Source organism: Trifolium pratense, linkage group LG6 (genome assembly GCF_020283565.1).
Source record: "Trifolium pratense cultivar HEN17-A07 linkage group LG6, ARS_RC_1.1, whole genome shotgun sequence".
In the NCBI taxonomy this organism is placed as follows: domain Eukaryota; kingdom Viridiplantae; phylum Streptophyta; class Magnoliopsida; order Fabales; family Fabaceae; genus Trifolium; species Trifolium pratense.
In genome coordinates, this window is record NC_060064.1 from 5182970 (window position 1) to 5304865 (window position 121896).

General features: G+C 32.9%; 18 protein-coding genes across 26 annotated transcripts; 10 read left to right on the top strand and 8 right to left on the bottom strand.

Moving 5' to 3' along the window:
• Nucleotides 1-9415: 9415 nt before the first annotated feature.
• LOC123890284 (60S ribosomal protein L35a-1) lies at nt 9416-11393 on the bottom strand. Its single transcript, XM_045939857.1, has 5 exons — nt 11263-11393; nt 10663-10698; nt 10335-10563; nt 10199-10241; nt 9416-9616 (listed from the first exon to the last, which is right to left on the bottom strand). The coding sequence occupies exons 1-4, from the start codon at nt 11292-11294 to the stop codon at nt 10200-10202; spliced, it is 339 nt and encodes a 112-aa protein (XP_045795813.1). The 5' UTR covers nt 11295-11393; the 3' UTR covers nt 9416-9616; nt 10199.
• Nucleotides 11394-15968: 4575 nt separating this feature from the next.
• Nucleotides 15969-19231, top strand: LOC123890285 (myosin-binding protein 7-like). Its single transcript, XM_045939858.1, has 4 exons — nt 15969-16245; nt 16454-17899; nt 18031-18077; nt 18662-19231. Exons 2-4 carry the CDS (start codon nt 16625-16627, stop codon nt 18768-18770), a joined length of 1431 nt encoding a protein of 476 aa, XP_045795814.1. The 5' UTR covers nt 15969-16245; nt 16454-16624; the 3' UTR covers nt 18771-19231.
• Nucleotides 19232-20084: 853 nt separating this feature from the next.
• LOC123890286 (F-box protein At5g06550) lies at nt 20085-22973 on the top strand. Its single transcript, XM_045939859.1, has 2 exons — nt 20085-21494; nt 22511-22973. The coding sequence occupies exons 1-2, from the start codon at nt 20200-20202 to the stop codon at nt 22743-22745; spliced, it is 1530 nt and encodes a 509-aa protein (XP_045795815.1). The 5' UTR covers nt 20085-20199; the 3' UTR covers nt 22746-22973.
• A 1684-nt stretch (nt 22974-24657) lies between these two features.
• LOC123890287 (pentatricopeptide repeat-containing protein At5g06540) lies at nt 24658-27042 on the top strand. The gene has a single exon (XM_045939860.1). The coding sequence runs from the start codon at nt 24662-24664 to the stop codon at nt 26528-26530; it is 1869 nt and encodes a 622-aa protein (XP_045795816.1). The 5' UTR covers nt 24658-24661; the 3' UTR covers nt 26531-27042.
• A 467-nt stretch (nt 27043-27509) lies between these two features.
• LOC123890288 (protein downstream neighbor of Son) lies at nt 27510-34634 on the bottom strand. Its single transcript, XM_045939861.1, has 15 exons — nt 34447-34634; nt 34099-34260; nt 33821-33891; nt 33602-33737; nt 33424-33512; nt 33169-33322; nt 32863-33065; nt 32104-32219; nt 31903-31998; nt 31511-31632; nt 30143-30244; nt 29435-29544; nt 29197-29284; nt 28747-28943; nt 27510-27956 (listed from the first exon to the last, which is right to left on the bottom strand). The coding sequence occupies exons 2-15, from the start codon at nt 34207-34209 to the stop codon at nt 27740-27742; spliced, it is 1812 nt and encodes a 603-aa protein (XP_045795817.1). The 5' UTR covers nt 34210-34260; nt 34447-34634; the 3' UTR covers nt 27510-27739.
• Nucleotides 34635-37592: 2958 nt separating this feature from the next.
• LOC123890289 (ABC transporter G family member 22) lies at nt 37593-44613 on the top strand. 8 transcript variants are annotated; one of them, XM_045939867.1, is made up of 12 exons: nt 38324-38394; nt 40442-40512; nt 40667-40716; nt 40899-40950; nt 41089-41324; nt 41638-41793; nt 41887-42070; nt 42166-42474; nt 42867-43154; nt 43367-43651; nt 43743-43850; nt 44202-44613. In XM_045939867.1, exons 5-12 carry the CDS (start codon nt 41125-41127, stop codon nt 44415-44417), a joined length of 1746 nt encoding a protein of 581 aa, XP_045795823.1. In that variant the 5' UTR covers nt 38324-38394; nt 40442-40512; nt 40667-40716; nt 40899-40950; nt 41089-41124; the 3' UTR covers nt 44418-44613. The 8 variants fall into 8 exon arrangements, with proteins under 8 accessions (XP_045795820.1, XP_045795818.1, XP_045795822.1 ...); XM_045939864.1 differs by lacking the exons at nt 40667-40716; nt 40899-40950 and adding an exon at nt 37593-37778 and having other exon boundaries at nt 38031-38394; XM_045939862.1 differs by lacking the exons at nt 40667-40716; nt 40899-40950 and adding an exon at nt 37652-37773 and having other exon boundaries at nt 38027-38394.
• Nucleotides 44614-46461: 1848 nt separating this feature from the next.
• Nucleotides 46462-49688, top strand: LOC123890291 (cell division cycle 20.2, cofactor of APC complex-like). Its single transcript, XM_045939870.1, has 5 exons — nt 46462-46799; nt 46910-47188; nt 47311-47580; nt 47927-49070; nt 49324-49688. The coding sequence occupies exons 1-4, from the start codon at nt 46710-46712 to the stop codon at nt 48650-48652; spliced, it is 1365 nt and encodes a 454-aa protein (XP_045795826.1). The 5' UTR covers nt 46462-46709; the 3' UTR covers nt 48653-49070; nt 49324-49688.
• A 3291-nt stretch (nt 49689-52979) lies between these two features.
• On the top strand, nt 52980-53786 carry LOC123890292. Its single transcript, XM_045939871.1, has 2 exons — nt 52980-53232; nt 53366-53786. Exons 1-2 carry the CDS (start codon nt 53076-53078, stop codon nt 53623-53625), a joined length of 417 nt encoding a protein of 138 aa, XP_045795827.1. The 5' UTR covers nt 52980-53075; the 3' UTR covers nt 53626-53786.
• Nucleotides 53787-58140: 4354 nt separating this feature from the next.
• On the top strand, nt 58141-58704 carry LOC123889174. Its single transcript, XM_045938396.1, has one exon. The coding sequence runs from the start codon at nt 58141-58143 to the stop codon at nt 58702-58704; it is 564 nt and encodes a 187-aa protein (XP_045794352.1).
• Nucleotides 58705-64373: 5669 nt separating this feature from the next.
• LOC123889175 (chlorophyll a-b binding protein 3, chloroplastic-like) lies at nt 64374-66657 on the bottom strand. The gene is made up of 4 exons (XM_045938397.1): nt 66646-66657; nt 65256-65426; nt 64919-65106; nt 64374-64661 (listed from the first exon to the last, which is right to left on the bottom strand). Exons 1-4 carry the CDS (start codon nt 66655-66657, stop codon nt 64583-64585), a joined length of 450 nt encoding a protein of 149 aa, XP_045794353.1. The 3' UTR covers nt 64374-64582.
• A 3809-nt stretch (nt 66658-70466) lies between these two features.
• On the top strand, nt 70467-72542 carry LOC123890293 ((+)-neomenthol dehydrogenase-like). Its single transcript, XM_045939872.1, has 4 exons — nt 70467-70653; nt 71026-71287; nt 71409-71573; nt 71894-72542. Exons 1-4 carry the CDS (start codon nt 70634-70636, stop codon nt 72269-72271), a joined length of 825 nt encoding a protein of 274 aa, XP_045795828.1. The 5' UTR covers nt 70467-70633; the 3' UTR covers nt 72272-72542.
• Nucleotides 72543-72830: 288 nt separating this feature from the next.
• On the bottom strand, nt 72831-73699 carry LOC123890294 (ribosomal protein S19, mitochondrial-like). The gene is made up of 2 exons (XM_045939873.1): nt 73551-73699; nt 72831-73459 (listed from the first exon to the last, which is right to left on the bottom strand). The coding sequence occupies exon 2, from the start codon at nt 73452-73454 to the stop codon at nt 73074-73076; it is 381 nt and encodes a 126-aa protein (XP_045795829.1). The 5' UTR covers nt 73455-73459; nt 73551-73699; the 3' UTR covers nt 72831-73073.
• Nucleotides 73700-74153: 454 nt separating this feature from the next.
• Nucleotides 74154-77273, top strand: LOC123890295 (E3 ubiquitin-protein ligase RHF2A-like). The gene is made up of 9 exons (XM_045939874.1): nt 74154-74346; nt 74461-74529; nt 74983-75108; nt 75190-75236; nt 75393-75455; nt 75657-75732; nt 75989-76203; nt 76462-76569; nt 76712-77273. The coding sequence occupies exons 3-9, from the start codon at nt 74983-74985 to the stop codon at nt 77025-77027; spliced, it is 951 nt and encodes a 316-aa protein (XP_045795830.1). The 5' UTR covers nt 74154-74346; nt 74461-74529; the 3' UTR covers nt 77028-77273.
• A 3515-nt stretch (nt 77274-80788) lies between these two features.
• Nucleotides 80789-83826, top strand: LOC123890296 (fasciclin-like arabinogalactan protein 15). Its single transcript, XM_045939875.1, has 3 exons — nt 80789-82377; nt 83318-83455; nt 83555-83826. The coding sequence occupies exons 1-2, from the start codon at nt 81090-81092 to the stop codon at nt 83362-83364; spliced, it is 1335 nt and encodes a 444-aa protein (XP_045795831.1). The 5' UTR covers nt 80789-81089; the 3' UTR covers nt 83365-83455; nt 83555-83826.
• Nucleotides 83827-87988: 4162 nt separating this feature from the next.
• On the bottom strand, nt 87989-91621 carry LOC123890297 (protein WVD2-like 4). 2 transcript variants are annotated; one of them, XM_045939877.1, is made up of 9 exons: nt 91284-91560; nt 90763-90981; nt 90240-90575; nt 90079-90137; nt 89529-89606; nt 89301-89379; nt 89141-89212; nt 88924-89031; nt 87989-88582 (listed from the first exon to the last, which is right to left on the bottom strand). In XM_045939877.1, exons 2-9 carry the CDS (start codon nt 90961-90963, stop codon nt 88223-88225), a joined length of 1293 nt encoding a protein of 430 aa, XP_045795833.1. In that variant the 5' UTR covers nt 90964-90981; nt 91284-91560; the 3' UTR covers nt 87989-88222. The 2 variants fall into 2 exon arrangements, with proteins under 2 accessions (XP_045795833.1, XP_045795832.1); XM_045939876.1 differs by having other exon boundaries at nt 87997-88582; nt 90763-90967; nt 91284-91621.
• A 2595-nt stretch (nt 91622-94216) lies between these two features.
• On the bottom strand, nt 94217-98753 carry LOC123890298 (calcium-dependent protein kinase 24-like). Its single transcript, XM_045939878.1, has 7 exons — nt 96403-98753; nt 95900-96043; nt 95646-95798; nt 95351-95466; nt 95070-95237; nt 94678-94902; nt 94217-94585 (listed from the first exon to the last, which is right to left on the bottom strand). The coding sequence occupies exons 1-7, from the start codon at nt 97199-97201 to the stop codon at nt 94451-94453; spliced, it is 1740 nt and encodes a 579-aa protein (XP_045795834.1). The 5' UTR covers nt 97202-98753; the 3' UTR covers nt 94217-94450.
• A 1977-nt stretch (nt 98754-100730) lies between these two features.
• On the bottom strand, nt 100731-103241 carry LOC123890299 (fra a 1-associated protein). Its single transcript, XM_045939879.1, has 3 exons — nt 102984-103241; nt 100875-101302; nt 100731-100838 (listed from the first exon to the last, which is right to left on the bottom strand). Exons 1-2 carry the CDS (start codon nt 103187-103189, stop codon nt 100894-100896), a joined length of 615 nt encoding a protein of 204 aa, XP_045795835.1. The 5' UTR covers nt 103190-103241; the 3' UTR covers nt 100731-100838; nt 100875-100893.
• Nucleotides 103242-104342: 1101 nt separating this feature from the next.
• LOC123890301 lies at nt 104343-112806 on the bottom strand. Its single transcript, XM_045939882.1, is given in 14 exon segments — nt 104343-104741; nt 104743-104861; nt 104863-105032; nt 105427-105484; nt 105962-106017; nt 106363-106452; nt 106972-107125; nt 107503-107610; nt 107738-107801; nt 108825-109004; nt 110804-110940; nt 111042-111071; nt 112425-112537; nt 112622-112806. Coding segments are annotated over 14 exon segments (1755 nt in total). The 5' UTR covers nt 112704-112806; the 3' UTR covers nt 104343-104347.
• Between the last annotated feature and the right edge of the window lie 9090 nt (nt 112807-121896).

Genomic DNA, 121896 nt, shown 5'->3' on the forward strand with positions numbered 1-121896 from the left:
CTAAATCTTTCACTCCTAAACCACCTTTCTCTTTTGGTAAACAAACTTGATCCCAACTAACCCAACATAATTTTTTGTCGTCCAGCCCTCCACCCCATAAAAAATTGCGTTGAATTTTTATAAGTTGGTTTAGTACTCCTTTTGGTGCCTTAAAGAAAGAGAAGAAGTAAAGTGGCAAACTAGATAGAACTGAATTAATTAAAGTAACTCTACCTCCAATGGATAAATGTCTACCATTCCAACTACTTAATCTTTTATACATTGCTTCCACTATCGGCTTCCACGTAGTTATCCTTCTAGGATTAGCGCCGACCGGTAACCCCAAAAACTTAAATGGAATGGTTTCAGCCCTGCATAATAAGAAGTTGGATGCAGCCTCCAAAAAGTGATTGTCAACATTAACACCATATAGTTTACTTTTCACAAAATTGATTCTCATACCGGAAACAAGTTCAAATCCTCGTAAGATAGACTTAATAGTCCAAACATTATCCCAGGAACTTTCTCCAACCAACACAGTGTCATCTGCTAATTGCAGAATTTGAAATTGTATATTTTCTTTGACTTTAAAACCATGAAATCTACCAATATCTACTGCTTTATTAACCAACCCCGTTAAACCTTCTGCAGCAATCAAAAATAAAAACGGAGAGAGGGGATCACCTTGCCTTAAACCTTTACTCACCTTAAAATCCGCCGTAGGACTCCCATTCACCAAAACTGACATCGAGCTTTCGAAAATACAAGCCTTCATCCATTTCAGCCACCCCTCTGCAAACCCCATTGTTTTCATCATTCTCTGTAGATAATTCCAACTAACTGTGTCATAAGCTCGTTCAAAGTCAACTTTAAAGATCATGCATTCATCTTTTCTTCGCTTAGCTAAGTCAATTAACTCATTAAGGACAACCACTCCATCCATAATCTGCCTACCCGGTAAAAACGCCGTTTGACACCCCGAAATCAACTTGCCTAACACACGTTTCAACCTAGCCGCCAAGATTTTTGAGAGAATTTTGTACAAGCAACCAATCAAACAAATGGGCCCATAATCTGACAATTCCTGCGGATGGTCTTTTTTAGGAATAAGAGCCAAAAAAGACGCTGTAATCGCTTTCGGTAGAATTGCACTATGATGAAATTCATTTAGGTACGCCATGACATCATGCTTAACCGTTGACCAACAAGCCTTGAAGAAATTGAAGTTAAACCCATCCGGACCTGGGCTTTTATTACCATCACAATTCCAAATCACCTCTCGAACTTCTTCTTCGCCAAATGGTTCCATAAGAGTTAAATTGTCATCATCATTCAGACTATTGAAACCAATCCCTGAAAGGAAGGGTCTGTCAACACACTCTTCTACAAAGTTCTTCTCAAAATGCAGCTTCACTTCATTTTTAATACCCTCCACCCCTTGGATCCAAGAGTCCTCTTTCTTAATTGTCACCACCTGGTTCCTTCTTCTACGGCCTTTAAGACTAGCATGGAAAAACCGAGAGTTTGCATCTCCATCCTGAATCCACTTCATCTTTGATTTTTGTTTTAATAAGCTCTCCTTGTAATGAAGTTGTTCCCAGAATCTCTTCTGCAGCCCTCCCCTATCCACAATATCTGACACTAATTCATCTGAAGCCATTAAACCCTCTACCTCATTAAGCTCCTTCACTGTTGACTCTATATTCATATCTAAAATTCCAAAAACTTCCTTATTCCACCCTTTCAAAGCTTCTTTTAAACTCTTTAGTTTCTCTTTCAAGACAAATGCTTTCTTTCCTTTGGATGGCATTTTTACCCACAAGTCTTCCACAAAACGATTGAACTCAGCATGCTCTAACCAACAATTGTTGAACTTAAACGGTTTTGGACCCCAATTGAGATTAGAACATAACAACCAAACAGGGCAATGATCTGAAATATCGCGTTCGCCCACCCATTGACCAGATACACCACTTTTATCAATAAAGCCTTCTGATAGTAGAAATCGATCTAATCTACTCATTGTTTTGCCATCCGCACTAAACCAGGTGAATTTTTTACCAGTTACCGGAACATCAATAATCTCCATACCCTCCACAAATTGTCTAAATTCCCACCTTTCAGTCTGTCTGTTCAACGAGCTACTGCCTTTTCTTTCCCCTACTTTCAGAACTGCATTAAAATCACCTCCCAAACACCATTCCCCCTCCTCATTATTCATTTTAAAATCTAACAATTCCTGCCAAAATTTCCTTTTACCAGATATAGTACAAGGAGCATACACATTAATAATATAAAGCACTAAACCTTCCCAATCCACACTAATGCCCACAAAACCTTCACCAAAGAAACTAAACTTAAAAATAAATAAGTCACTATTCCACATCGTTAACAGTCCACCAGAGGCACCATTCGACTGTTTAGCAACCCACTGCACATCTTTATTACCCCATAGACAATGAATCATATAATCCTCAAAATCTGCTTTTTTGGTTTCTTGTAACAAACAAATATCAAAGTTACCTGATTGAAGAAAACGATTCAATCTTCGACGTTTTGCGCTACTCCCCCACCCACGAATGTTAAGCGAAACAATTTTCATGGATTCACCTGTTTGCTGTGCTCCCTAAGTTTTTTCGATTCGACATCCCGTTTTTCATTATTAGAAATACGCCCCCGATACGTTTCATCTGCTTCCTCTCCTTCCACCCCTAACGCCGCCACTCCTTCCCAAACCTTGTCCACCATCTCCGTTTCATGTCGGTTCCAAAATTGCTTGTTACAGTTCCTAATATCAGAAGAGTTTAAAGAACTACAACAAAGAATTGATCCCGCCGAAGAAATCGAATTAGCTTTGCCTTGTGGAGCTTTGAATTGACCCAATGGATTTCGAGTCGTTAGTTCAATTGGTATCATATTTTTTTTAGACAAAATGGTAGCATATTATTATGTCTGATAATAATGAAGAAAAAAAAATTTGGAGAGGTTAAAAGAGAAAACCTTCCAGTGCGGCTACAACGTCGTCGGCACATTCTTCCATTTGCAAAATTATGATACTTTAATTTGATCAATAATGTGTCTTATCTCAACATTGAGGATCCTTTTTGAGTGGATTTTGTGGGTCCATAAGACCATAACAACTGGTATCTACTATCTACCATATTAGGGCCGGGTAAAAAATCGAGGCCTGTCCGAACCTAACAAAACCCGCCTAAAAATTAGAGATTTTGGCGGTTTATAATAGGTTGCGGGTTTGCGGGTTTAAAAATTCGGTTTAGATTGGGTTGTTACGGGTGAATTCGGGTAGAGAAAACTGGACCGAAGATGCCTGAAATCCGTCCGCATGAGTAAATCAAAATGCCAAATCTAAACTCTTATCACGTCTCCTCTTCACACTTTCTCACTTCACCTCAAACCCACGGAGACTAAAACATTTTGAAACCCAAAATTTTATCATTTTTCATCTTGTTTGTTTAACTTCATTGAAATCAAAGGTTATATTTTAATTTTATTTGATATTTTAATTTTTTTTCTTATTTTTTATGTCGATTTAGGGTTTTTAAGATTTTCTTTTTGTGTTTGTTTCATAATTCTTTCATATCTAGTTGCATATTTTCTGGATATAAACTCCAAATTTTGGGTTTGTTATTGTTTTTATTTTCTGGATATAAACTCCAAATTTTGGGTTTATTATATTTTAACCTTGTTTCTTATTATAATCTTCAATTGTCACAAATGAACATTTCGTGATTGTTGTTGTTGACATCAGAATAGTCGATACAAGTCGTAACACTTTAGCAATAATCACTGTTAGTGTCGTCAGATGGTTAACATTTTCAGTCTCAAGTTTTTTCTTCTTGTGTAATTCAACAACTCGGTGTTTCAAAAAGAAGATAAAGACAAATTAGGTTTCTACTAAATTAATCTTCATGTTTATTTTATATTTTACTTGATTAAAATATTTTTATTGGTAAAACAGAAGTGTTTAACGCTCAAGATCAAATATTATAGCACTTGCATGCATGTATATAATGTTTTTTTGTGGTTAAATATGTTTTTGTCTTATAGTTTTTCAGAATTTTTATTTTAGTCTCTGAAATTTTTTTTTTACGCTTTTTATAATCCTGAAGTTTTTTCCGTCAATATTTTTAGTCTTTACTTTTTCGTGTATAATTTCACATTTTTGAATATTTTTTGTATTCATGTTTATAATATTATAAGAACATCTCGGATAAAAATTTATAATTTTATCGGTGTCGATCCTAATTAATATATATGAGTCAATTTTTAATTAGACTAGTCCCCGTGAGCTTAGCTCAGTTGGCAGAGACATTACACTATATATGTAGGAGTCAGAGTTCGAATCCAGACATTTCACTTATTCACCTTTAAGATGAATTTTCTAACCATTACTTACTTGAAATACAAAAAATAAAAAAACTAGAACAAACTTCATTACATACGTTGTACTTTTAGTTTTGTTAAATGTCTTTTTCTTTATTTTTCTTTTTTTTTTTTATAAATAAAGCTAACTAATTTCTTTATTTAGAAAGTTTTAGATTGCCATTTTCTAAACAGCTAATATTTAGTGGACAACCCTCAATGTCCACTAGAATGACTAGATTGTTGGTACAAAAGTTTTCGACATGTGTCAAATGTTGAAGGCCGCAAGATATGTGTATGTAAAAAAAAAAAAAATAATTACTAATGTATGTCAAAAGTTTTTATTATTCAGATTTTTATCGTACATTTCAATTTCATCCATTTGAAACAAAAAATTAAGGACTTTTATATGGCAGTTTTTATTAGGATTTTTCGATAGAAGTTTTTACATTTCTCAAGAGTTTTGCGCTTGTGAAACTTGTATTTCTTGTTGAGAGTATCTCTCACCTCTTTTATATATACACCAATAAATTCATTCATAATTAACGTGAAACTACTAGTATCATTCACATTTGAATACTATACTTGATTCAAATATCACACACTTACTCTTGCTCCACCATCAAGCCGAATAAAAGTCAATATATCAATTTTGTGGAGTATACGAGAGCACAAGGAACACACCGACTAGGACCACTAAAAGATCGGAACACCAAATTTCTACCCAGTTATGTATGATTCTCATTCGCATTTGAATACAATATAGTTGTTCTTTTTTTCTTTTTCTTTTTTTGTTACAAAAGAAGGTCTAAGCCCACACATAGTTGTTCTATTAAAGTAAAAATTGTCGTTAAATATAAGATAAGATATATGTGGTATTTATAGAACTCACTAAAAAAAATAGTTAAATATAATATTATAAATATAGGCTACCATAAGAAGATGCCTCTACTAGTGTCAAAAAAAAAATGCCTCTAATATCCTAGCAACAGATCACTGCATGGCCACTGAACAAAAGTCTCTCTATACAAAATGCAACGATCATTGAAAAGATAAAGTAAATTAATACTTGTTGCATCAATGTATATCATTATAAAACAGTAGGATTGAGCTATTTATAGATAAGTTAACATGAAATGATTGATTCAATTCTTAATAGTACCTACCAAGCATACATTTTAAAAAATAAAAATATTGTCATTGTAGATAAAGATTATGCATATTCTAACCATTCACACTTCCTATGAGCTAAACTAAACTATGAGCATTGAAGAAATAATAATTAATTGATAAGTATCTTTTAAGTCTAAAGTTTCACAGGGGAAACACTGTTCTAAAAGATTATAATGTGACATAGCTCAAGTCAAAATTTGCTTATTGCATCTCCAATTGAAAATCAAAGTACTCAAAGTAGTGGGAGATTAAAAAAAATGGGGTTTTCGTCAAGTCATGTTTCAAACTATACAAAATGATTGTACACTGTTTCTATAATGTCAACAAAAATGACATATTGGTGTACTCTTTAGTCAATAATTAGATGACAATAATCATCACATGTATCACTTATTGGCGCAACAAGTGAATGCTATACCCTGCTGGTGGGATCTACTGTGTCATAGGATAGGTGGTCACGAGTCGTATGGTTAAATAAATTTTCAGTCATTATAAATACCTCAAATTTTATTTTTAATTTTTATAAAATAAATAAAATAAAATAACAAGATCGATCTCTTAGTATTTTATGTCACAACTTTAGTCTCTATTTTTAAGCAATTCATGCGTACTATTTACATTTTTAACGAGTGTTTGTATATTAATATTTATAATTATAGGTCAAACTTTTTGTTTTATTTATTTCCATCTTAGAGGTACGTAGTTCTCGACCGTAAAGGGGATGGTGGAAGACTCACTAATCTATAAATTTTAATTCCACGGAGCTTTTTAGTAAACTCACGGTCGAAGACATCAATTAAAACTATGTTGAATATGACCCTCGTGAGCTCACTAATTGCATGCATAATATAATTTATATTTTTTGCATAATAAATAATAATAAATAAGCTGCATAGAAGCTGTGAAAGAATAGGTTGTTGGAGGAAGAACCGCCCAAAAGAAATGATTTGCAAAAATACTACTCTATCCTAAAATATAAGGGAAAATTGGTCAAAGAATTTGGTTAAAAATTTGAACTAGATACTTCAACTTTAATTGACCAATTTTCCCTTATATTTTGAAACGGAATGAGTATACGATACGATATGGCTTCACTACATAATACTAGTACTACAGAAAGTTAGAAGCATCGTGTTCTTCTTTATATTTTGGCAAAAACGTCATGTTTATTCTCAATGGAGAAATGAAAGCTTTGACTCGTAAACTTTGAAATCAGCCCCACTTAATTGACTAATTAAAGCCTCTTTTTAACCAAAAGGGGATAGGCCCAACAAACAAACGAAAAATCTCTAAAAAAAATCAAATACAAAAAGAATAAGCCATCTAGAAACTCAAAACAATGATAAAATAATATATCTTGAAATTGAATCTAAAGTGAAATCATGTTTATCTTGGAAATTAAGGCTCTTTTTAGTGATGAAAATATATTTAAGGACGTCTCCATTTCTTTAGAAAAAGAAGGGTTTTATATTTATGAGAAAGGCACAATTGGCAGACTAATGAGATCCATTTTTTAAAAACATTTTAAAAATTAATTGCACTAATCTCTTATTTGCGTCTATTTCTCCTATAAGTAGATATGTCTATTTCTTTTGTAAAATTGAGAGGATCTTGGAGTATGAAAAACGAGAAAAGATTCTCTGTAGTAGATTTTCCCTGCAGTCCAATCTCTTCCCTTCATTTTATTACTTTAGTAATTTTGTTTTTATTTTTATTAAAATGGATGGCCATGATTGAACTGCACCTCCTGCCAGAGGGAATCCGGATCCATGAAAAACTTCTAACTTATAGCAAATTCGTGGAATCAAAGTTAACTTGTTTGGTAATCGATCTTCCTACACTAGCTAGTAGTATCATTTTCTCGACAATGTTTTGGGTAGTGTTTGAGTTTTAACTTGTAATGTACTTTTATATATGCTATTTGAATCGAACAAAATTAAATATTATTTTCTGATATTTATGTTTACCACTTGGTTCAACCCTTAATAGGGTTATTTTCTACAAAAACAAAATATTAATTAGTATTAAATGTATTTAAATCTCTATAGTTAGCTTAAATTAAGTTTTTAGAATTTTAGTCGTGTATCCACTATATAATTCCTACAAATCGCAAAATAATATATAGAGACTAGAATCATGTAACTTTATATATTTACCAAAAAGATGCATGCCCCTTTTCAAAACTCATTTTACCAGTAGGCATGGGTAATTTCTCTTCCCCCATATGCCCATATGCTATTATTCTTCTGAAATTTTGTTTTGTCCTTATGAATAAAGTTCGGAACGTATATTTTAAACTAAAAGCCATGTTTCTTTCATTAAAATACACTAAAACATGGTGTTTTTAGTTCAGAATCTACATTACGAACTTAATTCCCAAAAGCAATAACGGAATTTCAAGGAATAAGAGAACCCTTGGGGAAGAGAAAAAGATGGCTTCTCTTTAGGCCCCCATGTTTCTTTTAAGACCCTCTAGGGCGCAAAAAAAATCGGTTTTTAGAAACCAAATTTTTTTAGTGTAAAATGTACACACAAAAAAAAATTCGGTTTCTAGAAACATAATTTTTTTGCGCGCTAGAGGGGTGAAAAAGAAACGATGGCAGGAAGAGAAAAATTCGTAAGCATGAACTTATTGTGAGCTTCCCATGCTCAAGCCCAACCCACATTAGCAAAACTCATTTTACCCATAATTATTTTTAAACTATTTCATATGAACAATTTTTGGAATAGAAACTCATTTTAAACAATTTTTGGAATTTTGCCAAATATCATAAGTTTTTCGTATTAAATTTGTCTCTCTAAAAACTGAAAAAATGAGTTTGATGAAATAGAAAATAGTCAAAATACATTCCCAATAACCAAGATATTTGCTATGGTCAACTTAGAGTTTATGGATTCTGTGGATTAACCAAAATGATAAGGTGTTGAATAACAACGTTTTTTGAACCCTCCAAAACATAGATGGTTTCTCTCCCAACCCCCCTCAATTCTTTTCTACCCCCAAAAATTCAAGTTTGCCCCTTGCGGTTTGAAACATTTTTGCCAAAAAACTTCGGTTCGTATTCACCGAAGCCAAATATTAGACCATTTCGGTAACTGCAAACCGAACATTAGCGTTTTCGGTACACAAAAAATGAACGTCAGCTTGTTCGGTATCTGCGAACCGAAATGTCCTAGATTTCGATACGTTGGTCGCTGGAATTAGGCCATTTTCGGTAGAAGTTTACCGAAATAATTATTTCGGTACCTGCGAACCGAAATGTCCCAGATTTCGGTAAGTGGTTACTGAAATTTATCAGCATGTCAGCTTATTTCGGTTCGTATAAACCGCAGTACCCCAGGGGCAAAAACAAAAAATTCAGGGGTAGAAAAGAATTGAGGGGGGTTGGGAGAGAAACTATCCAAAACATATAATCGACGCTAGTTTCGTGCCAGTTCCCAATAAGTCCCAAACTACACTACGGATCTTTCGTTTCTTAGTGAAGATGAAATTTAAAGATAAAAAAAACTCTTCCGAGAAATACTAAATTTTAAAAATCCAAATTAGACATTTAATAGTATTACGTACCTCTTTGAAACAATAGTTTTAGAACTAAACTACACCAGCTAATTGAAAGCAATTTATAATAACAAAGCAAAAATTCACAGGCAAATTTAAAATGAATGTTAGACCCTCTCTCTAATTTTCTATTCTTTAGATGTCTTCAATTACTATAGCTTTAAAAATATAAATACAAAAAAAATATAAACACTGTCCTCATTCAATAGTTAGCAAGCATCTTAATATGTTGGTTTAGTAAACGTGGGACTTTGCCAGAGATGCCTATATTTCATGAGTTAGGATCCTACTAAATTTTGTTCGTGGTTAACAAAAATTAACGTCATAAGAAAAAACATTGTAATCATAAGAGATAACCAATTCCACAGAGTGCTGAATATTTCATAAACAAAAGCCAATACAGAGGACACTATTCCAACATAACAATCTATGCCAAAAACAAAATTCTCAAAAGGTAAAATGAAACAAAGATCCTCGAGACTTAAAATCATCCGACAATTCTACCAAGGTTATCACCAGAATCTGCGACAAAAATTTCAATGTAACATTAAAACAGGGAAGAACACAACCATGTAAAGAATAGAACTAAGACAGAGTATTCAATAATCCTCTGATAAAATTCCAAACATCAAACTATGTTTCTCAATAAAGTCGCAAATAATTATTTAAGCATACAATTGCTGCATTTACAGAACAGATAGGCACATTACATTTATCATGGTTTAGAGCCATATGGTTCTTCTATTAGCATATGTAACAGTACAAAGACTGCATAACTCTTGGGCATAAAAACATCGTGACAAGACAACACAACACACAGCACTATATTAAATGTCCACACTACACACCAATAATTGATGTCTACATGAAGGATTGATTATGTTTCAGACTTTGGTTAATATACTAGCAAGTGTCCTTACACATTTACACATAAAATTATTGATTGATCCATACTTGTAAAACATAATAGAAGATCAAAAGACATGCCCCATCAAATGACAAAATACATAAAAAAGACTGGAGAAAGTTCAATAATTTTATTTGAAAGTTGAAGTGAAAAAGAAAAGGACAACATTTCAGAAAGCATCAAGGACAAGGGTTTACCTCATATGTTACTTGGGTACATAAATACTCTTACGCGAGATCCCTGAAATGCATCAAAACTCAAAGTCAAGATAAAATTATAAAACACAACCAATAATAAATAAATAAATAAAAAATTGTGGTAGTAAATTATTACCATTGATTTGGGAGGAAGATTTGACGTGAACTTAGCACGAACAACACCACTGTTACCATGAGGCCTTGTAACCTTGCCCCATAAGCAGCGGTAATGGGTTCCATTCTTCTTCACCTTGGCCTTGTAGATATATGCCAATCTCTTGCCGGCATACCAAGCTACCTCTTCCTTGGTGTTCACTCCTTCAATTTGGACTAATGATGTGTTTGGGTACTGGTTTGATTTGGATCTAAAAAACAATATAAAAGAGTAAGTATTAAACCAGAGCATCAAACCACACATTTGAATAAAATCAGAAAAAAAATTACAGATGGCAAGAAGAATTTACCTTTTGTATCCAAGGATTGTACCCCTCACATAGAGCCTAATACAAATTGAAAAAGTACAATATTAGCTTCTTTTTACTTAAAAATAGAATAAATACCCAAAATGATAGTATTTGATAAAATAGAGTAAATACATAAACTGATCTTTGATTAAATAACATGAAAACAAAGCAATGAAAAATTATCATTTTGGTACCACAAAGTCTCGAATGCAAGTCAAAAAAAAATCAGAATAACATGTTCTTGTACATTATGAAAACTATAGATTCAATAATTTACAGGACATATTTAGTACTTTCATTTCTCAAAAAACAGATTAATTTCCGTAAATTTTCACAGCAATTTGCAGCTTCACACTATAAACTAACACTAAAAATATTCAAATCCCTAATCCTAATCACTGTATTCTAATTTCTCCAAATAAGATATCCCTAATCCTAATCACTGTATTCTAATTATCAATTGTTATAGCTGAATTAAAACAATCATAATTACATTAATTCGAAAAAACAATAATTACTAAACCAGAAAATTGAGCTTACGAAAATAATGAAAACGAAATAAGCGAGATCGTACAAAGAGAGTGAATATCGGAAGAGTACCTGACACGTTCTCCTTGGCGTCCCTTCACCATCTTCAAGGCAGCGGCGGATGCAGCGGCGGAAGCAGAATTCGGCTTAATCCCAAAATTCACAAAAATGGAGTTTTAGGGTTTTATTTATATACACGCTATTTTCCTGCCTTTAGCTCTATTTCGGGCTTTTTGCGTTTATCTGGCCCAATACGTTTTGGATTTGGGTTTTTCTAATGTGTTGCTTATACTGTTATACACCCCCACTCTAATAAATTTTAACACCCAACTTTTGAGTCATTTTACTTATTTAAAGTTTCAAAAGAAAAAAAAATTAAGTTATTTATATATATAGGTTCAGGATCAAATGACACACTTATTGAGGAATAATTCAATCAGTTGCATAAGATGTTGTACCAGATGCTGGAGCATCTGTCCCTCAGTTTTTGTTAAGCTACTTGCGTTGTAAGACAATTATTAGTTTGTTACTTGTGTAGTAAGTAACTACCTATTGAGTTAGTTAGAATAACCATAGTTAGTTAGATTGAATGTGTATATAAGCACATCAGTTATTGTAACAAACACACGATCTTGATCAATAACAATTCTGCCTTTACTCTCTCAATTTCCATTATTCTCTCATTGTTGAATTCGCTCATTCTCCTTTCAAGTTCTAACAACACTAAGGTGTGAAACTTAAAAATATGACACATCCGATAATATTTTATCAGATAATCGTCTTACAAAATTGATCGTTGGATTAAGAGATATTATAACATAAATCATGTATATAAAATATGACATTAATCGGAAATCGTTTGATATGTCAATGAAATACATTAAAATTGCTTTGTGTCAACAAAAAATGAAATACATTAAAATTAACTCATTTTTTGAAACTTCGTAAGACGTTAATTTTCGATGTATTTCATTGATGTATCAAATGATTTCCGATAAAAAAAAATGAAATACATTAAAATTAACTCATTTTTTGAAAGTTCGTAAGACGTTAATTTTCGATGTATTTCATTGATGTCATATTTTATATACATGATCTATGTTTTTTTAACAAAAAATATATTATTATTAATATCCAATCTCTGCACAAGACGAACAGAGGCCGGAAAAAGAGAAACTACAAAACAAATGTGTCGTGTATAAGCGAATCACCAATTAAGAAAGCCAAAAACAATATCACCTAGTAAAGGTTCACTTCTGATCTCATTCTTATAAGCAAACTAGAAACTTAAAACAATTGATAAAATAATATATCTTAAAATTGAATCTAAAGAGAAATCATATTTATCTTGGAAATTAAGTCTTTTTTTGTGATAAAAAAACGATTTTAGGACATCTCCACTTTTTTGGTGAAAAATTCAAACAATTATTTGTAGCTTCGCTTTAAAATTCGCTTTAAACCTGATTTAGTATTAGTTCGGTTTGCTGTTTCAAAAAAAGTATTAGGTTGGTCTGCTACTTCTTTTGCAAAATTAAGAGGATGTTGGAGTATGGCAAATTGCTAGCTTATAGCAAATTCATAGAATCAAAGTTTTTTTTTTACTAAAGCAAATTCAGAGAATTAAAGTTAACTTGTTTGGCAATTGTCAACTGATCTTCTTACACTAGCATATATCATTTTCCAGACAAAAAATTTAGTAGTGAGTTTATAACTTGAATCGAGCAAATTTTTTATTTTTTTTGACAGGATTCGAGCAAAATTAAATATTAATTAAAATATTAACTTTTTATCATTTATGTTTGCCACTCAGTTCATCCCTTAATAGGGTTATTTTCTACATAAACAAAATTTTAATTAGTATTAAATGTATTTTAATCTCTATAATTAGCTTGAATTTAGTTTTTAGAATTTTAGTCCATGTATCCACTATATAGTCCCTAAAAATCATAAAACAATATATAGAGACTAAAAACATGTCTGCAAAACTCATTTTATTTGTGAATTTTTTTCTTTAGACTCTTTAATATACTCTAAAGTCCCTCCAAATTTTTAAAGCATGTTGAGTGGTCTTAAAGAATATTAAAAGGTTTAATGAGAACTTTTCTCTATAATTAAGCACGAGTCTTACTTTGAGACTCCCATTTATTTTTAGATTATTTCATATAAACAATTTTTGGACTTATTTTATAATAACAATTTTTGGACTTTTTCCCAGCATCGTAAGTTTGTTTTTTGTATTAAATATGTCTACAGAAAAACTCAAAAATTGAGTTTGATGAAATAGAAATATGTTCCAAATAACTAAGCCGTTTGCAATGGTCACCTTTAGAGTTTATGTGTTTCTGGATGAACCAGAATGATAAGGTGTTGAATAAAAATGTTTTTTGAACCCTCCTAAACAACATAATCAAGACAAGTTTCGTGCCAAATTTCCAATAAGTTCCACCCTACTGATCCTTCATTTCTATTATTTTTATTATAAATAAATTTGGATGATAGGTTAGATGTTTTACAACAATTTAGCCAAAGAGAGACCATGGTAAATAGCTAAGAGCTCAGCATGGAGAATATCGGTCGATCCAACAATAAATCCAGAGAAACCTGATATCCAGACTCCGTCAGAATTACGAAGAACTCCTCAAAAATCGGACCTGCAAGGGGTACCCAGGTAACTACCGTCAACATTAACAATAGTACAAGACATGCTCATCAAAAAAAAAAAAAAATAGTACAAGACATGTTTGAAGCATTCCACTTGACTAAACGTTTTTCTGATGTACCCGAGGAATGATTTGAGAAGCAAGAGAAAAATAATCGAGACATCACTTGGGCTTCCATGATCAAACGATAATGAGGGATGTGATTATTAGTAAAACACATAGAATTCCTATTTCTCCAAGCCCACCAAACATCGGCAATAAAAATGTTAAGTGAAGTGTCAGCGGTACCATATTTGATCCAAGAGATAGTGTCAGTGGGGTCAAAGAAGTGAGGATTAGTAAAGCCAAAAGAGAGCCAAATATTTTTGGAGGAAGGGCAATCTCGAACACAATGCAAGAAACTTTGCTCGATATAACCACAACGCGGCAAGCAGGGGAAGATGACATATTCCGATGATGCAGAAGAGCTAGAGTAGGCACAAATTTGTGACAAGCTAGCCAAAACAGAAATTTAATTTTTTTTGTTAGAAGATGAAGTCTCCATATCCACTACCACGATTGATTCGGTTGATGTTGCTCCCTTGAATTTAATATCCATAGATGTTGCTCCAATCTAAGGTAAAAAATAAATAAGTTGATGTTAACTTTGATGAATTAGATAGTGTAACAATCATTAAAATGTGGATTTGTTGTTATCTTGATTAATTAAAAACGTAATTAATTTTTTGAATGGCAGAGCAATACTTTTGAGGACATATATAGATGAAAATGAAATTTGATTTAACATTGTTGACATTTTTAAACATAAAAGAACTAACTTTTAATTAAGAATTATCGACTTAAAATGGAAAAAAAAATATAGACTTATTTTAAACTTATTAAGTTAAATGACTTCTTATATGCAGTTCTGCATAACTTTCAAAAAGGTCCAAACTCCAAAGTACTGCATTATGAAATGTATAAATGACTTTTTTCTTTGCTAAAAAAAAAAAGACTTTTTTCTTTGAAATGCATTTTGAAAATTAATTTTTAAATAACTTTGATAGAGTTAGAGCATCTATGGTGGAGGTACGTTACATACAAGCTGTCCATGTTGATGAAAGTTGAGCTTTCGCTATGAGAAATGGACTAGTGGCCCAAAAGTGAAAGAAATAGAAAATGCCTAGTTACTTGTTTGAATACTGCTTATTTTTTTTAACTTATAAAAATAGTTTAAGCAAATAAAATTTTATGTTAATTTATAAGTTTTTACTAATAAAAATTATACTTTTTATAAACTATCTTGAAAAGTTTATATAATGCATAAAAATTTATTTACTTGCATAAGCTATTTCGGATAACTAAAAAATAAGTCATCAAAACGAATTTTAAATGTATAAAATATAAATTATAATAGAGATTTTGGTATAGATAGAAATGTAATGAATTATTTTATCTTGCGGTCGAATTTGAGATTATTAGGGCCGCATTTGTCGGAGAACCAAAAGATTATACAAATATATAATTAAGAAAATGACCACACATATAAATGAAAAAATATGTGCTATTACTAGAGTACACTTTTTTTATATAGATAGATAGATCAAATGATAAATCATTGAAAACATACACACATAAAGTAGAATAATTAAGGTTCAAATCCTAACCACAATGTTCAACTAAACCATTTTAGCATTTTTTATCCGTCAAAGTAAAATTTATGAACCATAACACACTTTTTTTTTATCAAGTAACATTTTTTTCATTTGGAGTAAAATTTCTGAACCATAGCACACATTTTTTTCATTTTAGCATTTTTTTTCTAAACCAAAAAATTATAAATAAATAATGTGAATATGTAAATCTCAGTTAAGTACTAACAAATGATGAGCTTCATTGTAAATGCTCTAAAAATGATGGTCTCCGACTATCCTATATCAGCTGGCTGTTTGAGTAGATAGATTTTAGAAGGGAGTAGAGTAATACATTACAGGATTACACACAGTGTGCTAAATTAAGATTAACAACGGTAAATATTTGTAATTGTAATAATTAAGGAATTAGAAGAAAATCTCCCACATAATTCATTCGTCGGATTCAAACCGTTGGTTTAATTGTGGACTATATATTTGGTGGTATGTAGATAAGAGAGAGAGAGAATGAAAAATTTGAAGTTTGAATTGAACAAACAAACACACTCAACGACGACGTTTACGATGCAAAATCCACAACTACCCTTTGGCCTTGAGTTGTGCACATAGATAGAAAAACACAAACAAACAAATTATCCCTCAATCAAATTATTTCTAGGGTTTCAAATTCCAAATCATTCATTCTTTCATTCTTCCCTCCAAACCAAACATTCATATAATATAATTCTTCTCTCCATTTCCTCAACCACACACACTTCTTCAAGGTATTTTCCTTTTTCTCTACCTCTGTACAATTTCATATTTTTTTTTATCCTTTTCATGTATATATAAAAGGTAAAACCAGCTTAGAAGGATCAATTTCCATTTTCTATTCTTATTTTTATTTTATTATTATAATAATAATAAAATTAATATAGTTGCTTGATTTGAATTTTGAATCGTTAAGGTAACTAATTTATTATTTATGAACAGATTTGTGTCCAATCGGTTGATCCAAAGGGGAAGAAGAAGAAGAAGAAAGAGAAGGTGTTTGGCAAGGAGGGAGGTATAAACTATAAACAAACAAACAATGCAACCATTTCAGATTCTTGCTGTTTGAATGTATTGTTATTATTGTTATTATAATAATATTATTATTATAAAATGGATTTGGAATCTTTCGACGATTCTTTGAATACCAAAACATGCAAATGTCGCGACTGCAATTGCGAATGCTGCTGCTCCGAAGGGAGAACGGATTGGATCCGTTCTGTGAAACGGAAACACGATGAGTCGGAAAAGGCGAAAAAGTTGAACAACAGCGGTGGTGATGGCGTTGTTCGTGTTGAAATTGGGGACGAATGTGTTGCCTTACGACAGGCGGTTAGCGGTCAGCAAAAAGCAATTCAGGATTTGTATTCTGAATTGGAGGAGGAGAGGAATGCTGCTTCGTCTGCAGCGAATGAAACAATGTCGATGATATTGAGGTTGCAGACTGAGAAAGCTGAACTTGAAATGGAAGCGCGGCAATTCAAGCGATTTGTTGAGGAGAGGACTAGTCATGATCAGCAGGAGATTTTAGCTTTGGAGGAATTGTTGTATAAAAGGGAACAGACGATTCATTCGCTTACGTGCGAAATTCAGGCTTATAAACATAGATTGATGAGTTATGGTTTAACTGAGTCAGACGTGGAAGGTGATTATGATTTTCCACCTTATGAGTATCCTCCTTTGAAATGTAATGTAATGCATGCTGTCACGGACGCTGAGAATGATGATGTTCTTGATGTTGATGTTGAGAAGTATGCGTTTGGGGAAACTCCTAGGGATCGTTTGAGGAGTTTGGAGAATAGGATATCTCAAATGGAGAGAACTCCAACTTATAGTCAGATGGAAGGTGATTTCGGCACAAAGAATATTATAGAGAAGGTAATAGTCGGACAATCTCCTAAAACAAATATACATTCAAGGAAATTTTCATGTGACTCGTCCTCGTTTGGCCCCGAGTTTGTGTCGGATTCTCCCAGATTCAATGGCTGCATTAAGAAGATGAATAATGGGTCAGAGGATTTCTCCAATTTTAAGAAGATGGATAATGTGTCCGAGGCTGGTGATAATATGACTGATAGAGTTTACACTGTTGACTCTGAATTCAAAGGTGGTGTTGGTGGTTACGATGAGCATTTAACAACTCCAAGGGAGTTTGGAAATCAGGGCGATTTTGAAGATCCATATGTAAAGAAGCTTTACATACGGCTTCAAGCACTTGAGGCGGATAGGGAATCAATGAGGCAGGCAATCATTTCGATGCGTACTGATAAAGCACAGCTTGTTTTGCTCAAGGAAATAGCTCAACACTTGTGCAAAGAGATGTCAGATCAGAGGAAAGTTACCGTGAAAACCTTTGTTGGCGGCATCTCATTCTTCACAATCTTTAAGGTAACTTACTCTGCCCATTTTTTTTAGCTCAAGGTTTCATTGAGATGATCTTTATTTATTTCATTGAATCTTATGATTGAAGGTTTAAAGAACAAAGCTTATTTTGTTTCATCTTTCTTTTTTGTGTACAGTGGGTTGCTTCAATTCTTTTCTGGAGAAAGAGAAGTCATCAAATCAAGTAAGTAGTGGATAGTTACAGTTTTCGTTTCAAAATTTATGGACCTCACCTTGTGAGATAAACCAAGCATTATTCTAATGTTATCGCAACTACCTTGGCCAGAAATCATTTAAAGAAATCAATAGTTAAGAATTCAAACAAATACTACCGATAGTGCATGCCTGATAATCTATGTTTCTAAAGCTTCTTCAATTTCATATGAAATTTCAATGTAGTGGCTTTTGATATTATTCACGTTAATTGTTATATAAGTATTCATCATGCACTGTATTAAATGTTTGTCACGACCATACTCTCTTAAAATTTTAGTTTCTAGTTTGCAGTAATATCACATTTGGAATAGAAAATTGGTTTCAAGGGGAAGAAAATCTCTTATTAATGTCAATGGTGGGGGTTTTCTGGTAATATTGAGAAATGTTGACCGCTTATTAAGTGTGTTTTTGGGTTGTTGTTGGAAATTGACAAAGTATCAATAGAATTCCTTTTGGACAAACTTAAGCTTACAATGGAAATCTACGCATATAAGAATACTGTCCTCTCAAAACAAGCATTTACTTGATTGTCTGAACTCTTTGTGACTGTAGGTATATGTTTGGGCAACCATCTAGCAGTTCTGGCATGCTAATGCTCCTCGACAAAGGACCCAATGTAAGGTCGTGGAGATATGTTTCAAGAGTACAATTGGGAGAATAGTTTACAGGCTAGGTTCATATTGGGAGCACCAAAATTAATCTCCATCACACTATGCTACGAGAATGTTTCGAGAGCACAATTGGGAGAATAGTTTACAGGCTAGGTTCATATGTGGGAGCACAAAATTAATCTCCATCACACTATGCTATGAGATTATTATTTTCTTCTTTTTTCACCGTAGATTATTTTTCTCTCGTAGGAGTGTTGTTTTGTGCCGTGTTTTCTGTTGTATGAAATTGAATGTATGTAATATTGTAATTTACTGGTTGATTGGTGAAACATGGATATGATTTGGCATTTGAGCATTCTCTCTCTTATGGTTTGTTGTATTGTAGTTGACTAGTTGAGAATGTATATACCTTTAGACAGTCCTCTCATGTACATGCCATGTTGTAAGTGTCCTCACTCCTTCGTACATTATATTACTTTTCTTAGAAAGTAGCAGCGTTCTTTGTTGGAAATACATTAGCCACAGCTAAACTTTGATCAACTTTGCTATTTTATTTTGGTCTCAAGTTCACCAACTTTGATCAACTTATATGGTTGAGTTGCTAGTTGCTACATCACAGGGGCAACTGAGGATCCAAAAGTTCTTATGTGCACCTTAAGCCATTTCCAAGCAAGGATCTATATGTCTTCTGTTATTCTTTCCACATCCCAACTTGTATCAAGGAAAAACATTCCGTTTCTTGATTATTGGTACAAATACTATACTCAACTACTAGTTGCTTTGGGAAGGACACTAGTTCAGGATTCAAATATGATAAAATTATTTTAAAACTTATGTAGTCAATATTTTAAAATATAAAAAAAATATTATTTTCAATACAATCATTTTTTTCTTTCTTTTTTAACTAATGCTCAAGGAGCATTAACCTAATTTTAAAGCTATATCTTTTACAATCTATATTCATGTTGTGTCGACGGCTTTGTTGTTGGACCCTTTCGAAATGAAAAAAACACCACCAAGTTCTTTTCTTATAAGGTATTCTTATAAGATATTTTGATCGACAAAGTGAAAATCCTATCTTAGTGGTGGTTGAATGTCCATAAGAAAGATTTTTGTTTTGATTTAACGTCCGGGTGGTTTAATCCGTTGTTTTGTCTAGGGATGAGACATGACTGATTTTTGTTCATGTATCTTGTGTTTTCTACTTGTGTATCTTGTGTTTTCTATTTGGGTAGTGAAAAAAAAAATAAAAAAAAAAAAGAGAAAAAGAGAATTGGCTTATTAAAAAAAATAAAAAAACACGGTTTTAGAGAAGGAAAAAAAAAGTGAGTCGGATAAAAAAAAAACCATAAACCCATTTATGTGAGTTTGGGTTTTGGCATTTACGCACACTTCACATTCTCTTGAAGCAGCCACCACCCCGCCGCCCGCCACCCGCCACCCGCCACCCGCCACCAACACCACCACTCTGATTCCACAATGCGGAGTTTAATAATGAAGAACTTGTTATCCCGTATCAAAACAAGAAGAAAAAATAACAAATTCATCAGAAACAGAAACAAAAACATTCTCAAACATAAAAAAAACCAAAACCGCATTTCTGTCATTGAAGAAGAAGAAGATACAGAAGAAGGTTTCAGCATCAAAAGCTCTGCCCCATCACAAACTCACGGTGTTCAACCCTTAGGAAATCTCTATCTCAATCCAGGTTCCATCAACTCTAGAGACACTGGTTTAGGTAATCTTCATACTCTTACAGATGAACTTGTTCTTGATATTCTGGGTTTTTTGGATGGTACTAGTTTAGGTGTTTTAGCTTCTGTGAGCAAATCGTTTTATGTTTTTACCAATCATGAACCCATTTGGAGGAATCTTGTGTTGGATAATCTTATTGATGGGTTTCAGTATAATGGGTCATGGAAATCTACTTTTGTTTCTGCTTATTACCCTTCATTTGATATCTCGAGTAGCGATCGTAGGAGTTTTAAAGTTAGAGACTTTTATTCTGATTATCTTTTCCAGAGTTGGTTATGTGCTAATCTTGAAATGAAACCTGAATGGTTGGAGAGGGATAATATTGTTCGGAAGAGAGGTATTTCGGTTGAAGAATTTGTGGCGAGTTTTGAGGAGGTTAATAAGCCGGTTTTGTTGGAAGGGTGTATTGATAATTGGGATGCATTGAGGAATTGGGATAGAGATTATTTGGTCAAGTTATGTGGTGATGATGTTAAGTTTGCAGTTGGGCCTGTGGAGATGAAGCTTAGGGACTATTATAGATATTCGGATCAAGTTAGAGAAGAAAGGCCATTGTATTTGTTTGATCCGAAGTTTGCTGAAAAAGTTCCGAAATTGGGTTTGGATTATGAAGTTCCGGTGTATTTTCGGGAGGACTTGTTTGATGTTTTGGGTAATGAGAGACCTGACTACAGATGGATTATTATGGGACCAGCTGGATCTGGATCGTCTTTTCACGTTGATCCAAATTCAACTTCAGCTTGGAATGCTGTGATCAAAGGGTCGAAGAAATGGATATTGTTTCCTCCCGATGTTATTCCGCCTGGTGTTCATCCTAGTCCTGATGGTGCAGAGGTGGCATCTCCTGTTTCAATAATTGAATGGTTCATGAACTTTTATGGCGCAACTAAGAATTGGAAAAAGAGACCAATTGAGTGCATATGTAAAGCTGGGGAGGTTATCTTTGTACCTAATGGATGGTGGCATTTGGTGATCAACCTGGAGGAATCAATTGCCATAACACAAAATTATGTTAGCAGGTTATATTCTCTATCTCAGTACTTGTAGTTTAATATGTTTGTCTTTTTTAAATGATATGCTGAATTAACCAGTCATTTTTTTGTCTGCAAGTAATCAAGTGCCTAATTTTATTTGTATTCATTAGACATTAGTTATTGTGTGATACCAAAATCTGAGAATCTTGAACAAAGCAGATAATTTCATGGAAGAGCTGCATCTCCATGTGAAACATTTTGTTATAATGTTTATTTGTTTGATTTTGATGTTAAAACATCCCTTGGCATCTCAGAATTTGGCTCTTTAGAGTATCCATGGACTAGATATTTGAAATTTTATCTGTACTCATTGCGGTTATGAAGGATCGGTAAATTAATGATTTTTGACTTAATGATACACAGCTTGCGTGAATTTTCCTTTATTATTTGAAAGAGCACGAGTGAGGAATTGTCATATTTATCCCTAGGTATAGTAGTTCTCTAATTAGATGCCGGCTATAGTCACCTACGATGCGGTTTGACCCCCTGCAGAGTCAGGGCTCTACAAGGAATCACATAGTCTATGAGTCCTGATGGAAAGCTTTTTTCTTTCTTTCTGTAGCTAATGCAGATAAATTTCTCATTTAGTGCATGTTTGAAGTCACCGTGAGTTTGCAAAATCACCATCAATTATGACATTTGATCGGCAAATAATAACTTATGATATCTCTCTAGCAACAACTTCTTATACTTGTGTTAATATGAATTATGCTAGCGACACATTCTTTAACACTTTGTCCAATTGGTTGAAATTCAAATGAGTCCTACTAAATTTATGTGGGGCCTACATGATTTAGTGGAACCCATCTAAATTTCAACCAAATTAGAGAGTGTGTTGAGAATAGTGTGTTAATAGCACTCCTCCATATGGAATGTACTAGTGTATTACTAATAATTTTATGATATTTCATTTGTTGCTGTTTCAACTCATTTATCTGGCATAGTATTTTGTGTGTGCATTGGATAACTTTAATCTGAAATGTTAGCCGTATTTGTTACAGGAGAAATTTGTTAAATGTCTTGGATTTTCTTAAAAGGCCGAACGCGAGCACACTGGTATCTGGAACAAAGGATAGAGTAAATTTGCATGATAAGTTTAAGAATGCTATTGAGGCTTCTTTTCCTGGAGCAATTGATGAACTGACCCAAAAAGAAGAAGAGAAAAAGATCCAGCAAAGGAAACTTTCCTTCTGGGATTCTGTTGCAGATGTGGGAGCTTTCAAGTTCTCTTTCTAGAGAAGTTCATACATAGTAGTGACGACTGAAGTTGCTGATCCAAGTTTCCGACCGATTATAGAAATCAATTTAGACATTTTGATTAGTTTTTAATTGGTTGTACTCAATTTTGACATTCTGATTAGTTTTTGATTTATTGTACTCTATTTCTTAGAAGTTATTACAGAAACGTACAGAAATCCAATTGCACGTGGACTGTAAAATCTTGTATTCGATTGATTGCTTCAATGTTTTCACTAGCTAGAGTCTCTCATGTATTATTTGCACTTGGGAAATATTGAAGTTACTATGTTGACAAATTCTCAGTCATTTCTTTCATGCAACAAAGGAGTTTGAAATTATAGAAAATAAATAAAGATTTCTGGTATGTGGTACAAGAATTAGGTTCGTCGGGGTATACATAATAATTAAGGAAATATTATCTACCAAAAAAAAATTAAGGAAAAAAAGTATAGAAAATAAAATTGGAAATATATTTAATTAAAAAAATTATAGAAAATAAAAGTGAAATATTTGTTTGGTCAGACGACTTTACTAAACTCGCGGCCCTACACTCGACACTGTTATCAAATGCTAACCCTGCATAAGCACCAGAACATTGTAGCAAGTAGTGTGAAAGCTAATATTGGTTGAGCTTGCTAATATAAAATCATTGAAAGTAACTTCTAATACTCTACAGGTTTAATTTCTTCTTGAGTTGCTTCCTCTAAATTTTATTTGTACCAAACCACATTCATACCTGATGGAGTAGTGGACTTTTTGATTCAAAATTCACCCTCAGAAAAGGTTAACATCATACCATTTAAGGTGATATGTGCTTTCAACTTTTTTTCAATAGATTTTTCTTTCTTGATGTTGTACTTGTATGGTAAAATCAACAAAATGACCTACTTGTTTGAGTTCATATATATAAGGCTTGTAATCTTAATTTGTGGGGAAGTTAATACAAGTTCTTAATGGTGTTACTTTTTCAGTGGAAACCAAAATACTGAGCACACAAGAATAGAAGTTATAGATGCTGAGTTTTGCAGAAAGGTCGCAGTGGAGGGACGATACAGAAGCTAGGGGAATTTGATATGCAGAAGTTTTTCAAGAAGTGTGGAGGCCTTATAACAAGAACACTTTGTCCTAGAGAAATCTTTCAACTAGCTAGATAACATGTTTAAGATTTTATTTATTTTCTCGCATTCTATTGTATTACATTTCCTATTTTATTTCGTGTATTCTACTTTCTGGGGATTCATATCTATATATTTGAATGTTTTTGGGTCATGTGTTTGATCCTTCTTTGTTTGACTTGGAGAACACGGTTTGATGTGGATTCGAGTCTCATATGCCCAAATATTTGATTTGGAGAGCACGTTCGAACACTGATTTGCTATTTGTCTGATGACATGTTAACGGTAGTTGTAAGAAGCGAAAAAAATCCGCGCAAATAAGGCGTAGAGAATTAGCAATGTCACGGAGCATAATCCTTTTTATCTGACATTTACTTGGAACCGCGTGCTTATCTTGTTAGTTTAAGCACTTATGAGACACTTTGACAGAACTTACGAAAATGTCATAAATTGTATTCAGCTTATTTCCATAAGCTCTCGAGGATAGCTTATAAGAACATCTTATAAACTAAGAACATCTTAGTTTAAGCACTTATGAGACACTTTGACAGAACTTACTAAAATGTCACAAATTGTATTCAACTTATTTCCATAAGTTTTCCAGGATAGCTTAGAAGAACATATTATAACTAATACGAAAATAGGTTGACTTTATTTTACATAAGCACTCTCATAAAAGTAGTCATATTAATCCATAATTCGACAACGAGGTAACTAAAATTTTACCATAATTGAGATGATTTTTTAACCGTAACAATACTTAAGTCCAAACAATGATGTTCTGTTGTAAGTTTGAAAATGATTAGAAGTAGTGGTGCTAGTAACTCAATTCTGCAAAATCTGAGACTAAAAAATCCCAAACTTTTGTTAATATCACAATGCACCAACATTCAAGATCTCAAAATAATCCATGCCCATATGCTAAGAACCAATCTTTTCTTCGACATTTTTGCATCAAGTCGCATAATTGCTTTCTGCATTGATCACAAAACCAAATTTCTCACTTATGCCATCAAAGTTTTCTCCCAAATTCCCAATCCCAATATCTTCATTTTCAACGCATTGATTCGTGGTTGTTCCAATAGTAAAAACCCATCAAATTCATTTCATTATTACATTCAATCACAACGCATTGGTCTCTTACCTGATAACATAACTCATCCATTTTTGGTTAAAGCTTGTGCTCAACTTGAGAATTTAACAATGGGTACTCAAATTCATAGTCAAATAATAAAGCATGGTTTTGAAAGTGATTTTTATGTTCAACATTCGCTTGTTGATATGTATGTTTCTGGGTCTGATTTAAAGGCTGCAAGATTCATTTTTAAGATGATGGGTCGATTTGATGTTGTTTCATGGACTTGTATGATTAAGGGCTATTGTAAATGTGGTGATGTTGATTCTGCACGTGAACTGTTTGATCGAATGCATGAGAAGAATTTGGTCACTTGGAGTACTATGATTAGCGGTTATGCGCGGAATAATCGTTTTGATAAAGCGGTTGAAATGTTTGAAATTCTTCGGGCTGAAGGAGTGGTGGCTAATGAGGTTGTGATGGTTAGTGTGATATCTTCTTGTGGTCATTTAGGTGCTCTTGCAATTGGAGAGAAAGCTCATGAGTATGTGAAGAGAAATAATTTGGCTTTGAATGTGATTCTTGGAACAGCTGTTGTTGATATGTATGCAAGATGTGGGAATGTTGAGAAAGCTATTCGGGTTTTCGAGGAAATAAAAGAGAAGGATGTACTTTGTTGGACAGGTTTGATTTCTGGATTAGCCATGCATGGTTATGCAGAGAAAGCAATCGAGTATTTTTATGTAATGGTGAAAAATGGGATAGTTCCTAGAGATATTACATTTACTGCAGTGTTGAAAGCTTGTAGTCATGGAGGGCTGGTTGAAAAGGGTCTAGAAATATTTGAAAGCATGAAAAGAGATCACGGGGTAGAGGCGAGATTGGAGCATTATGGATGTATGGTTGACCTACTTGGAAGGGCAGGAAAATTGGAAGAGGCGGAGAAGTTTATTCTTGAAATGCCTGTGAAGCCTAATGCTCCAATATGGGGAGCACTGCTAGGAGCTTGTAGGATTCACAGAAATGTTGAAGTTGGAGAAAGAGTTGGAAAGATTTTGATCGAGATGAAACCAGAACACAGTGGTTATTATGTGTTGTTGTCGAATATATATGCGCGAACAAACAAGTGGAAAGATGCTACTGTCATGAGAAGATTGATGAAGGAAAAAGGGGTTAGAAAACCACCTGGATTTAGTCTCATTGAGATAGATGGAAAAATTCACGAGTTTACAATAGGAGATAAAACACATCCAGAAATAGAGAAAATAGAAAGAATGTGGGAAAATATACTGCAAAAAATAAAGTTAGCAGGATACATAGGAAATACTAGTGAGGCATTGTTTGACATAGATGAAGAGGAGAAAGAAGATTCACTTTACAGGCATAGTGAGAAACTGGCCATTGCCTATGGAATTATGAAGATTCATGCTCCAGGGCCTATTCGGATTGTGAAAAACTTGCGTGTCTGTGAAGATTGTCACACGGCTACGAAGCTAATCTCGAAGGTTTACGATGTAGAGTTAATTGTGAGAGATAGAAATAGGTTTCATCATTTTAAAAAAGGTGTATGTTCTTGTATGGATTACTGGTAAGAGAGCAATGCAACCTAGTTTCAGAGTAACATTGCAAATGGAAGTTATGTTAGACAAGTTGTATGTGTGCGCTCACGCAAAAATAATTCGATAAACCCCAAGATTAAAATTACACAGTGATTCTATATGCAGTATAAGTTGATCTTTGATCATCCATTGATAAAGGGGAACTTTAAGAATCAATTCAGCCACATCTGAAGTAAACATGTTATTTATAGTTTGATCATTCTAAGTCTTGACCTCACAATGATTTAAGTGGCCGGCACAAAGAGAATGAATAGATTCCGGTTGAGGGGAAGGGAGCCAAGCACTCACTCCCTCACCTAGCCAAGGATCCTCCATTACACTGATATGCATACCATCACCTATTTTCTACCTACAAGCGTGCAAAAGTATGCATTTTTGTGGGTTATTGTTTCGCAAGAAATAACACCCCTCAAAACAATAATAACGACAACAAATTTATCAAATTCAATTTTTTTAAAAGCAGTAAAGTCTTTTCAATTTTTGTGGTGTCCTAATGTGTAGTCCATTTTCACACTTTTTCAACATATTTTTACACCTTATTAACCATAAATGTGTATAACCATTTGTATATTTGGTCAGGGAAAAACTTTCTCCATTCTCCACCACCTGCATGACTTTTGATTTGCTCATTTGGAAAAACATAAATTTTCAGCTATCTAGAAGTGCACTTTTAGATAATTCATGCAGTCCAAAAACACACCAACACCACCTTTGGAAATGTTTGAATTTTTAGAAACGTGGAAATGAAAAGTAATCACTTTTGATAAATGGACACAAATTATAGAACCTTGCCGTAAAGAAATACGAAGTCCCTTGATTTTTATGTATTTTTGAAATACATGTAAATTATTACAAAAGTTAAAAAATGAGAGAGAGAGAGAGAGAGAGAGAGAGAGAGAGAGAGAGAGAGAGAGAGAGAGAGAGGGTGTCATGTATTATCTGAATTTTGATGTTCAAATAACACAAATTATATAGAAATGATGTATTCAAAATGTCCCAAATGATGGGAATCATATTTCACATAGATATTACAAATAACTGACTTGTGGCCCACACGTTCTTGCCGTTTTGGATGCACAACATCACCCGTTGTTCATTTTCGAGAGAGCCTAATCGGAAGGGTAAGCATTTAAATAAATTAGGCATCAATGGGATGAAAATAAGTTACTAATTTTGATATGATTATACAGGGGATAGAGATGCTATATATGAACCATCACAATACTTTACACTTTTTAGTGTACATGAATATAGGTTAGACGTAACAGTTGCTTCTGGAATGCCAAAGGAATTATCGGAGTTTCGCAAGCTTTCACTGTCGGCAGCTTTTGATTCAGACTTTTCACCAGTTGATTTCAAAGCAACATTCAAGCCAATTGAGACCGGTTCGGTCACAAAACTGCAACATCACAAGATAAACCAAGCACCATTTAGGTTTCAAATAACTAGGTGAAGAGAAACCAGTTTTAATTCAATGGTGTACGCAATAAAATGTGTCAAGATGCTCATGAAATTCTACTTAAGCTCATTGCAACTCAAGACTAATCAGAAGGTTAACATGATGAAGTGCCACTACGAAAGGATATGCTTAACACATTGGAGCTCAAGCTTGTAGTAACAGAGAAGCACATACATATATAGACTGATGGGCAGGAGGAAAAATCTGAAGATCATGTAATTTCTCTATCATTTTGTTTGTGATTTACTTAAAACAATGTCAATAGCATAAAATGTAATCTTGTTTATTACCTAAACACCTCTTATTTGAAGAACTACACCCGTAATGCTTAATTTATGTGATATTCTAATAGCCGACACCCATCTTTATCTGTAATACTAGACATAACTCTCATTTATGTGCTATGCAGTATTCTAAATTTCTAACAGCAATGCCACATGTAAATCAGCAGTGGCGGATCTTTTAGGGACATGGGGAGGCCATGACCTCCCTAAAAAAATCATTCTTGATAGGTATATAATATATACATATTATAACATCTTTTATATTTCATGACTTGTACACTTATATACTTATTTATTCCTAATATAAATTCAATCTGACCTTAAGAAATATACCCAAGTTACTCAATCATGTATTAGAAAGCCTCATTATCAGAGATCAACACATCCTATCTAAACAATTAAATTTTAACACATAACAAGTATCACCAAGCAAAGGCTCTTCATACCTTGCCTCAAAACTGCTTCCTTTGGAGCCCATCAATGCACATATTCTGCAGATAATCCAAGGTGGAATGAGTGTATCCTTAATTTCAATGCTACAAAAAAGGCCATCTGATGACCCTTGTGCAAACTCGTTATCTTTCCAAATAGACCCATTATTAGCTGCAATATCTTCAGCCCTTCTCATCTCCATACATTTAATCTGAGAAGAGAAGTTTTTTTTTATCAATTTAGAAAGAAGAATATATAATCAATGTGTATTATTAAATTAAATGAGCAAGAAAAGGAAAAATAACTATGGTAGCTTAACACAAACAGGGCAAAGAAATTCTAATTTCCAAGCAACGGATAAAAGGATTGGTGTAATAGTTCAGTAATTAACTTAAATTGATAAATTGCAGAAACACAACATGGAAAGAATAAAAGGTAAATGGAGTTAAGGACTTATCACATACATCAGGAGAAGTCATAGCAGAACTTTGAAACGGTACAGGAGAACACAAGACAGGCACGTCCACACCAGACAATGAGGTCAAGAGAGTTCTGCAGAGTGCAGACAATAAAAATTAGTCAGCAACAAGATTAAAAATACAAGAGTAAACATTAAACACAGCTCAACTAACTTTATAAGAGTCAACATCAAACACAATCAAGTCAATGAAGTTTGAAAACTGGACAGGAAGCTTCAGTTACCTGTAATTAAATAATAGGTCATATAAACCATGCACATTGTTGTTGCCGCTGAAAACCAGCAAAGATTCTGGGCTATTATCAACATCAGAGAATGACCTTGAGCGCCGGGTCTGTATTGTTCCCAAAAAAACCATAAATCAATACAGACGGTATAAAACTATAAATAGAGCATAAATATGGTGTTGGAGTTGAGTGATACACTTTAAAAGCAGGTCTAATATTATACAAAACTAATGATAATTATTAACATGAAAAGATCAAGGAACAACTGCAACATGATAAATGATTTGAAAATTATTTGCATGTTTTTATTAATGAAATTCTCACACATCAACTAGTTGACTTTAATGTGATTACACATTTACACTAGTAAAAGAATTACACTAATATTTAATCACGTGACATATGTTATCACTTTAATAACAATATTAAGAGTTTGATAGGTCAGTCAAACTCTAAACATATAATTAAAAGACTGCCTAAAGACATTTTACAGGCAGAATTTGAACTCCAAATAGTTCAATTAATACTAATACTAATTAAGAGACAACAGTGTAGTTCCAGTATGAAATAAAGATTTATCAATAGAATCACAAAGAATAAAGAACAAGACAGCAGTGAAGTGTTGTGCTCCATGATCATTGACAGAGGTTAATATAACATCCCATGAAAAAAGAAATGTTATATGAATAACATATGGATACAGACCTGCCCCAAGTTTTGCTTCTCTATCTCTGACAGCTCAACCAAATCCTCAGTAGTTACTTGCTCCACTTTTGAACGGCAAAGCGGCATAGAGAAACAAAGATCCTAGTCAAGAGGGTATACATCCAAAGTAAGTTCAAAGACCCTCATGAAAGTATATACGTTTATGAGATTAATTACCATGAAGGTAGTCAAATTTGAGATTTTACTCAAAATTGAAAAGGAGAAATCATGGGATTATAATAGAAATCATAAGATTCTACAAAGTTAGTTTTTAGCAAGAAGTGATTCCTTAAGCAGAAGCGGCTTATATACTTTCATGTGATGTTCTCGCAAAACTATATAGCAGTACATATTTTATTGTTAATTTCTCTTACTGTCTCAAAAAATTCATTAGCATTTAGCACTAATGTGCTGAAATCATCTCATTTTATAACCTTTCTTCTTATTTTGTCCAATTTTTTACAATGTATATTATAGAATACACAAAGCTTACTGACAAAAATAGAAATTCACCCTAATAGTACTAGAGTATCAAAGATAGGCCAAACATGTCAAATAATGAAACATAACTGGAAAAAACTGGTCTTTGTTTTCAGCCAGTCGCCAGCTATGTTCTGCAGAGAGATTTGTGCATACTCCATTTTTCTCTCTCTTCAATGGCCAGTCCACTTTAAACTCCAAACACTACATGGCCACTGATTCACCCAAATCTCATCACTACAGTATCAACAACGATAACAACTGTAATCGTGGAAATAAAAAAATTGCCAAGTTTAACAGTTTTACTATTTTCCCGTGATTATTCTTTACAGACAATGGTTTTTGGTGGTATTAGAATAGGTTCTACTATATGAATCACAAATTTGACTCTTGTTGGTAGAAAAGAAGGTTCTAGCATCAAACAACATACAATAAAACCCTAAAACAATTGTACGTACTTATAAATAAACTGCACACATTGCTACCTGTTACTTAATGCTATAACTTACAACCCAAAAGGATCTAAGGCCCAATACTATAGAATCATAATGCTGTAAACACTGCATTTCGTGTAGTTATAAGTGTTGGTGGTCAAAGTCTAGAAAAAGTCCAGAAAAGTACATCACTTGTTGAGTTGCATGCTTCTTGCATACCTTATACCTACTACACTTTTACAGTTTCACCAATATTTCCCTAGAAATATGCCATCAATGAAATATTATTCTTATCCTAAGGCAAAAAAGGAAAATCTATTTCTCTCTGTACTTGTATGATACTGGATGGTCAGTAGCTCTAAGATAAATTTCTCTCTGTACTTGTATGATACTAGATGGAAAGTAGCTCTAAGATAAACAGCATAGATAATAATGTTATAGAAATACAGCTTACATGCTCTCTTAACAATGATCTCAAACCTCTGGTTGACTGAGAAATATAAGCATTGCACGAGCAATTGGATTTTCCAGAGCCATCACCACCAGTGAACATCACCACAAACTGGGAAGTGCAAACTACAATACAGAAGGGGGGAAAATCATTACAAAGTTTCATATAATGTTTCTATAAATATATAAATGTATGCATGATAGAAATGCACAAAAATTGGAGGATTCAAAAAATGGAAAATTAGGCCTGCATTTATAATACCACACAGGCGCATGAAGATATAGCAATAAAGTGCCTTTTCATCATAGTAATAAACTTAAGGGTCAAATGCACTTTAATGCCTCCCCAATCTATAACTTTAGTAGTAGCATTTTCTATCTTAAATTATTAAATACCATAAAAGAGGCCACAGATGTTCTTCCGAAGCATGTAATAGAGGTCCCGAAAGGATTCTTCCCAAGCCACTTGCCGTTTCCTCAAGAACTCCAATTCTATTTGATAAAAAGGAAAAATGAAACATGAGGAAAAATTGAGACAGGATAATGAAATGACACAGAATAATCTACAAATGAGTTAAGTCAAAGCGGTTTGACAACCTCCTTCTGCAGTTGATGAGCTCAAGACTGATATGATAGAAGGTGGAAGAATGGATTGGGGATACATCCACGAATGCAAAAGTTTGAATCCCTGGGAACCCCTGATATTTTCATTCCTGTAAGGACAGTGCGGGTAGGTTAATTGAGGCATGCCACCACACATAACTGACTTATGTATCAAAATTAGGAAATAATAAAAAATTTCGTAAGAAAGACAACAGTTTACAGCAACAATAACTGATATCAAAGTAAGCATAAATTTACAAAAAAAAAAAAAAAAAAAATCTAAACTAATCAAGTAAATAAGACGGTGGCTCAACTGCATAACACAGAATTAGTAGTGTCTAGTTTCCTGTTCATTGTATCAATGGATATGAACACATTGTTCTATGTAAGCAAAACAGAATTTTGTGATAGAAACATGATGGATAAAAAGTAACATATGATGATTACTATAATAGAAAAAGTAGAATTGTCTAACTGTCTCATTATTTAGCATACAATGTGATCTTTTATAAGCTATACAGGCATCGATGTAACCTATAAATAGTACCACACTCTTTTAACATATATACGCTATGAATCTCAGGGTAAAAGTTTTTTAATTTGCTTCAGTGCATCGAGGTGCCCTATAAATAATACCACACTATTTTAACATATACACTGTGAATCTCAAGCTAAAAGGTATTTATTTTGCTTCAGTTCATCTTGTTCCTGCCAGGCTAGATGCCAATATATTAGTGAATCATAGGTACTCACCAATTCACAGAAGCAGAGGATACTATTCGCATACTGGTTTTAAGAGTGAGATCCAAAGGAGCCTTCTTGCCAGGTATATGACATTCAGAAAAGGAATTTCCTGCAATGGTTGGTCCTGAGTCTCCACCGCTTTTAGGTGAATCAGCAGCTAATCCATTATCAGCGCGAGGTCCAAGTGAGGCTATTCCTTTCAATGCTTTTCCCTATAAAAGATTTTTTTTAAGTAATAACATATTCATGATAAATCCTACAACATCTGAAATGAAAATAAACTGTTACAAAAAGGTCTGTAGCTGCATCTTATACCATGTCAATAGCTGCTACTCCAGAAGATCTATCAACAGATGATGAAAGGTCAGCAACGCTAAGAAACTTCCCTTGGGTGTACTTTTTTTTGGTTTCACCAGCCTGCAAGACACTGTCTTCGGTAACCTCTCCGGAGGCAGCAGAATTCTCCGAGCTGAAAAACAAAGCGAGAACAAAACCATCATCATCTTACGGAAAACATAAGATTACTAGTTTATTAACAAGGTTGTCAGACATATAAGTTATGAGACAAACCATGAAACCCCTTGCTGTCTCTTAACTGCCGAAATAGAAAAAATTGAAGCATTCTTTAGATTACTAGTTTGCTCCATAGATGGATTTTCCTGAACACATTAACAAGGTTACTTTGTTCAATCTCAACAACAATATCAACCTCAGACCAACAACAAGTGAATAAAGCATATATACTAACCTTTACATTTTCCTTCCCAGTTGCAATTCTAAACCTCGGCTTTTTGGCAGCAAATACTTCATCAAGCCGCGTGTCATTATATCTCGGGGCCTTAAACAATCCTGGTTTTTTAAATCTATTATCAGCCTCCGTAGCACTGTAAACATAAATCAAGTAAACTCTCATCACACTATAAAACAACAAATTGGATAAAAAAAAAAAAAAACAGAAGAAACTAACTTTATTGAACCCGTAGATTGAGAAGATTGATCAGTAAGGTCCACAACACTCTCCCGCTTCAATTGCTCTCCCTGCCACAATTAAACCCTAGTTATAAAAATACTTCCTCTACCACAATTAAATTTCAGTTATCAAAATCCACCGAGACAAAGCCTACTAATCACGGCGTCTAAACTAAACATCAAAATGAATTGAATTTGCATCGAATTTCAATCGAAAATTGCAACAAATAATGAAAGAAGCATCTTAATTAAAGTGTTATGAGCTCGAAAACTTACCCTAAGTTGAGAAGGTGTCTTTCTTTTAGCAATAGAAACACCTTTAAGAGGCACTGATGAAATTCCATGAGAATTCGGAGGCATAGCACTTGGTGTAGCTACTTTTGCCATTCAGTAATCAGAAAAACAGTTTATCTACCAAAACGCATGCTCTAAATCGATCTACTACACACAAAATAAGCTTAAATTAACGAAATAACGATTTGCGCAAGTGAATAACACGCACGCTTAAATCTTGAAAGAAAATAATCATAAAATGCAAATTGAATGCGTAGATATTCGTATTTTGAATCGAAATAATGAAAATAAATAAAGTAACAGAAATTAAATGTGAATTTGGTTTGTAACCTAGAGGTGAGATTTCAAATCGACGATAAGCGGTGTCGTATCGGAAGCATAGGGAAGAATAACTGGAGGAGCGAAACGGGATGAATAATAAAGTGGAAAAATAGATAAAATAAATTAAATAAAATGTGTTTTTTAACTTTAAAACGAAAAAAATTGGTTTCCCTCCTGATTGTGCCGCTGTGGGGAGTGTTTGGTTGGCACATTTGAGATTTCGAATTTGTATTGGGTTGGGCAGGTTAAACACCTGGGTCGGGTCCAAAAAACAAACTAGATGTCAAACTATCCTCTTTACTCCATGTTTCTTCCATACCCCCCAAAATTCTTTCTTTTGCCACTTTAGAATTACTCATAATCTTTTATTAAAAAAAAAAAAGAATTAATCATAATATATTTTTCGAAGTAATAAAAATATAGGAATCCAAATTTATTTTTTTTGTAATTTTTTTTTTGCGGTTCTGATTGCATCGACATTTTTAGCGTTGATGGTTTAATCTGATGAAGATAGAGTTAAAGTGGTTAAATGATTTGACTCATAGTCTCGTTTGTGTTTTATTTATATTTGTTCATCCATATCGTATGTTTTATGTCAAAAAAATGAAATAGATGATTAATTTCTTTCAAATAGTTTAACTTTTTACATTGGAAACGACATTATTTAGTTAGTTTGAAATATATTTTTAATTTGTGAGTGAATTTGATTCCTTAAAATGTCATCAAACTCAAGTTATAAATAAATATTTTTAGTTTTATATTATTAGTTTTTTAAAAATGATACCCTTTATGTTTGATCCACATCATTTTTAAAAGATGTTAGAGGTATGCTATTTGAACATCATATTATGGACAAAAAATTGACACCTCCATATCTTCACTCATAGGCACGAAACCCGAGGCATGTAAATAATATTTAAAAAAATTATATTTATTATATATTTGTTAAACAATTGTGTTTGAATAATATTTGTGTTTTTAAAATTCATTCGCGGTAGTGTCAAGACGATCAATTACGAAAAATTATGCTAAACCTAATGAAACATAAAAGATCTAGACAACTATTTTCTTTCAATGCGGAACATATTGAATGTATTTAAAAGATCTAGACAATTACTTCTACAATTATTTTCTTATGTTCTCAAGTCTCAACACACTTGAATATATTTAAAAGATCTAGACAACCGAGTCTGTGATATCATGTTAAAAATCTAACTAATTCTGTAACCAAAAAAAAATTCTCACTAATTCGACTCCAATCAATGATAAAGAGTATGTATCAAAGGAAATTTCAAATTTCGTACCAATTTGTGAATTTAGCTCACAGACCTATTATCAGAAGGAACACAACTTCCTCAGACACCATACACGACATGTATTTGAGTTTTACCGAATGTCCGGCCGTATATTATACGGTGTTGAGTGTCTGATTTTGTGTTACATATATCATTTGCCTATAACTTAAGACACACTAACATAAAAATGATGGAAGAGGTCCCAAAGACACTGCAGATAGAAAAAGGATGGGAAGGAGAAGGACAACGACGAAGACGTACTACAGTTGACAGCTTCATGCATTAATGATCTTTCGTCCTCAAATAGCTGTACCATTTGGAATAATGAAATTAATTAAACCAAAACCTCACTATATAGTTACGTACAAATATATATACGACTAAATACACTCAATCAAATTGAAAGAAGAAAAAAAAGTACATATTTTTGTTATAAGCGAAATTCCAAAAACCTCAACTTCTCCAATATTTGTTTTTAAGTCAAAGTTTATCAATTCCCTTTTGTGCCGGTAATCTTGGATGAAATGAAAGCTAAACCACAAACTTTGACACATGCAGACCCATCCTATATGCATGTAGATTGGTTGCAGTTTAACGTAGTTTTCAATTTGAACAGTTGATATTAGATCGGATGGATAAAATTGAAAATTGCGTCTTTTATATTAAAATAATTTCAATCGTTAATTTTAGATCGGACGGTTGAAATTGATTACAGCGGTCCGTTGTAACAGCAGAAAATTTGTTTCCCAACCTATCTATCCAACTTAATTACACTGTAACTAGAAAAAAACTTCACTCTCAAATTACATGGCATTTGTGATTTGTCCCTAGTAGGTAAGTACTCTTTGATTAGCACACATCATACTATGAGTTAATGATAATCAATCGATCCAAATCTTTATTAATTCAAAAAGCCTTGCTACTTGACATGAGTCACGTCAAAACTCCAACCATATGACAGACAAGATAGCATACAATGGGACCCGAATTCTCTACTTTGCTGTTCCGGACTAGGACAAGACCAATATAACGAAATCATTTCGTAAAGGCTCGATGTGTTACGCTGCCACTCCTTACAATGGACTCGATTACTTTGCGCATAAGATACTTATGTACTCCTTCCACAACGAACCCGTCCCTCCATCATTCCTAAACGACAAATCACATCTGAACAACTCTATGCATTCATTGTCGCACTCCACAAAGGAAGTTACAACGGATTTTCCTATTTAAGCGCGGCCGTGGTCCAGGTCATAGTGAAATTCATTCATTTTTACTTTTATTCCACCTCTATCACATACTGACTTAAACATCAGAATATGAACTTTTTCTTATAGGTACTTTCGTCGATGCTATCACCAATCTCCGCCACACCTTGAACCTCTTACTGCCGTTCCATATATAATTGAACGCCATCACACGAGTTATCTCATTATGATTCGTTCATAGGACTTGCTATCATTGCCGTCAATGCATTGAAGACCATTTGATTGAAATAAGACTATTGATATTTAAATTTGGCTAAATATATAAAACAAAGACATTGTGAACTATAGATATGACTCAAATTTTTGATAGAGGTCGCTCAAATAATCTTCTTAGAGTCCACTATTTGACTAGTGAGAAACCATTTCCCACACAAATATGTGTGTCCAAACTTTTGGGATTGCATGGAAATTGAAAAACACCATACGTTCCCAACACGTGTACGGCAAATATGGATGGGTTAGATGTGCATTGATGAAAGGTCAATTATATCATACATGATATACATATAATTACATCTTTCATGTCGCGAGTTCAGTAGTTATCACATAGACGTACTCAATTATATGAGTATATACACAACACAACACAATTATGTATAGGACCCTACAAGAAGGGTAGTTTGGTAATTGTACCAATATAGCTCTAATATCTTAACTTTGCTCCACATGATTGATATATATATATATATACTCTCTAGATCTATTCCATTTTCATACCATAATAATCCCGCGGTTTTCTTCTCAAGCTTTCTATTTCTGCTTTGGTTCTCACGGTAAGGTAAATCCAATCATTCACTTTTAGTCCCCCTAAGTTATGATATTTATATAGTTCATTTATTTTTCTTATCTATTAGACAATTTAAGTTATCCTTAAGTTATCCTTAAGTTATGGACTTCAATTTACAACTTTCTTAAATCTTTTATGAGTCTTTGTCTGTTTTGTGCAGATACCTGATTATTGATAATAATATATCTGCTGTTCAAAAACAAAAAATAATGATGTAATTTTCTTTTAAAATGTATTAGCCAGTGTGGCGGCATGGAGGATGGAAATTATACAAGTGGATTATGGAGAACGAAATCGGAACAACTAGAGTCGGTGATAGAAGATTTGAAGTCACCACCAGGATCAAGTGAATCGAATGGAGTGGTGGACGGTGGTAGTGGGAGTCTTACAAGGAAGTCGGGCAAGAGGACGTCGCCCGGTGGAAGAAACGCGCACATAAGGAAAGCGAGGAGCGCCCAAACATCGTTGAAGGTTGATTTGGATGAGGTAAATAGTGGTGCTGCCCTTAGTAGAGCTTCAAGTTTGGGACTCTCATTCTCCTTTACTGGCTTCTCTGTTCCTCTTGATGAAATCTCTAACTCCAAACCATTCAGTGATGATGATATCCGTAAGTTAATTACAATTAATTTTCTCTATATAGATATATAATATGTAATCAATATCATTTCACACTGCCATCAAGAAAAAAAATATCATACACTTTTTTTTTTTTATATTGAAGAGGGCTGAACGCCAAAAAAAAATATCATACACTTTAATTTGAAAGAGTATAGTGACCGAGAGAAAATAAAATATATGATGGGTGCTTGTTCAAAAAAAAAATATGATGGGTGATATACTAATAAACAATTAAAGATGTGTTTTAGTAAATTTTAAAATATATATATAAAAGTTAGTGTAAAAAATGAGACCAAGATATGAAAGGTTTTCACACTCCTTTTAGATATTGTTCACGAGTTTGATATGTTTGAGATTTCAATTTCAATCACTTTTAAGAACAAGGTTACACATAATGCTCAACTATAACTATTCTTGTGTGGCAATATGGTAACCACAACATGTACCTTCGTACGTGGAATAGTGTTAGCTACTACTATATCTTGATGATTGATTGATCATGCGAAATCAAATAAAGCTATGTATAAGTTTTTTTTCTTTTACTATAGTCCTTAATTCCTCCATCAAACAAACCTTATATCCCCTACATGCTAATGCATAATAAAAAAAAATAATTGCACACATACACTCAAGACGGTTATATAAAATGTCTTTTTTGAAACGAAAAATAGTAGTGTTGTTAGTTTTTGAAAATGAGTATTGTTGCTAGATGATAAAAATTGATAATCAAACTCTTGATCTTTTTAAGTTGGTCTTAAGACCGGATATTGAGTTTTTTAAAATAAAAAAAAAAACTCTTGACCTTTCTACTTTCTACCATTAGATTAGTAGTTGATCAGTTTTGATTTGAATTTGTCCCAGTCAGCCAGCGGATGATGTGAATTGTATTGAGTTATGAGTTACGTGGAGGTATGTGATCTTAGTCAGGTCCAGACCAACTAACCACCTCTAACTATAACCCGTGATTAACGGTCCAAAATAAACAAGTGACTCACGGTGGTTCCTACTGTGTTTTTCCTTACCAACCACTTGTATGAATATCATCTCTTTCCCTATATGGTCCCCCAATTAAACCCATAAACCTATTTATTTAGTAACGTCGGTCCAATTAATTAATTATATTGCAATCATCACTTCATGCACGTTTCATGTAAGTATTTCCCCACTCACGTGCGATTCATGGCCACTTGCTTCGGGTTAGGGTTGAAGAATAATTAATGTTTAACGAGACTATGTAATGTGAGAAACTAGTTCCGATAAAATTACGAATGAGTAGAGTAAGTCTCACCTTTTTTTAATCCTAAAGAGGTAAAAGTGAACAAAGATTAACACTTAACAATTGACTAAGATGGGCCGGACATGACTCACACTAGTAACAAAATACACATCATATAAATTATTTTCTGGATTAACGGTGGTATTATAGTCGATGATTGAACCGGCAACCTCTTGTGTCGAAAGTCAACTCACTTGTATAGTTGTTTAAGACTAGATGTGGTAATCCCCGTATCACTCATGACCCAACAACATTTGCACACTTTAAACACTGTCAATTCATCGCAACAAATAACGAACGTTGATAAAATTTATTAAGTGAAAAAGAAAAAAAACATTAACAGAGAAAACAAAGCCTAATATCTACAAAATCTGTTCCCATTGCAAAAGCTAAAATTAGCAAGAACATTGGGGTAATTAAAAACTTTGAGGACACAGTCCAAAATTTTCATTATGGTTGTGTGGAATTAGCTTGACTTACTATGTTCATGATCATGAATCCATCATCCATGGTCAATGCTTTATCACTTAGACTTATCATGGCCTGCTTATATTATTGTACCTTTATTTTGCTTGAGGAATACATAATCATTTCTTTTTACAAACGGAACACATAATCATGAAGTTGCATTTTCATTAAAATTGCACTAATTTAAATTACTTACACTAATTGTTAGTAATTAAGGCTCTTCTACACGAGGGGGCATATATTACCCTCAATCAAGTGATTCATATGAAAAATGTGACTATGTATGTTGCAGCTGAGGATATTGAAGCTGGAATTCATAAGCCAAAGTTTCAAACAGAACCTACTCTACCAATATATCTAAAGGTACGTAACACGTTCCATGTCTTAGAAAATGTGTCCTATATATATAGTTCATTAATTCCATGCATACACCAACCAGCTATGCTAGTACAATTATTCAAACCTTGAATAGAGCTAGCATGATTTTAATTTAGTGCTATGCATTTAATTTGGGCAGGGAAGATCAAGCTTCATTTAACGATCGACGCTACAATATAATATCGTACGGTCAGGTTCAGTCTTGTACAAAATTTTATTTCACATGACCTCAAATGTACAAGACTACCCCTTCTTTCCGGTTAACCAAAGAGAAATAATACAAATTCGTATAGTATATAGTATAGTTTTAGGTATTAAATTTTTCTACTTATTATAATTAATCCATGTTTTTTGATGCCTACATAGAACAGGGCATCATCACATTGAAACTACTATAACATATGGTTTTGCTGAGAAAGAAGGGTATGAACATATTAATAGCTAATAGCTAATAAAATGGTTTAGTGAATTGAGCTTATATATAAGTTATGTGGTTAATTTATTTTAACTATGCGACGGATGGCACTAGATGAGTTACATTGTTATTTTGGAATTATGCAGTTCACAGATGTGACATACAAGGTAGTGATTAAAGGCATGACAAAAAGTAATGAAAAAGATATCTTGAAAGGGATTACTGGTTGTGTAAATCCAGGTGAAGTTTTAGCATTGATGGGTCCTTCAGGAAGTGGAAAAACATCTTTGTTAAATCTACTTGGACAAAGATTACATCAACCAACAATTGGTGGATCTATTACTTATAATGATCAACCATATTCCAAGTTCCTAAAAAGCAGGTAGGAAAAAAGTGCTTACCACTTTGATTCACCGTTGGAAATTTGACGCATTCACACAAAACATCGGTGGTCATTAGGTTGAGATTGGACAGTTTAAATTTCAAAGTAGAGTTTGAAAAATTTAGACTGTCCGATCTTGATCCAATGACCATAAACATGTTGAGTGAGTGAATGCGTCAAATTTCTGACAGCAGGCAATCCTGTTTCCTTAAGTTATTTTAGTTTGGACTAAACTACATTCTTTTGACGATTTTTTCTCGTTGCACAAGTTCTTAATACTAGTATACTTACAATTGAAGAATGAATTTGTCAGGATTGGATTTGTGACACAAGATGATGTTTTGTTTCCTCACCTAACTGTGAAAGAGACATTAACATACGCGGCTCGTTTAAGGTTGCCAAAAACATTAACCAAAGAGGAAAAGGAAAAAAGAGCTTTAGATGTTATCTATGAGTTAGGCTTAGAGAGGTAAAGTATACTAGAGTCTCAATTATCCATAGTCATGCATGAAAACAGCATATAGAGTTTAATATTTTTGTATGCTTAATTATATGAAAACAGGTGCCAAGACACTATGATAGGAGGTTCCTTTGTTCGTGGAGTATCCGGTGGAGAGAGGAAGAGAGTTTGTATTGGCAATGAGATCATAATCAATCCTTCTCTTTTGTTTCTTGATGAACCGACATCTGGTTTGGATTCTACAACTGCATTGAGGATAGTTCAAATGTTACATGACATAGCCGAGGTATTTATTTTCGCTCTTTCCTTTGGACATTAACATCATTCAAAGTTTTAAATTGCAGTTACAGTCGCATCACAATTGTAGTCTTATTATGTCAGGCTGGTAAAACTATAGTGACAACAATTCATCAACCATCAAGTAGACTCTTTCACAAATTTGACAAGTTGATTCTTTTGGGAAAAGGGAACTTACTTTACTTTGGAAAAGCATCAGAAGCAATGGACTATTTCAAGTTTATAGGGTGTAGTCCTCTCATTACCATGAACCCAGCAGAGTTTTTATTAGACCTTGCAAATGGAAACATGCTTGATATTTCTGTACCATCAGAGTTAGAGGATAAAGTTCATATGGGAAATGTAGAAACTGAAGCTTCCAATGGGAAACCCTCAGCTGCAGCTGTACAAGAGGTACATAAATGGTTAAATTACAATTTGATCCTTAAGTTTTTTTTTTTGGTTCTTTTTTGTACTTAAGTTACGAACATTAAACACTTTGGTCATTTCTGTTGGTTTTTCATTTGAGTATGTAAAATGTTTCTACGCGTCATTATGTTTTGGTGATTAGGCGTCCGACTCATCAAGAAGAACGAAGACATAAACATAAGAAACATTTGACTGACTCAAACGAAAAACTGACAGAAAGAACAAAAATGTCTAATGTTGGCAACATAAGCGCCGAAAACAGAAAAATAATTTAAGGAACAAAAACGTGTAATTTAGCCTAAATAAATTCTTAACTTCTCATTATCATTTTATTAGCAAAGACTCTCCGAGGGCTAATTATAGATGAATTTTAACAGTATCTGGCGGAGGCATATGAGACTAAAGTAGCAGAAGCAGAGAAGAAAAAGCTAATGGTTCCAATTCCTCTTGATGAAGAAATTAAAGCTAAGGTTTGTTCGCGTAAAAGACAATGGGGAGCAAGTTGGTTAGAACAATACTCAATATTGTTTTCTAGAGGATTCAAAGAACGTAGGCATGACTATTTTAGCTGGTTGAGAGTCACACAAGTTCTTTCCACTGCAGTCATTTTGGGATTACTATGGTGGCAATCTGATGCTAATAACCCAAAGGGTCTTCAAGATCAGGTAAATGGTTAATGCATTTCACCTAAGATAAAACTATTTGGATAGTATCCAAATTTGATCCGTAATCAAAATAATCATTTATCAGACTTTGCTTATCTGCCAAGTAAACCGCTATGATCAATCTATTTGGATAGTATCCAAATTTGATTCATAATTAAAATAATCATTAACCAGACTTTACTTATATGACAAGCAAACTCTGTTGATTGTAGGCAGGATTGCTTTTCTTTATCGCGGTGTTTTGGGGATTTTTTCCTGTGTTCACAGCAATATTCACATTCCCACAAGAGAGAGCAATGTTGAATAAGGAAAGAGCAACAGATATGTACAGATTAAGTGCATACTTTGTGGCTAGAACCACAAGTGATCTTCCATTAGATTTGGTGTTACCAGTGCTTTTCCTTCTCGTTGTTTATTTCATGGCTGGTTTGAGACTCAGTGCAGGACCTTTTTTCCTTAGTATTCTTACAGTTTTTCTCTGCATTGTAGCAGCTCAGGTATGCATTGTAGTACTTCCTCCGTGACACTTTATAAGTAAAATTGCACTTTTTAGATTCATTGTATATTTAATGTATCTAGTCATTATAGGGACTTGGACTTGCTATTGGTGCTACATTGATGGACTTGAAAAGGGCAACAACTTTGGCATCAGTCACTGTCATGACTTTCATGTTGGCTGGGGGTTTCTTTGTACAGGTAAATTTTATCATAAGTAATCCATTTTTCTTGGAATGCAAGCATAGTCATGTTTTCTTGAATCTAGACAAATATATCTTTGACACTTCGAAGTGTCCCTAATGAATTGACTTTGATGTGAGACTATCGTACAAAAAGACATGTCCGGTTAATATGTTACGTCATAACTTCTAACAACAGATGACATTTATAATTTTAAATATGTATTTGTCGATTCGCAAAAATGAAAGACTATTTTCACAGATAGTTACAATTTTAATAACCAATTTGCCTAGTCATTCTTCCCTTGATTTATTTATTGACTTAGTTAGTAATGAAGTAATTGACATGATTTGTTACTAAATTTGACAGAAAGTCCCCATATTCATATCATGGATTCGGTACCTATCTTTCAACTACCACACATACAAACTGTTGCTAAAGGTGCAATATGAACACATAACACCTAGCATAAATGGGATGAGAATTGACAGTGGTATCAATGAGGTTGTTGCTCTAATAGCTATGGTTTTTGGTTACCGTTTATTGGCATATTTTTCTCTACGGTGGATGAATATTCAACCATAGTTGGGATTGCAATTTTTACTTTTGAAGGGTTCATATTGAATGACGGCTCACAATAATTGATTAATTATATCATATAAGGAAGGACAACACCAAATGGAAGTGCCAAGCTTAAATTTGTTTGGCTACATTTAATCTTGTGTATATTGTATTTCATTTTGGCATGTTCTAATAACAAAAGCACGTTCAATGTTATCAATTATCACTTTCACGTAAGTATGAGATTCTAGAGTATCGTTTTTTTTATTATTATTAGATAAGAGGAGATATTATTATAATCGAAGATGTTTCGGCCAAAGTGACAATTCAAGTTGTAAGGCGTTGAGTAACGTGGTTGAAAATACAAAATTAATTTTCACCAAAGGACGATAAACGCATATTTTGTCGAATATAGAAATGAAGATAAATAAAAAGATTAAAATTAATTTATTACAATTTTATATGACTACAAATATATTTTGCAAGAGCTATGAGGTTATTCTCATAAACTTTTATCAATAGTTTGTGATATTGTTTTACTAGGAGCTATGAATGTTTTATGACCCGTGTTTGAATGGGTGCATCTAGTATTATTTTCATTTTAAGCGCATTTTCTTTCTTTTCTTTTTTTTGACAAAAAAAAAAACTCTTTTGTGTTTTATTAGCCGCACCTTTCAAATCATTTGTGTATCTCTTGTTTTCAATCGTTTTTTTGCTCCCAACGCTAGGTAATAATCATATAATGAAGTAAATATTTATTGTTGATATACTAATAAAGTAAAATTCATCGTTGAAAGACATAGGTAGATTTAAATGAATTTTTTTATACCAATAATAAATTGGTTCAAGTCCTAAGAATTTTGGTCCAATTTTATTATTTTTATTCCACAAATTTAAGTGCTTATGAAAAATTTAAGTGCTTATGATTTTGTAAAAAAAAAATAAAAAATTAAGCGTTTATGATATAAGTTATTCTACTTAATTTACAAGCTAGTATGCAATTAATAATATAATTAAACTATAGATATTGAGCTTAGGATCTAATGGAAACAGTTGATGACTCAGATCAAAATATATTAAGAGGAGAGCTTGTGATCGTCAATCACTAATTGATGTGTAATATTTTGGATGGCATGTACATAGCAAGACACATGACCTATGTCAAGAAACATCTTGTCCTGTTTTAACCGGCCACTTACGGTTTCTCATATACAAGTTTTGTCTGGATTCACTCCACCAATAAGGCTGTAAGTCATTGGTCTTTTTTATAGAAGACAATTGAGTCAACAAAAATTAATGTAAATGAACTATATTATAAATCATAATTTATGTGAAGATTTATGTAAATGTTGATATTTATGTAAAAATGTTAAATGAAGAATTTGTTAAACAATGTTTATAAGGAAAATACTTCAAAATGAAAATTAATGTATAAATTTCGTGCTTTTAGCAAGCGACACGGTGTTGGAACAATATATAAATACTTCATTAAGTAGAAAGTCCTTACAACACATTAAACAAAATCATAAATAATAAAGAAATAACATGAAACTAAATATTAAATAAAATGTAGAGAAATGAAATTACACATGGTTGACATTAATGTCATTGTTGTCCATATTTTCATTCAATTTGAATTTCAAACGATTTTTAGCTTGAATGTTGTTGAGTTGACAAAAAGTTGTTACAATGACAAAAAGTAGACAACCTTCTCCTAACTTCATAGTTAAGTTGTCTTCTTCACAAATAGTTATAAAGTTGATGCAAAGTACATATTAAAAGTACAGATTAAACAGGATTGAGAGATGAAATTTCAAAGTAGAAATCAAAGACCAAGTAATAAGTAGCATTAAATTACACAAAACATCTAATAGATAGTTATAAAGTTTTTTTTTTTTTCTTTCTGATAAGCAAGATAGTTATAAAGTTGATCCAGCATAGTTAACCGGGGGTATGAAAATTAAAAAGATTATATATACTAGTAAAAATAGGTATACAAATAGGTTGAAGCCCAAGCCCATATAGAATAGTCATTAATTTAGGGTAATATTTCCGTTAACCAAATCCCAACGGCTATTTCCATATAAAAACCATTTCAGTGTTATTCACCGTTTCATTCATTCTTTCTTTCGCTCTCACTCTCTCTGAATAATCATCTTCTGAATTCTTCTTCAAGCTTTCATCACTCTCATACTGCGAAAATCAATCTTCATCATTATCATCGCAATTTCATCATCATTTTGTTTTTCATTCTTTTCGTTTCTTTCGCTGAATTTCGCATTCTCCGTTTCAGGTTTTTTCCGATCATCTTCATCAATGGATTCGGGATCTTGGATTTCTTCTACCAAATCCCGATCCCCTTTCCCAGAACGCTTCCTCCAAAGAAAGAATTCTAATAAGGATAACGTAAGTCAATTTTCTCGTTTTTAGGGTTTTATTTTACGATTCAGAATTTCTCAATTTAGGGTTTCTTTTTTGTAGAATTTCTCAATTTAGGGTTTCTTTTTTGTAAACAGTTGGATAGGTTTATCCCTAATAGATCTGCGATGAATTTCGATTATGCTCATTACATGTTGACGGAGGGTGCAAAGGCAAAAGAAAAAGAAAATTCAGCGTTGATGTCACCGTCTCGTTCAGCCTACCAGAAACTACTCGCTGAAGCCGCTAACATGAACCGAACCAGAATCTTGGCCTTCAAGAATAAGCCTCCGACACCGGTCGAACTCTTTCCTAGAGGAATTCTTTCACCTCCTCCTCAATCCAAAACCTCCAAACCCAAACGATGCATTCCTCAGGTTAGATAATCTTATAATCTTTCAGATTCTTGTGTTTTATATAAATCAATGATTAAGTTCTTTCAATTCCTTCTATATTAATTTCACATGTTTTGAATGTGTTTGTGTAAATGATTTTGCAGACTTCTGAGAGGACATTGGATGCCCCTGATATATTAGATGACTTCTACTTGAATTTATTAGATTGGGGTAGCGGTAATGTCCTTAGTATCGCCCTTGAAAATACCGTTTATCTCTGGAATGCTTCTGATAGTTCCACTTCGGAACTTGTCACTGTGGATGATGAACATGGTCCTGTTACAAGTGTTAGCTGGGCCCCTGATGGTCGCCATTTAGCAGTTGGGTTAAACAATTCCCTTGTCCAGCTTTGGGATACAACTGCTAATAAACAGGTAAATATAATTAACAAGTTTAGGCCTTTTGTTGTTATGGTGCTGTTTGTATTGTTATTGGTCATACTATGGTGTTGTTTCTATTGTTATTGATCATACTATGGTGTTGTCTGTATTGTTATTGATCATACTATGGTGTTGTCTGTATTGTTATTGATCATACTATGGTGCATAATCAAAATACAAAATAAAATCTCTATGCAGATGTCCTACTTTGGTAGGGCATGGGAGAACAGCATAAGAAAAATAAAACAATATTGTCCTAATATTTTTAACCAGTCTTTGTATTGTTTCAAATTTGAAATTGTTCTTGATTCTGATGTTTGTTTCATTTTGGTGACTGCAGCTAAGGATATTGAAGGGTGGACACAGAGCAAGAGTGGGTTCACTGGCTTGGAACAATCATATTCTGACAACAGGAGGAATGGATGGTAAAATAGTAAACAATGATGTTAGAGTGAGATCTCACATCATTGAAACTTACAGAGGACACAACCAGGAGGTCTGTGGGCTCAATTGGTCACTGTCAGGACGACAATTGGCGAGTGGTGGAAACGATAATGTTGTTCACATATGGGATAGGTCTGCGGTTTCTTCAAATTCACGTACCCGTTGGCTTCACAGGTTTGAAGAACACACAGCTGCAGTGAAGGCACTGGCTTGGTGTCCTTTTCAGGCTAATCTATTGGCTTCTGGTGGAGGTGGAGGTGATCATTGCATTAAGCTGTGGAACACACACACGGGTGCGAGATTGAATTCTGTTGACACAGGATCTCAAGTATGTGCTCTGCTATGGAACAAGAACGAGCGTGAGCTTCTTAGCTCACATGGTTTCACTGAGAACCAGCTTACCCTTTGGAAGTATCCTTCAATGGTGAAGATGGCGGAGCTCAACGGTCATACCTCAAGGGTGCTGTATATGACGCAGAGTCCAGATGGGTGTACTGTTGCATCTGCAGCCGCGGATGAGACACTTAGATTTTGGAATGTCTTTGGAACCCCAGCACCACCATGCAAAGCAGCACCAAAGACATATAATGAGCCTTTTGCTGATTTCAATCGTATCCGTTGAAGATTGCAGTATCTAAATGGTAGACATACCCTTAGGGTTTTTTTGGTAGTCCTACCCTATCCTTAGTTTTGTATTAAATAGAAATTGCTTAATTTTTTTTTTAATAGTATCCCTATCCCCCGTTCTAGATTTTATAGGTACACGAATGTATAGATACATATACATGCCTATTTTTTTACGGGAAGATACATACATACATAACATAAATACATACATTTTTACATTTGCTACACCATCTTGTAAAGCCTACTAGAAGCAACTCGCTGAAACCATTAAGATCAATGACAGAGCCGTAATCTTGGCCTTCTAGAACAAACCTCCAACACTAGTCGAACTCATCCCCAGATGGATGCCGTTTAGCTATTGATTTGAACAATGCCCTTGTCCAGCTCTGGGATACCACTGCTGTGCTAATCAGGTAAATAACATAAACACATTTAGGCCTTGCTGTTATATGGTGTTGTTTGTGTTCTTATGGTTATTCACACAATCAAAGTATACAATCAACTCTCTATTCAAATGTCCTATTTTAGTAGGGTATAGGAGTGTACAGCAGAAACAACACCATAAGAATAGTAAACAAATATTGTGCCATTTTTTTTAACCATTCTTTGTATTGTTTCAAACTTGAAATTGTTCTCAGTTCTTGTATGGTTTCATTTTGGTTGCAGCTAAGGACACTGAGGGGTGGGCACAGTGCAGGAGTTGGTTCAGTGGACAGTCATATTCTTAGTTCTGAGTTCTGACTACAGGAGGAATGGATGGTAAAGCAATAAACAATGATGTTAGAGTGATATCTCACATCTAATGAGCCCTTTGCTAATTTCAACCCGAGTTGCAATATCCAAAAGAAGATAGCCCTATAAGTTTTGTGCTAAAAGTAGGTTGTTTAATTCTTTTTTATGGTATCCCCGTTCTAGTTTTTGTAGGTGCACAAATGGATATAGATACATATTGTACCTATTTGTTTATTGTTATAAAGCAAAGTGTTCCATACATAACTATGAATTAATTAATTGACATGATTGGATTTTTTATGGCTTAACTATACATTTGGTCCCTTACGTTTATTTTAGGATTCAATTTGGTCCCTTACGTTTAAAAAGTATCAATTTGGTCCCTTAGGTTTCAAGTTAGTCCTTTCCGTCAATTTTGTCACATGTGGCAGTCAATTTGCATATGTGGACTGACATGTGGCACTTGGACACACTGACACGTGTACTGTTCAAACGGTGTTAGTGACAAAACTAACGGAAAGGACTAACTTGAAACCTAAAATAAACATAAGGGACCAAATTGATACTTTTTAAACATAAGGGACCAAATTGAAACATAAAATAAACGTAAGGGATCAAATGTGTAGTTAAGCCATTTTTTATTTTCACTTTGATTTTTTATGTTGCTGTTTTTATTGTTCTGGGAAAGCCCATACTCTGCAAGTCGGCTTGTTATATGAGTCAAGTGCATGGATTTAGATTCTCTGACTTGGTCTTTACATTTATCTGTAAATGGAATCACACTTAGCTTAAACGAAAAGAAATTAAGGGATTCCAAATTTTGGAAATTCAGGGACTTAAAAAGTTATGAGTTACGACTCTTAATAGCAATTCTATTTTTTTGGGTGAAAGCTGACATTTTCTTATATTGAAAATGGGGATCATTTATCAAAGGAAGGCCATGATGATGTTTTTTCTCCCACTGATAAATGTTACAAACTTTTTCTCATAATAGACAATGGTTCTTAAAAAAATAATGTGTTAATGTTAATGGTAAATTAGTGTTAATGTGTTATTTATTAAAGGGGAAGAAAAGAAAAAAATTGCATTGAAAAAACAAAAATTTAAATTTTTAAGATGTTGACTTCACAAATTTCAAGATAATAATACTATTTTTAGTTACCTTAATCAGTGCCCCGGGGGCACCGGTTAGCATTTTCCTTTATTAAAACACACTTATTAGTTATAGTTTTTTTTATCAAGTATTAATTTCACTCTTGATCTTAAGGTGAATAATTAGGGTGTTTGGTGTTCGAACTTGACACCTATATATATAATTTGATATTTCCATCAACCGGGTTAAATTCAACTATACCATATTAGTTATAATAAGTGAAGTAGTAGTTAAGTGGAATGATTGAAATCCATAAATAAGAGTATATTTGAGTCATTCCAACTTTTATATTCCTCACAAAAATTATCTTATCACTTCATTTAAGCCTAATGTTTAAGGAGTTTATAGAAAGAAATGTCTTGAAAATTGTCAAAGGGCACTCTATTACACTTTATATGTAAAAAATTATCTCCTTTAATTCCTAAATAATGCCCTAAAGGCACTCTATTTTCCTTATTGTAGTCATTTTGTAGTACTACCATTGGTAGGGGTGTACATGGGTTGGGCAAATCCGGTCGACCCGGTCAAACCCACCCAACCCAACCCAAAAAAGTGGGTTGAGTCGGGCAAGTGGGTGGATATGGATTTCAAAAATGAAAAACCCATTAAAAAAATTGGGTTTCGGGTAAAACCGGACCCAACCCAAAAAACCCACTAACCCACTAGTGCTATGTTTCTTGAAATTTTTTTATGAAAATACTAAAGATTTTTTCATTTGATTATTAAATATTTTTTATATTGAAAATGAGTTATACTATTTTTTACGAAAATAAAAAAGATTGAATAATTTTTATAAACAAATATGATAACTTTTCGCATTATTTTTTAAAAATTTAAAAAATTTGAATAATTTTCATAAACAAATATAGTGATTCATGGTTTAGTCATTTGATATTAAAAAAAGCAAAAAAATCATTTGGATAACACGCTATTCAGCCCGTAAATTAGTAGATTTACACACAAAAATGGGTGATTATTTTTTATAGTGAAAAAAAGTTACCCTATTTTTCAAGAAGATACATTGATTGAGTTATTTTTTATGAGAAAATATGATGATTCAATATTTAGATATTTAATAAAAAAATAGAAAAATAATTTGGGTAACCCACAACCCAACCCAATCCAACCCGGAAATTAGTGGATTTACCCAACCCGGCCCAATGTTATAACGGGTTGTTATTTTACTAAACCCAACCAGGAGTACCATATGTGGTTTGGGTTTTGGTTTTGGCCAAACCCAACCCAATCCGGCCCACGTACACCCCTAACCATTGGTGGTGTGTATTGCCATCTTAGAAAACTACACCAATTGATTTGATTTTATAGAATACTACACCAATTATGCACCGTTTGATCTTAATACAACAAGTATCGACGATATATTATCTAAGTGTATGAGATTCTTATTTTGACGACATGCAATTCAAATATCTTCTATAGTAATTGAATTTCAAATAGCGGCTTGTGAAGTTATGTTATCTGGTAGTGGCTTGTTTCTTTCGTTGGACATTAATATGGAGTTCGGCCACAAGATCAATACAATTTGATCAAAAAATTAATTCACTTATAAATCAAACTCGAATACTCCTAAATGATCTATTTGTTGATTAAACTCATTAACCACTTGAGCAGATTGTTTTAAATGGTTTGATTATAATTTTATCAATTTTAAAATGTATACGGAGGGAGTTCCTTCCTGTGTACATTTAACATGAAATTGAGCATTTGACACATCCACCTTTAAAAGTTAAAACCAGATCTCTATTTTTATTGAATTTTTTAATTTTTCAATCCAAGAAATCAGATTTCACCGGATGATTATTTGATGGGAGAGAATCCAAGTTGAACCATAAGTTTCACTCGTTCATTCGATCTTATTAAGTTTTTTAAGAATTGATTTATGTATATCCTTTCTAGAATTACATAAATATAGTAAAAGTTTATTTGTTTATTTTTTGCATTGGCTATTCTTGACCAAATTAAACAAATAATTGACTATTCTTTTTTTACATAATTGACCATTCCAAATACAAAATTATTCACTTAATATACCCAGTTTTAAAAGACATATATCCGAGTGAGATATAGATTCAAAGTTGAAAAAATTAGATAAATCCACTAGTCACTCTATGTACCCAAAATTAACAAAATATAAAAATAAAAAAAAATAAAAAAAAAAAAACACTTCCGTTTCACTATTTGAGGATTTTTTCCCTAACTTGGCGTCAATGCATTATTAAAAATAGATAAGACAAAATCAAAGAAAGATTTTGTGTCCTAAAATATCGTTCATTCCTCTTTCATATAAAGCACAACTACCAACAAATCACTAGATATTCGTAATTCTTTTCATCATCATATCATTTTCTTGCATATGCAAAATGATTCTTCCTCTCTTTAATTCTTCCAAATCCTACTTACCCATTTCCATATTTTTCTCTATAATGACACATAATGTTTACATTCATATATCCATATAACACAATCCAAAATTAATTTGATTATTGCCCATGTAACAAATTGAAAAAAAAAAATGGAAAGTTCAATGAGATTAGGATTAATGGCTGTTTTTGCTGTATCCGGAAGCATGGTTTTATTGGCTCATCAAGTTCATAAACGTATACTATCTAATTTCATGAAGAAATTTGAGTTTGAAATGAGTGGTATCATATACCCAAAAAAATTCAACGGTATTATATTTTCATTCTTCTTTATTTTTTTTCACTTGAATTATATTATACTTTTTTTTTATGATCACATGAATTATGAATTACTTATTACATGGTTGAAAAACATTAGTTTTTTATTTGTGTTTGTTACAAGGTCATGAAAAACATCATCATATAAAGAAAAAGGTGCGGTTTGCAAAACATGAGATGGAACTTCCAATGGAGAACAAGAGTTACATTAATCGTAGCAATGTGATAATGGCACAAAGGGTGAGGGCTGAACAAATTTGGGTCATGGAGAATGCTCAGAAACGTGGACCTAAATTAGAGGACACTATGCCTCTTAATAGGGCAGTTTTATATAGGGGTCTTATGAAATATGGGCATAGGGCTCCTGGAAGATTTCGTCTTTGATTACTTTCTATAAGAAAAAAAATATATAGTCTATATATAGAGTATAGACTATGCATGGTTCATGTAAATACGATTACTTGTGTGATTTTTTGATTTTGTAAGATTTGTGTAAAGGGTGGTAACAAATTTGGATTGTATATATTAATGTAATATAAATTAATAAATTATGTTTGTTCTATCATAAATTAAATACTCTTTCAAAACATGTTTGTCACACCCGTTATTGAACCGGATGTTATTTTAGTCTTCCAAATGATGTGGTTGAATGATGTACCGTCTAAGATAGGCATATTTGATTGAAGATTGTTTTTAGCAAAATTGTCAACGCGGGCGGCATTAGCTAGTCGGAGAGTTATTACAAACTCCCATGAGCTATGTTGTATTTTCTGTTTTCGCAAGATTGCACATCTTAATCATGTGCTCTTCAGTTGTCAATTCTTCCAACAAGTGTGGAGGAGAAAGAAAAATCTTGGATGCAGTGGATACTATCCTTTCCGAAGAAAGGTGGAATCACTTCAATTTGTTTGGTACCTCAGTCAAACATAAGAAAGTGGCAAAGGTTCCTCACTTGGTAAAGAAGTATTAATATATGGAGAATTATTATTTTCATTCATAATAATAGGGAGTATTAATATACAACATATTGCCAACGTATATATGTTTCTTTTGGCAAGTAAGTAATTGCAAATAATTACATAATAATAACAATGATATGTAATGATATTATAATAATTGATAGTTGACTTGGTTAGGTAGTTAATACTCCTATACTTTGTTCCTCAAAGACAACAATGTGAAGTAGATATAAGGGATTATGGCAAATCTTTATGAAGGAAAATTATTCATAGGAGTACGATCTTTCGGTATGTTGTCGCCACCCCCAACCATAGTGTAATAAATAAAGAATTTATCTAACGCAACAAAAATAAAAGGAATTATCAAACGCATCACACCTTTTTAAAAAATCAATTTATATATTCAAAGTTATTTTGTCACCGTACAATTCTCAATTTGGTCTCTCTCAATTTTCTCTCGATGTTTCTCATAAAAATAAAACTCAACTTAATGTATTATACTAGTTTGAGCCACAGAAAAATTGTGAGATCTTTAAATAATACGTATGAGAGAACATATGAACAAATGATGTATTATTCTATTTGGATGTCTCGTCAACCGTCAACCGTCAACGCGTATTGTTATTAGTGCCTAAATTTGGCACAATGGGTCTTAATATAGATGGTACTCATGGTAGTACTAGTCTGTTCCTTGAATCCAATTTATGTTGTTTTGGGAAGGAGTTTCTGCTCATCACCGCTTTGCGAATGAAATTTTAAGAATTCATTAACTTCTTGCTAGAGATTGAGATGTTGTGGTTGCGTGTGCGGATGTGTTGACTAAAATGGGTGCTCTTTCTAACTCGCTTTTAGCGACAATTTATACGCCTCCTAGTGATCTTTCCACGCCTCTTCTCGTTGATGCGCGGAGTGTAGTTTTTATTCGGGAGTAGTTTGTTTTGTTTTTCTTTATTTTCTCTATTATAACTCAAAAAAAAAAAAAAATTGGTTTGGCAATATCATCTATGGTCATACTGGATCTTTAATAGGGATGACAATGGGTGCCCATGGATGCGGGTTTGACACTTACCAAACCCACACCAGAAATTATCACCCAAACCCAAACCCAAAGGCTGTTCGGATGGCAAAACAACACTCACGCCCACACCCATTGGGTTCGGGTTTTTTCCACCCAAACCCAAACCCGCAACACATTTGAAAATAATTTGCAAATTTAAGAAATTAAATTCCAACATAGACTTTGAATTAAATTACAAATAAAATTAAGGTTTTCCAAGGATATTCAAACATAGACTTTCAAGAAATTACAACATAGACTTTCAAGAAATTAAATTACAACTAAAATTTAAGGTCTTCCAAGGAAATTGAGGGAGACTATGGGGGTAATTAGGTAATTATAAAATATTTCGGATGGGTTTATGAGTTTCGGGTGTGGGTTTGACTGATACCAAACCCACACTCATATTATTGGGTGTCACCCGAACTCAAACCCAAACTCAGTCAAATCGGGTTTCGCCCGTTGACTTGGGTTTGGATTCGAGTGGGTCTCTCGGGTTTAAGTTTTTTGTCATCCCTAATCTTTAATGCATATGGATTTCTTGGCAACATTAATAGCTAATTTTCTAGCTAAGAAAGGTGCTCCGAGTGGTAGTGGTCTTTGTATTTTTTTTTTTTTGACACAAGTGTTCTTGTTATCTTAATTTTACATCACATTTCATTTTTTATTTTTAATTTTACATCCAGACCTTTGAATTTTTGACAATGTGTCATATTAAGCATAATACAAATGGAATATTCTGTTGAAATTGTTGTAACAATCATATATATTTATTTCTACGTTCCCGGTTTTCCATGGGCTAGGCCATCATAAACATCTTTAATTAGAGACAGATTAAGTTTCCCCCCATCCATTATCCAACTTCTCAAAAAAGATAATTTAGTTTTGATTATTCAAACTCAAGTCACTTTCAAATCTCAATCCAAATAGAAGCTAAGGCCATACTTACCAATAAACACATATATAGAAGTCAAATTAATCTACATAGCAAAGAGGTTTATGATTTTTGCCTTAAAAAGAGTTGATTTTTTTGTGTGTGTAAACATCATTAAAAATATCAAATGAAAGTTAAAGATGAACAAATGTCTTTAGAAAATTAATTAATTCCGGGCCCAAACGGGACGCGTGGTAGACGTTGAATTGCAATAGATAAGGACGTTTTATTTGTTCATAGGTTATGCAAAAGTCCACTTGTACATACATAACTCATTCTTTAATCTTGTATGTCTCTTTCCCTCCACATTTGAGCTCCCACGTATTCATTATTTTAGATTATACTACCTCTACCAAAAACTTTTTTTATAATAACAACCTCTACTAAAAACTTATTCTATCCTTAAAAATATGAGCATTTATAAGGTCATTTATAGGTATATATTATTATTATCATATAGTATCTGCAAGCCAGAACTACATGACTCTGATGGTGAGATCTGAAATGATTATAGTGGTGATATAATTTAGGTACGACATCTCACGGTAGAAAAGGTACATGTAAGATATGTTGACAGTTCTACGCTTAAATCAGCATATGATCAAGGATGAAAGTGAAATGTGATTGATTTGTGTATCTTTGCGTCAAAGTTTGTCTTTATATAATGGATACGTTTGTGCTAGCTTGCAACAGTTGTCATTAAGGGTGATGATAGCCGTTGAGATGCATGAGGGGTAAAGTAGCTAACTTATCCGTCATCATAGGCTTGCGTGAGAAGTCTTCATAGATAAATAGATTTGGGCTCGATCAAGTGCATTTGAACCATGTATATTGGGTCTTGACATAGTTTGGAACACTATACATAAAATATCGTGTAAGTGTTTTTATTTACCAAAACATTTTCTCCATAAGAGTAAAATATCGTGTAAGTGTTTATATTTACCAAATTAAATAAAGAAAAATCGTATACCAAAAAAAAATAGAGAACAATCAATATGAACATAACTCAATTAATAGAAACATTGTTGTATGTAATATACATGAACCAATGAATTTTTTTTTGTTGTAAACCGGATATCCTCTGCACGCAACTGGAAAAAACTAATCCTTGAATCTTGTGGAACCAAAACAACTCTTACATATACACAACTTAATTTTTCTTTTATCGGTTAGAAACACAACTTAATTTAAGATTTTTTCATTTAATATTTTTCATATGAAGTTAGATATTTTTTTTTTATTTGAGGTGGTGTATATATCCATCCAAAAGAATGATTAAGCTAATGCTAATTACGTAAGGAAGAGAATAAGCCAAATAAATTGAGTAAATGCTCTCCACCACAATCCACATCATTTCCCAACTTAAAAATACAAATAAAATCCTCAAAACTCAAACTTCCTTCCACATCTCACGCCTCTTTCCCATTAACGTTAAAAATACATCTCTAAGCTTACTCTGTTGTCCCTCATTTGTAGGACTCCACCCTAAAAATCCCTTCTTCTTCTTTCTTTACCCTAAAATTGGCTTTCACCACCTCAATCTCTCTCTTTCTTCCTTCTTTATAACACATTTTCAATCTCAACTTCCTCATTCAATTTTTTTCTTCTTCTTTTTTTTTTTTTTTTTGTTGTCTTTCTCAACCATGAAACAAGAACCAAACTTTTCTCTCTAGTTTCATCAACATAAAAGTGGTGTGGGTGTGGATCTTTTTTTCTCCATTTTTTCAATTTTTTCTACCTCATTTCTTCTTGAATTGAGGATCCACACCCACCCATTTCATCTTTTTTCCTCTCAACCTAAAGAGTGTTCTCTCTTTTCATCTTTTTCTCAAGAAACAAAAACAACCCACATCAATAATCACATCAAGTTTCAATCTTTTTCAAACTTTCTCAACTGGGTTTCAATTTTACACAAACCCCATAAAAAAAAATAGTAAATTTGTACAAAAATGTCAAACAAGATAATTCTCCGGCAACCGGCGAAAAACCACCGGCGACAACCGTTACTTCATTCAAGAACAGCAAGCACCGTCGGTGAAGTAGTCGGTGGCACAGCGGCGGAGTGTGTTGCAGTATGTTGTTGTTGTCCATTAACGTTAGCAGATTTTCTTCTCTTAACAATTTACAAAATTCCGGTGGGTCTTTACCGGAAAATGCTACGGAAAAGAAGAAGACGAAGAGTTATTAAAGAAGGGTTGTTACAATTAGAACAAAAACAACGTAAATGTTCTTGTGGTTGTTGTGAAGATGTTAATGGTGTTCCTCGTATATATCCAATGTGTATAAACGACGCTTCAGATATAAAAAGACTTCAATATTCATCTGAATCTGATAATGATGATGATGAAGATGCAATAGCTCTTGAGAAAGAGATGTGGGAGAGATTTTACAGTGCTGGATTTTGGAGAAGTTCATCAAGAAGAGAAACAACACAAACAGTTGTTTCTGGAAATTTTCAACTTCAATTGATTCAATTACCACAAACATCATCAACACAGGTTGTTGGTGTTTGATTGAGTTGAAGAGAGAGTAATGAAATGAGATGAGACAAAAGAGTCAAGTCAAACAGTGTTTTTTGATACAGAACTTTAATTGATTGGTTCTTTGTTTCTATTTGGGAAAGATTTTTACTTTTTGTGATTTTTTTAATTACTTTTTAATTACTATTGTTTCATTTGTTACTGTTGAGAACTGTGCATTCGTGACTTTGTTTGTTTTTATTTTTGATGTGATTCTTGATTGGGGTGTGTGTTAAGTCATTTTACATTTTCTTTTAATTTTCATTTCCACTTTTTCGTTATTTGACATCGTATATATTTATCTCCGATTAGGGATGGCAAAAAAACCCAAACCCGAGAGACCCACCCGAACTCAAACCCAAGTCAACGGGCGAAACCCGATTTGACTGGGTTTGAGTTTGGGTTCGGGTGACACCCGATAATATGGGTGTGGGTTTGGTATCAGTCAAACCCACACCCGAAACCCATACACCCACCCGAAATATTTTATAATTACCTAATTACCCCCATAGTCTCCCTCAATTTTCTTGGAAGACCTTAAATTTTAGTTGTAATTTAATTTCTTGAAAGTCTATGTTGTAATTTCTTGAAAGTCTATGTTTGAATTTCCTTGGAATACCTTAATTTTAGTCGTAATTTAATTCAAAGTCTATGTTGTAATTTAATTTCTTAAATTTGCAAATTATTTTCAAATGTGCTGCGGGTTTGAGTTTGGGTGGAAAAAACCCGAACCCAATGGGTGTGGGCGTGGGTGTTGTTTTGCCACCCGAATAGCCTTTGGGTTTGGGTTTGGGTGATGATTTCGGGTGTGGGTTTGGTAAGTGTCAAACCCGCACCCATGGGCGCCCGTTGCCATCCCTATCTCCGATAAAGAATAGGTGTTGCAACAGATTTAGATTGAGTGCGATCAGAAACCATGACTCCAGATTGAGTGCGATCATAAACTATGAATGCATGTAGTAAGCAAGATATGGATTTTTCGATTGAAATGTGATAATTTAAATTTTAAAGTCAAGATTTTTACTGTTTTTGAAAATTAAAACTGCGTCAAGATCATTGCGCCTTCCAATTTTTGATGTTTCGCCAATTTTACAACCATCCAACACATACACAACTATGAATAATGAATTCAACTTAGGTAATCTTATGACGAGTCAAATTGTCTTTCATTGGAAGATTCAAACGACCAAATAAACAATGAGGCGTTTACTTGAGAGTTTGTTTGAAATTATGCTTCTATAACAATTGTTTCAAAAAGATTCACTCCCTCCCAATGAACAAAATTTGAATAAAGATTCAATTTTAGAAATGATATATAAGGGGATTTGAAGAAAAAACGAAAGTAAACTAGAAGTGAAGATAAGACAACTTTTAAGAGAACGAGATAAGATTTGTAAAAAAAAAAAAGAGAACAAGATAAGAATTTACTAAATGACATTAATTTTAAATTATTTCACTTACATATACATATCTTCTTAATATAATTTTTACAAAATCTGTCGGGTATTAAATATAGACATATTTTGATCTTGCTAATCAAACTTCTCTATCTACACACTATGCAGCCTCTGCCTCTCCTTTTATACAATTCACAACAAACTTGAAATCATAAGTAATTATCATATGACAAAGTACCATATATGGATCTTGCTTAGTTGTTTAATAATAATGGTACCATTTGATTCGATTAATATTAATTATCATACAACAAAATAACGTCTTATGTGTTTTTATTAAATGATATTAATTTTAAATTATTTCACATAATGTTGTTAAGGTATGATATGAGATGTAAACATTTTTTCCCCATAGATTAATTCCCTCCACTTAATGTAATTATTTAAAGTATATCGGATAATAAACATGAACACCTCTTTTAGACGGTATTCGTAGTTTCGTACTTTGGTTTGTAAATCGTAGTGTCTTAAGAGTTTAGCTTCTTATGTTAAATCTAACTTGCTGCCATAATATTAATAATAATAGTAATAAGGCTAAATTATATTTTTGATCTTCTAACTTTTACAACAGAATTTTTGACCTTTTAACTTTAGCAGTTTAGTCCATTTTGTAAAAGATTGACTTCCACTAATTTTGACAAAGTCAACGCAAGCGTGACAATTGACTTACATGTCACGTCAATATGTCTTTTTTATATGATGACGTGACATGTAAGTCATTGTCCCCGTAGCCATCCTTTTAGTGGGTAACCAACCTTTTACAAAAGAGGCTGAAGTTAGAAGACAAAAAATGCTATTATGAAAGTTATGAGGTTAAGATCGTAAATTTGTGAAAATTAAAGGGTAAAAAATGTAATTTACCATATTAATATACAACACATTTTATAAAGATAAACAGATCGAATTTAAATCAAATCAATCCAGCGCAATATCTAGTTTCTAATTCTGGCCAAACAACTGGTATCTTGAAAAATGTATTTCACTTTTTTCCTGTGAGAAATATGAACCAAAAAAAAATGCTTTACTGTTATGGTTTCAATTTTACAAACAGTAACACAACCTGTGCCTTAATTTTTCCTTCATTGAATGGTAGTGTGTGATGCATATGATCCATATTAGATACAGAAAAAATGATTGAAATAGATACTATAACTTGTGAACAAAATTGTCTGCATCACTGAGTCACCACATTTGTGGAAGACATACATAGTTCACTTCACGAGCATCTTTCTTTAATTTTACTTTCCACATTTTTTTTAATGTTATGGATAGTGATGGTGATGACTAAAAATCATAGGCATTAAATGTAACGATACTAAATTTGTTCAATTTGAACAATTTTCTGTGGATATATATGTACCCTTAATTAATTATGCCATGGGGGCTCCGATTAGTATGGACCACGATAATTATAGGTTCATCATGAACCAATGAATTCTCAGTCACAGTCTTGTGTGTGTATATATATATTTGATTAATGGGAAAATAAGATGACAACAAAATAACTAACGAGAACCCTGTTTCAATATACTCGTTGTATTCGTAAGCAACACATGCGTTATTTGTGGAGGGAGAAAAACCTCAAAACTTAAGATTAACATATGACTAAATATCATGTTTAGTCAACCAATCAACACATTCATTTCTTTCTCTAAGGGTATGAGAGAATGATAATAACCAATTTCCGGCCGGAAGATACGAATAGAACAATCGTGTGAGGGTGAAAATTATTGTCATCTTCAAGGATGAGATCAATAGCTAATTTGGAATCAGATTACAAGATAATGATACGATAACTAAATCCCAAACAATTGAGCACTTTGAGAATATAGCATAAAAAAAGCTCTGCTAAAATGTTAGAAGCACGACCACACGATCCAGATAAACCATACATCCATTTGTCAATATCATTACGGATAAGATCGCCAAAATCAGCACGATCCGGATTTTTGAAAGATCTACCATCTAGTTCAACTTCAAACACGGAGCCATTGGTGGAATCCACGCCACTTGTCGAGTGATGTGTGCCCTATTGACAGTGTTCAAACCATGCAAAAGAAAGTTATGAGAGTTACAAATACAATGGTTTCAAAAGACATATGTTAAAGTATCTAAAATTAGAAATTTACATTTAATAATATAAAAAAATAAATTAATAAGCTTCTCCTGAAACAAATCGTTTGAAATAACACGAATTTGATTCTAGAGAACGCATTCTTAACATGTACTGTTAAGAGACATGTTAACATTTTTCAATATAGATAATGTACGTGCAGTATTTTATAAAGGGTCATGCTAACCGGTGCTCCTGGGGCACTAGTTAAGGATACCAAAAGGAGTAATTTTTACATTGAAAAAAGTAATTTTTATACTTATAAAAAGTAGATTACACAATTTTCAATACATTCATACCTTATTTAGCTTCTTAATCAGTGCCCCAGGGGCACTAGTTAGCATTTTCCTTTTATAAAAGTGTGTTTTAACAACATGCACTTTTATATATATAGTTAAAACTTTTTTTTTTTTGAAGCATATATAGTTAAAACTTGAAATACACCTTTATAAAATATTAAGAGTGTTTTCTAAAAATTTATAAAAAAAATACCTATAAAAATTGTTAAAACTTATTTTTAGAAGGCATGTGTTACCGCGTTATAATAAAACAAAATTGATATATGTGTGTATGCGTCAAGTTGAGATTTAAAAATAACAACGTGTTTGTCCATAAAAATATGGACGAACTCGAAATCTATTATTTATTCATCTCAGTAGATGAATTTTTAGTCATTGACTATTTAAAAATAAAACAACTGTCAAAAAATGGATTGTGATCTAAAAAAAAATGAAGGTATTTACCATGAGAAGTGGAGGAAAACAATAGAGCGAGGATTTAGGGGGTAAGAAACTATCCTTAAAATAGAGGACCCATTCGTACTATTTGAGTAAAAAATACGAGATCTTAACTTGGTCCACTAATTTCACTTTACAAGTCCTCTTTTATGGTTTATATTAATAAAAAAATGAAAACAAAAATAATATTTTATCAAAATTTATTAAAAATAATAAAATCTACCTTTAAATCGAGTCATATAATTAGATAACTTCTATTTCACAATGGCATTTTGGAGTCTAGGGATGGCAAAAAAACTCAAACCCGAGACACCCACCCGAACTCAAACCAAAGTCAACGGGCAAAATCCGATTTGACTGAGTTTGGGTTCGGGTGACACCCGATAATATGGGTGTGGGTTTGGTATCAGTCAAACCCACACCCGAAACTCATGCACCCACCCGAAATATTTTATAATTACCTAATTACCCCCATAGTTTCCCTCAATTTCCTTAGAAGACCTTAAATTTTAGTTGTAATTTAATTTCTTGAAAATCTATGTTGTAATTTTTTGAAAGTCTATGTTTGAATTTTCTTTGAAGACCTTAATTTTAGTTGTAATTTAATTCAAAGTCTATGTTGGAATTTAATTTCTTAAATTTGCAAATTATTTTCAAATGTGTTGCAGGTTTGGGTGGAAAAAACCCGAACCCAATGGGTGTGGGCGTGAGTATTGTTTTGCCATCCGAACAACCTTTGGATTTGAGTTTGAATTTGAGTGATGATTTCGGGTGTGGGTTTGATAAATGTCAAACCCGCACCCATGGGCGCCCGTTGCAATTCCTATTTTGGACCACAATAATTTACATGAATGGCAACTTCCATTTTTTGCTATAAAAATATCTGTATGACTACTGTACTAGATCGACATAATTGTTACTGTGTGTGTTGATGTGGCCTGTGGGAGGTGAGGTTCAATTAGGGGTGGACAACGGGCCGGTTTGGGTCGGTTTGGGCCGAAAACCTCAAACCGGCCCAATCCACGGGTGGTGATTACTAGCCCATATCAAACTGAATCTGGAAATCGGGTTAGACGGGTTCGGGTTTGACGGGTACCGGGTAAGGCGGATGGATTTTTGCGGGTTGAGCTAATTGTAGCCCAATTGATCTTTTTTTTCGTTTTTTGTTTTACTGGGCTTTTTTTGTTTTTTTCTTCTTCTTATAACAGTCCAATTATTTTTTTTGCTCTTTTTTGGCCAGATGAGTCGAAATCGAGCCTTTTTATATCTTGGATAGATTTTTATTTATGATCTTTTTTGCTGTCATTTTTTCATTTGACACTTTTGGCCAATATTAATTACAAGTAAAATACAATATAAATAACAAGTAACATAAAATACTCAACAAACCACTTGTTGAGATAATAAACATATAACCCTGTTAAGTTTTGGTTACAACTAATTAGATAATAAACACCTACTAATTGTTTAATTTGACTCTACAACTAACTATATTATATAATATATTACAATAAATGACTGCATGGTTTATGACTTCAGATCGGAGTCATTTTTAATAACACCTACTAATAGATATTACAAAGCCACAAATTCAAGAAGCAACATGCCCAGGGATTCATCTTCATCTTGCATTCAATCAACAAACTGTGACATTAAATATTGTATTCAATCAGCAAATATAAAATAACATTCTCAATGAATAATTTAAGTATTTTAATCAAGGAATCAATAGTTATAATTTAGTCCCTAAACTATCTTAAAATTTCCTTCGTCTAAAATTAGATCATGGTCCATGCAGTTCACATCAGAGAAGAAACATGCCAAATAGCATACCATGCTTTGTAATCATTAAGAAATGATGCATTCTATTTTTAGGGGATACATATTTCTAAATAGCATACCATGCTAAGATGCTTTGTGCATGAACAAGGTTTGGGTTTCCTAAGTAGTCAAGTCCACCTTCTGAGAATATTTGTGATCCTGCTTTGAACCAAACTGGTTCTTTGAAGTCAACTCTCACCCATTTTTCAAGTACTTCTGGTGTGATGCATCCTAGTGCTCCTAGCATAGCCCATCTTCCATGAATCACCTTCATTATTCAACATAGTTTAGTATCATTATTTATTGGTCTTATAAAACCTCATCATTAAGGAAAAACATTATTTTTTTAAAAGAGAAAATTGAAGTTTAAGCCTTAATTTTTTTTGTATTTGAGCATTTTTAAGTATGAAAATTAACCTCAAGAGCCCTGTTCTTGGCAAATGCCTCTGGGTCAGCAGATAATCCAGCAGTGTCCCATCCATAATCATTGATCTTTCTAAGCCAAATAAAAAAAAAAATAAAGAACAAGTAGAAAACAAATAGTAGTAAATTGCAATTAAAAAAGCAACAAACTCTAACTCTAAAACTCTAAAAATCGAGTGAAGAATGAGAATGGTGAAATAGAGAACATAACTCACCACTGAAATAAAGCATTTTCCTTGAAATAAAGTTAACAAAACTCTCAGGGAAACAAAGTAATAAAAACTACAACACCTAAACTAGGTAAAACTAAATACAAGAACAGGATATTATGATAGTAACAAAACCAACCACAAATGTTCAAGGAAATATATCACAAATAAATCCAATAACATAGAAATACCAAGGGATGAAAGCGTTGAACAAAGCAAGGTCCAAAGATTTAGCACAACAAAGCCAAAACACAGGACCATACAAAAGCTACACTACAAAACATAGAGCAGCAAGAAACAAAAAAATACACAGGGCACCAATTGAACCACACCGAAAGCCCAGCCAAAGGGAAACAAAACCAACAACACCAGCAGCTCAAAACCAGAAAAACTGCACAGCAAAACAGGAGCAGGCCGCAAACAACACAGAGGAAGAAAACACACAGTTCCGAAGAAAACACACAGTTCCACTACGAACACAGCCGAAACAGCAAAAAATAGATAAGTTGAAAAACAAAGAATTTTAAGTTTGAATAACAAGTTGTAATGATTTTAAAAACTACAGAAAATAATAATAACTTTGAATAAAAAACCCTAACTCAAAAATCCTAAAAATCGAGTGAAGAAGAATGAGAATGGTGAAATATAGAAGACTGGGAAGGATGAAAAAGAATGAAGAACACAGACAGAGACATCTCTTAGGAAAGAAAAGGCGTGATACATCTTGCAAAGAAAACCATTGAATAAAGAAATAAAACACAAAGAAAGAAAGGATGAGAATCATACCTTCTTTGAAGACGGTGGCTGAGTGTGCGAAGATGGTGGTGGATCGGAGTTTCAGATCTTCACTCTCTCTGATTGCGGCGCTGCTAGGGTTTGAGTTTTGAGAGAAATCGTTAAAGTGACTGCTGAAGGCTAAGTAATCGTCCAAAACAACAGCAATAACAGTAATATAATTAATTAAAATAAAAATAGTGTAAGTAGTGCGGGTCGGTTCGGGTATCCGTGGATCCCATTTATTGAACCGGACCCGACCACATGAACTCCCTTGAAACCGTGAAACAGACCCGCGGGCTCAAAAAACCGCCCAAATCCGACCCAAATCAGTTTTTTTTTTCGGTTTAAAGTGGGCTGGGCTGGTTTTGCGGGTTTTGTCCACCCCTAGGTTCAATCACCTCTTTGGCCATGTGATTTTTTCCTTTTTTATAAACCAAATAATTTTGGTATAATTGCACATTAATTTAGTTTTATTAAATTTATTACATAACACCGATATATATTATAAATTGCTAGTTTGTTTAGTGGTGATTGATACTGAACTTAGTAGGAGGATCATGATTCGATCTCCTGTAACTGCGATCGGGAGGAAAATAGAGTCATTTGATGCCACAACTGACCTCCGAACAAAATTAGGCAGTTCAATTGACTGAATACTAGTGGTTAAAACAAAAACAATATATTTCAAATACTACTAAATTTACAAATTGTGATGACAAACACTACTAGGTTTACAAATAAAATTATCTCAAGTTCAAACATAGTGAGGATGTGCAGCCTAACAATCTTGACATTGTCAGTTGATCAAGATTTTACGGATACAATAGTGTATATCTATTAGAGTAAACTATCAAATTGGTAACCCTCTCTCAAATTAGTTGCCTAGTGTTTCTCAATTTGGTCTTTTGATGACATCCGCTTTCTAACACAATTAAATATGTTGATGTAGAGTGTTAAATGTCACGTGTACGATGACAATATGCAAATATGTTGATGTAGTCCACAAGCAATTTAAAACAGCAACAATTTGATATAAAAAAAATGGTAAGGACAATGATTAATTTGATAGTAAGTTGAAAATGCCGGAGACTATTTTGTTTTAATAGAAAGTGAATTAAGCCAGAGACTCACAGCCGTCCCCAACTATTTGAAGGTCATGTTTGAATATTAAAAATAACCTCTAATATAAAATGCAAAAAAAAAAACTCTATTTAAATTGTAAATAACATAAAAAAAAACTCAAAAAATTAATTATCATATATATAACATAAAAAAAAGACATCATAATCAATGATTAAAATGACTAAAACTAACATCATGAAAAGAAAAAAAAAATGGTAGAGATTTGAACCAAGAACCTTGTAATAAAAAACTTTAGAGGCTACCATTAATCTATTGATATACATTTCATATTTTATGAACATTTAAACTATTATAACAAGGACTCAAAATTTTGAGACACTCAAAATTTCAAGGTCATTTGAGTAAAAAAAATAATTAGTTGTGTTATTTTTTAAAAAACAAACAAACTTAATTTATTTAATCAAATAACAAATACTCACTACATTAAGGAATATTCTCAAACCTATTGAACACAAAATTTTAGACATTTTTATGATATCATATAATTCTAACTTTATCTTTATTTAGTGACAGATCGAGATATGGGTACTCAGAGGTTTTTTTACTCATTTTTTTTGTCAGTTAATTTAGTAGTTAAAAATTTCACCCTTAAATATGGATAGGTAAAATATCCGCGGTTCGCATTCCGGCTATCCCTACATATAAAATGCAATGTCCGTGCATATAAAATCCAATTAAGCATGAGTAATCTTTCTACTCATGTTTAATTGAAACTAATTTTGTTAAGGAATCAGTATAATACACAAAGAAATTCTATTTATTTTTTATTTTTTTTAAGAAAACAATCTCAATGTATTTCATCTATTATTAATATCTCAAATTCTCTAATAGTAGTTGTAAATTCTCTATTTTTAACTGAATTTTTTTTTGGGTACGCTATAATAAGAGATCAAAGAGTAGTCGTAAGTTCTCTATTTTTAACTGAATTTTTTTTGGTACGCTATAATAAGAGATCAATTTCATAATCGTTTACTTAAATAGTCTAAATTCTATACCACTAAAAACTGTATTATTTAAGCAGACAAAAACTCACATAGTATCCTGAGACACTATACACAATGAGTGTGAAAGTGACTCTAGATTCTAGAAGAGAGAAAAAGACAAAAAAAAAAAAAAAAAAAAAAATATAAAAATTAGAAAACTAAATAAATGTAATGTTAGGTTTTTAAGCTATGTTTGGATTGATGGTATATAATGAAACAAAGCGAAATGAAATAAAATACAATGAAGCAAAAATTATATTCCATTGTTTGAACATTTTATGGAGAGGTTACATTCCATTCCATACACCTCAAATTGAAAGGAAAGAAAAATGAGAAAAAAGAGCAGAATGAAATTAAATGATTACCATCATATATCACGTCATTTCACTGATTTTCTAAAAATCCAAACAATACAATCTCACTTACCACTTCATTTGATCTCATTCTATCCGTCCAAACAAAAGTCTAAATAAAATTATGGTGGTAGTGAATGTAATTAGGTGTGTGGAATGAAGAGTGAGAGACATTGCATAGTAGTAGTAGTACAAGCTAGCTATAGCTAGCTACCCAGCCAGTGGTCAGCACTTGAATTGGTTTATCAAGGGTCCACAGGTGTCCTAGACAGAGTACCAATTAGGGTGGCCCGAACGTGCAAAACGTCCACGTCGTACCATATGTGAGAGATGGGGGGCCTTCATTTAATTAACCTGTCTGTACCATTCTGCTTTCAACAGTATGCTTCTACCATTCTAATATTTCTTGCTTGCTTTGTTTGGTAGTGCTTCATAAATTTTTTTCGGACATTTTCTTATAGTCATTGATTCATAAATAATGAATCATTGATATTTATTATTGGGTCATTTGTTTATGTTAATTAAAAGGACCCATAAATTTGGTGATATTGTGTAAATATTTCTATTCTTTTAAGTAAGCGCTTATTACAAAGTTTATTTTGATTTAAAAATTACTAATTGTGATTGATGCTGTACTTAGTAGCGAGAACTTCGATTTCCCGCAACAAGGATTGAGAGGGAACATGAACTACTTGATATTAAAATTAACCTCCGAACCAAATTAGGTGGTCAAAATATCAATGGTAAAAACAAAAAAAACAAAAAATTACTAGTACAATCTAATAGGTAATTGAAAGATATCTTTCAAACGGTTTGAAACTTAAATGAAAATTTTGAAGGGCTTGTAAGTATGTTAGGGGACGTAAGGATTAATTTTCTATGTATTAATCTTACCGAAAAAAAGAGGCATCAATTAGCCCATTTTTTTTACAAGCCCATTGTTTTAAACTTTGTTCATTGAAAGTTACTTATGGCGCCCCCCGGCAGTCATGGTCACCCCCTGAAAACCTCATCTTACCCCTCTCGCTACTTTAGAAAACGAGTGTGTAAATAGCAAAAATAGGGAGGGGGGGGGGGGGAAGAGTTCGCTTTCTAGAATGCGAACTGCAGCTAAGTTCGCTTCCTAAATAGCAAACTACAGCTGAGTTTGCTTTCTAGATAGCATACTGCAGTCAGTTCGCTTTCTAGAATGCGAACTGCAGCTGAGTTCGCTTTCTAGATAGCAAATTGTAGCTGCGTTCGCTTTCTACAATGCGAACTCATTTTTTCATGATTTTTTCATTCTATGGGGTGGATTTGAGCTAAAAATTTGACACTCACTACTTAGAGTGCGAAAAAGTGCTCGCATCCTAGAAAGTGAGAGGGTTAGTTTGGTAATTTCAGGGGGTGACCGAGTATATTCAGGGGGTGCGAAAAGTTCAAATCTTGTTCATTTCTTCTTTCAGCCCAACATATATGACGGTGGCAATGATGCAAGATCTAAAACAACATAAATTGAAATATCCCATTACATGAGCAATGATGTATGCAGGGAATAAAGTGCATAATTTTTAAATCTATGTACTAATTCTGTTTCACCTATGAACACATTGATAGCAGTATTTTTTTATCGTCTAGGTGCTTGATTCCATATGTATTTAGCAGTATTTTTTTATCGTCTAGAACATGCTCCCTTCCTAGCTCTTTCCATATGTATTTAGCTTTGTGCTAAATTTCTTTATCTGGTCAATCTTTTGGAGAAAATAATAATATATCAGTGGAATGTTCAATAGCAAGCTATCTATAAAAGCAATAGAGAGAACTCAATCCTTGCATCAAGTCTGAAAATTAAACTTCATATTTTTATTTCTTTCTTTTCTTCACCCTCGTAGTTTCTTGAGTTAATTTACTCCAATAATTAATAACCAATGGCAGAAGCAACCAAAAGGTACTTGTTTCTTGTTTTCTTCATCATTCATCATTCTTCAAATAGATTATTTTCTCTTTACATTGTGACTTCTAATCAAATATGGATTTGAATTGTCTGTAGTATGACTACACGCAGTCAACCATTCTTGAACCGTCCGATTAAAATCAAATAGATCATTTTCCAATATAAATTTAAATATCGAGCTTAAAATCTTGATTGGACAGTTCAAATGTGACTGCAACCACAAGGTTTGGATTGGATACAATACAAGTCCATAATATAAACAAGATATATCAGTTATTCAATAAACCTAAAAAATGAATTTTAATTTATAATAGCGACCGGAGATAATATCTATATATAACAATTTATAATCAAATATTTATACAGGTATGCGGTTGTGACAGGAGCAAACAAAGGAATTGGATTTGAGATATGCAAGCAATTGGCTTCTAAAGGAACTATAGTGATTGTAACAGCAAGAGATGAGTGTAGGGGTCTTCAAGCTCTTGATAAACTCAAGCAAGAGCTTAATCTTGCCATGTCTTACAATGACAATGTGATTTTCCATCACCTTGATTTGACTGACCCTAATAGCATAGCATCTCTTGCAAATTTCATCAAAACTCACTTTGGAAAACTTGATATCTTGGTACTGCATACCCTTAATTAACATTCACATTATTCTCTGTTCCATGTGCTCTTTTATAATTCATTGTTCTTTTCCTTCCAAAACAAAATTAATTATAATGGAATGCTTGCATTTATTGTAGGTAAATAATGCAGGACTTCTAACCGAAAATGAGGAATTAACTGAAGCATGTCTTAAAACAAACTACTATGGACCCAAGGGATTAACCAAAGCACTTATTCCTCTTCTCCAGTTTTCCAATTCACCAAGAATTGTCAATGTTTCCTCAACCATGGGAAGGCTAGAGGTATATATGTGATACTAACAAACAACAATATTGAAGAATGAAATCAATGACGGAAACATGATATCCTGCTCAAATATTGTCACTAAAATTTCTAATAACAAAAGTGGTGACATATTTCATTTTTCATGTCTAATTATAATCACAATAGTTTGTAATTTTTTAGCTAGTTTACCTTTCACTTTGGTTGTTTATTTGGAAACTTTTGTAAAAAAATATACAAATTAAATGTTTCTTTAATTTGAATTAAAGAATAAGCTATTTCATTTTGCTCTATTAGACAAATGAAGATAATGCTTTATTCCATACAATTTTGGTTGTAGATCATTCCAAACGGATGGCCTAAAGAAGTACTAAGCGATGTTCAAAATCTTACCGAAGAAAAGATTGACAATGTTGTGAATGAATTTTTCAAGGATTTCAAAGAGGGTTCATTAGAAACCAAAGGCTGGCCTCTTATTGTGAGTGCATATTCTGTGTCTAAAGCTGCTCTAAGTGCCTACACAAGAATTTTGGCCAAGAAGTATCCATCAATATGCAGCAATGCTATTTGTCCTGGCTATGTCAAAACAGATATAAATAGTAACACAGGTACTCTAACGCCATACGAAGGTGCTGAACCGATTGTGAGGTTGGCATTGTTACCTGACGGTAGTCCTTCTGGCCTCTTTTTCTCAAGATATGAAGATAAACCATTTTGATCAAGGACTAATTGTTTCTAGAAAATAAAAGCTCGATCATAGCGACAAATCATTTTCCTTTTGGCATTGTTATGTTTTTGTTGGTTCTGTTATGGTTGCATCTCATTGTAATTTTTTATTAGCTTGAGGAACTTAGGCACAACTTGTGCTTGGGTTCTAAGTTTTCTGCATTCAATAATAATGTTTTTCTTATATAAAAATATATTTATGTTTTAGCCTAATTTTCCATGTAAGTCTAAACAATAATATTATTGCGCATAGTTGGTAAGCATGTTCAAAATTTCTAAACACGGTGCATAAATTGTGTCGCGAGAATGAAAATAGATCCTAAACTGCGTCACAAGAGTGAACATAGCTAGCAATGAGTTTGTTAGACGCAATGCCATTACTAAGGTAAACAATGATAGGATCATAGGAATGTTAGGAAACATAGCAATTTTAGGTGTCTCGTGTGCACACACTAGTGTACAATCTTGCAACAATACATAAAATCAACTGAGAATCGACATACCTGTTCAGTGGCACGACATTCAGCATAACAAATAACCGTAAAATCCAGTTCCTCATAAATCATTCCACGACTGATAAATCATTCCATGAGTTAAACTAGAACAGCCAAAATGTCGATGAACCCAATTGATTCAACATCAATCATTGTCAAATTTAACAAAATCCTTATTCTCAATACTCAACTTAAATACTTCATACATAAATAAGCCATACTCTATATCCACATTGATGCAAATAACCGAGTATAAACTATAAACTATCGACTATCCATAAAATCAATTACTTAAAATAATCACTTCTTTTTCTTGAGTTGCTTAACTTTAGCATTAGGTTGATCTCTAGATTTACGTTTCCTAGTGAGAGCAAACTCACCGAACTTATGACCGACTTTTCCCTCGGTGATCTTACAACGAATTGTTGTTTTTCCGTTGTAAATCTTGACCTGAGAATCAACAAATTCCGGCAAAATAGTAGATCTCCGTGACCAAATGGTTTTGTTTTTCAGAAGTTCTGGATTCTTTTTCATCTTATGCAGAAATGCATCAATAAAAGCCGGTTTACGCGACACGATAGGCGACGACGATGGAAGATTCTTAGCAATGGCATTTGCAGTGTCGCCGGCGATTCCGAGAAATTGCTTGTTCAAAACCCTAAGTAATTCCGTAGGTCTCATTTTTCCTATTCAAACACAAAATTGAATCAAATTCAAAAGCATGAAAGTAAACATTGGAAAATTGAATCAAAAGAGGTTGTAAGATGAATTTCTCACCGTTTGTGGCGGCCGGTGATAAACTCCGGTTGCGTTTTCCGGTTAGTTAGTTGAGTTCAGTGCGACTTCGATAGAACTTTTCTTTTCCCGTAAAAGAAATTGTGTAAAATGGTGGGCCTTCTCAAAATGATGTGGATTGGGCTTTGGATTATAATCTGTGTTTAAAATAAAACACCATTCGCATATGGCATAGCAAATCTGACGATAGTACAAAACCAGTCCTTCATGCGGTCAAATTATGTTGTCACGTGGCCAAATGTGAGAGGCAATGACATGACTCCAACCAATCACATTGAATAACTCTGATTAAATTTTTTTATATACGTTAAATTTATAAATTATTATCAAGACATAAATAACTCTGATTAAAATTAAAAATTATAAAGTTGAATAATAATAATAATAATAATAATATAATCAATGTTATTAATATGACATGAGTTTAATGGACATGCACTTGAAATATTACATGGTTACTAGAAGAAATATACAATGGAAGCACAAGTTTTTACGCCATGAAGAAATATTAACCATATTTTTTTTGACAAATATTAACCATATTGTAAAAGTAGTATTTTGTATTTTTTAGGGGAAATATTTTGTATTATTTTTGTGAACAGGAGGAAAAGCATTGGTTAATAATGTGATAAAATGTTTGACACACATAATAACAACATTCAACACAATGCAAATATTTACATATTTAAAGGCAAGGAAACCAATACTTTGTTTTTTGTTTTGTTTTGTTTAAGCTCCTCCTGGAGGCAAAGAAGGGAGGGAATGAGGGTTTATCAAGGTAAAGAAGACAATCGTCATTTCTTTATCTTTATAATATTTTTTTTTCAACATTTTCATTTTTTTCACCAAGTCAATAATATTGTCTTCTATATATACGATCTCTCAATTTCAGACTCGTTCTTTTGTTGATTGATGATTGAGCCTCTCATTCCTGACCTTTTCTTTATTTTCCTCAATACAGGTATGTTTTGTTGAAATTTAATCATTTTTTGCATCATAACTTTTTTTTCAAATCCTCAAAGATATATTTGTATATTTTAATTTTACCCGGGATTGGTTATTATGAAATTGTGTTTAATGACGATCATCTCTTTCAAAAATGTTTTTGTTATATTCATAGTTCTTTGTGGTAAATATATTATTGTATAAAAAAAAGACTATTTTATGACCATGTTGCTTTCCAAATAATTGTCAACAAATTAAATGATCAAATATTTGAATAAGGATTTGAAGACATCTACTTCAATTGTGGTAGTTTTGTTATTAACATGAAATTTGGCTAATGATTATGAATGAATATTTTTATTGTGTTTCCTTTTTTACAATGATGCATATTTGAAAGTACCACCTTCATTGACAATATATTGTGTCTGACTTTTGATGTTTCTGGACTAATATGTCGATGGTTCAAAAGATGGAAAGCAAAACTGAAAAACAAATGACATCGGCCGCGGCCTTTGTTGAAGGTGGCGTTCAAGAATCTTGTGATGATGCTTGCAGCATATGCCTTGAAGAGTTTTGTGATAATGATCCTTCAACTGTAATATTAACTTTTATCTCTAACAAACATAGGTTATATATTTGAAAAATATTTTCTTACTTATTCTCCCTCTCATTACAGCTCACAGTTTGTCGACACGAGTTTCACCTACAGTGTGTTCTTGATTGGTATTATTCTTATTATTATCCATTTATTTTCAATGATTGAAGATGTTCTTATTATTTCCGTACATGTTTTACAAGTTAAGTTTAAATTTTCATAAACATATTTCGTAATCAACGAATATATATACTTAAGCAAATGTTACTTGCTCTTATTTGTAGGTGTCAAAGAAGCTCACAATGTCCTATGTGTTGGCAACCTATTAGTTTGACCGATCCTACCGGGTTCGTTACATAGTTTACTATTAACTTTGACCGATCCTATGTGTTGGCAACCTATTACTTTGACCGATCCTACCGAATTCAAAGAAAAAAAAACTAATATAATAACAGTTTTTCATTCAAAAACAAAATTACTATTAACAAAATTTACATTATGTATGTTATATTTCGTTAATCAGTTTATTATGTTATCAAACATGACAGTCAAGAATTATTTAAGGCGGTAGAGCAAGAAAGGAATTGGTGGGCCACTTCATCTAGAAATGTCAATACCTCTCATGTAAGTTATCACATTGTTGCTTTGTGTTTTCATTTTTATTATTAGCAAAATAAAAAATCAGTTAAATATGAATTTCAGTAATTTATTCATGTTTTTAATTTGAATGACTTTCCTTAGACCAAATAAAATAATTTCGTACTCCTTTTAGTCCTGCATATAAGAAAAAAATTTATTTTCTTATATTCATTGTAGAATTAATTTTTCTAGACTATAATTATACAACTTATTTATGTTGGCAATTCTCCTCGTTCTACAGCCACGTGAAGGCGTCAATGATTATAATTTAGAAGAGAGAATACTTCAACATTTAGCTGTTGTTGCATCAAACGAAAGAATACATCAACTTGGTCGAAGGGAAGGACAACAAATTCAACCAAGACAACGGACAGTACAATTTCAAACTGAAAGTTCTTCAACTAATGGATCTACTAATATGGAATCAAATGACCAAGAAACTTATTCTAGGGATAGGTGATTATAAACACATTTTTATATTTACATAAGTAATCCCCATTTCTTATATAACATGCCTCCATTATTATTATTATTTATCAAAAAATTACTAGAACACTAAATTGTTTGTGCTAACAATAGCCTATAGTAATTTTATGCATATTTCCATTATAAAGTGATGTATGCACCATAAACATAAATACTCTTTTTATTTTCTTTAAATCATTATTGATTGTGCGGATTATTTATACGTATTTTACAATTAATTTCTTGTAGAAGTGATGCGGCTAATTCTTCCCAGATAAACCAAAATAGAGCAAGGCCATCAGAATCGCACTCTTTTTCAGATACTTTGCGATCTAGACTTAATGCAGCGTCGATGAGGTATTCTCTCTCTCTCTCTCTCTCTCTCTCTATCTATGTGTGCGGGCGCGCGGGCACGTGTATCAGCGTGTATGCACGCACACTCGCTTCAATTCTATATTTTATAAAATCATTTTGTGTACTAACTTATCTCATGACTTAGATATAAAGAGTCAATTTCAAAGGGTACAAGGTGTTGGAAGAATAAATTGTTGTTTTCTCGAAGTTCTTCCATCGCTGAAGTTGGAACAGATGCAAGAAAAGAGATGAACCCAGGAACTTCTAGAGCATCTCAATCAAGGAAATTCATTGGAGCTAAGAAAAAACATAGAGTTCCTAAAACTTCTTTGTCAAATGGTTTGAAGGAAGGTTCTATAGGAGAGGCAAGCAACCAAAATTGTGTTGAAGTTGATGAAAAATATTTTTCATGTGACAACAGTACTCCAACTACTTCTTCAACCGGTTCACATTCAAATTGAGTTTTTTTTTTTGTTTTTGTTTTTTGTCATTATATATTTTTTTTGATCTAATATTTGAATGTGAGTTTTGATCTTTGTATCAACCCTTAAAAAAAACATTTCTTTATATCTATTCACCTTACAAATCCATCTTTTAAATATCATGATTTGTGAATAATATAAATCATTGTATTGTATTGCATTTTATTCAGATGATTTTGATTCAACTCATCCTATCAAGTAGAAAGCAAAGTTCAAATTTTGAAACTTTCTTTTCAAGTTTAATTGGTACCAAAAAAAAACTCTGCATATTTTTTGGAAGATCAAATTATTGTAAGTTTATATTGTCTCAATTCATTTGGCATTGATATAACGGGGCTTTGTGGGTCGGTACACCAGCTACCAAGTGTAGGCAGTCATATATTGGAGGATATTAAAAGAACTAGAAATATGTCTTTGGGATTTAATTAAGAGAAAAAAAGAATATGTTCCGTTAATGAATATCAATCATGTTTTCCGTCACGTCACACCACTTTTTTAATATGACATGACAAAATTATTGTTATTTATTGGATGATCGTGTAAAACTATTTTACATCGTCGGTGCATCTCCATTAAACTCTTTAATTAATATAATTATTGGTTATACATTTTTTTTTTCTTTCTGAAAAGACAATATTTAAAAAGTAGTATGATAGATCCACAAGTGTCTGGTTCCATTGTCGCAATAAAATGTATTGATTCCACATAGACTTGTAAAGCAAATGAATATATATTTTCTATATCGATGAATTTAGTTGGAAAAAATAGTGAATGTGTTAAAAGTTAAAACACATCCTAGTATTATAGATTTCATTACAAGGTTATATTTTTTAATTCAATCTTTTTTTTGTTATCAAAAATCAATTTGTAAACAAATCTTAAGGTGAGATATGAAACATAGTAAATGTCACCTCAAACTCATATCATATTTTCATTTTTTTTCATTCAATTTAATCAAGATTCTTGATAGAATTGAATAACAATACAAATTTGGATGAATATCTCCTCATGCATGCATATGTAGGTATTTTCATTTAATTATTTTCTCAAATCTTTATTATTATTATTTATTATTTTTTGGTAAATAGATGAAATGATAAGTTATTAAAAACTCACACACAAAATGTGATCGAATCTCAGTCATGACAGTCGACTCCCGAACACTAGCAAGCATTTCAACATCAGTTGAGTTAGGATCGTGGACTTGTCATATCTTTATTTTATTAGAGATAATCATAATATTGTACCAAAAAAAAAAAAGAAGAGATCATCATAATATTCTAGTAGGTTGATCAATTGCAGTCTTATTATAATTTGTCTTACTTTAAGAATATAGTATTAAATTCAAAAATGTTTTAAATGAGGGGAGGAAGGATCGTTTAAGGCAAGGAAACCGTGGAAGAAAAAGCTAAAATTGTAATTGAAGTGAAAAAGAAAATAAATAGTGAGTGAGAAGTGAAGATGACAACAATTGACTGAAGAACCACCGTGAGAGGAGAAGTCACCGTCTCTGTAAACAGGAAGGAGGAAGATGAAAAAGTAAAAAACACAGAGATGAAAAGTAAAAATAAAAACTCACTCACACCCTTTATGAAAAATCACGGGTCACGGTTGAAATTGAAAAAAATGGAGCGTAAATAAAACAAATAAATGAAACAAATATTTCTGAGTATCTTCCTTCGATTCATTGTCTCCGACACCGACACTTTGCCAGACTAACATCCTTAACACTCACGAACAACAAATACACACAATATTCACGTTTCGGCTCGGCTCCTTTACCATTTTTCTTTTTTAATTAATTATTATCTCAAATTTGCTTTTGGTCTTTTTAAAAGCTTAATACGGTGAGGTGTGTATACTAGTACTAGTAGATGAATAAATTAACGTGCCACCTTCTCTATTTTAGGATGGATGGAATGGAACATTCATATAATAATCATCATAACATAATCATTACAACTAAAAATAATTCTCAAGAGTTAACATTCAATTTAATACTATGTTTGAAACTTTTAATTACAATAATCAATTTGCATAATTAAGAATTTCTCTAGTTGTAAAAAGACAGGTCTTAAATTCGAAAAATTTGAATTCGAATCTGCTAGTATTATTGAAAAATGGTAAATGTAATCATTCATGCGCAACTACAAATATCTATTTAAGAGATTGATCTCTTTCAATAAATATTTTTTTATACGTACCGGTCGAAGATTGAACCCGAAATCAAATGATTATGAGGTGAAAATATTTACTAATCATGAGACACTCTATTGGTTCTTATTGGAATTTTTCTTTGCAAACCTTTGAGCATTAACTAAAAGTTGTCCCAATTTTATTTTCTATAAAAAAAGAAATTAAGTTGTCTCAATTTTTGTGTCAAAGAATAAAAATTTTATTTTTTGAGATCAACCCAAGTCTTATAATTATTCTCAACTATTTTCTCTCTTAGAAATTAACAATTATTTTTAATTTTCATATAACCAAAATAAATCTCAAAATATAACCAAGATAAATCTCAAAATTCTCTAAACTAAAATAAATATTCCCTCTTCGATTAAAATTAATACAACTTTAAAAATAAGGGAATTTATTTTTATTGTTTTAGAAAAAAAAATAATCATTAAAAATTTACACACACAAATAGTAAAAGAGTCGAGATATATTCTCCAATCATAATTTCTAACTTAACAATTTTAATATTTTTATTGGTTGAATTAAAATTTATGAACAAAACAGTCCCGTGAGTTTAGTACAGTTGACAAGACATATCATTATATATGCAGGGTTCGGGGTTCGAACCCCGATCATCCCACTTATGGGTGATCGTATCCGAACAAATCCAAAAGTAAAACCGCAAATCAAACCAATCCAAACCGAAACGACAAAAAATTGCATTTCGTTTTAACTGCACGAATAATTTTTCTTCCAAACCGGTTTGGTTTGGTATGCGGTTTTCATTTCAGAAAACCGAACCAAACCAGACCGTATTTCTTAACTTAGCTCTATCAACTATTAGCAATCAACCCAGATTGAGTCCATAAAATAATAGGCTGTCAAAATATATCATTTCACTTGATCGAGAATTATACTCTTGGTATTAAAAATAAGTTATTATGTATATGCATATTGTATCATGTAAACCATAAAATAAATTAAAATTTCCTATGTTTATTTTGTAACCCGTTGAAAATATTGTAATATTTTTTATATCGTGATAAATTGCAAAAACCGAACAACCCTAACCGCATCGGTTTGGTTTGATTTGGATGTCTTTTTAAAAATCAACTGAACCAAACCGAACTGGATGCATTTTTATCTCGCGATTAAGATAAATTTTATGCTCAAAACCAAACCAAACCGTACCACGAACACTCCTAATTTCACTTGTCCATCTTAAAAAAAAATTATGAACAAAACAAAAGAATTTTATGATGCACAACAAAACAAATACTATTTCATTAAATAAAATAGGAAAGTAATTTATTGATAAAAATGGTGGAAAAATATATATATTTTTTTGGTCAAGTAGCCTAGCGACTAGAAATTCCACCCTTAAGATAGATAAGTGGGATGACCGGGGTTCGAACCTCAGCCCCCTGCATATATAATGCGATGTCCAATCAATTGAGCCAAGCTCATGGGACAAATGGTAGAAAAATATTTAGTAATACTAAAATGGTAACGTGGCTTGGCTTGGCTTGGAAACAAAGGGTATATGATACAGTGATGTATAAATGATAACAAAACACAAACAGCACATCACTTCCCGTGTGGTCCCATTCTACAGCCTGTCAAACAACACTAATTTTTCTCTCACAGTCCCTTTCCTTCCTTCTCAACCCCTAAACCATTAACCAAAAGCTAACTCACACTCACAATCTCCATTGAAAAACCTCTCAAGACTCAACAACAACCATACCCCACAATACACGCCACTTCACTTTACCTTCTCTTCTCTTCTTCCCACCTTCTCACTCTCTCATTTTGCCACCAAAAAACCACTATCATTGTTTCTCTCAATCTTCACCAGAGACCAAAATGGAATATCCCAATTCCATCTATGGTCTCTTCTTCATCCTTTTCCTAATCCCAATCCATTCCGCATTCACTCACAATTCAACCTCAACCGTTCAGATCAACTCCAACTCCATCCTCGTTGCGCTTCTGGATTCTCATTACACCGAACTCGCGGAACTCGTTGAGAAAGCTCTTCTCCTTCAGAAACTTGAAGAAGCTGTTGGTAATCACAACATCACAATCTTCGCTCCAAGAAATCAAGCTCTTGAACGTGACCTAGATCCTGAATTCAAAAGATTTCTTCTCGAACCACGGAATCTGAAGTCTCTTCAAATGCTTTTGATGTCTCACATTCTTCCTTCAAGAATCGCTTCTCATCACTGGCCGGAAAATAGTCTCCGTCATCAGACACTCTCCAACCACCGTCTCCATTTAACAACAAACCCTTCCGGTAAGAAATCTGTTGATTCCGCTGAGATCCTCCGCGCCGACGATGTTCTCCGTCCCGACGGTGTCATCCACGGTATCGAACGTCTCATTGTACCTCGCTCCGTACAGGAAGATTTCAACCGGAGAAGAAATCTTCGTGATATATCAGCGATTCTCCCGGAAGGAGCACCGGAGGTAGATCCAAGAACAAACCGGCTAAAAAAACCAGCACCAGTCCCTGCCGGAGCTCCACCGGTGTTACCAATCTACGATGCTTTAGCACCAGGTCCTTCTCTAGCTCCGGCACCGGCACCAGGACCGGGAGGACCACGTCATCACTTTAACGGAGAACGTCAAGTGAAGGATTTCATTCAAACTCTTCTTCATTACGGTGGTTACAATGAAATGGCGGATATTCTTGTAAACCTAACGTCGCTTGCAACGGAAATGGGTCGTTTAGTTTCTGAAGGTTATGTTCTAACCGTTTTGGCTCCAAATGACGAAGCAATGGCGAAGTTAACGACCGATCAATTGAGTGAACCAGGTGCACCGGAACAGATCATATATTATCATATAATTCCAGAGTATCAAACGGAGGAGAGTATGTATAACGCTGTTAGGAGATTTGGGAAAATTAGTTACGATACACTCCGTTTGCCTCATAAGGTTGTTGCTCAGGAATCTGACGGTTCCGTTAAATTTGGTCACGGTGATTCTTCTGCTTATTTGTTTGATCCTGATATTTACACCGACGGGAGAATTTCCGTTCAGGGTATTGACGGTGTTCTTTTACCACCGGAGGAAGAGAATGAAGATGAATCAGCCTCAATTAGCCGTGCAAAAATTCCACTTGTTAAAGTTGCTACTAAACCAAGGAGAGGTAATTTTCTTTCTTAATTTTTCTTTAATTATTTTATTACTATATTAATCTAATTGTTAATTGATTGATGATTTTTACACTTTATTATAGGTATAGATGAGGTTAATAATGAGTTATTTTGCTTTGTTTCACCTTTTACAAAGGGGTTTTTGGTACCTTTTTTGGGGTTTTTTGTTGGTTTGGCTTTACTCTTGTTTGGGCTAATTATGCTAATTTTGGGTGGGTTGAAACTTGAAACATGAAAGCTCATGTTGATGAACTATAAATTTTATGCTAATTTAATCGAAGTTACAAATAACACTGAAATTCACATACATTATAAGATTTTGAATTCGAAAATGTTCAACTTAATAATATTGACATTTTCAGAGTTGAACTAGGGTTTACGAATAATTTATGCTCATTAATAAACCTTTAATTTCTTATGGCGATGAACTTGCCAACTATTTAGAGATATTGAAAAAATGGTTGTTTTTCTCTAGTGAATTTCATTTATTTTTGTCTGAATATTTTTGTCCTAATGTTCTTTGCCTCAAGTACCAAACAACTAGTCCATGTGACTAATTAATTAATAATTAAAATACATAAAAAGAATTCAATGTGCCAAGCTGTGAACAACCTCGGTGCTGAAACGGTTTGTCTGGATCTGAGACTAACCATTATTTTATTTTTCATACTATAATTTATTTATTTACACTGTATATTATTTAGTCAACTATAGCATATTATGTTTTATTATTACTTTGATTTTTACAATTTAATTAATTGATACGCATTTAGGAAAGATATAAAATTCATTTTTTTGCAAGTTTCAACTAACCTTCATTATATAACATGTCTTATTTTTTTCTTCTTGTATACATGTGAAATATGCAATAGAATTGCTGTGTGTGGTATTAGTTGACTTAACATTTTCATTTTACCTAAATGCATGTGGCAGGGAAGTTGCTGGAACTCGCATGTAGCATGGTTGGAGTCTGCTCATGAATGAAATCGCTTTCTCAACTAATCGCTTAAAAATAGAAAAAAAAAATTATAATAAAAAAAAGAGTGAATTTATATGTAAACTTGATGAATGGTAAGTTTACCTACTAATAATACTATTCCATTGTCTGCATTTGTTTGGATGAGAGTTTAATCTAATCTGATGATAATTTTTTCACCTGGGATTATGCAGTTGTAGAGTTATTAATCATTTTCAATACAAAGGGGAGCGATTGAGTTGCAAGATTTCGGTGGGAACTCACACAGAAGATAACAAATTTTCTGTCATTTTGTTTCATACTGTAATTACATATCATTTTTTTATTAAATTTTTATATTTTATGTTGATTCACTGTCTCTGTATGCATAAATAACACCTTCAAATACGACACTATCCTCTCTCGGTTGCATTATATTTTTTCCCCTGTTTGTATGTGAATCAAAAAAATATTATTATCCCTTCAAGTTCCAACTCATTTTCGTCGGTAAATCTATTTTTAAAACCAACTATGAAATGGACATTTGACCAGAAGAGATTGAAAAGAACACCATATTCTTGAATTTCTTTTATAATTTTTTTGCTGAGTAACACTTTGCTAATTCTATTAAATGACATGCATTTGTTCTTTATAACTGGGTCCAGAATGATATTTTATTTTATAAAAGTAAAAAAATTCAGAAAGGGAATATTAGCAGAGTTCTTCATAAAAATTAATGAAAATGGACCACTTAGCAGAAAATCTATAAAAAATAGCAATGGAAATGGACCTCTCAACAAAAGGTTTATAAAAAACAAAAAGAAGTAGACTTAATATTTGTTTTGCTTCACTTGTTATTTTTCTTTCTCTGTAAACCTGTTGTTGAGGGGTTATTTCATGGATAGGTAAATTAATGGTGGCAGATGAATGTTGAAAGGAAGAAGAAGAAGTGGTTGGGGGATTCATTATTTGTGGAATAAGACAGAGTAGCTAATTGTATTTGCTTAGAGAGGGTCCTCCAAATGTGTCGGTTATTATATAATACTTAATAAAAGACTCTTTGTGTAATGTCACGTTTGTGCTTTTGTAGGAAACACATTGCTATCAAAGCTGTCTTGGGTCTTGGCCCCAATAGTAGGATTATTCCTTGATTACCAAACAAATCATTCCCACTCACTCTTATATTCTTTCTTTACATAATTTTTCTCAAAGGAAAATTCGTTGAACATAACAAGAAAGAGGTGCAAATGCCAAATTGTCAATCCTACATTACTCCACTTCTGGCATGTAAAGAGGATGTCTACTAGGGTGGGCAAAGTGTTAAATATAATTTACATTACATCAATGCTTGAAAATCATTAGAAATTCTAACTAAGTTAAGTAAAAGCATATGGTATTACTCATTGTGATGACCTAATTTGTATCAACTAGATACAGGTTGGGTATCATAAAGGAGAATAATACCGATCTAGATTACTATCTTGTATCTTAGCCGTAAAAATGTGAAGAATCTTAAACTTCTAGTACATTTGTCGTCATTGTAGTTTTGAGCAATTTTTAAGCATCATTCATTGTAGATGTGATACTTCTCACCCTAGCTATCACTTGTTTATAAAGAGAGGATAACATTGAAGAAATTAAAACGAGAGAAGGTGCTGACGCTGCTCTAGGCACCAAGTCTTTGGTGAAATAGTGTTTCTTGTATTATATACTCTTATATTTTTGTTTAAAACTCGGTATTCAGCTCTAGAACCGATTAATCCGAGGAAATTATATACTCTTATATAAATAGCGTGTCTTGTATTATTTAAAAGTCCCTTGATGAAAGGTTAATTTTACATATGAAATAGTGTGTCTTGTATTATATACTCCTGTATGAATAATACTAGCTAGCACATCAAAAAGTACGCAATAATTGGCAATATACAAAACCATTTCGCACTAATTTACTTAGTTTAAATCATCATTTCATTCTCTAATGCATGATTAAAGGGCAAAAAAACATATTTTTATGAAACTACTATTGAAAGATAGACTTGTTATCTTTGTGCAAATCATATCAAGGTTTTCCAAAGTAACATTGAAGAAGAAAATTCTCTCTTCATTCCATTTGCATCCAATATACATAAATTAATTGATGGAGACTAATCAAACTTAAAGCTTGATACACTCACTTTGAAATTCTCTATATATGCAATCTTTATCAATATCCTCTTTGTTCACTGCACTTCAATAACAATATTTTTAACATCAAGAAACGAAGGAAAAAAAATAGGTTTTTTGAGGGTTTGGGAAGAATTGACAAATTTTTCACATCATTTTTTATAATACATAGGATAGGATTACTATCAAATAATTACAACCGTTTGAAGTATTTAATCTTAACTTATAATGAAAAGTTTATGTGAGTTGGGTTTAAGAGGCTCATTAAAATCAAGACATACCTCAGGACTCAAAGAATGTTAATAGAGGTATCACCAATCAAAAAAATTCTCATGCTAACAACAGAAGTGGAACTCACGTTTTTGCTTATATAAAAAAAAAAACGTTCTTGTAGGGTATAAATCAACCCGATTGTAACAAATTGTACCAAAAAAAAAAAAAAAATCAACCCGATTGTTATGTTGTTATGAATCAATCTTCAATTAGATAATCATAACTATTTCCAAAGTGAGATAGTATATAATTATATGCTACTTCCTCTCTTCCATTTTAGATGACCTACTTTGACCAAGTGCACTCACATATATTTGTTTTGACCATATTTTTCTAATAATATATAAATGTAAATATTAGCATATTTGTTTTGATGAGTATTTTTAAAATATTAATTTTTTTTTTATAATTTTTACAAATAGACAATTAAAAATATTAAAAATTCTGCATTAACATGTATGCAATATGAGTCAAAAAATGTATGCAGTAATCAACTATATAATTTATTTTTGGACGAAGAAAGTATTAATTTGTTGACGGTGATGAAAACCAAAAGAAGAGGAATGTAATGGTGGCCTTCGTTTAGGGTTAGGTACATGGCGTAAACGAAAATAACGAATATTTGATTTTACTATGTTTTTAGTTAGATTTTTATTTTCTTTTACTATCTTTTAGTCCGATTTATTATTTTTTAATTTTTCTCAACTATTTATTCTAAGTTTAGCGCTCACGCAGTATAAAAAAAAAAAAAAAAGTTTGGCGCTTGCTAAATCTATTGTTTTCGGACTGCGTCAGTATACGTGAATTGTGATTCCTACCTTCTTTCGTGTTGCAGAATGTCAATGGAGGAAAGTGGGAAACGGCTGAAATCGGAATTGGGATCGGAATCGAGCGGGAAACGGCTGAAACCGGAACAGGAACAAAAATTGGAACAGAAACTGAAATCAAAACCCGATGAAAATCTTGTGGAGAGGGACATCACTGCTAATGGAAAAACTGAATATTTTGTTTGTGATTAATTTTTTCACTGCTAATGACAAAGTAAAAAAAACCCGTGGATAGGGTATATTTATAACCCAAACTATAAGTATATTTCTAAAAGTAGCATGTATGTGATGAATGAGGAGATGAATGCTGCACTTAAAGACTATACAAAGCGTTCCCGTGGCCTAAGTGTACGTATGTACTCCCTCCGTCCCAAATTGAGTGCAATATAGTCAACTGTGTCACTCAATTTGAGACGGAGAGAGTATCTATCTATTTGAATTTTGTTTTCAATATTTCACTCTGTTAATTTTAATTTATTCTTGATAACAACAATGCAGCCATACGATGCTATCGCCCCTCCGCCAATTGTTGTTTTATTTGGCGGGATTCGGCCCCTTCCCATAAACAATGATAATCGCGCTACTCTCACGGCCTTCTGTAACCTTGCTTTGAGCGATTACAATGAACGTATTAAGGGTTCAACTTTTGTGTTTCATCAACTTGTCAAGTGTACCTTTGCTCTCTCTTCTCTTAGTGGCTATTACATTACCTTTCAAGCAAAACCAGAAGAAAAAGAAGGATCCTGCTGCTATAACAACTTTTCAGGCCCTAGTATGGGAGCGTAGAAACGAACCACCTGACTGAGGTCAAAGAGTGTAAAATTAAAATCATTAGTACACAGTATTCATATTTTAATGTAATCACTTATTGACAATCACATACTACAGTTTTGGTGATTTGAGAAATTTTATTCCTTGTTTACTTTGTTTAAGCGTGAGAGTTTCTCCGTAAATAGAGATATTTTATAGCACTATAGGCACCAATACGTTTGATATGAGTGCAATTAATGTTCCGTAAATAGAGACATTTTATAGCGCTATACTATAGGCACGGATACGTTTCATATGAATGCAATTAATGTCAAAAAATTTAAATTAATGTATTCTTAAAAGAATTTGTTAATCGACCCATTTACATCCGATTTACATAATAAATTAATAATGATAAATCAAACCCAAAACTTAATTAGTATGTTCACACACGTTAAAATTTATTTAGCAATTTTGATCGTGCAACTAAAGAACTAAAACAAGATGTATTGCAGCCTTACGATGAACTTAGAAGGGGACCACACTGCATGCACGGTAGAAAAGACAATCGTATGTCAAATACTCCCTCAGATTCTATATATAAAAAAGTGTCTTTTAAATTCATTATAAAATATATTCTAAAAAGCAATTTTTTTCATATATAGAACAGAAGGGAGTACATAAATGGCTTATTCAATAATAAATAATTGAAATGGCATTTTAAACAGACATCACAAAAGGCAACAATGTTAAAAAAAACAACTCTTACTTGCAATACACGTTTGTGATGAAACCAAACTCTATTCACAACAACAATAATAGCTAAATACTACTAGTATTTAATAACATTGATTCTTAGTCTTACACATTCTACACTCCAACAGTAACCTCACATGATGGAAACTCAAGTGTAGTAGTAGAATCTAAAGCCTGTGCATAATCATTTGCAGCATGATCTGTCTCAGATTGTTGCTCAATGTCATCTTTGAATTCAGAATTGTTTACATGTGGACTTTGGCATTCTTCATTGCTTCCTTTGGTTGCATTTTCCTGACACTTCACCTTGGCTTGGGTTTTTCTCATTGGTTTCTTTGAAATCACCTCTTTAGTATGACCCTTTATTATGTTCTTTACCTTGGTTGAGTCATTCTGCTGTTGATTCCCACGTGGACTTGTGCAAGACTCTTTGTGTCTTCCAAGCTTTGGAGATCTTGGCCGGGTTGTTGGTATCTAATTGGAAGTACATGAAATCAATCACAATATATATGTAGGCATGAAACTATTATTACTTTGAAAATTGAAAGAACAAGCAACATGAAATAAGTACTTCCTCCGGTCTAAGTAAAGATTCTTTTTTCTGATTCATTGAATAACTGATGTATTTGGTCCATCAACAGATGCAATCTTTGCTTATATATGAGATCGGAGGAAGTACATCAGAAGAAAAAGAGCTTAGGAGCACTTTGTAACATGAAAGGATGTCAATGTAGTTATAGTCTTTGAATATCTCATAAAATCAGTATAGTCTTAAAATCAGTATCAGTTAGGAGGACATGTGATGAATAAGTTACCTTCTTGAGCTCAACTTTTGGAGGTGGTTCCCTATAGAAACTTGGCATTGGAGTGGCTTTGAAAGTCAAGCTCTTCCTCAATTGCTTGATCTCTGCCTCTTGGTTTTCCTGAGAACAAAACATGGAAGAATTATTAAGCTAAAAACAGCAGATAAAAATCAGATAACAACATGCAACAGAATTCATTAAATTGGTGATCATATATATTAATATTTACCTTTGATTTGGCTTGTTGGTTGGTTTTTTCTGCTTCCTTGGCTAGAACTTTTTCCTCTATCTTTGAGAAAAACTGTGGAAAAAGGGACCAAAATGGATTAATATCTATAATTTGCTATATAGTAACATCAATAGGGTGTAAGTAAGGTTACAGTTACTACCTCCTTCCTCTTTTCAGCTCTTTCTTCCAATCTTGATGAAAATCCAGAACATATGTTTCTCTGACGAAGAGCAGCGCTTCTGATAACATATACATATAAAAAAAAAATCATTAAAATTTTAGCCAAAGTAGCAAAAAACATTGAAACAATGAAAGATAAGGAAAAGTCAGTGTCAATAAGACATAGAATGGAAAAATGTCCTCAAAGTAATAAGATGAAAAACCATACGAAGTTGTGGAGTGAGAATCGTCATCCTCTTTACTTGGTTTTGCAGTTTTTGATGAGTTTGATATTTGATCAGCAGGTCTGCAAAAATATAAAAAACTAATTGTTGTTAAAAAGTGGCTATAACATTGTTACAACGCTCTAGTGTAGCGGAATTTGAACAATTCCTTATTGTTTCCTAATATGCTGTTTAGTACAAAATGTTGTCAAACGCTATAGCAATATCGCATAGTAAAGTTTGAATAAAACATTATTCTCTTCTATTGGCAATTGACAACACCGGTAAATACACTAAGGTTTATTGATGACAAACGTTGACACAGGCACAAGACACGCGAGACCTTAATGCTCAAATGTACTGTAAAAAAGGACCGAGTATTTGATGAGACACCAAACACAACACTGACATTGACATGTAGACACCAATAGTAATTTTAGAAACTAAGAATAATTGAATATAATCACAGTTGTCTCGATATTCAAAGACGGACACATGTCAGATACCAAATGCGTCGTTAATTTAAATGTCAGTGCTACATAAGTTTAGACTTACAGAGCTGCCTCAGATGTGTGGCTTTTGGTGACTGCAGCAACTGAAGTAGACCTTCCAAACTAGCACATAGAAAAGAAATATTGTTATGAACATGGAAAACAATGTAAGAAGCAAAGAAGCTATAACAAAGAAAGGAAATAAGGAAAAAGAATCACTGTTACCACAGAGCGTTTCAAACCAGGCATTGATATCAAAGTAGTCCTCTTTTTACAACCTTCAATGTTTGTTTTTCCCTCATTTGATTTCCCTTCAAAGTTTGTGGACTTGCTTGAATGACGGAGAGTCGAGGCTTGAACATGTTTAGCTTTTGTCTTCACAAGACTCCCATCCATGCTTTTATGCATAGAATCTTCTCTAGTTGATTTGGATGGGAAAGACAAACTCTGAGAAAGTGTTGACCTTTGTTTTCTAGATATTGAAGTTGTACCTTTCAAATTGGATTTATCTTTGACAAATTTGTTGCTCTTGGAAGCAACACTTTCTCTGCTCTTTGTTTCCTAATCATATTAGCAATTTGTTTAAATTTCGTTACGCTACAATGTTATTGTGCCACAACACTATGTACTAAATAGCGTATCACAAAACAATAAGGATTGGCTCAAATTCTGCTATAGCGCCGCTATTTGACAACACAATTGTAAATAATCATTATCATAATTGTATTTAGGCCAATTCTAATGGTACCTTAGGAAGTTTTGAATTTTTAGAGGCTTCAACTTCAACAATGTCACCAATAGATATGTGGCTTTCAACCTTAGAATCTACATTCTCATTTTGAATTTCTTCGCCGCAAATGTTTGCATCTTCTTTGTTTATATTCTCCTTAGATGTCACTCCAATAACACGTTTCTCTTCCTCCATAGCAACTTCATTTTCAGATTCCATTTTGCTACACACAGAAAACTATAGATATAATTTTTCTCAATCTTTTGGATACTTGGAAACTAAATATAATAGGAACATTTCTTCATAATTTTTGGACAAAGGTTGACTACATTTCTTCATAATATTTTTAAGTCTTTTATACATCAACTTTACAAATTAATCAAATTACTATAGAATAGGTACACTCTTCACAAGTTTGACATAAACATAAATAAGATTCACTTGATATAATTTTATGAACACATAATTCACTAAAATAAAATATGCATCAGAACTATGGTATCAGAAATAATATGTAAAATATGCATCTTTGTAATTACCTCAAAAACTTTTGTTCTTGAATAATGTACTTGACTTATTAATTAGCAAGATTAATATGGAAGATCTAAATGAATTCAAAGATTGAGTAGAACATGGCTTATTAAGTAATGGATTGTGATAGTTGAAGCAATTAAGGTGTAGTTGGTGATGGTGACACTCAAGTTTCTTGGGAGAGAAATATGAGAAAGAGAAAGATTTGTGTGAATGATGAAGAGGAATAGGCAGATAGATTAATAGTAAGTTAGTAACAGTTACAATGACTTCTCCACCACTATCTAAAATCTGTAACTGTCACCACAAGAAAACTTTTCTTTTTCTTTTTAATGTTTTTAACTATCACTTATAAAAAAAAGTGAAATTTTACTAGTACATGGTACTACTACATTATTGATTGATGAATCAAAAGTGGGAAACAAGAGGTGACATTTGTCCTATTTCTCCATTTGGTAATCTTTCTTTTTTTATTGGTGTATCTTATTATGTTTGGTTGATGATTGCTAAGAATGTGATTAATAATGTTTGACAGTACTCTATGCTTATGTGCCAAGAAACACACATAGTTGATTAATTCATTAATCACCAATTATTTCAGTAATCGTATGATATTTTCATGTTTTTATATCCACTTCCTAAGACTAATTTTAGATGTGTCTTTGGTACTCATGCTATTATCAATATGAAATGTTCCTTTACTATTTGGTGGTACAAATATTAATCTCGATGATCAATTATTTTTTTTATACACAAGAGTTTGGTAACTCAAACAAATTAATAAAAAATAGAAAAAAAATAATGAAATAATATGTATTTTTCAACTAATTAAATAAAATTTATTTTTATGTGTATGTGACCAAATTCATGTGTTCAATATTTTTATCAAACTAATGGCAAGTTCTAAAAGAGTATGCCAATATCAACATTTTTTTATTATAAGAATTTCATAGTAAGAAAAGGTTAAAAATTACTAAATATATTGCATTAAAAATTTAATTTGTATACATTCATCCAATTAAATCACTCATAATAGTTATTTCTTAGAAGTTTGTAAATAAGACAATGTTTCTTTTATAAGTAAATAAATTTAGATGAATTATTGAATTTTGACAAATTTAGGCCTACTTGGTGGGTACCATGTACACTCCCCATAGGATCCCACGAATTATTGTATAGTTGGACGACTTTATATATAGGACAAATCATTCTCTTGGTTTATTTTATAAGCAATCACTCTCTTGGGTTGATCCATGTGAAAAATACATGAATTTTATGTATTTTTGTTAAGACATGCAGCGATCAAAATTCAGATTATGACAAGCTATTAGATTTGATTTAGTGATGAGAATTTTGGGTAGTATATTAAAAATTTTGGATTTGATTTCAATTTCATTGTAAACAACAAGATTCAGATTTTTGATATATTCAAATTTAAACAGAATTTGTTACCTATAATAATGGTGCATTGAAAATTTAAATAAGATGAGTACATGTGCAAAAAAATAGAAATTTATAAGTGAATTAAGATGAGAGTATAATAGAAAGATAGGGTACAAAAATTTAACTTTCTTAATTTTGTGTTATCATTTTACAAAAACGGAGGGAGTAATTTGTATGGACTCAATTTTAGTGACACGGTAAGAAGGGCTGAATAGAGGAGTGGAGAAATAAAAGATGTTTTCTCTCCCCACATTCCATGAATCTTTTATACCCCTCAATATTCCAATTTTATCCTTGCAGAAAAATTCGGTTCGCAGAAACTGAATTTTTACTAGTGCAAATTCAGAGTAAATTTTGATTTTTAGAAACCGAAATTACAAAAAAAAACTTCGGTTTTTACGAACCGAAGTTTTTTCAAAGGCAAAATTGGAAATTCAAGAGGGATAAAAAATTCACGGGAAGTGGGAAGAGAAAATATCGAAATAAAAAGTGTATTTTTGGTACATAACAAAAAAAAAAAGGGTGTTAGAGAACATGGGATTGGTGTTGTTGTCTGGTTAGGGATGAGATGGAAGGAACAAGGAACATAATTGGTGGCACGACAGGACAGAGCATCACTGACCGACGGGTATTAACCGCTCGTGAGTTGTCAGAACGTGTGGCGCCCTCCCATGATTCATGAGATGAGACATCATCCCAGGGTTCAAATTGCTCTCTACGTTCTAGGGGTCCCATAAAATAAATAAAAAACAATATTTTTTTTTTTTTATAAATTGAAAAAAGACAAACTCATTAAAAACTCACACACACAAGTGAAATAGCCGGAGTTCAAACCATTTATGACCCTACAAAATTATCAAAAATACTCATGTCCGCTCTTAAGTAGCTGATGTTTTTTCTCGCAACATTCTAATTTTTATAACGTCCGTTTCTCATTTTTATAAGTTTTATAACGTCTGCCACTTAAGTAGCGAAACCGCGAAAAAGTGAAAATGGAAACTCGTAGGCGCGGATAAATGGGTAGGGTGGCAAAAGAAAATTTTGGTTTTTTGAGTTTGAGTTAGGTCCAACCCAAATTCTAGATTAAGAGGTCCAAATCTTGGGTCAATTCTTTTCTTTCTGGATTAATTAAGAATAAATTCTCTTCCGACCCCGTGATTCTTTTCTACTTCCTGAAATTCCAATTTTGCCCTTGTAGAAAACTTCGGTTCGCAGAAACCGAATTTTTTCTTAATGCAAATTCAGGAAAAATTCGGTTAATAGAAACCGAATTATTTATACAAGGGCAAAAACGGAAATCGAAGGATATAAAAGAATCGTAGGTCGGATGAGAAATTATCTCAAGTGTTATCTGTTAAGCATGGCAAGTAGTCAAGTACCATTTCAAAAGCTTCTTGTACAATACACCATCTCCAATCCATAGTCAAGTCACTCTTTCATCACTTCATGCTAAACTTTGTTTAGATGAATTGTCCTACTAAAAAAATATGCATAATGCTGGTGTGGCTTAAACTTAGATGTCACCAAGTTGACATTCAAAAGACAATTGTCAACATAGTTTCCTAGTAATTTACATAACATGGAAAAATCCATGAAACAAACCTATAAACTTTTTTAAAGAATAATAGCTACTGACTAAAGCTGTTTTTGAAGAGAAACAAAATTCATCATATACATTGGAAAATTTTAATTTCTTTTCTAAAGAAATAAATAAAAACTCATCTAGTTTTTCTTAATATACTGATAGTGCCTCTGTCTTCCTTAATCCAATGTTAAAACTAGTGCTACACTTTAAACCACTATTACCTAAATCTGCATTGCCTCTTTGCATCATAGCTACAAATTCATTGTAGTCTATTTGTCCATCCTGAAAGAGTAAAAAATGAACATAGCAACATCATCAAAACATGTTGGAAAATGGAAACACATAACATAACTTGATTTGTAACATGTACTCACATTATTTTGATCAACTTCTCTGATCATTTCCTCTAAGTGGGCATCTTCCATACCAAATTCTTTACAAACTTGTTGAAGCTCATTTTGAGTGATGTAGCCACTTCCATCTTTATCAAAATAAGAGAAAGCTGCAGCTAAATTATCTTCCTTGCCAACTTTGTTTAAATGCAATGTGGCAGCTATGAATTCTCCATAGTCAATTGTGCCACTATTATCAATATCTGCCTGCATTAAGAAACAAAATTGAAACAAATTGATTATGACAATGTGCTACAAAACTAATCAACACTAACTACCTTTATGATTACTATTATTTAGGTTTAACAAGGAGAAAACTCGGGTTTATTTTGTGAAGTTAAGGGAATTGAAGATTATTTTTAACTGATACTTACAGCTTGCAATAGATCAAATATTTCGGATTCACCGAGATTGGCACCGAACATTTTCAGTCCAGCCTTGAGTTTTTCGAAAGTAATTTGGCCACTGTTGTCTGTGTCTATCATCTTAAACAATTCTTTCAATCCATAAATTTCTTCTTCAGAGAGACTCTCCGCAATAACCTGCATGGAAAGATTATGGAAAATATTACAAGAGTACAATTTGACAATTCCAAATTGAAAGCATAAATACTCTCGTGTGAAAGAGTTAGTATGTGATAGAAAAAAGTACTAACTCTAAGAGCCATTTTCTTGAGCTTGTTCATAGCCGAAAATTGCTTTAAACGACTCAAAACTGCAGAATCAAGAGGCTTGTCTGGAGCAACTCCATCAACCTGAATCCAAGGGTGACCTGCAAAGAATTGGAACATCATCATTTACAATATGGTTTCTATATGATTAAACAATGCAACATTTTTAGTGATGAAAATATCAAATGTGTAATGAATCTAATGACACTTCAAATGTGAAAATATATGAAATATGTTTTATTAGTATCATAATGTAAAAAAAAAGAGTGACGAAACTTACAAAGAACTTCATGCGCTGTTATCCTTTTACTAGGATCTCTAACAAGCATCTTCTTAACCAAGTCTTTTGCACTTTCAGAGATACTTGGCCAAGGATCCGAAGAGAAGTCAAGTTCACCATGCAAAATCTCGTGAAATATCTCTTGTTCCGATTCTACAATTACCAAGGAACAGAATCAAAATCCTCAATTTTCTTATGAAATAAAAAAGGGAAAAGAAATCAAACAAAATGAAAAGATCATCAAGATATCTTACCACCATAAAAGGGAGGTGTTCCACATAAGAGAATGTATATGATCACACCTGCACTCCAAACATCAGCTTCTTGACCATAACACTTGTCTAGAACCTCAGGTGCAATGTAATAACCACTTCCTACCACATCACTAAACTTTTCTCCTGTAAATGAAGATTGTATTAGTCACAAACACTCTAGAGATTCTCTATTATCATTACACCAATAGTAGGTATATTCAAGGTTTCACGAAGAAGAAAAAAAAAAGAACACAGCTGCGATCTAGGTTGAGACATCATAGTTTTTTATGCTTATGCAATCGCAACGCGGCCCCAATTAACACTACATAAGTTGTATGTGACTATGAATCTCTGCAAAATTAAGCATTGCAACCTCAACTAACTAATCAGCACTAATTTTATTGTACGAAAAGTTACTATTCTTAATAACTGAATCCTACTAATGATTAAAATAAGTAGCTGCAAAATGAAACAAAACTGCGAAAACAAACTTATTTCCAAACCTGGTTTGAAGAAAACAGACATTCCAAAATCAATTGCCTTAAGAGTAGAGTCTTCATGTCCATCAACAAAAAGAAAATTCTCAGGCTTAAGATCGCGATGCATTACACCAAGTGAGTGACATGCTTCAACAACACTAACAATAGTCCTAGCAAGTTTAGCTGCTTTTCTTTCAGTGTAATGACCCCTTTCCACAATCCTATCAAACAACTCACCCCCTTCACATAATTCCATGACAATATAAACAACAATAGAATCCTCATAAGCTCCTTTAATATTTATCACATTAGGACTCCCAACCAAATGATGCATTATCTTAATCTCCCTCCTCACATCCTCTATATCATCATCTCTCACCAATTTTACCTTCGGGATTGTCTTGCACGCATACTTTTTCCCCGTTGCTTTCTCAAAACAAAGTGAAGTAATTCCATATTGTCCTTTCCCAAGTTCATCTCCCAACTTATAGTATTGCCTAAAAGGACCTAAATTCGTCAGCAAAACCGATTCCGCTTGAAGTCCGGCACTTTTTGTTTTTGCTGCTACCCTCTTAATATTAGGCAACATCATCGGTTTCGCTCTTGCTTTTGGTTTTGTAGCAGGTTTAGCTTGGTCCTTGAACTGCATAATAACTGATTCTAAATCATGTGATATACTAATTTGCTTGATGTCTTTGTTGTCAATATTGTGAACAGGTGGTGGGTGTGACCATGATGACCACCAAAAAGAAGCCGGAAAAATAGATGGAAAAATTTGATCATCTTTAGAGGGTTTTCTAGATCCAACACAGTTGTTTCCCATTTTGCAAGTAACAAAGACCAAGTTTGGAAATTGTGAAACAATGTTGAGAGTGTTTAGAGTAAAAAAGAAGAGAGAAAAGGGTCATGAATGAGTGTGACAAATTATCATAACAAGATAGAGTGAAATTGTCTGATAGAAACACACACAGAGACACAGACCCATTATTATAAAGAGGTGATTTTGATTTTGAAGGCGTCAATGTGGAAAGTTTCATTGAAATGATTGGAAGCTGTAAACAATGAAGAGAAAGAAACTTTGTGTGTGTGATAGATAGAGACAGAGTCCGAGGTAGGAGGGAAAGACAAATTATAGGGAAGAATGTTTCAAAAACGCGTACGAGGCAATCTAACGGTGATAAAGAGATGGATTATCTACAGTGGACGGTTCAGATTTTGTTATTTTACAAAGACGAGTGGTTTGGCCTCTACTAATACAATTCAACGGCCGGCTCTTGCCGTTTCTCTTAAATTATTATTTCTTTTGAATCAATTTTTGGGTTTGTTTTTTACCTTGAAGTTTTTGGCCTCTACTAATACGAAGTTTTTACTGTCGTTAGCGATGAGTAATTTTCGTCGAGGAACTTGTGGGGCACACAAAGTGAATTTTTCCCTCAACAAATTTTCTCCATATGCATGAGTCAAAAATCGAATCACTGATTACATGTTTAAGGGGACCAAGATTCTTAATGGTTGAATCAATTCATTATTGATAATTTTTGTTTCTTATCAATCATCAATCAAATATACTTAAATAAATATGGTGATTCAAGTATATATTTGAGCTTTTCACTCACTTTGAAATAACCTTTGAGATTTTCTTTGGTTGCTACAATTTTTGATGATGTGTCACAACTCTTCAATATTCACCACTCCGCGAATTTTTCCAACATTTTATTCTCAATTTTCATCACTTGAATAAATTCTAAACTTTCTAAGGCATCATGGCTATTAAGCCTAAGAAGTTCGATTTAGAAAGACACCACAATTCCATTTTGAGTTCTTGACTCTGGTGTATCACATTATTAAAAATAGTTGGAACAAATACAAAGGTTGTACGTAGTAAATAAAGGACCAAAAGTCCAATTTTAAAATTGAGATATTAAAAATTAATTTTGATTTTCAGGACTAAAAATACATTTACTCTTATTTTTATCAGCACTATACGATATATAGTTATATACTAGTGATTCGAGGTGGATCCCAAGAGATTGCCAGAAGTAGGGAGCGCAATTGAGGACAATATGCGGATGAAGTCTACAACAAGGTTATGTATCTGCAAATACTTCAAAAACGAATTATGTGTACCTTAGTCTTTGCGGAAGAAAGCATATATACATTATGCAAATTGGCGGGAGATTATGGCTAACCTGATGTGTGGATCTCACTGTGATTTATGGATCATCCTCTAATTAATCTCCTTGCTGCAAGTGGAGCTTCAAGGAGGTTCTATGCGTAGAGTTTAGTCAATGTTGTAAGTTTAGAAGTAAAAAAGAAAAGTAATAGGAAGCTTCAATTGTAGTCATGTAATACTCACTGCCATTAGTTCAAAAGGTGGTGGACAAATATGAAGAAACAAAACTAAATAATTGGGTTGGAGATGGTATTATAAAATTTGGTTAACCATTGACTCAATCAATATGTTAGGTCAATAGATTAGTGATAAAATCAAATCAGTACTTTTTAATCCAGTGGATCAAATTAGAAATACGTCTAAAAATATTTAAATATATTAATAAAATAATGCTTTAATGGTTGTTTTCATTCTTAGCTTGAGAGTGCACAATCTACGACTTTCCTTGTTTTAAAACAAACCTTGTTTATATTATTTGTGCCTAATTAATAAATAAATATTCATGGAGGTACAACTTACGATTATTTGCTATGAGCTACGGTGCGTTGGGCTTAATTACAATTTTTCTCAATATTCATGGAGGTACAACTTACGATTTCTTTGAATGAGTCATAATATTCTCTTTCTAATATCTTATTGGCTTGGCCTGGCCCCTACTATGCTGCTTAATGGCTACAAGAAAAAGAAGTAACTACAAGAAAAAGACTAGTTAAGGTGAAGTAAGAGGTTCACTTTAATCTACCTTACAAAATAGTTGCATAATTAGGGACTAAACTTATACATTACATGAAGAAATTAAAGACACATATGTTTTGGGAAATTGTTGTTTGATAATATTTGTTTCAACGAACCATGTTCTAAATTTAAATGCCAAAACACACCACCACATCAACACTCATTCAAGCAATTTCACAAACAGGTGGTGCACATAAATCAAACTCTATGCCCTAAATTCAATAAAAATCCCAAATTCATGTAAATTAAGACAGAAAATGAATCACGAAAATTGATTCGATCACAAACGAACACCACCATCAATTGAATGGATTGAGAGAATGAAAGGGATTCAAAACTTACTTATAATGTCTTTCATTCGGAATTTACGATCCAAATACTCCCCTACTAGCGTCTGACTTGAGTAAGAATGGAAGGGAATCGAAGGGATTGAGATTGAGATTGAGAGAACCGAGTAATTGAAGTTGTGAGAATTGAAGGGATTGAGAGAACCAAGTAATCGCTTCAGATAAACCCTAGACGGTCTAAAACAGTCCAAGCAATCTCAACGCAAAATTCTTTTATATATTTCCTCTTCGGACTGTAGAATCCGAACGTTCGCGTTTCTGGAGCGCAGAGGCCAAACATAATTGGGTTTGGATTGTAGACTCCAAACCAACGTATAATCAAAATTTTTGCGCCCCCCCCCCCCCCCCCCCCCCAAAACGTGTTCCCATCTATAATTGGCTGGTTTCGGATCCCACGAACCAAACATAATATATTTCGGATCCTAGGATCCATAGCTTCTAAACCCCCCAAATTCAAGGTTATTTTGGGATTTTTGGGGGGTTTAAGAGGAACATGGGGGGCGAAAAAAGCAATTTTCGATTACACTCTTAAAGCAAATTAAAGATTAGATTGCTTAACCAAAAAGAGCAAATTCAATCGTAAATAAAATCAAGTTTTACACTAACTTTCAATATGTTGAATGGAGGACTTCAAATCAACACTCAATGCAGCAAATAGCCATAAGTGATTTGAAAATTGACACGATTTCAACATAAAAGTTATAACGTGAAAACACATGCGATAAAAAACCCAATTGAAAATGAAATTTTGCACATAACCACTAATAACCAATCAATCATGTACTAGTACTAGTAATTTATTTTCTCCACAGACATAGATAAATGCATACACAACAGTGAGTCATTTTTTAATACATCAAGACTCAACTAAATGAAAACAAGTCTCACTTTCCACTGGTTTTATTACCCAGGAATTTCCCCTGAATCATTTAGGCCAAGAAAGTTGTAGCAGTATTACTGATGCAAAATGAATGCAAATGCAAGATATATTACCAGCCATCCACAGAGAACCTAGCTAAAAAATACATATTAACTAACTTGTAGTGTAACCAAGTGTAGGTAAAAGATAAATCATTTGATACATGTCACATCAGCTATCTTATGTAGAGAAACTAAACTGCTGGCAAAAAGATACTGAGAAATACATTACTAAAGGGCATACCAGATGTTCCTGATTTAACGCAAAACTAATAAAAAATTATTAAGTACGCAGGACACTTTTTTTTTTTTTTTTTGATAATGTACGCAGGACACTTTAGTTTAAACATCTTTAGCCAATGCGGCGAAATCAGTATCCACTGATTCCGCATCCTTGGATTTTGGACGAGTTTCTTGTCGGCCATACTCTTCAATAGGTATCCCTCGCCTCATAGGAGATGAAGATGACGTCTCTGCATCAAATATGCGTGGAGTATTTGCAATAACAACGTCAAAAAAGCCATTTTTCATTTCTTCGGCTGCTTCAAAGAAGCGACCGAGACCACCAAAGAGGTTGCGCTCCATGACTTCAATATCACTTCTTAACCCAGGGAAGTCAAACACACCATGGTCTGATGAGCCGTTTGATGAGCTGTTTGATGAGCCAAATATTGCAGAACCTCCTCGAAGTACCTCATTAGTGATATCTTCTTCTGTGTACTCTTTGTTTGATTGCAGCACTTCAACAGGCCTGAGAATCAGTCAAAGGTTAAAGATGAAATTAGAGTCTCAGTTGCATTTGACGCAGAGTGAAAGTAACAAAACAGCTACATAAATAAGAAAATTGAGTACTGCAGCCTAATGACCATAAATTATAATCAACCAATAAAGCACAAAAAAGAATTAAAAGGAATGTTTCAATATCAAGATACTTTGACGGAGCACTTCTAACAATAGTGCTGCTAGCCTGCTTGAGTATAGCCCTAATATCCAAAAATTAAAATCATTTGAAGCATTGACAGGCAAACAGCTACACACTGCACAAATAGAACCATGTCCATATGTCATATGATGATACTTTATATTTCAATGGAATGTCTAAATTTCAGTGTGCATCATGTCTGTGCTTGCTGGGAATCAACTTATCAGCCATTAGAGCATGTAAACCAAACCTAAACCAAATAAGGTGCTAAACCTCTGAAAGTCAGGCTGCTTGGGAATCAAATATCAAGTATGGACCAATTCAAACGCTCAACTGCAAATGTGGCATGCACAAGTGACCGGACCCATTCCCTTTCCTGCTATTTTGTGAAAGAGAGCACTACCAATGTTATTTTCAGCTTAAGTAACATAAAGTTGAAAATCAATTGCATCTTCTATGTTTTTATGTCCTCTATCTGTGATTACAAGTCAAAAGACAATACAATTTGTTTAAAGCTCTTAATAAAGAAAATACATATATTAGGATCCTTTGGGGGCAGTCCATTTATAAATGTCTCTGTTAATTACATAAAGTTTCTTCAGCTGGTCCTTTGGGGCAGTCCATTTATAAACGTCTCTGTTAATTATATTGCATTAATCTCGATGTTCCAAAGATTCGGCTGGTCAGAATTTTATAAGTTGTCAATTTTGTTACAACATAGCAAGGGCCAATCTAAACTACAATCTTAAGGTTCACTAAGGCATTATTCAATTATGTAAAATGGTTGACAATAATCTTGCCCCAACTCCAAAAACGGCACAAAAATTTATCATTGCACTGGCATAGTGTGGGCATAACACATTAAGGTTAACTACCACTACCATTTATGATCTTGATCAACCCACAGATGAATCAGTAAGCCAACCCAAGCAAAGAACAACACTTTTCTTCACAAGAAGAAAATAAGAAAATATTTTGACTCACAAGAACCTACTAAGTAGTTATCATACTTCTATACTATTACAAAACAAACAATTCGGTTTTCCGACGATGCTCAAAAACTAGTCGATTAAATCAAATTATATCTTAAAAAGGCTAAATAAACTACACCCTCAATTCCAAACCTTTAGTGGTTTTAACATTTTATTTTGTGTGAACCAGGTATCCTCTGCGCATAAGTGCAGAGACTACTCATAGACTCATAGACTTAGTAAAGGTTAAAATGTTTTAATAGATTTCCTACAAATTTAATGCAACTGTATCTCACACATTGTGCCTAATCTCAGATTCTCCCTTGAAAATCAATACCTCAAATCGTTACCCTAATTGTTATATGGAACAAATATATCAGCTCACTCATCCGTTTCATATTCAAAATTTTGATTCAAAACAAACTTTGAAATCAGTTTATGGTTGAAGAAGAAAAAGAAATCTGCACAGAATAGCGTAAAATTCAAAGCAAAATCCATTCCTCCTAATACCTAATCAACGAATCAATGAAATTACTTACTTTCCAGCGCAACTTCTGAGAAGCTCTTCAGTTTTCTCGCATTTCCTAACAAACTTTCCAGGCTCAACTTCTTCGGTTCTGCACTGCGATTTCACGATTTTTCTGGTGGAGCACCGTTCATCGGAACCTGAAGAGAGGTTGCGTTGAGAATCGTCGCTGTTGTTGTTGTTGTTGTTGTTGTCGTCGTCGCTCCAAACCCAACCCATTTTCGCTTCTCACTTTTGCGTTCTAGTTTGTTAGGCGGTTATTGAGAATCTTCGAGAATTACTACCCTTAAAATAAAGGGTACTTGGAGAGCAAGACAATTTTAACTTTTTTAAAAAACAATGTTTTTTTTTAGTAAAAAAAAAAGATTTTTTTAGTAGGGTAAGGCTTAGTCCCCTCATGTATATATCTTTTTTTCTTTTTCTATTTATTTATAATTTTGAGCTATGGACAAAGGATAAGGGTGACTAGGGAGCCAACTTAGTTGGATCTATATTTTCCCGTCATGAGGCTCTTAATTCAGTTAAAATGAAATCTAAAATAAGATTTTATTAAGGGGAGGGATCAAATTACACCGGTGTAACATTTGAGTAATGTTACACCGCTCAATAATTAATTCTAAATTTCTAATTGTTAGGTTAGTTATAGAAGTGAGGAATGAGGAATTTTATTATTGGAGGGGATGGCTAAAATAAGATTTTATTAATTCTAAATCAGTGGAGTAACCAAAATTTTCATTAATTCTTACTTTTATATTATTCATTTTTCCTTGGAGAGTTCGAGGTCACAGGGACACTTCCATCATTTTCTATAATCAACGATAAATATTATTTAACCTCACTTGGGTTGGTATTGTGGTATTGACTTAGGACCTAAAAGTGTGCTACTCTTTAAGATCTCAAGTTCGATTCTCTCTATTGTCAATTGAGTGAGCTAATTTGGCTTCTTCAATATATATTATTTGTAAAAAAATAAAAATAAAATTATTTAATGAAAATAAAAACTCTCTTAAATGGCAAGTGACCTGTTATTAATAAATTTAATACTATTAACAATTTTTTTTAATTCTCGGAATTTTTTGTTGTTATCAAGTAACCTTAGTAACTAGACTTACACATTTAAGTGTAGAAAAATGAAAAATCCAAAATTCGAACTCATTCCCTCCAATAATGTTCCTAATAGTTATGAATCAAGCTACACACTATACGTATGAGATTTTAATCTACTTGATCTTATATTTAATAGACAAAAATAGTATATCTTTTGATAGTACTTAACCATAAATAGCAGCCCCTTACTCCTTGAAATGAATGATGCTACAAATCAATATCCTTTCAATGTAATCAAAATAATCTCTTAATCAAATAAAGCATATAAACTTAAAACAAAATTGATGGTATAATGAAGAGGGATTGAAAATCATTTTCACTCCTAAGATAAAAGATTGTCCACAAGCCAACAGCTGCAAAGCAAAATACTAAACATTTTGCAAGGAACCATGAGACATGCCTAAACCCTAACTTCCTTGTTGAATAATTTAAGATAAACTTGTCACATACATAAAAATTCCACAATTGAACTAATCTAACCAGCCTAGTAACTTGTCCACAAAGTAACCTCCAAGCTGATCCAACTGCCAAACGCAAATTCCTGCTAGAACTTGTATCACCTTCATCACCTCGCACCCCAAAATTAGTTTTGATACATCGTTGTATATATCGCATAGCATAAAATCCATCTAAATCACAACCCTTCATCTGGAATTTCATATTGAGCTCTTCTTTTTTTTCTTGGATGCTAACTTGCTTCCTTTGTCTTTTGATGTGGTCTTCTTATTTCCATCATTTCCTTTGGTTTTTTTGCGTTTGTCACTCTCCTTAACTCTTTTCTTTTTTTCACTACCATCTATCACGTTTTCTTTATTTCTAGAAGACTTTTTTCTTTTCAAAGGTATTGCTTCAATTTCTTCCTCATCTGAGATCTCTTCTATAGTTTCTTCCTCATCTGAGATCTCTTCTATAGTTTCTTCCTTGCTTGGTAGAGAATCCGCTCCTTTAGGCGTATCTGAGTAAATAAAATTAGAGGTTCAGAATGAGTAACTGCAACGGACTTAATTAACCAAAGATTTTATGACAACAGATCATAAAATTTTAAGAAACAGCTAGGTACGGATTCCAGGCAGAAAGAAAAAAAACAAGAAAAATAAAACAAAATTACAACATACATTTTTTTAAAACATTGTAGTGTCACTGTTTTGAATACAACAGAATGGATACTGATAACTGTACCCTTCAGTTATTGTTTGTTTCAAATTCAAACTTGTGTTTGATTTTTCATCAAAATAACGTTAAGGTATTAGATACGACACTAGTATATACTACTCCTGCCATCAAGTAACATTGATCATCAATCCCTTTTTTTTTTTCCTTAATTGAGAATCTTAGTAAAATATACTAACCTTCAACAATGAAATTGGAGTCAAAAAGAACATGCAGAATATGCTGCTTAAGGAAAACCTGCAACCAATCAAAATATATATGATTATGACTACAATACTAGAACACCAAAAATATTTTTAATAAATGACTACCTTTATAGATGCATATTACAAAAGGCGGAAAACAAATCTGCCAGTCATTGTAGACCCAAGCTAGTTCAGGTTTGAAAATGTTCCATGTTTTTACTATGTTAAACTCGCAAAAAAGCCAGGTTTATTCACAACATACCCTCTTTTTCTTGGTCTCATACAAATAACTATTTTCAGTACAGAAATTATAAGTCATACAGTACAAAACAATCTCCCTCTCCAAACATATATTTAATCAACTGAAATTAATGGGCTTTAGCTCATAGGTTGTTTCTTTATCCGATAATCAAATAAACCTGATAAGTTATAATGGTCAAATATGATTAATTTCTTTTAGTTAATGGTGATATACAAATCACAATAACATGAACTATATATAGCATAATGAAAAGGATATGAAACCTACAGAAGAAAGAAGCTGCCTTGAATTTGTATCCCAAAGTCGTAAATAGCCATCCAGTCCTAGAAAATATAAATGATATGAGTACTAGTGGTGGAAATGGCAAAATTTGTTAATAAGAGGACCTTGATATTTTTATCAGACCAAAGAAATGGAATCACTTTATCTAGAAAAAGTAAAGTGAACCGGTAACTACACATGCTGTACTATTTTAGGAGCTTCAGGTGAAATCATGCTCAAGGTGGATATGGTAACAGAAGACTAAAATTTGGCTCCAGATAAACAAGCAAAAATTTAAAGAGCACTATTCAAAAATTGCGATAAAGACTTCATCAGAGAACTGTCTGTACTCTGCATAACTTAAAAGAATTTGAACCGCACAAGGGAAAAGACAGAACATTGCTCACCACATGAAGCTACCACAGGTAGATCGGGATGCCTGACAATTGATCTGATGCTTCCAGAGCATTTTCCGGTAAAAGATCCTAGCATTTTTCCTGTAGTTATTAAAATAATATCACAACAAAAGTCAGTAAAAAATGGCAATTGAAAGACAACTGAAACAAAAGACATAAATAAAGTTCACAATAATTAGAAGCTAAAGCATAATGCAATTGCCACAGTTGACAATCAATTGTCTAAATAGTAGGAAAACATAAAAAAAAAAATACCACAGCGGCTTATCTTAATGATACATACATCAAGTATTTTTATTTTGAGAGAACTATTAATAAGCCAGATCCAACTACTATTGCCAAATTGCGTCAAAAAAAAAAAAAAAACTACTATTGCCAAATAATAGCTAATTTATAACAGTGTCTACAAGAAAATTATTTTATAGAATTAATATAACAAATAAGCACCAAGTAGATGGTCTAAAAATTTCGGTCACAAATGAAAAATGAGGAAGGTAATGACGAATAGCAGTAATACAGTATACTGAATAATATAGAAGTTAAACAATGCTGTAACCACTTCCTAAATTTATGAAACATTTCCAGAACTTAGGGGGATACCTGTACGTATATCAACAGAAGCCATGTCACCAGACCCATTCCCTAAATAGATTGTGTTGCCATCTATATCCTCAGCCAATGCTTTAATTGGTGTCTCACGAAAATCAATAGAGAGAACGGGCCTCCTCTGAGCAGATATGTCATATAGGCGAACCTGTTCAAAGGACCAACGTTGTAAATGGAAGAGCAATTGGAAAATGTATAAGTAGAGAGACACGAGAAAAAAATAACAAAATCAATTTATTTTTCCTTTCTGGATTGATAAGTTAAATAATCAGTACATGTACAGTTCGAAACCATATTATTCTCATTCTCCTCATATTTCCCTTGCCTCTTAATAAAATATAATTTGAATTTCTCTGCAATTTCAGATTGAGAGTGATTATTAATCCTTCTCAAGAGTCTCTAGGACTAGCACACCCTCTAAACCCTTGTGAAGGAAAGCAACATCAAAGAGGAATATTTCGTGTTATCGAACGCCAAAGATCTTTTTCTTCATTTAGTTTAGAAGAATACACTGATTAAAATTACCTGATGGTTATTGGTGCCAGCAACAAATTTTCTATGGTCATCTTTACTTAGATATGAAACAGATGTGAACCAGGTAGGTGTAAATATACCAAGGCTGTTTTTAGCAGGCTGCATAAGAATTAGTAAAACCAAGTTTAGTAAAACAAAACGCGTTCAAGCGAAGAGATAAATTGGAAAAGAAAAATTAACAGTTAATAAGATATATGAAAAGAATGGGGTTGAAGTCATGGCTCACAGATTTGGCATTCCAGATCTTTGTGCAGTTGTCAAGATCCCAAATATTGACTTCAACGCCTTTCCTACAAATAAAGTACTTGCTCATTATCTCTCAGGTGTTATAAACACAATTATAGATAATAGCTATAAGATGTTGCCTTGTTTTGATTCTCGAAGGCTGTGGTAAAGGATGTCTGTTTGTATGCTGTTTATATTGGTTGTGACTTGTAATATGCTTTGTGATAGTTGCATAATCTAGCTAATTCATGTTTCAGCAGTAAGGAAGGTCTAGTATTTCTTGATGTTTTTCTCTTTATGAACCTTCAATAATAGAATCAAATTTTCTTTTACTTCCTCAAACTCATGCTGAGGTTATAGTGTTTAGTTCTCTAGGTATAGATGGAGAAAAATGAATACCTAGGCTCTGTTTGGGAGTATGGAGAGAAAGGAAGGGGAGGGTTTTGTAGGGAGGGAGGAGAGGGAAAGAGAGATAAATCTTTCACCATATTTGAGGGTGACTTTGTAGAGAATGAAAAGGTAATGTTTATAATTAATATAATTTTAGTTTTGAGAGTATTAAACATGGAAATGATTTGAAGAATTTATCTAAGCCCTCCAAAATTCTCGTCCAATACATTTTTTGTGTTCACCCATATTCGGGGGAATTTGTATTATGAAGAAAACTAAACCCCCATTCAAGTTGGGGAACTATCCTTCATCCACTTTTCCTTTTCTCCTTCCTTTTTCACAAAGCTCTCTCCTCCCCTCCTAAACTCCCAAACAGAGTTTTAGAGTAATAAAATTGTATTGATATTGATGTAAATGGTATGTTGGATGTTATTCAATTAAATTAAATAAAGCACTAATCCTTATGATATAATCATGATATATAAAGAGATACACTTTATTATGGTACACTTTTGTGAAAGCCATCCCAAATGCTAATTGGTAACTTAAGCATCTATCAAAGGATCAAAGCTCAAAATTTCAAACTCTGCTTTCATGCAACAGAGGCTGCAAGGCTCTGTTTCTGAATACTATACAATAGACATGTGCATTCAACAAAACTATGAATTATCTATGTTATGCAAACTGTAAGAACTCACCCTCCAAATAAAGCAAACTTCTCATTTCCGTCTACCTTGCAACACAAAATGTTACCACTATTACATACATTCCAGGTTTTTGAAGAATTGGTACTGGAAGATCCTGTCGCTGACTCAGGAACTTCAATGGACCTTATGCTCGCATTCCCTTTGCTCGTGCATGTAAGTAAATTATAATCCCTACATAGCAATAACAATGAACACATTTGAGTGATGTTGTAATTATACAAATAAAAAATCACAAAACAGAACAGACACACATACATACATAATAAGTACAAACACACAAGTGATTAATGCATCTCAAGCATGAGAACAAGTGTATGCACAAGTATGCACGCACATGCAAGATCAATGTATTTTAAACATCAGAACCAATTTATTAACTTGTAGATTGTAAAGACAGTGCCGATATCCAAGAACTTCAGGAAATATGGAAATGGATCCTCTCAATTTTTCTCAGGTGGAATCTCAACCATCCAACATGAGAGAGAGAGAGAGAAGTTAAAAAAAAAATGATGAAATGGCCTGTTATTGAGGTAAAAATTGTAGGAAAACTCTCGGTGGCGATTGAAAATGGAGAAAATTGAAGTAAAAAGTACAATGGAGAGGATCCAAATCCAGAAAAAATATGCTAATCAACAGCATATGACTGCAGCAAAATTTCAATTATGCAAATGTGAACACATTAAAAACAGTGCATGTGACAAGGCGAGGCAACACAGAGAACTTCAGAAAACATATGCAAATGAACAGCATATGACTGCAGCAAAATTTCAAAAATGCAAATGTGAACACATTAAAAATGGTGTATGCGTGACAAGGGCACACAGAGAAATGAACACGTCAACAAATTATGATGATATGGTTCACTGTGACAACAATTATTCATTCTTTATATTGTCCTTTCATTTCTCTAGGTTCAAATTACTTTAACTAGGATTGGTTCCATTTTGAGTCACTAAATATGAATGAGTTTAACTAGGATTAGGTCCATTATGAGTGACTAATGTATGTAACTGAACTTGTTTCAAAATAGAAATTATGTTATATTCCCTTATTTCAAACAGGAAAACCTGCTTCCATTATGTTGTGTTTCAAGTTTCTATTGCCCACTCTTCTCCAGTACCTTTCAAGCATAACAAGTTTTATTCTAGGTCTTGCACCATAGACAAACCGAAGATATACTTCCATGTAAATACTAATTGCTTGAACTTTGAATATTTTCTGTAATTGTTAAATCATGCAATTGTCCAGAACTAGTAGATTAACAAATAACAGTTGACAGTCCTTACAGTCTTCTAACACTATAAATAATACATTTAGCATTTGTCAAGGTGATCGACAACAACAACAACAACAACAACAACAAAAAAACTAGTTAAATATTCACGTCTATGTTTTGACTTGACACTACTCTCTGCTAGCACATTCTCTCCTCTCAACTCCTTTCATATTGGAAAAGTACTTTAACAAGATTGTGGTTTCAACTTTCAATTTTTGTTCAGATTATAGTAGTTAAGTGCAGAATAGCAGAAAAAGGTGACAAAAGCATGGTCAGTGGTAACTGGTAACACTGAATACATATTGGAAGATGTACTGTGAAACATAAAACAATAATACATAATCCAAATAATCTGATATATACTAATAATTAGATTAAGTACTAATACTACTAGAAGTCTAGAACTAGTCCAAAGCAGTAACAATGGGCCTAATAACCCTATCATTCTAACAACTATCAAGATGGATTAGACGAGAGACATGCCAACAAAGCAACCTAAGAAGAGCACAAAAGTATCATGTATATGCTGTTGCATTAGCATAGTTGCATGAAGCAAGACCAAGACAATTCAATTATCATAGAGTAATTTCACTGTGGCAATTGCTCCTCGGCTAGATTAAGCAAAGAATAAAAATACAACTACAACAACAATGAAAAAATATCTTAAACTGTCCAAAAACTAGAGTTTATATACCTCGAATCTAACTCAAGATTTTGTTTTGCAAATAGATGCAAGCCAATAATACTATTCTCTTCAGACTGAACATCTAAATCGTTGGCGTTTGAAATTGTAGCTTGAGAAATTCCAGTGACAGGGCTCAAAATCTCAATCTGCAATGTTTATATATTGAGTGAAATGTTTTACTCTAAATAAAAAAAATTGAAAACAAAACCTGTTCCAGAGCCAACTATAAAACAGTGAAGTAGCTTACCTGACCATTTTTCCTTGCTACAGCTACTAACTGCAATACCAGAAAAACATAGGGAAATAAGAATCCTACTTTCCTGAATCATTTCTTTATAGTCAAACTAAAAGGAAGTTTCTAAACTACAATTAGAAGACTTGAATGTTGGGGAAATTAAGACTTATGAAAAATGAAATACTAAAAGAATCTTGATTTAATTATTAATTTTTTAAATAACACTTTCTAGGATGAGTTGTGTAAGAAATAATATAAAACCATCGATGTGGCTCTATCCTAACAGCTTAAGCTTTTGAGATAATCGGTTATTTGACATGGTATCAGAGCCTCTATGACTAAGTGGTCTAGAGTTCGATCCCCGCTCCCCTCCCTTTCTAATTAAAAAGTGGAATTTAAGCATATGGTAGGTGGGCCTATGCATTATCCACGCTTCAAGCCCGAGTGGGCTCTTGCGTGAGGGGGCATGTTAGAAATAATATAAAACCATCGATGTGGCTCTATCCTAACGGCTTAAGCTTTTGGGATAATCGGTTATTTGACAAGTTGAAACTAATTTCAGCAATTAGTTTTTTCAAAAACTCCCTCCCATTTAACTTCTCAGAAACAAACAGATATACGTTTATAAGGACTTTTCATAAACGAAGAACTAAAAACTTATTTTAAGTGAGTAACTCCTACAAACTAGAAACTAATCTAAACTGAGCCTAAGTTCCAAAAGATGAGAATGACCAAGGTGGATGAAATCAAATATTTCTAACTGCTTAAACTGAAATTGAAAATCCACCTAACACAAACTAGTATTGGAGAATCTATTTTTTACCATTGTTTTCCACTATTTTACTATACACTTTTTCACAAGCTTAAAGAACACACACACCATCAGCTTAAACCAGTTTAGCACTGACATTCAAAAAGGGTCCACTGTTTTTCCCCGTTATCTCACTCTTATAAGCGCATGTTTGGTATCACGGTAAGTTTGTCCGAATCTAAGTACATTTTGAATTTGATTGAGTGAAATAACTAAGGGGCCTGTTTGAATTGGCTTATTTGAGCTTATCTACTGGCATAAGTTTGGGAGAACTTATAAAAACAACTTATGACAATTTTTATAATTCTTTTTCAGCTTACTTTCATCAGTTCTCCAATATAGCTTATAAAACTAGCTCGTAGCATATAAAAAACAATTTATAGTGATTTTACCATTTGCTATAAAAAATAAAGCTTATGTAAACTTACACATAAGCGCTTATCAGTTGTGCTATAAACTACAAATAAATTGTTTATACAAACAGACCCTAAGCAGTAATTTTTTTACTAGTTTTGAGTCTAAAACTTAAACAGAGGTGAATTAAACCAATAAAGATACAGTTTTTACCAAAATAGAGAACGTACTGGGTTAGATTTTCGATCAATGATTGAAACAGCATTAACAGACTTTGATGCATCAGGGTCACCCCATCTCTCTACTACTTTAGGACCTCCTTGTTTTTCACGGGATTCAACAACTACCAACAAAAACAAGAAAGAGTGAGAAAAAAATTCTAAACAAAAAGAAAAGGGGTAAGAAACAAGAAAAAGATAAGCAGCACCTTTGATAAGACCAAGTGTGTCAAAGGTTAAAGCACGAAGCGGAGGGCAACCAGGGCATTCAAGAGTGCTGGTGCGAGGCATTTTCACAGTCTGAACGGCGACGGATGAACGGTGTTACGACGGCCGCTAAACTCTTGTTTTGCTTAGGTTTGGGAATAAGAATGTATATACACTCTCATTCCTACTTTTTTTTTTTTTTTTTTTTTCATTCCTACTTTTTCTTCCTCTAACTAAATATTATTTGGAAAAAAATTCATAATAATATTATTACATTAAATTTTTATTTGTTTTAATACAAATTTATTTGTCTTGATATAAAAATATTAAGGACTAATTTAAATTTTATTTATAAGACTGGATTGAGTTGTTAATAATGTGTAAGAGATGAAAATAAATATTCACTTTATTATTTATTTTATTTTTTATGTCTATTGTGATAAAAAAGTTATAATTAGGGTGTGTTTGGTAACACAAATAAGCTAGCTTATAGCTTATTATATGAACTTATAAGCTTGTTTCAAAAAATTAGAAGTGTTTGGTAACAAGCTTTTTTTACTAGCTTATAGCTTTTTTTCAAATGCTATTTCAAGTAGAGTTTAAGTTTATAGTTTATGACATTTTACACTTTATTCTATTTTTACCCTTTAATTTAATAACTACCCACTCTAAAAAAAACTACTCACTATCAATTATGTCGTTTTATATTTATTAACCACTTTAAAAGCTAATTTTACCAAACACTTTAAATTTAATTAGCTAACTTTTCAGCTATTAACTATAAGGTACCTTTTCAACTATCGGTTATAGCTTATTTTACCAAAGAGACCCTTAGAGTAGGCTAAAAAGAACTTCTTTTATGAACTTCATATCCAACTATGATAACAATGAGTACTGCGCTTTTCTATGATCTTCATTTTTAATTTTCATTGATGATAACAACTGCAAATCATCTTGGTTAGTATAATATAGGGATGGCGATGGGTAGGGTATGGGTAGGGTACTATAGTACCCATTCCCATACCCGCGGATTGAAAAAATACCCGTACCCATCCTCATACCCGCGTGGGTAACAACTTTTGCCCCCGTCCCCATACCCTATGGGTACCTAGGTACCCATACCCGTTACCCGCATTTTTACTAAAATTAAATTGATCAATTATAAAATATCATATAATTTTAATAGAATTAAAAAAATTTCAAAGATTTTAATATTGACTAATGAAAATTATAAACAAAATTATTACTAACTTTATGTTAAAGTTCATATTTATGTTAAATATTCACATTATTTTTATATTATGTTATAAATAAATATTTTTATTAAAAATATGTAATAGTTTAGTAGAGTTGTATTGTTTTAAATTGATTTACATATATTATAATATAATAATATAAATAAAATAAATAAATATATATTATGCGGGTATGGGGCGGGTTGGGTACTAAGGTACCCGTACCCGCACTCATACCCGTTCATTTTTGCGGGTAATTACCCATACCCGTGCCCGTACCCAAAATACGGGTTTTTACCCTACCCGTTGTGGGTAATTTTTGCGGGTACCCTCTGGGTATGGGTCAAATTGTCATCCCTAGTATAATATATATTTTTTTAATAAATAAATATCACTTAAATCATAATCATTTCGTCTAATTTATTGTTTGTTTACACAAAGATTCTTCCTCGTGAATTTGGAAAATTGTTGATACTACAACAAACCATTCATTCAAAATTTAAGCTATGTAGATCTTTAGGTGAAGAATGCGACGTAACCGTAAAGTTAGGCGAAAGTTGGATAACTCAACAACATTCAAGCTGGGAATCGTTTAAAATTCAAATTGAATAAAACTAATGGACAACAATGTCTTCTGCTCATTTTATTTAATGTTTAGTTTCTTGGATGTCTTTCTTTAATTTCGTTTAATAGGTGTTGTAAGCACTTTCTATTAATGAAGTATTTCTATATTTATAGTTCCAACAACGCGTCGTTTAATAAAAGCACGAATTTTATACATTAATTTTCATTTTGAAGTTTTTCCTTATAAACATTGTTTAACAAATACATAAATATCAACATTTACCTAAATTTTCACATAAATTATGACTATTATACAAATATTAACTAATGTCGTGTTCGTACAAGTCTCTTACTAGTTAATTTAAAAGTTGAGTGAATAAATCAACGTAAAGCTCTAAGCACTTTTATTCAAAGTTTGGATGGTCAATTTACTTGAAGGTTCTTGAAACTTCATACCTCTCTTCATGTAAGTGCTAAACCATCGCAAATCTCCCGTAGAAATTACATGTATGCAGCACCAATTAACACTAAAAAAGCACAAAACTAAAACAAATGCTTTGTTTGATAATTCTAAATTTTCAGCTTATAACTATAAGCGCATATGACCAAAATAGAAAAGAAAATGTAAATGTATCTTAAGAATGTATATTATTTTCATCGTCTTCACTGTCTCACACCATCTGTGAGTTGCTTTTGCTTTACTATGCCGTCAGACTTTCTATAGCGGTATCCCTAAATATTATAGATGATGTTGTCGATGTATGTTATGGGAATAAATTAGGATTGATGGCGGCGGTTGCATCACAACCGGTTTCAGCACATATGTGTGTTGGTTTTCCGTTTTACCATATTAAAAGAGTACTCATTTAGCTTATTATATTAATTATTATTATTTTTGGTTAAAGTGCATATCTTAACAATTTTTTTTTCACAATGTTTTTTTATCAGGACGAAATCTCCAGCGCCTAATGTATGATAGAGAAGTTTCCGAAATTGTCTTATCCTTTAGTTCATGCATGCATAAATCATGTAGTTCTTCTAGTGGGTTATGACTCGAGAGATGATCGTGATTATTGGATCGTGCAAAATAGCAGGGAGAAAAACTGGGGAAACGATGCGAATTCTTTTATCTCAGGAGGACTGGTGACTATAAACATGGAAAATTTGTAGAACCCTTCCCTTCAACCACATCACGCTTTCCGCTGTTGATACATCATTTCCAACCCACAAGCAATCTTCAACCCTAACTCTGCCTCAGCATACTCTTCCTTCCAGTCTCTCGCTGGCAGCTCCGGGTAAATCTTCGGATCCCGACACGTTTGCTGAACAAGCTGGGCATACATAGTAAACTTCGTGGTCCTAATCTTTAGTAAGAAATTTCTTTTCCTTTTGAAGCTTACGAATATTTGTTTCCATTTCCTTGTAAACTTCGCGGGTTACTTTACCATTTTCACTCATTTTTTTCCAATCTTTTATCAGTAATTCAAGATCGATGTTGCACAAAGTAGCAAGAGTGGACCTCAAACTCTTCTTCGATTTAATATGAAGCTTCAAACACTCATCTTTATTCAAGGGAAATAATTGTTTGCCCATCAATACATACACAAACCATGTCTTACTCAGTTTGCTAAAACTTTTAATGAGGTCCCCGATGAAAGGTTGTGTTTCAACCTTAAGATAAGAGTTTATAGGTCCCTTTCCTTTTACAAGAGAGTACACATCACAATTGTCTTTATCATGAAGAAAAGGCTCCTCCTCATCTTGAAACGGTCTAATAGCATAACAATCATCCTCATAAGAATCATCCTCACGAGGCAAAAGACTATTGTAAATCATTGTTTGTACCGGGTGAAATCTTGCAGCTTCGCACAAATGAACGAAAAAAACCTCACATGATTTCATGTACTCACTAATATGACGATTTTCGGAAGCAAGGTTATCAACCGCATCAATCATATGCAAAGGGCCGATGCTTTTCCAAGGTTCATCTTTGTAACTCCCAGTATGTGATTTTAAGGTTCATCTTTGTATATTATTTTCATCGTACGTCTTCACTGTCTCACACCATCTGTGAGTTGCTTTTGCTTTACTACGCCGTCAGACTTTCTATAGCGGTATCCCTAAATATTATAGATGATGTTGTCGATGTATGTTATGGGAATAAATTAGGATTGATGGCGGCGGTTGCATCACAACCGGTTTCAGCACATATGTGTGTTGGTTTTCCGTTTTACCATATTAAAAGGGTACTCATTTAGCTTATTATATTTATTATTATTATTTTTGGTTAAAGTGCATATCTTAACAAATTTTTTTTTCACAATGTTTTTTTACCAGGACGAAATCTCCGGCGCCTAATGTATGATAGAGAAGTTTTCGAAATTGTCTTATCCTTTAGTTCATGCATGCATAAATCATGTAGTTCTTCTAGTGGGTTATGACTCGAGAGATGATCGTGATTATTGGATCGTGCAAAATAGCAGGGAGAAAACGACGCGAATTCTTTTATCTCAGGAGGACTGGTGACTATAAACATGGAAAATTTGGCCAATGTGAATGCTTCCCAAGTAGAACCCTTCCCTTCAACCTCATCACGCTTCCGCTGCTGATACATCATTTCCAACCCACAAGCAATCTTCAACCCTAACTCTGCCTCAGCATACTCTTCCTTCTAGTCTCTTGCTGGCAGCTCCGGGTAAATCTTCGGATCCCGAAACGTTTGCTGAACAAGCTGGGCATACATAGTAAACTTCGTGGTCCTAATCTTTAGTAAGAAATTTCTTTTCCTTTTGAAGCTTACGAATATTTGTTTCCATTTCCTTGTAAACTTCGCGGGTTACTTTACCATTTTCACTCATTTTTTTCCAATCTTTTTATCAGTAATTCAAGATCGATGTTGCACAAAGTAGCAAGAGTGGACTTCAAACTCTTCTTCGATTTAATATGAAGCTTCAAACACTCATCTTTATTCAAGGGAAATAATTGTTTGCCCGTCAATACATACACAAACCATGTCTTACTCAGTTTGCTAAAACTTTTAATGAGGTCCCCGATGAAAGGTTGTGTTTCAACCTTAAGATAAGAGTTTATAGGTCCCTTTCCTTTTACAAGAGAGTACACATCACAATTGTCTTTATCATGAAGAAAAGGCTCCTCCTCATCTTGAAACGGTCTAATAGCATAACAATCATCCTCATAAGAATCATCCTCACGAGACAAAAGACTATTGTAAATCATTGTTTGTACCGGGTGAAATCTTGCAGCCTCGCACAAATGAACGAAAAAAACCTCACATGATTTCATGTACTCACTAATATGACGATTTTCGGAAGCAAGGTTATCAACCGCATCAATCATATGCAAAGGGCCGATGCTTTTCCAAGGTTCATCTTTGTAACTCCAGTATGTGATTTTAAGGTTCATCTTTGTATATTATTTTCATCGTCTTCACTGTCTCACACCATCTGTGAGTTGCTTTTGCTTTACTACGCTGTCAGACTTTCTATAGCGGTATCCCTAAATATTATAAATGATGTTGTCGATGTATGTTATGGGAATAAATTAGGATTGATGGCGGCGGTTGCATCACAACCGGTTTCAGCACATATGTGTGTTGATTTTCCGTTTTACCATATTAAAAGGGTACTCATTTAGCTTATTATATTAATTATTATTATTTTTGGTTAAAGTGCATATCTTAACAAATTTTTTTTTTCACAATTTTTTTTATCAGGACGAAATCTCCGGCGCCTAATGTATAATAGAGAAGTTTCCGAAATTGTCTTATCCTTTAGTTCATGCATGCATAAATCATGTAGTTCTTCTAGTGGGTTATGACTCGAGAGATGATCGTGATTATTGGATCGTGCAAAATAGCAGGGAGAAAACGACGCGAATTCTTTTATCTCAGGAGGACTGGTGCCTATAAACATGGAAAATTTGGCCAATGTGGGATACTTAATGGTGCTTATTATCCTATCATAAGAGATCCAAGTACCTGCCATTATTTTGTTTGTTATTGTTACTTTGTTCATTAAGTGTATAAAACTTCCTTTAGGTTTCTTGGTCTGAACGACGACGTAGGAATTCAGTTACGACGTCGGCTAAACTCTTGCTTTGCTTAGATTAGGGAAGGAAGAAGAATGTATATACACTCTCATTCCTTCTTTTTCTTCCTCAAACTAATTATTATTTGAAAAGAAAAAAAAATTATTATATTCATATATGTGTATTTTGTTGGTCAGATTGATTCATATATGTATCTTTCGTTAATCAAATTGGTGAAATACAATTATAAATGGAGGACATGTTCAAGATTTTTTTGCAACTTTAATATATTTAAGAATTATAGTGACATCATTTTACAAGATTAAGAACAAAATGATGTTTTACTCATTTTTTTAACATCGTTAAACCAAAACTTAACGAGGAAAGAAAATGTTGAAGATGGTGGCCGAACTAGGATTTTTTTAAAAAAAATTCATGCATTTGAGTAAAACAGTAGATGAATCTAATTTAATATATTTTTATGTACAACTTATTGGGCCCATGATAAACATAGATTGGTTATAAAAACCGATATATGCTTGTTACGACAAGAGCTTACAAATGAGTGTGTCGCGGCGCGAAAAATATCCTCGAGTGTAAACACTCAAAAAATAACAGAGTCGCCACCGAATTTTATTTATCCCATAGAAGGGAAAGGAAAATATCGAGAAAACCTTGAGGGGTGAGAAATGGGTTCGGGAGTTGGTTATGCGAGGGGAAGGTATTAACACCCCTTACATTCGTTGTACTCAACGGGAACCTTTTAGAGGGAGATTGTTTGTTTGCTTTAATGTGTTTTTAATGTTTGCTTAAATGTTTGTTTCTCGCTTCATCGATAGAAAAAAGTTTGTTTTTATTATCATTAATATGATTATGTATATGGGGGAAAAATGTTTTGTTTTTTATTATTATGCTCGACAAGATGTTGAATCTCGCTCCTACGTATCCCAGGTGCAATGGGAAAATCAGGGTTTCGTAGTTCAGGGTAAAAAATGTTTATGGGTTGGTTGCTTTTAGACGCATGACGTCTAAGTCGCATTCTCGTATTTAAACGTTGTTTGTATACTCGCACTTCAGAGGCTTAAGCGTTGTTTGTATTACGGAGAATATCGCATTCTCGTATTTAAACGCTGCTTGTATGCTCGCACAATGGAGGCTTAAGCGTTGTTTGTGTTACGGAGAAAGGACGAAAACGTCACCCGTTTTATGAAAAGAGTTTTACTTTTACTGCACGCGAGGGCAGTGAAAAAGGTTTGAGTGTGTTGAGTTGATTTTAAGAGTTTTTGTGAAAATGTTTGAGAATGAGGATGATCCGAGATACGAGTCATACGTCAGGGTCTCGAAACCATCCGGGTAGAGAAAGTCATACGTCAGTCCCTTCCTTTTTCATCCTTTTAATCTTAAGTCGTTTTAGTTTGATTTAACGAAATAAAAAGAAAAGATTAGAGATGTTTTTTTACGTGTTTTAAGGTTTGAGAATGAGAATGGTCCGAGACACGGGTCATACGTCAGGGCCTCGAAACCATCCGGGTAGAAAAAATCATATGTCAGTCCCTTCCTTTTTCATTCTATTTATTGATTAAGTGTTGAATAAATTTAAGCAAGACGAAGAAGAAACAAATCAAGCTAACAAAGTATAGACAATATATACATATATATACCAACTGAAGCTTTTGTTAATCTCGTCGATTTTGCTTAAATCGTATTTATTGCAAGTAAGAGAAAGTTGAGTTTTGGGGTTTTTAAAGTAAGGAAGTGCTTTTGAAAGTGTTAAATCAAGTAAGCAAACCAAACATTAATGTGAACTTATTATGTTTTGATTAATTAATCACTTAACTAACAATCACTTATTTAAGTGTTTAACCATTTAAGCACTTTTAATCAAACAACTTAAATGGTTACTCACTTAATCAAGTTTTTAATTAATTGACTAATTAATCAATAACCCAAATAATATTTCCAATGAATAAGCACTTATTTGAATAAGCACTTATATGAATAAGCTCTAAAATAAATAAATAAACCGTCTCTGGGGTGTAAACTGGGTCTTACGGGTGAAGCAATAGCAATCTGCAAGCTCCGAATGAGCTCTATTTATCTAGAAAATTAGGGTTTTTTGGTGAATCAAAAGACAAAATTGAGAGTCGCAGAGATTGTGACATGAGGAGTGTTGATGTCGTGGTTCAGTTTTGCAGTAAAACACAAGAATGACAAAGAGAAAAGGTCAATGAAGAAAGAGGGCAAGATTAGAGCTCAAAGAAGGAGATGAGATGCAAGCAGCAACAACAACAACGTGCTGCTCTATTTTTTGTGTTTGTCCTCTTCTTCTTTGTCTTCTTTCTTCTATTTTTTTATTTCTTTGATAACAATAATAATAAAACAAAAGAAACTAATATTTTTTTTGAATTTTTTAAATAATAATAAGATAATGAAAAATAAAATATGATAAAAATGGGGTTGGACAAAATTAGGGTATGACAGAGTGTTACATAGTTGAAGGTCAGAGTGGAGTCTTACATGTTGCGTACAATTATGTCGCAAGACATGAATTGTATCTTGCGACAAACTACCAAGGACCCAACAGACAAAAGATACAACTATACAAAAGAGACAAGAATTAGTCCAAGTTCATTTATTGACTGGGGAGGGGATAAAAGAAATCGCCACACAAAATCAAACTAGGGAGAAACCAAGGAAAAAGAATATGACTGAGTCTGTGGTGAGATTGGAGTAAATCGAAATGTGGTTAGGGTTGGTGGTGATGATGAAGGAACAAGTTTAAGGAACAAAACGATGTTTTACTCAAATTTTTTAACATTGTTAAACCAAAACTTGAATAAGGAAAGAAAATGTTGAAGATGGTGGCCAAACTAGGAAAATAATTTGTAAAAAACAAACCTAATTTCATATATTTTTAAATTCATATATTTAAGTAAAACAATATATGAATCTAATTTAATATATTTTTATATACAATTTATTGGGTCCATGCTATGGTAGGGGCCATTGAGGCTAAGCATAGATTGATTACAAAAACCGGTATATGCTTATCACGACAAGAGCTCATAAATAAGTGTTACATAGTTGAAGGTCAGAGAGGGGTCTTACATGTCGCGTACAATTATGTCGCAAGACATGAATTGTCCCTTGCCGCAAACTACCAAAGACCTAACAGATAAAAGGTACAACTATCCAACTATAAGAACATCATGGTTTACAGATGCATCAACCAAAGGATAAGGCATGCTTGGATTCGTCTTTGCCATACATCGGCCACTATAGATTTCGTCTTGGTAAAAAAAAGCATCGTGAAAATTTTAGTTTCATGCATGTGTTTGCTAGTTTATTAAATGATGGTTAATGTTAGTTTCATGCACGTCCTTAAAGTGGGTGTACATTATTTAATAAAATTTAGTTTCATATGCATGTTT

Bases quoted from the DNA above. Each gene is read 5' to 3' on its own strand.
- LOC123890284 (XM_045939857.1), bottom strand. From the start codon at position 11,294: ATGGTGAAGGGACGCCAAGGAGAACGTGTCAG. The intron at 10,699-11,262 runs GTACTCTTCCGA...AATTTGTATTAG, and splicing joins CGCCAAGGAGAACGTGTCAG to GCTCTATGTGAGGGGTACAA. The intron at 10,564-10,662 runs GTAAATTCTTCT...ATTGTTTTTTAG, and splicing joins ACAATCCTTGGATACAAAAG to ATCCAAATCAAACCAGTACC.
- LOC123890285 (XM_045939858.1), top strand. From the start codon at position 16,625: ATGGATTTGGAATCTTTCGACGATTCTTTGAATACCAAAACATGCAAA. The intron at 17,900-18,030 runs GTAACTTACTCT...TTTTGTGTACAG, and splicing joins CATTCTTCACAATCTTTAAG to TGGGTTGCTTCAATTCTTTT. The intron at 18,078-18,661 runs GTAAGTAGTGGA...TTGTGACTGTAG, and splicing joins AAGAGAAGTCATCAAATCAA to GTATATGTTTGGGCAACCAT.
- LOC123890286 (XM_045939859.1), top strand. From the start codon at position 20,200: ATGCGGAGTTTAATAATGAAGAACTTGTTATCCCGTATCAAAACAAGA. The intron at 21,495-22,510 runs GTTATATTCTCT...TATTTGTTACAG, and splicing joins ACACAAAATTATGTTAGCAG to GAGAAATTTGTTAAATGTCT.
- LOC123890287 (XM_045939860.1), top strand. From the start codon at position 24,662: ATGATTAGAAGTAGTGGTGCTAGTAACTCAATTCTGCAAAATCTGAGA.
- LOC123890288 (XM_045939861.1), bottom strand. From the start codon at position 34,209: ATGGCAAAAGTAGCTACACCAAGTGCTATGCCTCCGAATTCTCATGGA. The intron at 31,633-31,902 runs GTATTTAATAAT...TCTGTATTGTAG, and splicing joins CATCTGTGGCCTCTTTTATG to TTTGCACTTCCCAGTTTGTG. The intron at 28,944-29,196 runs GTATGTGATAAG...TTCTCTTCTCAG, and splicing joins CTGCTATGACTTCTCCTGAT to ATTAAATGTATGGAGATGAG.
- LOC123890289 (XM_045939862.1), top strand. From the start codon at position 37,667: ATGATTGATATATATATATATATACTCTCTAGATCTATTCCATTTTCA. The intron at 42,475-42,866 runs GTACATAAATGG...GAATTTTAACAG, and splicing joins CAGCTGCAGCTGTACAAGAG to TATCTGGCGGAGGCATATGA. The intron at 43,851-44,201 runs GTAAATTTTATC...TAAATTTGACAG, and splicing joins CTGGGGGTTTCTTTGTACAG to AAAGTCCCCATATTCATATC.
- LOC123890291 (XM_045939870.1), top strand. From the start codon at position 46,710: ATGGATTCGGGATCTTGGATTTCTTCTACCAAATCCCGATCCCCTTTC. The intron at 46,800-46,909 runs GTAAGTCAATTT...TTTTGTAAACAG, and splicing joins AGAATTCTAATAAGGATAAC to TTGGATAGGTTTATCCCTAA. The intron at 47,189-47,310 runs GTTAGATAATCT...ATGATTTTGCAG, and splicing joins CCAAACGATGCATTCCTCAG to ACTTCTGAGAGGACATTGGA.
- LOC123890292 (XM_045939871.1), top strand. From the start codon at position 53,076: ATGGAAAGTTCAATGAGATTAGGATTAATGGCTGTTTTTGCTGTATCC. The intron at 53,233-53,365 runs GTATTATATTTT...GTTTGTTACAAG, and splicing joins ATACCCAAAAAAATTCAACG to GTCATGAAAAACATCATCAT.
- LOC123889174 (XM_045938396.1), top strand. From the start codon at position 58,141: ATGTCAAACAAGATAATTCTCCGGCAACCGGCGAAAAACCACCGGCGA.
- LOC123889175 (XM_045938397.1), bottom strand. The intron at 65,107-65,255 runs GTTAATTTTCAT...TGAATAATGAAG, and splicing joins CCAAGAACAGGGCTCTTGAG to GTGATTCATGGAAGATGGGC. The intron at 64,662-64,918 runs GTATGCTATTTA...TTAATGTCACAG, and splicing joins GCACAAAGCATCTTAGCATG to TTTGTTGATTGAATGCAAGA.
- LOC123890293 (XM_045939872.1), top strand. From the start codon at position 70,634: ATGGCAGAAGCAACCAAAAG. The intron at 71,288-71,408 runs GTACTGCATACC...CATTTATTGTAG, and splicing joins TTGGAAAACTTGATATCTTG to GTAAATAATGCAGGACTTCT. The intron at 71,574-71,893 runs GTATATATGTGA...TTTTGGTTGTAG, and splicing joins CAACCATGGGAAGGCTAGAG to ATCATTCCAAACGGATGGCC.
- LOC123890294 (XM_045939873.1), bottom strand. From the start codon at position 73,454: ATGAGACCTACGGAATTACTTAGGGTTTTGAACAAGCAATTTCTCGGA.
- LOC123890295 (XM_045939874.1), top strand. From the start codon at position 74,983: ATGGAAAGCAAAACTGAAAAACAAATGACATCGGCCGCGGCCTTTGTT. The intron at 75,237-75,392 runs GTATTATTCTTA...TCTTATTTGTAG, and splicing joins CTACAGTGTGTTCTTGATTG to GTGTCAAAGAAGCTCACAAT. The intron at 75,456-75,656 runs GTTCGTTACATA...CAAACATGACAG, and splicing joins AGTTTGACCGATCCTACCGG to TCAAGAATTATTTAAGGCGG.
- LOC123890296 (XM_045939875.1), top strand. From the start codon at position 81,090: ATGGAATATCCCAATTCCATCTATGGTCTCTTCTTCATCCTTTTCCTA. The intron at 82,378-83,317 runs GTAATTTTCTTT...TGCATGTGGCAG, and splicing joins TGCTACTAAACCAAGGAGAG to GGAAGTTGCTGGAACTCGCA.
- LOC123890297 (XM_045939877.1), bottom strand. From the start codon at position 90,963: ATGGAATCTGAAAATGAAGTTGCTATGGAGGAAGAGAAACGTGTTATT. The intron at 90,138-90,239 runs GTAACAGTGATT...TCTATGTGCTAG, and splicing joins CTGGTTTGAAACGCTCTGTG to TTTGGAAGGTCTACTTCAGT. The intron at 88,583-88,923 runs GTAACTTATTCA...ACTTCCAATTAG, and splicing joins CAAAAGTTGAGCTCAAGAAG to ATACCAACAACCCGGCCAAG.
- LOC123890298 (XM_045939878.1), bottom strand. From the start codon at position 97,201: ATGGGAAACAACTGTGTTGGATCTAGAAAACCCTCTAAAGATGATCAA. The intron at 95,238-95,350 runs GTTAGTACTTTT...CTTTCCATGCAG, and splicing joins TCAAGAAAATGGCTCTTAGA to GTTATTGCGGAGAGTCTCTC. The intron at 94,903-95,069 runs GTAAGTATCAGT...TTCTTAATGCAG, and splicing joins TATTTGATCTATTGCAAGCT to GCAGATATTGATAATAGTGG.
- LOC123890299 (XM_045939879.1), bottom strand. From the start codon at position 103,189: ATGGGTTGGGTTTGGAGCGACGACGACAACAACAACAACAACAACAAC. The intron at 101,303-102,983 runs GTAAGTAATTTC...ACTGATTCTCAG, and splicing joins CTCAGAAGTTGCGCTGGAAA to GCCTGTTGAAGTGCTGCAAT.